Source organism: Gordionus sp. m RMFG-2023, chromosome 2, assembly GCF_954871325.1.
Source record: "Gordionus sp. m RMFG-2023 chromosome 2, tfGorSpeb1-WG-v2, whole genome shotgun sequence".
NCBI classification, from domain to species: domain Eukaryota; kingdom Metazoa; phylum Nematomorpha; class Gordioida; order Chordodea; family Parachordodidae; genus Gordionus; species Gordionus sp. m RMFG-2023.
The window spans coordinates 2478042-2590163 of record NC_088776.1 but is presented as its reverse complement, the minus strand read 5'-3'; the positions used below and the strand labels follow the sequence as shown (position 1 = coordinate 2590163).

The 112122-nt window shown below is 27.5% G+C and overlaps 5 protein-coding genes, 1 long non-coding RNA gene and 3 other non-coding genes across 14 annotated transcripts; 1 reads left to right on the top strand and 8 right to left on the bottom strand.

The window, feature by feature from the left end:
• Window positions 1-30711: 30711 nt before the first annotated feature.
• LOC135923810 (mitochondrial import inner membrane translocase subunit Tim17-A-like) lies at window positions 30712-46182 on the bottom strand. Its single transcript, XM_065458759.1, has 6 exons — window positions 46096-46182; window positions 45917-46016; window positions 45746-45809; window positions 43121-43285; window positions 32400-32474; window positions 30712-30992 (listed from the first exon to the last, which is right to left on the bottom strand). The coding sequence occupies exons 1-6, from the start codon at window positions 46119-46121 to the stop codon at window positions 30904-30906; spliced, it is 519 nt and encodes a 172-aa protein (XP_065314831.1). The 5' UTR covers window positions 46122-46182; the 3' UTR covers window positions 30712-30903.
• A 2628-nt stretch (window positions 46183-48810) lies between these two features.
• LOC135923169 (ATP-dependent DNA helicase PIF1-like) lies at window positions 48811-49941 on the bottom strand. Its single transcript, XM_065457768.1, has one exon. It carries the CDS (start codon window positions 49939-49941, stop codon window positions 48811-48813), a length of 1131 nt encoding a protein of 376 aa, XP_065313840.1.
• A 937-nt stretch (window positions 49942-50878) lies between these two features.
• On the bottom strand, window positions 50879-56352 carry LOC135923166 (uncharacterized). The gene is made up of 6 exons (XM_065457764.1): window positions 56335-56352; window positions 55706-55789; window positions 55336-55488; window positions 55121-55204; window positions 54754-54903; window positions 50879-52921 (listed from the first exon to the last, which is right to left on the bottom strand). The coding sequence occupies exons 1-6, from the start codon at window positions 56350-56352 to the stop codon at window positions 50879-50881; spliced, it is 2532 nt and encodes an 843-aa protein (XP_065313836.1).
• A 10258-nt stretch (window positions 56353-66610) lies between these two features.
• On the bottom strand, window positions 66611-66684 carry Trnan-guu (transfer RNA asparagine (anticodon GUU)). The gene has a single exon. It is a non-coding gene; the product is annotated as a tRNA-Asn (tRNA).
• A 328-nt stretch (window positions 66685-67012) lies between these two features.
• Trnan-guu (transfer RNA asparagine (anticodon GUU)) lies at window positions 67013-67086 on the bottom strand. The gene has a single exon. It is a non-coding gene; the product is annotated as a tRNA-Asn (tRNA).
• Window positions 67087-67753: 667 nt separating this feature from the next.
• Window positions 67754-67827, bottom strand: Trnan-guu (transfer RNA asparagine (anticodon GUU)). The gene has a single exon. It is a non-coding gene; the product is annotated as a tRNA-Asn (tRNA).
• An 863-nt stretch (window positions 67828-68690) lies between these two features.
• On the top strand, window positions 68691-94890 carry LOC135924733 (tafazzin-like). Of its 5 annotated transcripts, none has more exons than XR_010571380.1 (9): window positions 68691-68922; window positions 68966-69091; window positions 69139-69248; window positions 69726-69825; window positions 78853-78894; window positions 78972-79034; window positions 86501-86557; window positions 93339-93416; window positions 94682-94890. XR_010571380.1 is itself a non-coding variant. In XM_065459839.1 (9 exons), the coding sequence occupies exons 1-9, from the start codon at window positions 68805-68807 to the stop codon at window positions 94772-94774; spliced, it is 783 nt and encodes a 260-aa protein (XP_065315911.1). In that variant the 5' UTR covers window positions 68707-68804; the 3' UTR covers window positions 94775-94890. The 5 variants fall into 5 exon arrangements, 2 of the variants coding, with proteins under 2 accessions (XP_065315912.1, XP_065315911.1); XR_010571381.1 differs by lacking the exon at window positions 94682-94890 and adding an exon at window positions 87739-87810 and having other exon boundaries at window positions 86501-86553; window positions 93339-93417; XR_010571382.1 differs by lacking the exon at window positions 94682-94890 and adding an exon at window positions 87739-87810 and having other exon boundaries at window positions 93339-93407.
• Window positions 80415-86028, bottom strand: LOC135924734 (uncharacterized). The gene is made up of 3 exons (XR_010571383.1): window positions 85825-86028; window positions 80574-80899; window positions 80415-80493 (listed from the first exon to the last, which is right to left on the bottom strand). It is a non-coding gene; the product is annotated as an uncharacterized LOC135924734 (long non-coding RNA).
• A 17-nt stretch (window positions 94891-94907) lies between the features above and the next one.
• On the bottom strand, window positions 94908-110188 carry LOC135924732 (mediator of RNA polymerase II transcription subunit 19-like). Of its 2 annotated transcripts, XM_065459837.1 has the most exons (6): window positions 103537-103644; window positions 103252-103492; window positions 103059-103193; window positions 101511-101667; window positions 96124-96365; window positions 94908-95228 (listed from the first exon to the last, which is right to left on the bottom strand). In XM_065459837.1, exons 1-6 carry the CDS (start codon window positions 103567-103569, stop codon window positions 95116-95118), a joined length of 921 nt encoding a protein of 306 aa, XP_065315909.1. In that variant the 5' UTR covers window positions 103570-103644; the 3' UTR covers window positions 94908-95115. The 2 variants fall into 2 exon arrangements, with proteins under 2 accessions (XP_065315909.1, XP_065315910.1); XM_065459838.1 differs by lacking the exons at window positions 103059-103193; window positions 103252-103492; window positions 103537-103644 and adding an exon at window positions 109961-110188 and having other exon boundaries at window positions 94911-95228.
• Between the last annotated feature and the right edge of the window lie 1934 nt (window positions 110189-112122).

Below are 112122 nucleotides of genomic sequence, written 5' to 3'. Positions count from 1 at the left end.
AAGATTAATTAGTTGTAGGGTAAAAAAGATATTAAATTTAAAGAATTATGTTAAAAAAATAAGAAAATATATTAAATGAATTTATAATGTTAAGAAATAATTTTTTGTTAATAGGTAAAAGAAATAAAATGAAAAATTTATAGATAAATAGATGAGATCTTTGAGAGAGGGGAAATAAAGAAAAAGCTATATATAGGACTTGGAGATTAAAAATAGTTTAAGATAAGAATATACACATATTTGAATATACTTGATTCTCTTCTTAATTTGGTTTATAGAAGATAATATACATGTATGTATAAAAAATTGTGATATATGTATTGATAAGATTTTGAGTATAGTGAAAATTATTAAATAAGTTGAATATTTTGTAGAGAGCAGTTTCATCAATGTGTGAGTGGTACTAATGGGTGAAGATTTATGAGAGAGTCTATAAAATAAAAAGATTAAATGAAATAAAATTAATTTGGAATTTGGGGTATGAGGCGATAATAATTCTTGAATATATTTTTTATTCATATTATTTATTTCTATTCTGGATATTAATGGAAATTATTTTTAAAAAATCATTCAACATCATCCATTTTCCCACAGACGATTTTTCAACTTAAAATATTAATACGTGATACATGATATATAGCTATTTTGCCCTCTAGCGTTGAAGATTCAACAGAGCTACGCTAGGGTTTCCTCATTTCCATCTAATTGGAACAATTTAATTTGGGTATAAAAGTAAAAATATGAGGAGCCTTCCACATGTTTGTGGGCAAGCCGCACGTACTTGTAGGCACAACATTTCGAAAAATGTTGCTAAATTTCTATAGGCTTTAATTTAAAAGGAGTGGGACAAAGAAAAAGCCTATACCCAAAAACTACAGTTTAATTTAATTACTTTAAAGGTGGGTGATGGCTGATTTTAAGCTTAATTTCTTTTGTGTAAGTTATAATTACTATCAATATTGAGATATAAAGTTCATAGAATCTGTAAATAAATATGATTAAAATAAAATAATATTTACCGTTCTATCACTTCAAATTTTCCATCGGATGTAACCGCTAATTTCTAAAATGATATTAATTTATAAATGTAGATTATGCCCAACCTCAAATAGCTCTAGGTGATGCCCAATCTCTAAAATATGAAGGTTATATAAATTTGAATTATTTTTAAATGTACATTAAATCATTCAAAAAATTATACTAAATAAATTCATAAAGATTTCGATGGTAAGAGATAAATTAAATATATATATTTATATTTAATTTAAAGATATGTGTAATATCAGATAGATTTATCATAATAAGATACCAATATTATTTTATCGTTTAATATATAATATCTATATTTAACCATTTTGGAGGTTTAAAATCTTTGAACCACAACTGAATGCTTGTCTGTTGGTATTATATTATGATAATTGGTAACAACAATAAGCTTAAATTAGGTATTTTAATACTTCCAAAATTATATTATCATTTTTAAAAGGTCTAATCTATTAATTACAAATTTTAAAATATTTGCCCCAAAAAAATAATATTAAAACTCTAATCATACTATTTTTCAAATTTGGTTTCCCATCATGTTAAAAATTATAACATATTTTCGATAATGATTTCTAATATAATTGGCAAATTAATTGAAAATTTTTAATATTTTTTGAAGTCATAATCTATATAATATTTTTTTGTAATTATTTTAAGATGCATCCACTATAAAACCCTCTGCCATAAATGGTATATTATATTATATATAATTTAAAAATATAAAGTGATAAATATATCTAAACGTAATATCATGTGGATGGTATGTCCAAAGTCAAAAAATAATAATTTACAATAAATTAGCATTCTAAATTGTCAAGTTTTTCAGCTATATTAAAAAGTATCAAGGCTTTTACTTCTTATAAAATGGATGCATTTTATAAAATATCCTTATTAGTTTTTGCTTTTTTTACTTTGGACATACCCAGAGTTGTTAATTTACTTATTAAGTTTTGTCTCTTTATTTTATTTTCTAATAAACCGATTAAACACTTTTACTCTATTAAAATCTGATTGCAGAAACATCTCTTACACCTGCTATAGAAGATAAAAAACAAGGTTTATATATATTTAATGATCTCATTTTATATTTGTACTAAAATTAAATGAAGCAAAAAATAACTATTATTTCAAATTTAGGATAATATTATAAACAAAAATATTAAATGAATTTTATTCTAAAATATAACTAGATAATTATCATATATTTAATTTATTTTACCATATTATAATTTTAAGTTGGTGCCATTAGAAGACATAAGTTTTCAGGTAAAATATTTAATTTATTATATTAAATAATTCGTTATTTTTATATTCAGCTAATATTATGAATAGAGTTTTAGTTTAAATAAGCATTATAATTCGTATCCAAATATGCTAGAATATTTACTAAACCCATTTAAAAATTGAATCAATATAATAAACTAATTCTACTAAATTTATTATTAATTTCTATTACTAGGATTAAAAAAAATTAATCGTGAAGAAGGAAATATTACTATCCCGCTATGAAAACTTAAATCTTTACTCAAGAAATCCAAAGCTTAAAAATTATATTAATCAATAATATTTCTTATATATACATTATTTACAATATATTTTAGATTATAAAAATATATTTAATCCAAAAAAATAATCAAAAAAAATTAGTGATTATGGTTAATAAATATGTATTTGCGATTATTGCATTTAATTTTATGTTCGGGTTTATTTTATTATTCTACCGTATTATATACAATATATTTAGATTATAAAAACATTATCATTCACCCTAAAAATTATCAAAAATTGTGATTTACAGCATTAAATTATATGATTGTTATGTTTGGGGTTTATTTTTCTTCGGTTAAAAATGGCTTTTCAATAAAATCGGTTATAGCGATTGTCTCTAAGTGTTATCGAAATCCACAACTAAGATTTCCGCCAAAAAATATAAACTAAACTTGGCATATAGCTGGAAAATCAAACTTCAAGGCTATGATAATGTTTTTTTTTATAGCTAGGATATTGATTTAATTGATATGCTTAAAATTGTTATTAAAAATATAATTATAATACTACTTAATTAATATAATTTATAAAAACGTATAATATGAAATATAATAGTGGTTAGAGACAATTATAATATTATAAATGAACAATATTGAACATAATTACTAAAATAATGGAAAATTAATTGATAAATGCGAATGTTGTAAACGAACGCGTTCAAAATTTTATATATTATATACAGTGATGGAAAATGGTTGATATCATTTAGAATTTATTTTTAATGTCAATTTTTGAAATTAATCTACAAATAACTTTTATATATTTTAATCAATTTTCATTGGACTTGTTACATTTTTTTTTCAAAATTTGGCTTTATTACCTTGCTTGGGAATTTTATTTTCATATTAAATATTAGGGCATAGGCGATCATTAATATTTAATAAATAATATTGATATTATCAAGTAAAAGCTTTAAATATATTTTGACTACCATAGTATTTACACTTAGTTTTAATGGAATGAACCTGGCCTGAAGATGGGAGAGAGAGTTAAAAAAATATATAAAAAATTGGATAATTATATTTAAATACCAGGTAACAACTGTTATAAAATTAGGGAGAAAACATTCCCTGTCATTTTTGACGGGCTATCTAATAGTGTTGTATACCGGCTCGTTATGAGCCGATTTTTTAAAAACGGCTAACTCAATATTTCATCTAGAAAAAAACATTGAGCCAGACCTGAAGATTTTGCTCATAGAAGGAACAAAGGTGTAGACATATATTATCGAAATCTCTAGGCTTAGATAATATTTTTCTACCTAAAATATTGAGTTAGCCGTTTTGAAGAATAGGCTCAAGACGCCGTTTAACATCACTACTATATACTAGTTCAAAAATAAATATTAAAATTATATCAAATATGCATTTGCAAAGTGTTTGTCATTTAATAAATTCAAATTTCAGATAATTTATTATACAAACTCATTACTTTGCTATTACCAATTTAACAAAATATTATAAGCATAATTTATCGAAAACTTCTTTTTACTATATATTAATTTAAAAACTCGTTTTAATATGCAAAAATAATACATCAAATGGTAGTTACAAGTAAATGATGAAATTTTTTAATTCTGCAATAGAAAGAGCCATTTAATATAGTTGAAAAACCGGACTTTTTTTAAATATTATAAACACTTTACAACCGGCCATGACTAAACTGCGAATTGCTATAAACTACGAATTGCCAGGTAAATTGCGAATTGCCATAATAAACTACGAATTGCCGTATATAATGATAAATTTTGATAAAATGCTGTAAAATAGGATGACTAAACTACGAATTGCCGTATTTAATGTTAAAGTTAAGTGACTAAACTACGAATTGCCGTATTTTATGTTAAATTAAAATGACTAAACTGCGAAATGCCGTATTTAATGTTAAAATAAAATGACTAAACTACGAATTGCCGTATCTAATCTTAAAATAAAGTGACTAAACTACGAATTGCCGTATCTAATATTAAAATAAAGTGACTAAACTACGAATTGTCGTATTTTATGTTAAATTAAAATGACTAAACTGCGAATTGCCGTATTTAATGTTAAAATAAAGTGACTAAACTACGAATTGCCGTATTTAATATTATAATAAAGTGACTAAACTACGAATTGCCGTATCTAATGTTAAAATAAAGTGACTAAACTACGAATTACCGTATCTATCATAAATTAAAATGACTAAACTGCGAATTGCTGTATTTAATGTTAAAATATAGTGACTAAACTATCATGACTAAACTACGAATTGCCGTATTTAATATTATAATAAAGTGACTAAACTACGAATTGCCGTATCTAATCTTAAAATAAAGTGACTAAACTACGAATTGCCGTATCTAATCTTAAAATAAAGTGACCAAACTACGAATTGCCGTATCTAATCTTAAAATAAAGAGACTAAACTACGAATTGCCGTATTTAATATTAAAATAAAGTTACTAAACTACGAATTGCCGTATTTTATGTTAAATTAAAATGACTAAACTACGAATTGCCGTATCTAATCATAAAATGACTAAACTGCGAATTGCTGTATTTAATGTTAAAATATAGTGACTAAACTACCAATTGCCGTATTTTATGTTAAATTAAAATGACTAAACTACGAATTGCCGTATTTAATGCAAAAATTAAGTCTACTACGAATTGCCGTATTTAATATTATAATAAAGTGACTAAACTACGAATTGCCGTATCTAATCTTAAAATAAAGTGACTAAACTACGAATTGCCGTATCTAATCATAAATTAAAATGACTAAACTGCGAATTGCTGTATTTAATGTTAAAATATAGTGACTAAACTACGAATTGCCGTATCTAATCTTAAAATAAAGTGACTAAACTACGAATTGCCGTATTTTATGTTAAATTAAAATGACTAAACTGCGAATTGCCATATTTAATGTTAAAATTAAGTGACTAAACTACGAATTGCCGTATCTAATCTTAAATAAAGTGACTAAACTACGATTTGCCGTATCTAATCTTAAATAAGGTGACTAAACTACGGATTGCAGTATTTTATGTAAAATTAAAATGACTAAACTGCGAATTGCAGCATCAAATCTTAAATTAAAATGACTAAACTGCGAATTGCCGTATTTAATGTTAAAATAAAGTGACTAAACTACGAATTGCCGTATTTTATGTAAAATTAAAATGACTAAACTGCGAATTGCCCTATCTAATCTTAAATTAAAATGACTAAACTGCGAATTGCCCTAATGATAAAATAATGTGACTAAACTACGAATTGCCGTTTTATTGTTAAAATAAACTACGAATTGCGGTAATTACTGTTAAATTAAAATGACTAAACTACGAATTGCCGTAATGAGTAAAATTATATGACTAAAAAGTGCGAATTGCACTATATAATGTTAAAATATATTGACTAAACTACGAATTTAGGTAATTAATGATTGAATTATAATGAGTAAACTACCAATTGCGATAATTAATGTTATAATATAATTACTAAACAGCGAATTGCCGTGTCTAATCTTAAATTATAATGACTAAATTGCGAATTGCCGTATTTAATGTTAGATTTAAACTACGAATTTCGTATTTAATGTTAAAATAAAGTGACTAAACTACGAATTTCCGAATTTATGTTGAATACCCAACTGCGAATTGCCATATTTAATGTTAAATAAAATTACTAAACTACGAATTGCGGTAATTAATAATAAATTGTCATGACTTAACTACGAATTGCCGTATTTTATGTTTGATACTAAACTACAAATTGCCATAATTATTGTTAAAATAATGACTAAATTACGAATTGCTTTATTTAATGTTAAATAAAAATGACTAAACTACAAATTGCCGTATCTAATCTTAAAATAAAGTGACTAAACTACGAATTGTCGTTTTAATGTTAAAATAAACTACAAATTGCCATATTTATTGTTAAAATAAAATGACTAAATTACGAATTGCCTTATTTAATGTTAAATTAAAATGACTAAACTACAAGTTGCCGCATTTAATGTTAAAATAAAATGGCTAAACTACGAATTGCCGTTTTAATGTTAAAATAAAGTACGAATTGCGGTAATTACTGTTAAATTAAAATGACTAAACTACGAATTGCCGTAATGAGTAAAATAATATGACTAAAAAGTGCGAATTGCACTATATAATGTTAAAATATATTAACTAAACTACGAATTTAGGTAATTAATAATTGAATTATAATGAGTAAACTACCATTTGCGATAATTAATGTTATAATATAATTACTAAACAGCGAATTGCCGTATCTAATCTTAAATTATAATGACTAAATTGCGAATTGCCGTATTTAATGTTAAATTTAAACTACGAATGCCGTATTTAATGTTAAAATAAAGTGACTAAACTACGAATTGCCGAATTTATGTTAAATACCCAACTGCGAATTGTCATATTTAATGTTAAATAAAATTACTAAACTACGAATTGCGGTAATTGCCGTATTTTATGTTTGATTAAAATGACTAAACTACAAATTGCCATATTTATTGTTAAAATAAAATGACTAAATTATGAATTGCCTTATTTTATGTTAAATTAAAATGACTAAACTACGAATTGCAGTGTTTAATGTTAAAATAAAGTGACTAAACTACGAATTGCCGTTTTAATGTTTAATTAAAATGATTAAACTATGAATTGACATATTTAATATTATATTAAATTGTCTAAACATATTAAATTGTCTAAACAGTATATGATGTAAAATTATAATGGGTAAACTGCGAATTGTAATATATAACGTCAAATTATTCGAAATGCGTTAATGTTAAATTATAATTACTAAAATACGAATTGCCTTAATTTTTGTCAAATTAAATACAATATATGTTAAATTTAAATTACAAAACTGCGAATTACCGTATATTATGTTAAATTAAAATGACTAAACTACGAATTGCGGTATTATTGTTAAATTAAAATGACTAAACTGCGAATTGCCTTAATTAACATTACATTTAGATTTTGATAGAAAATAATGATGATAGCTAATCGTTTTAATTGGTCAAAAATATAAGATTTTATCAACTATATTACCCTACATTCATACTATCTCTGCCTTAATACAAAATTTAAACATTTTCCTATTTTATTTATAAAATTTGTTGCAATTATTAGCGTTTATAGACATAATCCTCTCTATATATTGAAAAAAATTTAGATTATTAAAAATAACATAACATATTAAAGAGATATTTTATTTTACAATTTCATAATATATGAATCAAAAAAATGTAAATATATATATTTAGAAAAAATTATAATTATTGACTAATTTTATTTAATTTCAAAATATATATATTTATTATAAATAATTTATTTAGTTCATAAATTTACAAAATATAGATGCATTAATAATTTTCATCCGATTTTTTGTTTTTTATGTTATGAATGCACATTATAAATTTACTTAAAATAAAAATGAGTTATATAAATAATTTAATTTATAAATTTACAAACATTATTGATATCTGTTTGGATTTCCTTGTGATTTTTGATAGGGGACTTCTTTGTCGCTAAATGTTAAATACAGCATATATAAATTAATATATTTTACATATTTTATAAATAAAAAAGGAATATTACGATAGCAATTTTTTTTCTTGTTGCAAGCTCAGGATATCCATAGTTCTACTAACATATTAAAAAATTATAATCATAAATGTAAAAATTCTATCTCAATTTTATTTTATAAATATTAAATTAGTAAATTTAAATAGTTTACTATAGAAATGAACGTTTTGTAAATAAAATCACCTTATTTCTCCTTTATTATAAAATAATATCTATAAACCTGATAAATTATCTCAAATTATTAAAAAATATTATTTGTGAAATATACTTTGCATTTGACATTTAATCACAGCTAAATATTTTTACAATTAATATAATTAAATATTAATTCTCAAGATGTGAGATTTAAAAAGTATTTAAGCTAATAAATTGTTTTTTTGCGATGTTCTTCTGAATTTTAATTTTAATATAGCATAGATAGGACCCTGCCAGCTAAAATTCTTTTATATAAAAATGTTTAATCTAAACCTTTATGATTTTTGGTTAAGAATGGTGGTTTTTCTTTTGAACAATATACAGCTGAAAACCATTGCTAGGAATATATTATTAGCATTTTTAAACGCTAGTTGAAATGTTAAATGTACGAGCGCTGTAAGGATCATCTACTTATATTAAAAAATTATATTTATAAATATGAAAGAATCCATGTGATATAGCTTATAATTACCAAGACAACGAACTTACATCTAATCAGTAGCCAATAATAATACTCGTTGTTGTAACCCGTTTATGGCATTGTAATATTTTATTTTTGAAATTATGTTTATCATTCATTTAAATAAAATATATTACTATTCTCCTGTAGACTTCTATATATTATTAAAAAATAATATCAAGCAAGTTTTGGAGGTCTGTAAATAGCTGCTTAAAATAATTAAAAACATTCGGCTAACGGATAAGATAATAAATATTTTTAAAAAAATTATTTGAAGATATTCCATAATTTATAATTTTAACTATATATTTCAATTTAAGATATTCAGTTAAACCTAAATCAATTTAACTAAATGGGTCTCGAGGATTTTTTTAAAACTATTAGCAATACATATATTATACTTTTATTTACAATATCAAAATAATTCAAAACATAAAGAAATATATTCGTAATTATAAATATAATCATTTATCATTATTGGTGCACTATTTATTATTACTTTATTTTAGACTGTTGGATTTTATTAGCTGATTATCTCCACTCTCCTTATTTATTTCATAATTTAACCATGATTTACTAGAAAACTCCACCAAATTTATCTTTATAAATCTCCTAATAACCGATTCAAATAGATGTCATTGTTTATGATATAGTCTAAAATACGAATTGCTAAAAACTACGAATTGCCAGGTAAATTGCGAATTGCAATGACTAAACTACGAATTGCGCAAATTAATGATATTATGATAAAATGTTGCGAAATAGGATGATTTATATAAAGTTAAAATGAATAAACTACGAATTGCCCTATTTTATGTTAAATTAAAACGACTAAAGTGAATCATGCTGTTATACAATAAATATTTTTATATATCACTAGAAATCCAATCCAGTGGATAATAATATTATATTTTTGTAATCTAATATACGCTTATTGACTTTTTTATTCATCATTTTTATATCTAATAATAAAATAATATTTTATTTCTGCCATTCCATGTCAAATCGATCAAACATTTTCGGCCGATCCCTTTTAAAATTCTTAAAAATTTCATGAATTATTAAGATAAGTAAGTAAATGAATGATAAAGCCCCCCCCCCCAATTCGCAGTTTAGGCATTTTATTTTAACATTAAATACGGCAATTCGCAGTTTAGTCATTTTAATTTAACATAAAATACGGCAATTCGTAATTTATACATTTTAATTTAACATTAAATACCGCAATTCGTAGTTTATTCATTATATTTAAACATTATATATGGCAATTCGTAGTTTACTCATTTTAATTTATCATTAAATACGGCAATTCGCAGTTTAGTCATTTTATTTTAACATTAAATACAGCAATTCGCAGTTTATACATTTTATTTTAACATTAAATACGGCAATTCGTAGTTTAGTCATTTTAATTTAACATTAATTACAGCAATTCGTAGTTTAGTCATTATAATTTAACATTAACAACCGCAATTGGTAGTTTAGTCATTATAATTTAACATTATATAACGGCAATTCGCAGTTTAGTCATTTTATTTTAACATCTTATACTGTTTAGACATTTTAATTTAACATTAAATACGGCAATTCGTAGTTTACTTAATTTAATTAAACATTATAAACCGCAATTCGTAGATTAGTCATTTTAATTTAACATAATATACTGTTTAGAAAATTTAATTTAACATTAATTACGGCAATGCGTAGTTTAGTCATTTTAATTTAACATTAAATATGGCAATTCGTAGTTTACTCATTATAATTTAACATCAACAACCGCAATTCGTAGTTTAGTCATTATAATTAAACATTAAATACGGCAATTGGCAGTTTAGTCATTTTAATTTAACATCATATACTGTTTAGAAAATATAATTTAACATTAATTACGGCAATTCGTAGTTTAGTCATTTTAATTTAACATTATATAACGGCAATTCGCAGTTTAGTCATTATAATTAAACCTTAAATACTGTTTAGAAAATTTAACATTAATTACGGCAATTCGTAGTTTAGTCATTTTAATTTAACATTAAATATGGCAATTCGTAGTTTACTAATTATAATTTAACATTAACAACCGCAATTTGTAGTTTAGTCATTTTTATTTTAACATTAAATACGGCAATTCGCAGTTTAGTCATTTTAATTTAACATCATATACTGTTTAGAAAATTTAATTTAACATTAATTACGGCAATTCGTAGTTTAGTCATTTTAATTTAACATTAAATACGGCAATTCGTAGTTTACTTAATTTAATTTAACATTATAAACCGCAATTCGTAGTTTAGTCATTTTAATTTAACATAATATACTGTTTAGAAAATTTAATTTAACATTAATTACGGCAATTCGTAGTTTAGTCATTTTAATTTAACATTATATAACGGCAATTCGCAGTTTAGTCATTTTAATTTAACATAAAATACGGCAATTCGTAGTTTAGTCACTTTATTTTAATATTAAATACGGCAATTCGTAGTTTAGTCTCTTTATTTTAAGATTAGATACGGCAATTCGTAGTTTAGTCACTTTATTTTAAGATTAGATACGGCAATTCGTAGTTTAGTCATTTTATTTTAACATTAAATACGGCAATTCGCAGTTTAGTCATTTTAATTTAACATAAAATACGGCAATTCGTAGTTTATTCTATTTAATTTAACATTATATACGGCAATTCGTAGTTTAGTCATCCAATCTTCCATAATTTTATCTAAATTTAACATTAATTTACGCAATTCGTAGTTTAGACATGGCAATTCGCAATTTACCTGGCAATTCGTAGTTTATAGCAATTCGCAGTTTAGTCATGGCCTTACAACCAAATAAAGAGGTTATATCGTGCCCTACTCTTGTATCAAAAATATCTAGAGATTATAACATCATGCTAGATAAAATAATAACTTGTTTAGCCAAACAATTAATTCTATGTATCACAGCAGATTTATGGTCATCATACCATATTTTTTACATAATATGTTGAATCTATCAATTTGTTTAAATATATTATTAGTTCATTTTTAGGCATGATTGTCTACTGGTTAAATCAGCATGCTTAGCTTGCCAACGGCTAACTAGCAAACATGCATTTGATTATTTAGCAGAAACAATTTCAAACCTTCTCAAGAAATTTAAAATACATAATAAAATAACATTATGTGTCACCGATAATAAAATTTTTAAAAGCCTTTAGGTATAAATAAATAGTCTATATTTTAATTTTTATGTTTATTTTTATAAATATTATATATCATTTGAGAAGGTATCTGAAGATGAGGAAGATGAATTTGTACCATTATCATTAAATGAGGTATTTGAAAATCAAATAGAAACGAAAGCTTTATTTATCTGCCTAAAGACCATCTCTTATGCTTGACACGATCTTAATTTAGTAGCAAGTGTTGATGCTGAGAAAGCATTTATCTTTAAAAATAATATTAAAAAGCGCATTAGATAAGTGAAAAAATTTATGGAATAAACAAAAAACAATCTACATTACTTATTGCTAATTTAAAGATTAATTTCTCAAGGTTGCTTATAAAACTTCTTGTTACAAGATGTAATTATTATTATCATTAGTAAAAGAAAATTATAATTTGTTTGACAAAGTGTGTAACATGGGATAATTAGAGGCTTTTAAACAATATAAATTTTTTTGGAAGAATCAATCCTCTTGCGCGCTTTTAGCATAGCTAATGCCGTATTAACTGCCAAATTTTCCTGTTTATCAGATAAAAATTTTGAAAAACAATTGTGATAAAAAATTAATAAGAAAAATATGTTTTACAAATAAATATCTCTTTATTCGTTATATTATATTGTATTTATAACTGCTTCATTCTCACCACCTTCGGTAATAAAGCTCAATTATTTTTTTAAAGAATTAGGCAAAGTGAAAAATTCAGCCTAAGGAATCCCCCTCTTCTTACCACGAAGACTTGCTACCACTATTATTCGCTCTAACTATCTAAGATTTTATCTCTTCCATCCAACAACCTTAGATGTCTATGCCTTCTCTCTTCCCTTCTCATTCCTAGCTTCCTTTTTTTATATCCCTTATTCTTTTCCGTAAACTCTATTTTTATTTTTTTCACCTTTATTCATAAAGACAGAAAGAAAGAAAGAAAGAAAGAAAGAAAGAAAGAAAGAAAGAAAGAAAGAAAGAAAGAAAGAAAGAAAGAAAGAAAGAAAGAAAGAAAGAAAGAAAGAAAGAAAGAAAGAAAGAAAGAAAGAAAGAAAGAAAGAAAGAAAGAAAGAAAGAAAGAAAGAAAGAAAGAAAGAAAGAAAGAAAATAAAAATTATGTTATCAAAATAAAACTATACTATTTCTTAACGTGGCTAGTATATTGTATATTGTATTAAAAAAAGAAATTTATTTATATTAAAATTAAATTTAAAAAAAAATATTTGTCATAAATTTTTGAACGAACGTGAACGCGTTCCTCTTTATTGGGTAAGTGAACGTAAACATTATAATTAGGTTGATGAACTAAGGATTTAATCGTAAATATATCTACAATCAAAATTGAAAAATATGAGAATAACATTATTAGTAGTGTCGTTATAACGATTTGCGCCGATTTTTAAAAACGAAAACTAATATGGTTAAAAAATATTATAGCTACATAGACAAGTACATTTGTTCATGTTGATTGATCATATATTTAAATAAATTTAAATAATTAATCTTAAATTTAAATAGTTAATCTTATATTATTAATTGATATGTTTGATATAATTTAACTATTTCAATTACCATAGTCGACTTTGGTTATTTTTAATTTACTTATTATTCACTAAACGTGATTGTAAACATTTGTTATATTATATATTTTTCAATTAACTTTTATAAATATATACTGATATATTTTTAGTTCTTTTAGACATAGAATAATAATAAAATATTTTAAAAAATAATTAATTTGAATAGCTTACTTCATGGTGCCCCAGTTACGGTGGTACGTTTTTCGTTTTTCTTTTTTTAAAAAAAAGTATATAATAAAAGTTTAAAAAATTAAAATATATCCTTACCTTGAAAATAAAATAATAAAAGAATTTATCCGTCTTTTCTTTCGATTTCTTTTGTAAAAATAAAAAGTAAAGGAATTACTTATCAAATTCGTCGTTCGATATTGGAGATGATAAAAGGACAAATAAAATTTTTTTTGACTTTTCTTTTCGATAGTCAAAATTTTATCCAAATTTACAAAATTATAAAAGGTAAAAAAAAAAAAAGTAGAAATAAAATTTATTTAAAATAAATATAACTTGTTAAATTTTCTTGTTTCAATAAATAAATATAACTTGTTAACTTCTTGCCGTTACGTTTTTGTAAAAAAAAAAGAAGAAATTTGCCTAAAATTAAAATAAAAAAGTAAAAATTAAATTAAATTCGAAATTGTGATGACTACCTTATTTTTGATTTGACTACCTATTGTGACGATTGCTTAATCCATTGAGATGACTCTATTTATATGACTACCTATTGTGGTGACTACCTATTGTGACGATTGCTTAATCCATTGAGATGACTCTATTTATATGACTACCTATTGTGGTGACTACCTATTGTGACGATTGCTTAATCCATTAAGATGACTCTATTTATATGACTACCTATTGTGTTTATTGCTTAATCTATGGAGATGACTAGAATCAAACCTTAACACTTTCATGCAAAAAGCTTCTTTCTTCATGGTGTCCTGGCTCTGGATGTTGGAATGGAATATGATAACCAGCACCTAACCTAATGTGACAACCTAGAAAGAACCAATATGGAAGTTGGACGTTTGAATTCTATATTGTGAGACCAATGATGATCACTTATTATTCTAATCCACGTAAGAAGAAAAGTTATTTGAAATTAAAATTTTATGCCGAGATAAAGGCATGTTGTAAATTTACTTATTAAAATAACTTAAATGTAAATCAATAATGGACATATTTGAACACATAAAAGCCTTAAAAAATTATTTACTTAATTTCTTAGTGAAATATTGATATTTCTTTTTGGATATCTTGTATGATGACCAATTTTTGTAAATTAACTAAACCTAAAGATGAATTTTTAGATATAATTAAAAATAAACCATTAAAAATCCTAAACAAGAAGATAAAACTTTAATTTTAAATATATTAAAATGTAATTAAAACATGAATTAAAAGGTTTAAATCACATGATAGATTTACATAACCCTTATAAGTAATACTTAATATGATAAAAATGTTTTTGAAATAAAGCTTTTGAAGACAAAAGGTTATGTAAAAATTAAACATCATTATTTTAGAAAAATATTGTGTGAAATTTAAATTTTTTTTAAGAGAGGGAAATGTGCATAATATTTGCATATTTTAACCTCGGAGATTGAAAATAAATAAAAATAAATTAAATATTAAAACGCTACCAATAAAATATAAAACGCAAAATTTAAAAAAAAGAAGGCGAAATTTTATATAATTTTTTTGATTTATCATTCTTATGTTATTCTACATTCCAAAAATTTTATTCCAAATTCTTTTATTCCAAAATTTTATTCCATATATTCAAACTTGATCCTTATAATAATGATAACGTACAGCAACTTTTCTAACCTACAAAAACGTATGGACTCACGCCATCAGACAGACTTATGCGCCCTCTGAGCAGCAACTTGATGCTTTGTCGAGGAGGGGAATGTTAATAGTGTTGTTTATTTAAAATTGATATCAAGCTTATGATTTTATCAAACCTACGCGATTGATTCAAGCCTACGAAAACGTATGGACTCACGCAACTCTAATAAACGATTTTATCAAACCTACGTGATAGAATCAAGCCTACGAGAACATTTGAGACTTATGCGCTAACCAAGATAAAACCGAGTACAATCGAAACGGGAAAAAACTTCTGGGACAACAAGCTCTCGATGACTGCTGAGAAGAAGCTTTGTTCTTTGTAGAAGAGGGGGAATGTAGATTCATCATATATTTAAATAAATTTAAATATTTAATCTTAAATTTAAATAGTTAATCTTATATTATTAATTGATATGTTTGATATAATTTAACTATTTCAATTACCATAGTCGACTTTGGTTATTTTTAATTTACTTATTATTCACTAAACGTGATTGTAAACATTTGTTATATTATATATTTTTCAATTAACTTTTATATATATATACTGATATATTTTTATTTCTTTTAGACATAGAATAATAATAAAATATTTTAAAAAATAATTAATTTGAATAGCTTACTTCAGTTCAAAAACAAAAATCCCTAATAACCAGGAGGGATAGAATTAATAAAACAATCATAATTGGTCATTGCGATTCTCTGCCTTAAGTAAAAGCTTTCAGAGATTCCCCCTGAAATTTTCCTGATTAGACAGCTGACGTCTTTAAAATACTTTTTAACCAAATCAGTATGTTGTTAAAGTGGAGCAAATGATTGGTACGAATATATAATTAGAAGAATCATCGCTGTATTTGGCGATATTAATATTTCGCTCTGTTCATGGAGTCCTTGTTAAATTTGAAGGGCATTTCGTGTCCAGACAAGAAAAATCCCATAATAGAAACTTTCCTTGTGACCATGGAATTCGTGATTCCATCAGGATGTCTACCATCGGAAAAGAGTTCAGAAAGCTCCAATGAGGTAGAAAAGCCAGCTGACCTAAGTGCAAGAGATATGATTGATTGCACCTAAAGAGTCGGGTTTGCCGACCGACATTACGATTGCAATATAAAGGTTGAGCGCCATATTGTCATCATCAGTATGAAATTTGCTGCATCTATATAATAATGAAAAAGGAATTCAAGTTTGAGATTACTAGATGGAATAACATCTAAAAATTTATGTCCCCTATCCTTGATAAGTTCAATGAATGTGGATCTAGCTAAAGGTGAAAGACTCGATAAGGTTATCAACAGAGTTTTTCCAAGTGGTAGATCCCAAAACTTCTAATCAGAGATAAGGTTGTGGTTGTGACGGATTTTGACCACTCTATCCTGTATGTATTCAAAAAAGAATAGAGGACTGACGGTTGGTTAATTAATACGTATTGAAATCGACAATAGAGATCTTATATCAAAACCACCATGTTTGGTAAGAAGTGTGGCTTGATGCCAAGCCATATCTGTTAATTTGATGTTTAAGCAGTCACTAAGAATGACTCTTATTCTGGTTTAAAATCCTACTAGATGCTCCCTCTCAAAAAATAAAGAACTCGACCGTACGGAATAAAGGATTTTAGGGATATTTTAACCAGTTGCTGAACAATTGGCATTCTGTCGAGTGATATAAGCAGCCGCTTTACATCCTGAACTCGATTCGACACCTAATTGAAGAGGATCAAATAAATTAGAAACTTGTGCGAAAATTCTGCTAGCTATAAGCTTGAAACATTCTTCTATATGCTGTACCAATGGCAATAGGCCTGATATAACCATTCTTTTTTCTCACAATGACAAGTTAGGGTCCAAAAAAGGGCCCTTGCGAATTATGGGATGCCACCGTTGATAAGTGATTTCAACCAGTAAATAAGTTTGACTATTCATAATAGGAGTAGTTAGGTTTTGAAGAAATAGAGGTTTAATGCCCTAGAACCCACGGGCACCATCCTAAAAAGATCTGATCAATTTAATTACTTTCTCTAGAGTTACAATTTGGATAAGGTTATTAGTTTCACTAATTGCTATAACTTCAGATGTTTGGGGATGCTTATCTAACATTTTTCTGTATGCTATCACGTTCACTGGCAGCAAATATGTCAAAGGAGCTGCATAGTCTAAAACCGCCATTCATGTCCAGATTATTTATTTTATTGTCGATTAGGTTCATTTTAAATCATCTTGTTTTTTGTTGCAGGTGTAAGTTAAGATATGATGTAGGTTCTTTCGATTAGAGTTTGGTAAATCTTAATATCCATACAAAGGTTTTATTTAATATCGATATAGATCTTAAAATATCATATGATAGCCAGAGTATTAAAATAATAATTAGAAGTTGTAATTTAGAAAGTTAATACTTTCTCTATGGTTAAAATAGTGGTTAATAAAATATTGAAGTTTTAATTTTGTATCTCGCTCCGACTCACCTTAAAAAATAAATCTAGATCTGAGGTAAACTTGTGAGTTATCATATTCTTAGCTGCGAGTTAAACAGAAGAAATATCTATGTTATGTGCCTGAAATCAAAGTTTTGAGGATAATTCAAGATTTCTCCAATTAATCATAAAAATAAATGAGAATAGGTAATGCTAGTTTGAGTGACATAGAATTGATGGGGTTGAAATATATTGGAAAAATATCCCTAAATAAAATCAAAAACGTGATTGAAAGAAGGTTATTTAGCCTAAAGCTAACAGATGTGTCGGATGACAAATTATCACTGAGGACAAAAAATTAGGAGTGTATAGGTTTAATAACCGTTTTAAAGGAGGGCCAGGATAGCTGTTTTAGCTATTTTTAACGGATGAGCAATAAATATCGATTGGGTTATGTAAATTAAAGCTTAACAGGTCTATATTTAATTATGAATTTAAAGATGATTTAAAAACTTGTTAAACGTCTCGTTTTGAGCCGATTTTAAAGACGGCTAACTCATTTTGGCCAGAGAAATGGGGTCTAAGCCTCGAGATTCCGAGAATATATGTATAGACCTTTGTTCCTCCTCTGAGCAAAATTTTCAGGCTTGCGTAATACTTTTCTGGGTGAAGTATTGAGTTAGCCGTTTTTAAAATCGGCTCAAAAGTAGCCGTTTAATAACACTACTTAGAACTAATCCCGATTCTTCTTATACATTATTAGCTTAGAAATAATTGTATTAGAATTTTTATTAATTTTAAACAGAGAAACGATTTTTTTTTTGTTTCGAAATTGTTTTCTAAATTTAAAAAAAAAAAAGGATTTATATTTTGTGCTAATTTTTGTTAAAATTTAACTTTGAACTTAAAAATTATATATTTTTAAAAAAAAGGTTTTTCTAAAATAACTCCACTAAATTTTGTAAAACAATAACAGGCGAACGTAAATAAAATTAGAATTTTACTTAATACAGCGGCATGAGAGTTATATTTGTTCGTTAAATATCATACAATTTTTCAAAAAAAATGATATGAGCTTCTTTTAAATATCAAATAAAATTTTAATATTTTAATCGTAAACTAAGAACAATTACGAGTTGTTGCAATTACACGAGAATATATTATAGGACATTCATAATCTTTAAAATTATATACTCGTTATAATAGGTCTCTATAAAAAAAAACGATCCTAACTTAAAGATTGCGGGAATGGCATGGATAACAAAACTCCAACTTGGTTGGGTAATTTACAAATAATGTTACCTAATATTGCGACTTAATTGAGCGCTTTTGAAAAAAATAGCCAAAAAAGAAAGAAAGAAAGAAATGTCGTATTGGGGATTCGGAATCTCTTGATTTTAAATCATTTGCCGATAGAGATTCCAAAAATTTTAAAGTTCGATTGGAAATGAATTCTAGCATGGGTAGATTACCCAAACTCTAAATTTCAAACAATTTTGCCACGAACTTTAGAACCACTTCCAATTTATATTAATTTTTATTTGGATTTTTCGTATAAATTAAAAAAAAAATACTAAAATGTCTATCGCCGAAATTGGCTGAAATTTAGAGGATGTTAATACTCTACACATGCTGGAATACAATTCCTGTAAAATCAGATCTTTAAAAATCCAAAAATCGCCCTTAGCAAATGATTTAAAATTGAGAGATTCCGAATCCCCACGAATCCCGAAACCCCATTCGACATATATATAATTTAGATGGAGGACGTCATGAATCATTTACCCTATGATTTATAATAAAGAACAACTAGAAGTTGAAATGGCTTAAAGTTATGATGCCCGTGATTATTATTATAATAGTGGTGGATAAGTTACCGAGCATGATATTTGGTATCTTTATCTCGTAAGGAGTTGCTTAACAAATCCTTTGAACTAATGAATTCGCTTAGAATTGATGAAAACAATTAACAATTGGACGGGATTTATTTTTTAGGTATAATTCTCTGTTTTAAAAAGATTTTTAAAAAAGGGAGGCAATGCTGAATGCTGGAGTCCATGGTGGGGTCAAGTTAATTTTGAAAAGATTCGAGGATTAACTCGAAAGATACTAAAATGAATTAAAGTATGCATCGAAATTTGGTCACATAAGATATATCGGGAAAGAATGAGGGTATGGATGATAGAAAATCGTTGCGGAAAAAATATTAGGAGTGTATATTTCTGCACGGAACCTAAAACCCTGTCTAAAATAATTTTGATCCTGGCAACTTAAAAAACTCTAATACCTTTGTTTTAAGTGGATAAATAATTTGGGCCGACTTCAAGCTAAATAAAATAAAATAAAATTGATGTGTATTTATTTGTTTTTTTATAAATTTTTGTCAAAAATTTAACCCGTGTTTTCATGAACTTTAACAAATTAATTATTTTTCAGAGGTTAAAAAAATAAAATAAAATAGATAACTAATTTGTAAACATGTGAAGGTGAACTTATACGACATATAAAGAGAAGATGTATTTAATTGAGAATAAAATAGATATAATTATTATTTGTTCATAAATATTATTCAAAGACGTTTTTTTTTGAATTATAAAATTAAATTTCGATTTAAATTTAAAAACTTAAAATAATGACAACTATTAAAAAATAATTTAGAAGTCTCTAGTAACCTTGATGATAGTTAAGCGATATGTTCAATGTTAGATGTTAGTATAGCTATATAATTTAACATTAGCTATTCTTTGGTTTAAGCAGCTTTTTTTTGTGAAATACATATAATCAATTTGTGATTTATATAAAATTATAACTTATAATGACAACTTTAAGAAATAATTTGAAGTTTCTAGCAGCCGTACTGATGGTTAACCGATATTATGTTTATTGTTTAAATGATAGTATAGCTATATAATTTAATATTAGCTATTCTGTGATTTAAGCTGTGTTTTTTTTTGTTAAATGATATAAATCAAATTTTGATTAAATAATTTAAAACTTAAATTATTAATAATGACTTTTAAAAATGACTTTTTCTTAGTAACCAATAATGGTTAAGCGGAAATTATTTGACTAACAATCATTCTAAAGTGGCTTATTTGACATTTACATATTATCTAACTAGTTATAATTTAAATATATCGCAATATCTTATTTGCTAAGCTAACTTACAAAATAAACTTTTAAATGGTAATTTCCAATTAATTGTTCATTAAAAAAAATGGACAAAAATCACTAGATTTTATAGACTTCTCCATATAAATTTATGCAAAACGAAGACTAAATGCGCAAATAATTCATAAACATTTTAATAATTTATTAATTATGATGCAAACAAAGGTACAAAGTAAATAGGTTTAACCATTACAAGAAATTAAAGAAATACAAGTTTAAAGTTCAATTCAAAATTTTATGATAACAAAAATAAGAAATTTGAAGAAATATAGGTTTAAGGGTCGATTTTAAAAATTACACGATAACAAAAAACAAGTCGTATATAAAAGACTATCTATTCATTTTAATTAAAACAATCATATTTAATTTTTGCGAAAAGAGAGACTTTACAAATAATTTTTTTGATATTTTACGAGAGAAAAATAAAACTTAATTATGCTATTTAATTATTTTTCGCTAATCACCCTGGCTCTTTTTCTGATTATTCGTGGACAAGTAAATTGTAATTTATATATTATATATATACCATATAAAGGTGGATAAGTGACCCCTAGATGTGATGCGAATAATGTAGTCTATTGTGTCTTAGTCAAACTTTTAGCTTAAAAAAATTGAATTAAGCTTCTAAGTTGATTCTTAACTTGAAGATTGATTCGAATATTTTTGGATAAATACATAGCTATACTATTTTATATTTGACTAAAGTTAGGGCAGTTTAACAACACTAGATGCGAAGTCTTAGTTTAAAATTTGATTTTTGCTAATGGGAAGTCACCAATATCAAGTCATGCTATTTATTTACCAAAAAAAAACACTTTATAACTCACATCCATCAGCCATGAATCTCCCATTTCTTAACAATTATTTTGATTAATCTGTGGTTCTTCCTTGATTTACCTAATCCCCCTCTGATAAGAGTCCTTTCAGTAACACACAGAAATTTTAGAAGAATTATACATATAACTTAACACTTAACTATTCTCCTTTATCTTGCTTATTTTCATTTGCACTTAAATTTACCATTCCTCTAAAAAAAAACTATTAATATTTAAACCTCGATAAATGGAAATTTGAACAGCCATAGATTAAATCCCAGCAATAGTATTCATAATTCCTCCTATAATGCAAAAATTTAATAATTATTTTATGTTAAATATAAAAGTTATGCCAATCCGTAAAGGTAAACAAAATAAATATTATATGCAATATATTTATATTTGAGTAAGTTTCATTAGAGTCAGTGACTAGTAATAAATATTCTGAGAGTATGACCTTAGGGATCAAAGATTAATCCTCCCGTAGTTTTGCTAAACAGTCCTATTTGTGTTCGATATTTAAAAATAAAAAATGACAGGATTAAGAGCTTAGCATTTGGGCACAAATAAAGTCTTCTGAACAGTTTTCTGCTATTCCATGAGTAAAATCTTCAGGCTTACATAATACTATTATTGGTTAAAATTTTAAATTTGACACCCAAATCGGGCCATTTAAAAACAGTGTATCCTCAAGATATCTTCTACTTTTATTAGATTTTTAAGAATTCCCTGGATATATTTAAGTTAGGCCCCATAATAATAATAAATAAAATCATTATTTAACGGTTGGATTAGAATTTTTACACAGTGTTGTTAAACGGCTCGTTTTGAGCCGATTTTTTAGAACGGCTAACTCAATATCTTAACCAGAAAAAAAATATTGCCCTAAGGCCTCGAGATTTTGATAATATATGTGCAGATCCTTTGTTCCTTCTATGAGCAAAATCTTCAGGTTTGAAGTAATATAATTTCTGGATGAAATATTGAGTTTGCCATTTTTTAAAAAATCGGCTCAAAACGAGCCGTTTGACAACACTAGTTTTACGAATGACCAGGGTTATATTTTTTTTATAAGGAAATATTTTTTTAAAAAAAATAATATCAAAGCAAACGCAAAATTAATTTCTTGGACTAACTTCATGCTGAAATAGTATAGCCAATCGGTCAATTAGCCAGACCATATCAATATTAAGTCGAGTTCTGCTTTAATCTTTTGATCACTTTATGAGCAGAAGAAAAAAATAAGAGTTTAGGAACGAGAAACAAATAATTCGACAATTCCTCCCCCCCCCCATTATTGGATGATCCTAGGAATGGCCACCTATTCAAGCCATTGATGGATCCTTTTTTCATTCATTACGGAGAAGTATACCTGGTTCGAAAGTTGCTATTCAACCGACCGAGTGAGTTGGATATCATGCCTTTATTTTCTGAATAGAATCGATGATAGGTTTTATATTAATGTAATATGTCAATCATTGTGACATATAAATTTATAATTTAAGGGGTATAAAATGGTCCAACTTAGATTAATAAAAATATCCATTTTATTATTTGTATAACGTATAATAATTTAAATATTTTCTTATAGCTGTTTTGCACTGCCCTAGTAAAAAAAAAATTTTTTTTTAAAATATTTATATCTTAAAGTCCATATATTTTAGTATTCAAAAGGATTTCATATAAAATTTGTTCTTGTAAGGATGACTAAGCTAGATCTTTACATATTTCATTGTTAACTTAATTTTAAAATTTAAATAGTATACAATACTTGCAATTTTTATATATATATTAAAAAATATTTCTATTCTTATCAATCAAATTATCAAATCAACTCTATTTATTCGAATATTCTATATTTTTAGGAAGAGATATAATTGACAGCGAATCGAGGATATGTTATTTATGTAAACTTAACCCTGATATTTCCTATTTTTCTTTAATATATAAAAAAAGCATAATATGTGCCATTTTAAACCGATTTCTCGTGATATGATTAATAGAATAGGTTTACAATGTATACGTTTGAGTTTGAGTAAAATAAAACCATAATACATGAAAATAGCTAAAATAAATATAAATTCGTGACGAATAGTTAAATACTGACACACATAGCACTCAATATGTTCGTTATTTATATACTAGTGTTGTTAACTCATATTTTAGCCAGAAATATATTGCTTAAGCCCCTCATGATTTTGAAAATATATGTCTAAAAACCTTTGTTCCTTCTATGATCAATCTTCAGGCTTGCGTAATATTTTTCTGGATAAAATATTGAGTTAGCCGTTTTAAAAAAATGGGCTTAAAGATGAACCGTTTAACAACACTGTTAAATACAGATGTCCTCCCAATATATATATTTTTTTCTTCATTTGTATTATGTTATAAACAGATCCTACATGGTCTAACAATTGTAAATTATATATATATATAATTAACATAAAGAGAAACGTCAATCTTTTTATATAATATAACTCGTATTTCTAATCTCTTATTTTTTATATTTAAAAATTTTAAAAAACCCAACCCCCTAATAGTTACCGAACGGAGTAAAAATTCAATTATACTTAATTTTTTGTTTCAGCTATAAGTCACTTTTACCTTAATAAGAATTATTTTTCCCGAACTTTCTAGAGAATGCTTATTTGAAAATGCTACCTAATATTATGGCATAGGATATGGCACGGTTTAGGCTTGAAGAAAGAAAAGTAAAAGAAGAAAGAAAGAAAGAAAGAAAGAAAGAAAGAAAGAAAGAAAGAAAGAAAGAAAGAAAGAAAGAAAGAAAGAAAGAAAGAAAGAAAGAAAGAAAGAAAGAAAGAAAGAAAGAAAGAAAGAAAGAAAGAAAGAAAGAAAGAAAGAAAGAAAGAAAGAAAGAAAGAAAGAAAGAAAGAAAGAAAGAAAGAAAGAAAGAAAGAAAGAAAAGAAAGACTTCAAATTCACTTCAATTGTGAATATAGGTATTGTCTGTTTTTTTACATTCGCGGAAGAAGTTTTGCGCTAATGAAAATTTATATTTTCTTATATCACAATTTTAAATTTGTAATTTATCTTTTTATATAGCATTGGAATGTAGATGTAAAATTGCGAGCTGATAAAATAAAATTCTTATTATTTGAATTTCCATTATTTAAAAAAAAAAAAATCTTTTTAAAAAAATTATTATTAATATTATTAAAGATATAGTAGGTGATAGTAGTAGGTATAACTGCAGAATAGGTAAATATTTATTTAATTTTATAAATAATTTTTTGAATTATATAATACATAATACAATTAATATAATATAATAAATATTAGCAAATCAAAAATCTACGATTGTATATAATTAGGGTATTCCATATGTGATTATGGAATGAATCCTTCAATTCCAAATTATAATACTCATAAAAATAAAACATAATTAAAGGACTAGAAATCCCTACACCTCCACTAAAAAAATACATGGATAAAATTATATTTTATTTTGTAAGAAAATTTTTCCACAGCTCTATCGGTCAAAGAAAGAAGGAAGGAAAGAAAGAAAGAAAGAAAGAAAGAAAGAAAGAAAGAAAGAAAGAAAGAAAGAAAGAAAGAAAGAAAGAAAGAAAGAAAGAAAGAAAGAAAGAAAGAAAGAAAGAAAGAAAGAAAGAAAGAAAGAAAGAAAGAAAGAAAGAAAGAAAGAAAGAAAGAAAGAAAGAAAGAAAGAAAGAAAGAAAGAAAGAAAGAAAGAAAGAAAGAAAGAAAGAAAGAAAGAAAGACAGACATGGCCATTATATAATTTATATCTTTTAAATGTTTATATTATTCCTATATAATAGATTAAATATATATATCTATGTGTATATTAATAATTTATATATTATACTTTTATATTCATTAAGCTGTATATTACCAAGGTAATTTTTTTATAAATTTTTAACATTTAATTTTTGAATAAATCAGTTTGTTTCTTTTTTTAGCAATATTAAATTAGTTTACGAGATCATTATTTAGAAATATAATAATCAAAATTCAAAAACATATAAAATGTATTTCATAAAATATATTATTAACTATTATAAGTATTTATTCGACTCTTGCTTAGACCTAAAAAAAAGTTCTTTTGCCTGATTCACGTTTAGCATTAGGTATCAAAACTTTGTCCTAAGATATTTTTAAATATCTCAGTAATTTACAGATCAATTTTGTATTATCGGGTTAAGCCTTTTTCGCTGTAGAGAAATTACTAAATCTTGAGCTTATATGAGGTTATATTTTAACGATAACTTTTTTTTTTCGTCAACGAATTAATAATAATCTAAATACGAGTGTTGTCAATTCTAATATTTTTATTTCTAAAACGAAAATTTATTTTCTATTACCTTTCTTATCACATTTTTATTTTTATTAATTCCAATATGAGCACATTTATTATAACCACAATGCCTAAAGTTAAAATGATATTAATTTATAGGTGACGCTCAACCTCAGAAATTTGACGGTGATAAAAAAAATTTAAATTTTTTTTGTTTATATATAATCTTATTAGAAACAAAGATATCGGAATCTTATATATTATTACATTATAAACATTAATATACTTTAGATTATTTTTAATAATACAATTGAATCAAAATCATGATAACATAATCGCAAGTAGTGACGGCTCGTTTTGAACCGATTTTTAAAAACGGGTAATTCAATATTTTAGCCAGAAAAATATTTCCCTAAGCCTCGAAATTTCTATAATAAATGTCTAGACCTTTGTTCCTTCTATGAACAAAATCTTCAGGCTTGAGTAATATTTTTATGGATGAATTATTGAGTTAGCCGTTTTTAAAAATCGGCTCAAAATGAACCGTTTAACATGACTAATCTCACGCAAGACATATAAAAATTTTAAGATATGTAAAGGATCAGAAGAAGACAACACTATTTTTATTTAAAATGTTTTTACTATGCGAAATCTATTTTGATAAATTTTTAAAAAATTTCCAACTATTTTTTGTGGTTTTTAAACCTTCAAACACCGATGAAATACTGGTTTGTTGACCCTATATTATGATAATTCGTTTAGATACAATAAGCTTACATCGATTGGATTTATTGTTAAATGCGGTATTTTAATAGTTCCAAATTATATTGTCATTTTAAAATAAGTCTAATATTTCCAAGATAAAATATGATTTTAACTCTAATCATACTATTTTCAAAATTGGTTTCCCATCATGTTAAAAATTATAATATATTTTGGTAATATTCTCCAAATCCAATATAATTGGCAATCTATTTTTTTTTAATTGAAAATTTTTAATATTTTTGACGACATAATCTATATATTTTTTTGTAATTATTTTAAGATGCGTCCAATATAGTGAATGGTATATTATATTACATAATTTAATTTAAAATATAAAGTAATAAATAAATATATAAATGTCATTTGTAAGGTATATGCCCAAAATCAAAAAAAATAACTAATTTATTTTAAAAAAAATTTTTGCAAATATATTATTTTATTTTGACACCTTTTTCTAATTCTAGCATTTTAGATTGTCAAATATTTCAACTGTATTAAATAATACTAAGGCTTTTATCTCTTGAAAAAAAATAAGAGGCAATTGTTAAAATATTCAAAATTAAATCGGACCATATAATTTTAAAATATGAATTTTTTTGACTTTGGACATACCCTTAGTTTAGTTAATTTTTCTAATTATGTTTTGTTTCTTTACTTTATTTTCTCACAAGCCTATTAACATTTTTCGGCACAAAATTACCCAAATTATTTCACTCTAATCACTTTCATCGTAATCTTTCTATTAGGTTATGTTTCCTACTAGTTGTTGTTAAAAGGCTCTATGTGAATTGATTTTTTTAAAAACGACTAACTTACATATTTTAGTCAAAAAAAATATAGCCTCGAGATTTTTAGATTTCCAAGCCTTTATGCCATCTATAATAAAAAAATCTTCAGGGTTGCGTAATACTTTTCTGGATAAAATATTAAGTTGGTAGTTTTTAAAACATTATTTCCTTCCCACAAATTTGCCTCGCCTCTATTTTCTGACTCATTTGATGAAATGTATCTCTTATATTATACTTTATTTTATTGAAATCTGATTGCAGAAACATCGACACCTGCTATGGATGATAAAGTAAAACGAGGTATGCAGTGGTTTTATTGCAAAATATTTTTATGATCTCATATTATTAGCTCGACATATATAATATTTATTTACATTATAACCAATATCGATATTTAATAAAAAGTAAATTTAGAAGCAAAAAAAACTATTGTTTAAATTAAAGGATAAATAAATAACAAAAATATTAAATTAATTTTATTCTCATTAAAATTTTACTTTAAAATATACCTTAAATAATTTTCATAAATTTAATTTATTTTGTCAAATTATAATTTTATTGGAAAATTTTAAGGTGGTGCCATTAAAAAACATAGGTTTTCAGGTAAAAATATGTAAATAATTCGTTATTTTTAAATCAAGTCATTTTGATATTCAAATAATATTATGGATAGTTTTAGTTTAAATAAACAATATAATTTCGTGACCAATTTATATATTATTGAAAATTTACTATACCCCATTTTAAAGATAGAATAAATATAATATGCTAATTCTACTTAAATTTATTATTAATTTCTATTACTAGGGTTAAAAAGAATTAATCGTGAAGAAGGAAATTTTACTATTCCACTATGAAGACTCATAATTCTTTACCCAAGAATCCAAAGCTTATTAATTATATTAATCAATAATATTTCTTATTTACATTACATACAATATAGAGTATAAAAATATATTTTATCCTAAAAATAATCAAAAAAAATTAGTGATTAATTTTTAATCAAAAATATTTGTGATTATTGCATTAAATTATATAATTGTTATATCTGGACTTATTTTATTTTTCTACGGTATTTACAATATATTTAGATTATTAAAAATAAATTTACATTTATCATAAAAATAATCAAAAAAAAGTGATTATTGCTTAATCAAAAAATATTTGTTAATTTTCTACGGTAATTCGAATAAAATCAAGTTGTAGCGATTGTCTCTAAGTGCTATCGAAATCCACAAGATTTTCGCCAAAAAAGAGTTCTCAGGTCATAAGATTTTCCTTCTTACAGAAACAAATTTAAGAGAAGAAAATCTTGAAAAATATTTTAATTTGTATAAAAAGGCTCAAGCAGGGATGTGAATCCGGACACTGAACCCTCCTGGACCCTCGTATTTTGGCTGAACCCGGACCCTTTTAAAAAGTGGAGGGTCTAAGAGTTCAGGGTGTTAAAAATTTTTAACTTACAATTTATTTTTTTTAAATTAATGTAAAAATATAATTTTTAAAAAATAATATAAAATTTTTATAATTTTATTAATTTTTTAAAATAATAATATAAAATTTTTATAATTTTTAAAAAATAATATAAAATTTTTATAATTTTATTAATTTTTTTCGTTCGTGGAATCTCCATAAAAAATAGTCACTTTAAAACTATAATAAGAGATGTTGTAAAATATTTAAGAGCTCCCACAATTGTTAGAATATTAAAATCCATGAAAAGGTAAATGGCAATTTTAGATTGCACAACACGTTGGTCCTCTATGTGTGTGATGCTAGAGCGATTATTAAGTTTGAAAGATTTCTGTAATGATTTTATCATAGGAGCATGTGAAATCATTTTGTCAGAAGATGATTGGAATCAAGTAAAAGAGCTTACTAGTGTGCTAGTTCCTTTAAAAATAACAACATTAAGAGTGCAAGCTGAACAATTATGTTTATCGGATTTTTATGGCATATGGTTAAGATGTCGATTAGAGTTAGGGAGATTAACAAGTCTTTTTCAAATGAAGTATTAGAAAATACGAAAATAAGAGAGAAACAATATTTAGAAAATAGTGTTGTATATGCTTCGATATATTTAGACCCGCGATATCAGGTTTTATTAAGTAGTGAGCAAAAAAAAATTGGCTATAGACCATCTTGAAGATTTATGTCATAACCAAAACTCTATTATTTACAATACATTGGTGGTTACAACAATATCTACTGGTTGTAGCGATAACAATGATAATGATATTGATGATCTGGAAATTTTACTATTAGATAGAGAAAAAAAATTTAAATTATCATCTGATAAAAAGGAGTAAAAATTTCTATTGTATCTTTAATAGAAAGTTCTCGGAAGTTATGAGAAAAAATAGAGATGCAAACATTTTAAAATTCTGGGAGGAAAATTCTTCAATATATCCAGAATTATATACCTTTTCTAGAATCGTCATGGCACCGGCGACAAAAGTACAATAATTTATGTATTATAAAAATGACTATCTATTTTAGGTAAGCGTAGAACGTGGATTTTCATCGTTGACTAATTTACGTGGAAATCTGAAGAATGATATTTTAGAAGATATCATGATTGTGCTATTGAATAAAATATTTAAAATATAATTTATCTCATTTCGAATTATAAATGTGTATATATTGAAGTATAATAAAAAATGAATGAAAAAAAGTCTTATTTTGAGTCATTATTTTTATGTTTCCTCTGAACCCGGACCCGAACCCAGACCCTTTTTTTTGTCGATGGGTTCTGGGCTCAAGTCAATATTAATTTTAGAGAAATAGCGATAAAATTATTTTTTTAAAAAAATATCTCTTTTCTTCGTGATAAAGCTCGAACCGGTTTTTAAAGGTACCGACCGAACCAATATTCGTTACGGTTTTCAAATTTAAGGAGAAAAAATCATATGAATGATTGTTTTATACATATACATATATATAACAAATATTTTTCATCATAACAAAGATAATAATATTATTTATATAATTACAATTTTTCTACATGCAAAATGCAAACATGGCTTTTTATGTACAATCATTTCTCTCTCTTTCGCGCGTAAATTAAATTATTTGCACATTTGAAATATAATTAAAAAATAATAATTTTTATAAAGTACGAATAAATGAATTCGTGACGTTGAGTGACATTTTAAAACATGAAATGTTTTTAAAATATTATTTAATTAAGGTAAGTAGGGTTTTAAATATTTTGATAATTGGCGTTATGTGAGAAAGGAGAAGTTGGCATACCACCAGGGTGTGGAGGAGCGTCCGGAGATTGAGGGTTTACTATAACGTTAATATATAAATATATATATAAGTATATTTACTCAAGACCATATGTTCAAACTAAATTTTTTATCATTAAGAAACAGCAATATTGCAAAATACACTTATATACGTTTGTTTTCGAACAGAAAACTCGTATTACGAGAGCGCAAAATATGTATTATACAAATTTTTTTTTTAAATATTTTGTTTCCCATTCAATTCGAACATAAATAATAATACTGGATATTGAGGGTTTATTATAATGTAAATATATATATATGCGTATGGGGATATGGAATCCGTGGAGATTCGGAATTTCTTGATTTTAAATCCGATTTAACCGGAAATGCATTCTAGCATGTGTAGAGTATTTACCAGAGTTGTTAAAAGATACTTTTTAAATGGATCTAGATACAGATACATCGTCTAAAATAATATCTAGATACCGATACAGATACCACATTTTTATATCTAGATACTTGTATCTAGATCCTTTAACAACTCTGGTATTTACCCCATAAATTTCAGACTATTTCAGTCATAGAAATTTTGATATTTTTTTTAAAATTAATTTATATGAAAAATCCATATGAAAATGAATATAAATTTAGGAGTAGTTCTTAAAGTTCGTTGCAAAAATTGTTTGAAAATTTACAGGTTTGGGTACTCTACACATGCCGAAATACGATTCGTGTAAAATAAGATTTTCAAAATCTAAAAATCGCCCTTAGTAAATTATTTAAAATCAAGAGATTCCGAATCCATCCTTGCGGATTCCATATCCCCATACGACCATATGTAAGTATATTTACTTAGGCTTGGGTTCATGCTAAATTTTTTGTTTTTACTCATGTCACATTTAAGAAACAGCTGTATTAACTTGATATTACAATTTCTCGAAAATTATTTTTTTATGTATATATAATACATAAATTCTTATTTTTTTGCAATAACACAACTTATATAGATTGTTTCGGAACAGAAACTCATATTATGAAAGAATAACATGAAGTTCTGTTGAAATACAACGGCAAACCCTCGTGTGTATATATATAGAGAAAATATAAAAAATATAAAAATATGTTTTTTACAACATTAAAAACGGGGAAAAAACATTTTAAAAAAAGTTTAAATATCATTTTAATAAAAATTTTAAAAAAAAACTAAGATTAGTAAAACGAGCAAATTATAAAAAACAATTGTGAAACTGGAAAAATTGCAACAAAATATTGGTAGATTATCATAAAGATTGTATTATAGTTACAAAAAAAAATTAAAAAAACAGAAAAAAACATTTTTTTTTGTTTTTTTTTCCTATCGAGTTTCAATGAAAATTTTATGATTTCATTCTTAAAAAAAAATGCATAGTAATTCGAGATAAAAAAAAACGTGATTTATAAATGCCACGCATATCGTAATATTTACCTGGGCGGAATTGTTCGGCGGAAAAACGAGTGAACAGGATCCCGACACCCTCGATGAGCGCTAATAACACACCACCTTAAGATTATATATATTTTTTTCAAAATAAATTATTTTTATTATATAAATCGCAGGATTCAAGCTTAGAGCTATTTTAATTGGTTGCGTGTAAATTTCGCGTATTTCCATTATGGCGAAAAGTTATTTCCGCAAACAATATCGCTTAATATTATAAGAGCGAATTCATTAGCGCAAAAATTTATCGCTCCGAAAAAAATGGCCCTTATCGCGAAAATACTAGAGCGAATCCTTTTCCGCTAATATATTTACCGCGAGTGCATTACCACAATAAGTGATTATAAAATGAGTAACTGCAATTGCCTTATTGAAATTTAAGACAAGATTACCATTTTTAATATTTTTCGGCCTTTAGACGGACCAAATGGAGCCCTGGAAAAAAGCTATGTCAGGTTCGGGCCTAAAACCTTTTTTCTTCAAAAAGGCCAGGCTCGGCTTTAAGATAGATTTTATATAACTCCATTTCTTTCCCTTAATTGTGGGAAAAAAAGAAGGATGGTGATTGGTCCATGGGAACGTAAGTAATTTCATTTCCTTTTTTTAACACGTGATTGGTCTTTTATTTATAGGACCATTAAAAAATAGTAGATTCCGCAACAGCGACGGGACGTACCTATAAATAATCGCCTCGGGAAATCCTATTAATAAGCGCAAAAAAAGGAATACGCTAAGGATACGAGGGTATTTAAAATATGGCGTCTTAGTTAATTATCATCCTATCGGTATGGGCTACTTCCTTTTATATCGCCCCAGGGACTAGTGTTGCTAAAGGACTAACTCAATATTTTAGCCAAATATAATATGCAAGCCTAAAGATTTCGTTAATAGACATACAAACCTTCCCGACATCAATGAGCAAAATCTTCAGATTTGCGTAATTTCGCCTATATAAATAGGCTTACGCAATGGAAAAATTATATTTTAAAATTTTCATTTAATTAATTTTCCATTGTGTAACATTACCAGCTAACGCAAAAATTTTCCCCACGGTCTCCCTTAAGTTTTCAGAAAAGGTACTAAACCTCATATTAACAAGAGGCAAGGACTGATGTGAGGCTTTTAGAATGAACTCACTGGCACACACACACTTTCAGTCACCTTTTCTGGAAACCGAGAAAGAATAATTACTCTTCTCGAACTTTACACAGGATATTAATGATCTGAAGACTAACTCGTCCCAGATCCAATTCATTACATCCCACTACCATCTTGGTTGGTAACGTGATTTGTATCAATTGTTTATGTTAATTGTTTACTTCTCAATTGTTTATGATTACTTAATAGCCTGTATATTACATAATGTAAATATGATATAATGATTATAAATTATAGTTGATAAACTTCAATAAAGATGGCCCGGCGTGGCCATGGCCGCATTTATTAAAAAAAAATCAAGCCGTTTCAACACTACCCAGCCAGGACACCATATCGGTTATTTATTAATCAGCGAATTTTTTATTTTAATACTAAAATTATGATGGCGGGCGCTAATAGAAGGGAACTTGGACTTCTAGCGATAAAAATACGCCGAAAATTAATGACAAAAACAAAACGAAACGCGAATAATATTGATGCGCAGCGGTGGAAAGGATAGAGTGACCAATCAAAAGCAAAGCCAACGCTACTTTTTTTAGACGAAGAATTCGCTGACATTCGCTCAATCAAATTTAATAATTAAAATAATATCGTGTCTAATTTATAAATTAAATATAACACCGAATCAAAATATAAAATGGTGGAAAATCAGAGTTTAAAAATTTATATATATATATTTTTTTTAAAAATAAATATTTAAAATAATGGTAAAAAAATGAAATAAAGAAAAAAACAGTTTTTTATTTTTGATAAAAAACGTGTTTTATATATATGTCTCTTCTAGTGGTTGTAAAACGGCTCGTTTTGAGCCGTCTTTTAAAACGCCTAACTCAATATTTTATCCACAAAAATATTGTGCCAGCCTGAAGATTTTGTCCATAAAGGGAACAAAGGTCTAGATATATAATATCGAAATCTCTTAGGCAATAGGCGTCTGGCTAAAATACTGAGTTAACCGTTTTTAAAAGTCGACTCAAAACGAGCTGTTTAACAACACTGGCTCTATTCTATATAGATAGACATTTATTTTTACCTATCGTTGTAAGCTTATAGATTATAACATAAAAGTTTAAACGTTTATTATTGGACGTTACGAATATTGTTGTGATTTGGCGTTTCGGGTTGAAAGAAGTGAAAGATATATTTTGGGACAGTCAATTGGGGGGGGGGGCGACAATCGAGAGTGGCAAATGAAGAGGGGATTATCCTGGCTGGTGATCAGAATGGACATGTGGGAGCGAGTAGTGAGGGTTATGAAGGAGTACATGGAGGATTCGGTTACGGCACGAGAAATGCGGAAGGGGAGAGGATCTTAGATTTTAGTGATGCTATGGATATGATTGTCTGTAATACTATGTTTGAGAAAGAATCAGAGAAGCTGGTGACTTATAAGTATGGTACTACCAAAAGTGCAGTGGATTACTTGTTATTAAGGAGATGTGATAGATGTATAGTAAAAAATGTGAAAGTGATACCGGGAGAGGAATGTATAAATCAGCATCGACTAGTTGTAGGAGATCTCACTCTTAAAGGTGCCATGATCACTAAAAGAAGGTTTGTGCCAAGGCTGAAGGTTTGGAAATTGAAGGAGGAGAGTGCTAGATGTCAATTCAATATAGCATTGGGGATCGACAAAAGGACCGCCAAGACATAAGGGGACATGATGGCGTAATCCGGAGGTAGCGAAAGCTATGGATGAGAAACGGAGGTGCTTCAAAGTATGGTATAATAGTAAAGAAAATAGTGATAAAAAAAAGGCAGGAGTTTGCTAAGAAATGGGAAATGTGGTCCCAGATGGCAAAAAAGAGGCAGGATGTGGTAGATGTTAAATGTTTGAAAATATAGAAGGAAAAATGGTGATTTATAGTAGTGGCATTAAGAATATCTGGAAGGACTTTTGAACTAAGAGAACGAATGGGATAATGATGTTAGTCGTGAAAAGGTAGAAGATCCAGAGTGAAAATTTGGCAAGGACGAAAAAAAAGTAGAAAAAAAGGGAAGGCAGCGTAATGAGAGTGTTATCGGAGCTGTTTAAAGGTTCTGATGATTTAGTGATTGAATGCTTAATGAATTTAGCCATTTAAATTGTCATGTAAGGAACTGATCCCGAGGATTGGCGATGCTGCATAATTATCCCTGTATACAAGGGGAAAGATGATCCTTTAGATTGTGGGGTCTTACAGAGATATTAAACTCTTGGAACATGCAATGAAAGTATTTGAGAGGGTGTTAGACAAGCGAATAAGGGAACAAATTAAAATTGATGACGTGCAGTTTGGTTTTACGTCGGGGAAAGGCACGACAGATGCAATTTGTACTGGTGAGACAAATACAGGAGAAGTCTCTTGAGAAAGAAAAGAAACTGTATTATGCGTTTGTTGATTTGGAGATAGCTTGACAGGGTGCCGCGCGATGTTACTAGATGGGCCTTGAGAAAATCAGGTGTGGAGGAATGGTTGGTTACCGCAGTGATGGCAATGTTGTGGGAGCACAAACTCCAGTACGGATGGTTGATGGAGATCGTGAAGGCGAAGTGAAGGTAGGACTACATCAAGGATCAGTGCCGAGCCCATTATTATTTATCCTAGTAATGGGCGTGGTGGCTAGAGAAACGTAAAGCACTTCCCTGGGAGCTATTATATGCAGATGACTTTGTATTAATGAATGACAAAGAGTGAGGAAGAATTGAGGGATAAAATTAGTAGATGGAAGGTGCTATGGAAGCAAAGGGTTTGGAAATGAATGCAGTAATAAAGGTGATGATTGGTGGGGATAATCTAAAGATGGAGGAATCCGGCAACTGGCCTTCTGGTGTATGTAGAAAATGAGTTGATAGAAGTTAGATCCAATGCACCAGATGCCAGAAATGGATGCATAATAGATGCAGGGGGAAAAAGAAAAGTGTGATGTTATAAGAATGTCCTTTATTTGTAGAAAGAGGTACATAATACTGATAAGGTAGAAAATGGTGGTTTAGATATTGGCAATGGGTTAAGGGTTAGGGTTTGAGCGATTTTATTTGAATTGAGTTCTAGCACTCTCCTCCTTCAATTTCCAAACCTTCAGCTTTGGCACAAACTTTCTTTTAGTGCTCCTGGAACCTTAAGAAGTGAGATCTCCTATAACTAGTCGATGCTGATCAATACATTCCTCTCCCGGAATCACTTTCACATTTTTTACTCCTATCTCATGACCTTACTAACAAATAATCCACTGCACTTTTCGCACTACCCGACTTGTAAGTCATCAGCTTCTCTGATTCTTTCTTAAACATTGTATTACAAATAATCATATCCATAGCATCACTAAAATCTAAAATTCTCTCCCCTTCCGGATTTCTCAGGCTCAGGTAGTAATTAATTCTCCGTGCACTCCTACATAATCCTCACTACTCGCTCCCACATGTCCTTTCAGATCACCAGCCAGAATAATCCCCTCTTCATTTGTCAATCTCGATGTCACACCCATTAGACTGTGCCACTTCACTTCTTCCAACCTGAGGAACATATGCCGAAATAATATTGTAGAGCTTTATACCATAAATCATCTCGATAATCATTATCTGGTTATCTCTTCTTACTTTGATTACTTTGACCACCCATTTCTCTTTAACCAAAGCCCAAACGTCAGCCTTACCATCATTACAACCTTGCCAGAAAAATTTGTACTTTTCCCTTGTCCTGCCAATCGTTCTTACGCCATCACCTTTTCATCTAAGTCTCTTGTATTCTATATGTCTTCTATGCAATACATCGACCACTTCCAGTCATGCTTCCAACATTGCATGTCGCAACTCTTATTCTTACCCCCTTAAACTGGTTTCTCCACTTATTATCAGGTCGTTTATGGCCGTCATATGTTTCATTTTCACGAATCGTGGTTCCAACAGGTTTCCCATCTTTGTCGTAGGTGGGTGAGGAGGCCCACGGGGTATTTTGGGCCGTACCCCGCCCACGCTTTGTTATGATCATTAAGAAATTATGTAGCAAAGTTTTCACAATCGAATGACCTTCCTGACCCCGTCGAGGAGACGGTGAACCTATTCTAGACCTGACCATGAGGAACCCTTTAGACCTCCATTAACCGCCAAAAGACGTTGCCATTCCCCCGTCACGATAAGGCTAATGGTAATGCGAAGAAAATATACTATGATGGTTTGGGCACGTGTAACGTAAGGCAAAAATGACTGGATAAGATGCACCTTGATGTAATGAATATTACAAGTATAGATCATCAAGGACCGTCAAAGATGGAAAAGAAAAATCAGAAGGAAAACTGGTCATGCTGGGTAAACCTGGAAATCGCCATTAAAAGGAGAAGAGAAGTCAATTTTGAGCGGATTCAATTCTTATTTTGTTGCGTTAATTTAACAAGTCATCATTATCATGAATAAATATATTATTTTTAATTTTATGATTGGAGAGGAGGATTAATGTGCGGGATATAAAAAGCATAAAAAATAAAATGGCAAAATCATTATTAAATTATTTTTTCTAAAAAAAAAACTTATTCATTTGTCAATTTATTTGTGCCGCTGCTATTAGAAATTGTAGAGTTAAAAAAAATTTAATAAATAACTATTGTTATTTATTGTGTATTTTTATAAATTATATTATATAACTTTATATATTATCCAATGTCAATCAAATAATGTTTAAATGTAGATTCGTAGATTATATATTTAGTTTTATATCTAAAAAACATCTTATGAAAAAATTATATTTTATACATGTCAAACATCAATATGATGTCAATCACTATAGTGAGATGAAAGTGATGATAACCAACTCCTTTGTTGCATGTCATCGATGCAAAAAAATCGTCTGCTAAAAAATGGCTGATGTTGAATTGATATAAAAAATATTTTTCTCAAGTTTTTGGATGTAACTTTTTATTTCACTTAAAAAAAAATTTTTTTAATATATTTTTTGATTTTTAGAAAAAGAGAATAAAGTTTTTTTTTAGTTATTTTTTCCGTAAGTCTACAAAAGTGGTTATATAATAATTGTATTTATTATAATAAAATATATATCCATATTGAAGCTATACCCCGGGTAATTATTTCTTTGTAAGAAAGAAGATTTTAAAAAAAACTAAATAAAACTGATAAGAACATTATTCGTAGGTTATCTTTCCTAGGGGAGTTAAAGGTAAAAACCGATACCAAGCGGTAGGATTTAAGCAAAAAACTAATATAATATAGTTAAATATATGCCCGATAGAGGGCACGATATATTTTACGAACGAAACAAATTTATGGAAGCCAGTTAGTTATCTTGGTAAAAAAACGCTTCTTATTTGTAGGTTCTGCAGCATTTGTGATTCTTGTATATCTAACAAAGATTAGCGATACTTGGCAAAACCCTCTAGATACCTTCGGCCAATGAAGTTGGAGGGGAGGTCTCGGTGATGACCAAAATATAAAATAATTCTATGATAAAATGGCCTACATACTTTGACCATGCAAATTATTACGCTAAGTAGTTCGTTTGATTATCAAGCCTTATGTATGTGTACAGTTGGGGGTAATGGCGGCATAATTCCGCTCAATATTCGGGCGATTGCCTTAGAAAATCCGCTAATATTAAGGCGTTCTAATACATTAGTTTCTTCCCGCTACCTTTTTTTTTAAAAAAAACGCCGGGGCCAATAGTTTTCGACTAAAAGCTGCCCTTTTTTTGCTGGCTAAAAATATAGTAATTACTCAACTATACCTATGGGTTTATATTAATATTTGTTACGGTTGTTAACGTCCAGGTTTGGGCAAGTTTTCCCGCAAAAAAAAAATTAGATAGAAATACAGATGTGAAAAAATTCAAGATCTCCTATCTTAGATACAAGTATTCGGACTGCCCAACATTGGTTACCGTTAATAGATAATTAATATATAATTATATTACATTATTATTTAACAGATAAATTCGTATTTGATAATATGTAAATTAAATTGATTTGTTTATTAAATTTTATACTTCTTTAATAGATTGGATTTTTATTTTAAGTTAAATTATGTTACATAAAAAAAATACCGATTTTTGTTCAATAAAATTAAAGATTAGCTTGGATTATGGAAGTCAATTCTGGGATGCTCCCATTGGAATTGTTTTGATATTTTTTCATGATTTGTTTTTATAATCATCTGGTAAAATTATTAATTATATATTAATATGATCCAAATGGAATTTATAATTTTTTTTATTACATATAGTATATGTTAGCGTGCGTCAATGCAATGTGACAGGCGCGTAACCAATGCGGGGGGAAAGGGGAAAATTACCTCCCCCATTGCAAATTTGACTGTTTTCATAAATATCATTTTAAGCTAATAAAAATTTTACTCCCCCCCCCAATCAAATTTTACAAATATTTGAATATCAATTTTCCAACATAAAACTTATTTTTTATAGATAAATTTTTTTAAAATTTCCTTTCCTTGTGAGTACATTAACATTATTCAAAAATATTTATAAAAAATGGAGAAATTTTCAAGTTTTATTGCCCAAAGATTCCTCTTTATTTTCTCATGGCACGATTGATAAAATAAAATATTTAGCCAAATTTTATTCGTACGATATTGATTCGGAGATAAATTTAATCAGCGAATTTTTAACTATTTTACCTGAGCATGCCATTGATGCACTAAATCGTTGTAAAGATATCTTGGCTCAATTTCCCGATATTTTGAAGTTATTTTATATTCTTGCATGTTTGCCTATTACAATATGCACGAATGAAAGGACATTTTCAACTTAAGAAGGCTGAAGACATTTTTACGAAGCACTACTTCAGAATCTCGGTTAAATGGATTAGCTATGTTAAATATTCATAGAGATTTAGTTCCAACAACGAACGAAATTCTAGATGAACTGGCAACATCCACACGAAAAATAAAAATTACATTATAGTTATAGTGTTTAATAAACTTTTTAATAATATTGTATTTGATAAAAGTTATAAAATCTTGCTTTTTAAATTATTTTTTAGTCAATATTCCCCCCCCCCTCCCCATAGAAAAATCCTGGATACGCCACTGCAATGTTATATAATTTCAACTTTAAATCATTTTTTTGAGCGCGTTTCTTATAATTTGAAAATGTGATTTTACTGGAAATACACTCCATCATGTTTGAAATACCTAACTTATATAAATTTTCAGAGTTGTTAAAGGATCTAAATACAAGTATCTATCCAGATCCTGTATTAAATTGAAAAAAATCATGTTATATATATGTCAAACATCAATATGATGTCAATCACTATGGTTTAGTGAGATGAAAGTGATCATATGGCAGCTGTATAAAATTACATATATAATGTATTTATTAAATAAAATATATAAACATATTGGAGTTATAACTATTTATTTCATTTTTTGGAACCCCCGGCTAATTAATTCTTTGTAAGAAAGAAGAAAAAAACTAAATAAAAATGACAAGAACATTATTCGTAAATTATCTATTTTACGGGAGTTAGAGATTTAAACAATAATTATATAGATAAAGATATACCCGATAGAGGGCGCGATATACTTTATGAAGGAATTATATACAAAAAAAAACACTTTAGTAGGAGGGTTCTGTAGCATATGCGATTCTTGCAAAAAATCATTTCTAAACTATTTAATAAAGATAAGCGATACTTGGCAAAGCCCTCTAGATACCCTCAGCCAATGAAGTGGGAGGGGAGGCTTCGGTGATGACCAAAATGAGTTATTCCATGTCAAATGAGCAAAAAAATCAAGATTTTCGGCCGACCCCTTTCAATTTCGATAAAAAGTTGTAGACTGGTTATATATGTTCCCATTAGATTATAAACAAAATTTTAGCGCATTAGCGACTATATTAGCGGAGATAATCGGGGTTAAAGGTCCAAAAAACGTCTTTTTTTGCTTTTTACTGATGTCAAATAATTAGTTTTTAATTTAAAACTAAATATGATCAAATATTGAATATAATATCAACAGCTAAGTTAATAATTGATGATTATGGCGAAAACATCAAAATTAATTTTTGATAAAATATGGGTCATCTTATGGTCAGTTGAAAACTTGAAATTAATATTTCGAAATGTATATGATCTCCGATTTTTAATTTTTTTAAGAAATATTATCCGTTTACTATTTTTTTAATAATTTCTTCAACAATTAGCATGGCTGGATATTTATTTAAAAAAATATTGCGATTTTTATACTTTAAAAAAAATAGATGGCGCTATATATAATAGTTATAATATGTTAAAATTCATTTTTCTTATTGATTAAAAATATTTTAATGTATAATATATCATAAAATTCTATTATATAACTTGTAAACCTTATTCCCCTGAGATATTCGGAAGATATAAAATTTTAATAATTTTTTTAATATTTCAATGTAAATTAAAAATAATTAAAAAATCCGACTAGCACACTAACAACTTATATAAAATTCTATTATAAAATGGCGTACATACTTTGACTACGTAAATTATTATACTAAGTAGTTCGTCATATTATTTAGCCAGTTGGGTAATGGCTGAATATAGCCAAATTTGGCTCAATCTTCAAGCGCTTGCCAGCGAAAATCCGTTAACATTAAAGGCATTTTAATTTACATTAGTCTCTTCCCGCTATCTTTCTTAAGAAAACCACCGAGGCCAATAGTTTTCGGCTAAAAACTTAGTTTAGCCGACTTTTTAGCTGGATAAATAATATAGTAAACGCCCAACTATACTCTTGTGTTTATATTATTATTATTTGTTTCAGTTGTTACCGTTAATGGATAATTATTCATATATATTACAATTAATAATTTAACAGATAAATTCGCATTTGATAATATGTAAAATTAAATTAATTTGTTAAAATTTTATACTCCTTTAATAGATTGGATTTTTATTTTAAGTTAAATCATGTTTATAAAAAAAAATAACAATTCTGTTCAATAAAATAAAGATTAATTTTGATTATTAAATCTTAACAAAAATAAATTAGCGCTTCTGCTTAGTGGTGTACGACTCAATTTGAGCAGATTTAAAAAAAGGCTAACTCAATATTTTAGACAGAAATATATTTGCCTGAGCCTCGAAATTTCACTAAAATATGTCCAAACTATTGTGCCATCTATGAGTAAACTCTTTAAGCTCGCGTATTTTTTTGAGGGGGGGGGGGGGTAAAATATTGAATTCGCCATTAAAACCGGCTCCAAGATATTTAACAACGCTACCAATACCATTATTTGTTCCATCCCTATATCCATCATTGTATAACTTATAACTACTAAAACCAATAATTACGTTTTTTAAAAAAATAATAATTTATAAATGTTTTCACAAATTTAATTTAATATATTTTTAATGGTAAAATGATATTTATGAATAGAATATTTTATAATTAAGAATTCGAGACACATACACAAAAGCCTGACCCATGAGCTAGGGAAAAATGAATTTCCAGCTATTCAACTTTTTGATTGATCAAAATATTCTCCCCCCCCCCCTCTCCAGCAGATTAACAATTTAAATAAATATTCTAATTTTTTTTTGATAATATATTTTTAAAAATAAAGGTTTACCTACTACCGCGGACCCAATCATCGGTCCAGGCCCATTTCTTACCGCCAAAATAGCCCCAGTCAACGCTCCGCTCGTTATAGAATTCCAGGGGTCTTCTTTCTTCCGTATTTGAACAAGACTACAATCTATGGTAGAAAAGAGACCGCCCCACACGGCGAAATTTCCTATGTTTTTTTTTAAAAAATCAATAAAGATACCTAATTTAAAGTAATTTACAAAATATAATAAATTCAATTATAATGTATATGTATAGGGTTGAATTTTTATGTGCTTTTAACAGAGGCAATATGTATAATTTAAAAATAAAAAATATCATTCATAAACCATGCACTTAGTCAATTTATATTCCTCATGAAATATTAAAATAATTGAAGGTGTATGCAGCAGCCTCGGAGAAGTTATTCAATTAAAATTTTCTATATAAAGGGATTCTAAATTAGTAATTTCAGATAAGAGATTCTTGTTATAAATTATGATCTTTCTGTGCCAAATTTAGATGAATTATTAACTCCATCCAAGATTTCTAAATAAGACAAGACCGGTGCCAAGTGGATTGGATTCTGTAAAAAGTCCAAGAAACTTATGGGCGCTGACTAAAATGAACGAATATTAGCAGTAGTCCAAAGTCTCCTCTAAGAAATTTGAAATGTTACCTTTAATATTTGAATTTTAGTTAGTGGGTAGCTATGTCAGAACAAGCGAGGGTAGGTTGAAGCAAAAGCGGCAAATTTTTTTAAAATTAATAAGATTAATCATTTTAAGCTCAATTTTATTGACTTAATTTATAAAATATATTGAATTTAATTTTTAAAATCAAGAACAAGATAATTATATTTACACTTTTAAATTGATTGATTTTGATAATAATAATCCTTTTTTTTTTGGAAAAAACAAAAAAATTTTATAAAAGACTAAAAATGAAATTTTTTTTAACAGTTAACCCATAAATAAGTTTGCCCATAGATTTTCTTTATACAAACAATTTTTCAACCCAGCATTGCCCAAATTTATTTAAATATAGAAAAATTTAGCATTTTTATAATTATAAAAAATAATATTCTACAAATAAAAAATATTGGAGCCTTGTTTCTTGCAAAATTTTATCTTAAATATATCAATTTATTTCAGAAAATTCAATATTACATTTAAAAATTTAAGCTAATCCCTGCCCACATTTATTTTTCTTAAAAATATTAGGGTTACCCTAACCAAACCAAAAAAAAATTTAAAAATAGGCCCAAGTTTTGCAGATCTCTCTGATTAGGGTATCCCTCTCATTAAGATTCCATCGAAAATTTTAATAGGCTCTAATTTCACATCGAACAACAATAATAGCTATGAAGTTCACGAGGTAAATTCCCTTTAACAATTCAGGTCTTCTTTTATCAGTCAAAGAAATATGATCAAGACTCTGAACATGTTTTGATAAAGGTTGACATATATTTCAATGTCAATTCTGTGAATGTTACAGGTGGAGAATCCGCTAAGTTTATATTACCCAGTTGGCTATGTATTAGCTAGCAAAAATAGTAGAGATAAATAGCTCTTATTATTTTAAAAAAGGTCTCTAATATAGAGATCTGCAAAAGTGCCGGGCCAGGTACGGGCCTATTTTTTTAAAACAATTCGGGTTTGGGCTGGGTCGGGCCTAATATTTTCAAATAATTTGGGCCAGGTCAGGTCAAATCTTATAATTTTTTAAAATATATCTAAATTTATCAATTTTATGTTGAATTTTTTATGTAAAATGAAAGTATTCAAATATATTTATAGAAACTAGAGGCCATATAAAATATATCTTTTATTTTGAGTAATTTTAAAAATTAATTTTATTTAAATAAATTCAGGCAAAGCAGAGGCGGTAAGTTTTTAAAAAAATGTTGGGTTTGAGCAGGGCCAACAAAACTTATTAAAAAAATTTCAGGCAGGGCCAGGCTTGAAAAATTAGGCCCAATGCAGATCACTGCTATAATAGTCATTTAAATAGTCTGGCAAAAAAAATTGCATTTGTTTTAAAATATTTATATAAAATAAAAAATATTTTTCTTTGATCTTTTATATTTTCTTTTGTTCCATATATATTTAAATAGGGGAAAGTTCAGATTTAAAATATAATTAGCTAGAGCTATTAAAAAGTGACTGATTATGTGTAATCTTTTATGATTTTTGTGGCTAAACTTGGGTATAATCTGCTTAAATTAGATGTTCACCAATCTATGGTAAAAGCCCCATAAGAATTGTTAATGTTTTAAGGGAAGCCCAAGTAATTGAGGATGAGGATTCAGACCAAAAATCACTTTATCCTCCTTAATTTATTAGGCATTTTTTCATATGGTTTTATATTTAACACAATTATGCATCTAGTTTACTAATCGGAAAGCAGTTTTAAAAAATTTAGTGTCAAATCAATTAAATTGCTTTAAAAGTGATTTTAATTGAATTTACAAATTGGACAATATATTCTGAACTCTGACTCTATCATAAATTTAAACATTAGTATACGGTAATATAAAAAAAAATTTAATTTATATAAAGTTAGCATTATAAGCACAATATTAAAATCAACAAAGATACATGTCATTTTATTTCAGACTATAAATAAATGAAATATTAAAAATGTTTACCCCCTATTATCGGTCCCCTTTCTTTTATAGCTGTCAATGAGCCTATCATCCTTCGATTAAAACCCTTTTATATGAATATTTATTTTTATGAAAAAATATTCTAAGCAATGATTTAAAGAAACAAATTTAGATCGATAACTCGACCTCATTAACATTATATATAAATATTACTATAGGCGCATTTCTAAACCCTTTAATAGCTTGAAATAAACTCCCACCTAAAGCTCCCATTGTAAAGGCTCCACCACAATCATCTACTATTCTCCAAGGACTAAAAAAATATTATTTTAATCTATCTCATCGATTTATTTTATTTTAATATGGTTAATCAATATTTAAACAAACCATACCATGGCTCTCTAGCATATTCTTCCATAAGAATTTTTTAAAGGGATGCGGTCTACAAAATAAAATAGATATGGATAAATTAATGGAGGATATGTCAGGTGCTTGATAAACACATATGTTTACCAATTACTATTAACATTAAGGTTAACATTGTAGAATTTATATTATTTTTAATATAACTATATAAATTATAAATTTAAAGTAATATTTTTGTTTTGGACTCAAATAGGAAAGAAGACCGCAATGGTATCGATTCTGAAAGGATGATCGACATGAATTAATGGGTAGAATTTTTAAGGTTAACAAGAAGGAATAGGTTTTTAGGATGTGTAAGCCGTAAAGTAAGAACTAGATAACTTGTTGGTTGGATTATAATAAACTCAATCGATTTTATTGAGATGGCAGTTAGGGGGCACTTGCCCTTACAATCTCAAGGGACTATAAATCTTTTTTTAATTATATTCAAAATTATCTTTTTTTTAACTACATATCCAAAATTTTATTTTTAACAAATTTACCTTATAAATTTCAAAATTTTGAAGGGGCTATAATTTTTCAGGGGCTCGGCCCCTGCATCTCTCCTTTAGTGACGCTACAGATGACCTTACTGATATAAACTCATAAGATCCTTAATTATTGAGAAATAACAAATTCTAAAGGGCAACCTGAAATGTTTCTAATTAGACCAAGCATGGTTTTTACAATGAGTATATACATACAACTAAAAGATTCATTTATTAAAAGTACCCATACATATAGGTCCGCTGCTCATATGTAGAAACACTTGAATGTATTAAATGAATTTTGCAATCTATTGATATATATATATACATCATTTGGTTCATATTTCAGATATCTTTTTTTCCGTTCAGTAGCGTCACTAGGGGAGGGGGGGGACATAGTGGCTCAAGCCCTTGTAAAATGTAAAGAGACCTTAAAATATTTATTTTAAATATTGTTAGCTATAAAAACTAATATGTAATGTTTAATATTGACTTTAAAAAGTAATTTTGTGATAATACCTTCAAAAAGGTAATTTATTTTAGATTAAAAAAAATAAAAGAAGATATTGTTAGTTTAAAAAAAAAAAATTTAGATTATGTTATAAAAATTTTAAAAAAGTCATTTTTGAAAATAATTTCAAAAAAGAATTTTCGAGTCCCCTGAGATTCTAAAGGCTAGTAAAGCCCCTGGTTGTTTAATTGTTTTCCATAATAAGGAATCAGCGTTACTAAATACAATTTTAAATATTAATACCCCTTCCCCTTTCCAAATAATGTAATGGTAATTGTATTCTATAATAAGGAATTAGCATTACTACAATTATAAATATCGTTTGCAACATCCTCTTCCCCTATGTAATCTTTAATTATTTTCCGTAATAATAGCATTACTGATTACAATTAATAATATCAATATCTCTTTCCCTCGATACATTTTATTTTGTTATTACATGCAACCAGGAGCGTCACCTACCTTTACTCATGGGACTACTGAAAATTATGCCCCCGTACCCCCTTTTTGCGGGTCTTGGGCCGTATTTTTGGTTATTTCCTATTTTTTTATTTATTATGCACGCATATAATACTAGCAAATAAATAATAAGTTAAACAATAAAAGACATTTGGTAAGCTAAAGATAATAATTTTTGGTATAAAATATTTATCTATTTATTACAGCAATAAATATTTGCGATTATATAATACTAGTTGAAAACCCGTCAAAAATGACGGGGATGAGAATTTTATTCGTTCTTTTACGATAATTCTTTTTACCCCTCCCCCTCCTCCTTCAGGCCAATTCCAACCCATTAAGACTAAGAGAGAGGAATTGTCTTTTTTATTCAATGATTGATGAATAATATATTTTACCTTTATTTGATGATGGATGAATCAGACATTTTCCTTTTTATGAGATGTGATTTCGAAATTTATATTTTAAATTACAAAAATGAAACAATATCTCTTATTAGCACCCTAAATACTAACATTATTTACCAGAGCTCCTGTTAGTCAGAATTACTGTTCACTCCCCACCGCGTGAAGGTAGGAGATGGATTTTAGGGGAGCAAAGAAATGAAAAAAAGAATGAAAATAAGAAGGAAGAAATAGAAAAAAAGAGACAAAGATATGAATTATAAGAAAATATAATAAATATTTATACTTCAAGAGTTGATGATTATCGGGTTACAACACATATGCATTTGTAGCCATATAAAAAATATAATATAATAAATTTTATAATATAGAAAATTTAACCTAAAAAAGGAGATTTCAATCTCTTTTCTTTGCTCAGGTGGTTTCGTTTTTGAAGATGATGTTGTGATTTCCTTGCTCGTATGTTTGCCGTAGATAGCCTGAAATAAATAACCTGAAATAAAACGTGTAAATTGAAATTAAATAGAATATACTATTGTTGGTGAGGAAGATGGTTTAGCGATGGTGAAGAAGTTCTCTTTTCTTTGCTCAAGTTGGTTTCGTTTTTTAAGATGATGTTGTAATTTTCTTGCTCGTAGTTTGCTGTAAATAACCTGAAATAAAACGTGTAAATTGAAATTATAAAATAGAATATATTGTTTTTGGTGAGAAAGATGGTTTAGCGATGGTGAAGAAGTTCTCTTTTCTTTGCTCGAGGTGGTTTAGTTTTTGAAGATGATGTAAAGTTGGTGATTTGATGGTGAATAACAAAGTTGGTGACTTTTTTAAATTTCTTACAAATTATGAATTTAAGATTTCATTATATACGATATTTTGTGTGAAAGTTTTATCATTTTTTAAAATTTTTCCTTGTAATTCTGATGGCAAAATCATAATTTTCATATTATTTTGAGATTTACATCTAGTAAGAGCCACATATAGTTGTCCATGGGCAAAGACGGGCTCAGGGAGGAATAAGCCTACATGATCAAAAGTTTGTCCTTGACTTTTATTTATTGAAATCACAAAAGCGGGAATTATAGGAAACTGTCGTCTTTTTAAAGTAAATGGTAACTGAGAGTCACTTGGAGCTAGATCTATTCGTGGGAGAAAAACTCGATAACCCTTATTAGTGCCTGTCAATACCTCAGCGTCGATAAAATTAATATGTAAATGTCGTATGATTAAACGGGTACCATTACAAAGTCCTTTCTTTGGGCTCAAGTTGCGTAATAGCATAACAATTGTACCAACCTTAAGTGTTAGCTTGTGAGGTGGCATACCGGATGGAGTTTGTGAATGCAAAATTTCTATTGGAAAATTCATTATATCATCCTTATTATCGCTTTCAATGGAATCTGCACTATAATAATGTTTGATAGGGCCTGAAATTATATTAATGATATCGTTGTTGAGGGTAAGTGCAATTTTATTTTTGGTGGTTAATATTATTTTAGTAGAAAGACTATCTATATCAGCAATTTCTATAGAATTACCATACACACATTTTATTAATGAATCATTTTCAAGCAAATAAGGTGGGATTTCAACACTATTTGTAGGAAGATCAGAATTGCTGCGTGATAGCCCATCTCCAATTTTAAGTAACCAAGCATTGTAATCAACTTGATCTGATGAAATACGCATATTATCAATCAAATGTATTATTTTAAAATGACTCCATAAATATGAACTTTTTATACAGGACTCTATAATATCGACTTTGGAGCCTTTAGGCACTACTGGTAAAGTCTGTCTAAAATCACCACCTAATAAAATTACTTTTCCGCCAAATGGGTGGGAATTTTTCATAATGTCTTTAAGTAATCGGTCAATGCATCGCAAAGCGTGTTTAGTCATCATTGTGGCCTCATCAATAATAATCAATTTGCTATTTTTAATATCTAGAACTAGCGAACTATGTAAATTCATATGGGATGTAGAAGTTTCAAAGATAGGCACAGGTAATTTAAATCCGCTATGGATGGTTCTTCCCCCTTTAAAAGAATAGAGGATATGCCGGTGGTTGCAAAAGGCAATACAATTTGATTTTTTGCTCTTATATAACACATTAAGGTATTGTAAAGATACGTTTTACCTGAACCTCTAGGGCCATCCACGAAGAAATATCTTTCTGGAATATTTTCTAATTCAATCGCTTGTATAATTAAATCAAAAGCATATTTTTGTAATCGGTTTAATTTAGATATACGCTCGATTGAATCGGCAGCTTCAACATGGGCATCATAATGTTGTTTTGGGGGGATTTTTGTAGGTGAAGGAAGATCAAAACTTTGACAGCATAAACCATGATCAAGAAAAAAACGTTTTTAATGTCCATTAAAGCCATGTTTATTGCAATTACTTCTGAATATTGACGCAAATAATCTTCAATCATCATAAATCTGAACCTATTCCATAGATATGCAGGATTTTCAGGCTAACAAAAAATGCAGATAAAGGCAAAAGTACTCCGAAGTTGTGACGGCATTTGATATATTGATCCCTCTTCTAAGCATGATTCCCACTCTTTTTCATCTGATTACAAATTTCTTTTAATAGCTGCCTCTTTAAAAGTACTCATTAAAATTCCATTAATAGTTTTTAAATAATCAAAACTTGTAGCCCCGCAAACATGAAGTAATAATAATCGAAGGAAGAATCGTTCACCAGAATTAGGATGAACGGAATACATTCTCGAAATTACATGTAATCGTTTTTTTCTTAATTTCCAATGGTAATTTGTAAACACATAATGATAAGGTATTTCCCCATAAAGATATTGTCTAGCATTTAGATCTGTCTTATTTAACTCAAACCATGCCGTTAAAGTAGTATGTTTATTTTCTGATCTCAATAAAGCATCTCTTTAATGTCCAGCAGTGAAATATACTGGCTGTTGTAAAGGTAAATGAATTCCTAAGCGAATAACAGCGTGCGAGCGGTCATGCATATTATTTTCTAATAATCTCCACATTGATTCACATGCACTCACATATCGCGCATTTAAATGTGATTTAATTTCGTCATGAATATTTATATTTGAAGCAACATTAATGTCAACATTAGTACAGTCATAGCCCTTATAAATATACTTAAAGATATATTTTACCGATTTAATAGATGTACAAATTTCCACGTTAATATGAGCATTGAATTTTAACATTAGATATCGATTATATGGAGTAACATAACGATTATCCGTAGGTTTACCGGAAAGAATTGTAATAGCATTATCTCGCCTTTTATAATATGGATACCCATCAATATTTGGTCTTGTTTCCATTTGAAAATCCTTCGGAAATTTTTTGGTACATATGCCATTTTCCATGCAAGGCGATTTGGGGTTAAATATCCCGCAAAGACCATGTATCATAAAATGGGTAACAATCTGAAAAAGTTTAGGATCGAGAATTTTATCTGGCATTTCGGCACAAACAAATTTATCTATAGCTTGAGATGTTTCAATTTTGCTATCATCGTTTAAAATAATAAGTATATGGGCATGAGGCAAACCTCTTTTTTGGAACTCGATTGTATATATAAAAGCCATAGATTTACCAAATAAATTTTTTTTATTTATATCGAACAATAATTCATTTAATTTCAATTTAAAAACACGGGCTATTAAATCTGGTCTATCTGTAGGACTTTGCCCGGGAAATAGATTTTCCTTAATTTCACGCCAATTAGGATTGCATGTAAAAGTAATAAACAAATCAGATTTGCCAAATTTGAGCACAATGGCCATTGCATCGTGATAGCGTTCTCGCATATTTCTTTGAGAACCTTGAAAAGATGATGGTAATATTACTGCTTTGCAGGGAATTATATTGTTTGACTTTGTTTCCAAGTAGTCCATTAATCCAGAATATTCATCTACTCGTAATTTTGGCTGATTTTGTCTAATAAAATTTAAATTATTCGCCTCGACCTGTAAATAGGAATCAACAATATATTGTTGTGATAATTTCCCAGCAAAAAGGATTGGGTTGAATTCATTTTCACGAATTGCTAATCTAAACTGTAGTAGTGAGATATTTGCCCATGTACGCCTTGTATCTTCACCCTTTAAATCTGGTTTCCAACCAGGGTCACCAAAAGGAAATAATAGAGGATATACCATTGGATCAAGATTAGGGCTTAATATATTTATATTTATCAGATCACTACCATCAACTCGAGGATAGACCTTGATATCCCGTTTAAATGGGGGTTCACCATCATCATTTGTAAAAATCATAGCTACTTCATCTATATTAGGAATGTTATATCTTCGCTTGTCACTTGAGCGATCTGCACGAAAAATCATATTGATTTTTTGAACTGGACGATTTTCTTGAATAGCCCTATTTTTTTCTCCTTTATCAATTTCTCCCAAGATTTTAAAACTAATAGAAAATGGGTTATTCTGTCTTATTAAAATATTTAATCTTTTCAAGAGATCCTCATTGCAACCAGAATTTTCTTTCATGTGTAACCTGCCATTAACAGCCTGGGTGGTCTCAAGGACATATAGTTGTGCAAATTTAGGAGGCATCCCAGTGGAAGGATATAAATGAGATGTTCGGTGATAAATTTGCCCATGAACTCTAAAACAATATGGGCCTGGGTTTAAACTATTAGAAATCTGTGCTCCCATGGATGCGAAGGCAAGTGAACTATTATAAGATCTTATATATTTCATAAAGTTTGAATGAAATTCATTGTTAGGATTAGATAAAAGGTCTTGTAAAAAAGGAATATATCGGATTGATGGTATCTTAACTTTACCCTTATGACAACAATTCTTAAATTTGCCATCTGTGAGTTTTTCCAATAAAAAATTTATAGAATCGCAATAATCGCACTTAGTGTTGAGTAATCCACAATAATGTTCTTGTACTAATGATTGTTGTGCAGAAATATTTATCTAAAATAAATAAAATAAATTTGAGGCCTGCTAAAAATTATACATATAATTTAATATTTTTGTGATTATTCAGAGACCTGCAGACCCGGTGTAATTGTAAAATCAATACCATCAAAAATCAATACGTTATTGATTTTTATAAATCTTTGATTCGACATTTATATATGAATCACAAAATTTTATAAACTCAATCAACAAAGTCCATTTAATTTATTTGAATTCATAATATCATTTATAAAACTTTGAATCAACAATTATATAGCACTTCACAAATTACAAATAATGAGTAAACAAATATAAAATATATAGGATATCAAGAATTGTAAAATAAATAAATTCCCTGATAAATTATATAAAAGAATAGAAAATCATATTTATCATTTTAATATATTTAAAACTATTAAATCTATTTTAAATAAAATTTTTACAAATCGAAAATGGCCGCCAATATTTATAAAGCGATGAAAAAATATATAATAAATAAATATTTTATAATTTTAATGGTCGCCAATATATTTGAAGCGATGCAAACATCTTAAAAATCTATACGGTATTGATTCTACAATAGCAATATATCACTACGGTATTGAATCTATAATGATATCAATACGGTATTGAAGTTACAATGGGTATTGATTTCACAATCAATACACCGGCTCTGATGTAAACATATGCCAGGCTTATAATAATTTTTTCTAAAATATTCCATGGGTAATTACGATTATGTAGCACATACTTATTTTATCTTATATTTTTCCCGTCAAGATGATAGTGAAATAAGAATTTTCTTTTTTATTAGTTGATGAAATATATTTTTTATTGTGGGCATATATTAAAATTAATAACCATATACTTCATAAATAAATAATAAATTTTGAATAACCCCTGATGATGGATAAATCAAAAATTTTCTTATCTATCTTATGAGATGTGATTCAGAAATTTATATTTATTAAAATATTTGTTATACATAAATTAAAATTTTTAACTTGGTTTGTTTTTATTGATTTGGGTAGATTAAGATTTTGGTGAATAGTAGATTTTGGTAGTGTCTAATTTAAAAAAATTTATTTGTTAACATAAATTAAAATTTTTAACTTCGTTTGTTTCTATTGATTTGGGTAGATTAAGATTCTGTTGAATGGTACATTTCGGTAATATGATTCGTAGAATCTAATTTAAATAAATTTATTTGTTAACATAAATTAAAATTTTTAACTTTGTTTGTTTTTATTGATTTGGGTAGATTAAGATTCTATTGAATGGCACATTTCGGCAATATGATCCGTGGAATCTAATTTAAATAAATTTATTTTTTAACATAAATTAAAATTTTTAACTTCGTTTGTTTTTATTGATTTGGGTAGATTAAGATTCTGTTGAATGAATGGTACATTTTGGTAATATGATTCGTGGAATTAAATTTAAAAAAATTAATTTAAGATAAATTAAAATTTTTAACTTGGTTTATTTTGATTGATTTTGGTAGATTAAGATTCTGCTGAATGGTACATTTCGGTAATATATATCGTGGAATCTAATTTAAAAAAAATCTATTTGATAACATAAATTAAATTTTTTAACTTCGTTTGTTTTTATTGATTTTGGTAGATTAAGAGTCCGTTGAATGGCACATTTCGGCAATATGATCCGTGGAATGTAATTTAAATAAATTTATTTATTGTCATAAATTAAAATTTTTAACTTGATTTGTTTTTATTGATATAGGATCACTGAAAAAATTATACTTAGATATTGCACCAAAGGTATCTTGTGTAGGAATCTAAAAAAAATAATAAAATAGATTTTAATGGCCCACAGTAATGTTCAACTTGTTCTTGATTTTCAGTATCTTCAAGATGATTGGATGTTGAAGCAAATTGTTTATTTCCAGTATCTTCAAGATTGGATGTTGTAGGAATAAGACTTTGTTCATTCCTTTTCTTGATACTACAAAGTGCCTGTCTCTTTCTAGCTTTCTCCTTATGTTGATTTATTATTAAAATTTAAAAATATAAGAATTACTCAATTTTATAAAAATAAGTTTAGTTTAAAATATTTATTATTGTGGACATAAAATAAAATTACTAAATATATACTTCATAAACATATTTATAAAAAATAATGGAAAATATTAGAATAGCCCCTCACCTAATAAATATATATTTCGGAATCACATCTTAAAAATATAAAATTTACTCTTGTTGAAGCAATAATGCCTTCTTTAGATTTTATGAAACGTTCCATTGTTTGGTTTTGTTGAATGGTATCTTGTGTAGGAATCTAAAAAAAATAATAAAATAGATTTTAATGGCCCACAGTATTTTTAATTTTTGGAAGGCAATTATAATAATTCCTCTATCTGCTGAAACTTATCAGCAATATAAGATTTGCAATCTAATTTTTAGTTCAACTTGTTCTTGATTTTCAGTATCTTTAAGATGATTGGATGTTGAAGCAAATTGTTTATTTCCAGTATCTTCAAGATAGTTGGATGTTGTAGGAATAAGACTTTGTTCGTTCCTTTTCTTGATACGACAAAGTGCCTGTCTCTTTCTAGCTTTCTCCTTATGTTGATTTATTATTAAAATTTAAAAATATAAGATTTACTCAATTTTATATAAATAAGTTTAGTTTAAAATATTTATCATTGTGGACATAAAATAAAATTACTAAATATATACTTCATTAACATATTTTAAAAAAATAATGGAAAATATTAGAATAGCCCCTCACCTAATAAATATATATTTCGGAATCACATCTTAAAAATATAAAATTTACTCTTGTTGAAGCAATAATGCCTTCTTTAGATTTTATGAAACGTTCCATTGTTTGGTTTTGTTGAATGGTATCTTGTGTAGGAATCTAAAAAAAAATAATAAAATAGATCTTAATCCCACAGTAATGTTCAACTTGTTCTTGATTTTCAGTATCTTCAAGATTAAGATGTGTAAATTGAAAGTATATGGTTTTGCTCGATGTGGTGTCTGTTAAAAAATATAATTATTTACTGATGATTGAAGGTTTTGCTCGATGTTGTGTCTGTTAAAAAAAATATCAATTATTGTAATTATTATATTATTATATGTTTTGTAATTGTTTTTTGTATTGAAATTCTTTTTTTGAAAATGGCGGTTCGATTTGGTTTATGAATAGTTTGATATGTTTAAGCTATGATGATTTTTATTGAATATATATATTATATGTTTTGTAATTGTTTTTTGTATTGAAATTCTTTTTTTGAAAATGGCGGTTCGATTTGGTTTATGAATGCGTGTTTGATATGTTTAAGCTATGATGATTTTTATTGAATATATATATTATAGATTTGAATTCCTTAGCTCTTGTAGGATTATCTGTAAACATTTTTTTCATACTAATGTTCCTTCCTGCCTATTGCCTCAAAATACTTCTGAAATGCTTTCCATGATTTATAGGAGATTAAATCCATTTTGCTAATATGATCTAAATTGGCTTAAAATTGCTATGATAGATAGATAGATAAATTATAGATATATAGAAAGAACAATATATTTGACATCAATTAAGACAAAATATTTACATTTCAACTTAGAAATATAATGCTATTTTAAATAAAATATAATATTATAGATGGCGCTAAATATCATGGAGATTAAAACTACAATTTAACATAACTTAAATACTTCCGAATTTGTTAATATTAATTAAATATTATTAAGAATCACTCCCTATTTAAGTAGGACAAACGTCCAATAATTAATAAATAAAGATGTTGAATATTACATAATATATTAACAAAATTATAATTGACTATTATCAGGTAAAATAATTGACTATATAATGTCACAGTTGTGACTGTGACTGCTATAATCATTTTGATTGGACAAATAATATTTAAAAGAAAACTATTGGCTAAATTTGATTGACATTTTTTGAGGATTATATATATAGATAATAAAATTTTATAAGTAATATATTTTCCTTTTGTAGTGATTAGCCCGAACACGGTGATGGATATCTAAGAATCTTCCCGGATCATGTGGTTTATGGAAATCGAGTAAATTTCTAGCGCCATAGCATCCTTAAGACTTCACATATAGCTTCTATTGTTTTGCAAATAAAATATCTCATATATAAATTATTTTGACTATTTTCTTTCTTTTAACCTTTTTGTTTTCATTATTTCTTCTTTTATTATCTAAAAAACAGTTTGAAATTGAAAAATTTTTAATATACTTTGTTCAGCTCCAACTCTTACATTGCCTCATCTTCTTTTGTCTAAAATATTATCAATATTTATATTTCCATTATTTAAAGTATTCATCTCAAAATCAATATCTCTTTTTATTATCTAATAAAATATAAAATAAATGAGCAAAAGATGTCTTAATTAAATATACTTTGTTCAACTCCAACTCTTTCATTGGCCTTTCTTCTTTTGTCTAAAATATTGTTAATATCAATTTTGTTTCCATTTCCATTATTTAAAGAATATCAACAGCTTTTCTTTCTTCATTAACTAATAAATATAAAATAGATAAGTAAAAGATGTTTTAATTAAATTTCGACTCCAATACTGCATTCTCTTTTTTTGTCATTGCTTCCATTATTTAAAGCATTCTTCTCAAAATCAATATCTCCTCTTTCTTCATTATCTAATAAATAAAAAATAAATGAGTAAAAAATATTTTATATTTTAATTGGATATACTTAGAGTAACAAAAAAGTCTTGTATACAGGGTTGGATTAGAAAATTTATACGGAAGAAATATAGTAAATTAAATTTAAAAATAATTAATATAGTTGATTAATAAATTTGAACTTGGCTAACAGAAATCGCAATATTAAATTAGATTTATTTTATTTACAAATATTTATTTAATTTGAGTTATAAAATAATTTAAATCTTCAAATGTAAATGCTTGATTGATATTAATTTCAAAATCTAATAATTTTATTATTATAATTATAAAATAATAATATACACATATAATATAAAATTATTGTAATTATGAGTGATATTGATATTCCATTTTTAACAACGAATTGCAATTGTTAACATAGTGAAAATGTAATTTATATTAATCTAATAATAAAAATAGCATTCATTAAATAAAAATTTATATGGTCTTGTTATTATTTTAAAAATAATATCAAAAATCGTTCACTGGCTATCAAAAAAAATTTTCCATTTGATTAGGGAGTCATTAAAAAATAATTTTAGGTTCAAAGGAGTATTCAAATTATTTAGGGGGCTCCAGCTCCTGCGCCCACTCCCTTCCTAGTGATGCTACTGAATCTTACAAATGTATTATATTTTTATCCTAATTGAATTGAACGTGTAACTTAACTTTTAAAAACAATATACGATTAAGCACTAAATCTGTGTACTGGTTCCATTTAAGCTTCGAAAAGTAAGACAAAAATATAAAAACAACAAAAAAAAAGTATGAAAAATAACAATGCTACCAAACTAGTGTTGTTAAACGGCTTCGATTTGTGCCGATTTTTAAAAAGGACTAACTTAATATTTTAATAACGGAAGATTTTGCTCTTAGATGGTAAAAAGGTTTCGACATCTATTAGAGAAATCTCAAGACTTTCGCAGTATTTTTCTGACTAAAGTCTTGAGTCAGCAGTTTTTTTAAAAATCGGCTCAGATCGAACCATTTAACAACACTACACCAAAGACTTAACACAAACCAAAATAGGGTGTCCTAGGTTAAACAGCATTAATTATCAAAATTAATACCAATTAGTACACAGCCTAAACTTTGAAAAAATGGTTTAAGTAACTTTGCAATCGTAAAACTGTCCAGAATTTTATTTCTAATATTTTTCCATTTATACTGGCTATTTTACTGAAAGCTCTAATAGACATTAATAAAGTATGTAATATTGACATAGATTTTTGAATTACTGCTTGCAATTGTTCACTTAACTTTAACAAGAGATAATATTAAAAAGATATTACATATTTAAAAAAACATGACTTTCCCTAGGTTTGATTAGACCAAAGTTTGGACAAATATGAGCTATGGAGTGAAGCCCAAAAATTTTGCTTGTGACCTCCTTCTTGGATAAATCCTGGCTACGCCACTGATACTCTAATACATGAAAAGTAATATCTCGATTTGTGACTCATTGTCATTAATTTAATAAAATTTTATAATAAATTACTATAGTTATTTGCGTTTTAAAATCATTATTTCATTTCAATATATGTTCGTTCTCCCTATAGATGATATTTTATATTATTCAATCTTAAATCATAATATATAATTTTACTCACATTTAACTTGTGTCTAAATATTTTTATGTAAGTAAATTCTATTCTTAAAATTCAAATTTTGAAGTGAGCTAAAAAAAATATAAGTGAAACAAATTGACCGTTATATTATTAACTTATAATAGAATTACACATTTATTTTTAAAATATAATTTTATTTTTTTTTAAATATATTATTATTTTATTTTTAAGTCTAAAAAATAAAAAATGTAAAAATAAATGATATGTGGTGCTATGACATATATAATACCCAGACTGACGATTCATTCATTAAAATGCATTTTTAAGTGTCGTTGAAATGCAAATCAGCTGGACCCTCCATTTTGGTAACCCATATGATAGTTATTCTCATGTTAAAAGCTACTATTAAATTGATAACTTGCTTCCCTTATTATCTCGATGATTCGGTAATTCTTTAATAAAGTGTGCATCAGATATAGGAATAAATTAGGCTCTCGTTTAAAATTTTAATAATGTTTAGTGTAACCAAGATGGCGGCTCCAGCTGATTTGCATTGATGCACACTTTTAATTAATGAATCGTCAGTCTAGGTATTATATATGTCATTGATGTGGCGCCATACATATAAAACAAAAAACGTAAATAAATTAAATTCACCTTTATAAATTACTATAATTTGTAAATCCGTAATTTTTATTTTGTATTTTTATAAAATAGGAAGAACACCGTGCGTGCTGAACTAGGAGGGAAAAGGGAGAGTTTCGAAGAAACACTTGTAGTTCCCCTTTAGGATTTCGAATTAGAATTTTTGTTCAAGAGATAGGGACTCGTTTTTGACCCCATGTCTTTAGTGCAATTCTTCTACCCAATTGATGTAAGAACTTTAGGGATTGGAGACCGCGGTTTCCCAGCAAGGCTAAAAATTAGGGGAATGAATATAAAAGAATTGGGGAGGGATCTATATTTATTAAACTTATTGATTTCTTGGAGTTCCAGGGGTCGGTATTTCCGTTAGCAGGAAAGGAGGTAACACATGTTGATTGGTTATTATTTTTTAATTGGTTAATTTTTTTAAATTCTATTTTTTTTAATATTAATAAATGGATTGTTTACATTTTCTGATTGGTTAATTATTTTTTTTAATTTTTTTTTTTAAAAATAAATATTATATTTTGAAGAAAATTGTAAAATATTATATCTTAAAATAATAGATATTATCACTTCATAGTAGACCTGATTTTATTCACGCCCAAACAGCTGCCGATTGAGATCATCGGCGCGAGCCGGTTCGCCGCCAATTTTTATGGCGGCGGCGTGGCGTGTTTAATTTTTAAAAATGCTGTTTGATTATATTTATATTATATATTAAATTATTATTATTATAAATTTGAATATTAACATTAATAAAATTAACATATGAATTTTATTCTATTGCTATATATAATAGACTAGTGTATATCATTTACATTCATTCCCTACATCATATTTCATTTCCACAAACAATACATATTAATTATTTTTATGGACTTGCACGTTTTAAACCACCCTATATACAATGAAATAACAACTCTCTCTACTAATCATAAATCAAGTTATGTCTGAGGGTACTTTGGAAATCTTATTTTCAAGAATGAAATTAAGAAAAGCACAATAACGCCTGTTTATATTTATTGTGAGCCTCGCTTAAAATTGGGGAAAAAAGATGAGGAAGATTCGGAAAGATAATCCATTTTATTGATATTCTCATTAAAAATATTTGAGAAATAATTTGAGCCCTCGGATATCGAGTAGCTGATTTGGAATGTGAACTTGAGGAAGAGCATCCTAAATGTCTGCAGCCAATTTATGAGACAGGTCATATCTTGGATATTGATGATTCTGATCCATCCTTTGATGACCATTGATAAGTCTGATGAATCGGATAATATAAATGGCATTGCACCAACCAATCTAATCAATACAAAAACTTTAAAATTAAATTGCCCTACCTGCTGGCACAGCATATTAATTATGCTAGAAAGTGTTCGCAGTGTAAACCAAATTCCTATAAATAATGTTCTAAATAAAATAGGAAAACAATCTTTAAAACTCTTTAATAATGAATGGGATATGATTGATGAGATTTATGTAGTATTGAATCCCCGAGAGTCGGTGGAATTTCTTTCCTCCCAAAAGGGATCGACAATAAACTAGGGTTATTATTTCGCAGTGAAATAGAAACCCTACAAAGTAATAAATCTGATTGCTTGCTTAAAAGAAAATATGAAAAAAAGCTTGACCATAGGTTTCCTATTACTGAATTTCAAGTTATTTTATATTTTTATTGATAAAATTATATTTTAAACATTGGACCTTAGCGACTCTATTTGATCCCAGATTTCAAAATCTTAAAATTTGTTTCATAATATTTAAATTACGAACTTTTACGACATCATTGTAATTTTTAAATATACATCTAAAACTATTAGAGCATGATAGAAATGCACAGAATGAGATTCAAGTTGAAGATAATGGGCAAGCATAGTTCTTATTTAGATAAAATAGCTCATAAACATTCCCATTTAAGCAACGATTATAACAACATTAATAATCTAGAACAAGAATGTCATATTTTGCTCAGCCAACATAATATCCCAGAAGAGATGCACATTAACCCTTTGGAAGAAAAACGACGGGAACTTCCTAGTCTTGTTAATTTAGCTAGAAAGGTTCTCTGTATACCTGCAACCAGTACACCCAGCGAAAGAATTTTTTCCATTGCTGGATTAATACTCAATGCAAAAAGGACTTCTTCATGTCCCACGAATCTTGATAAAATACTATTTATTCATGACAATTATAATGTTTGCCGAGTCTGAATTCTGATTTATTATATTTCATACTTCACCACATTTTGCATGCATTCCAAATTTATATTTTAATTTGTTACAGTAAAAATCAATAGAATATTACTAATATGTGTTGTTTATGTAACTCTGATCTGAGTAAAAATGCAATTCCATAGTCTTTTTCTGAGAATGAGAAAATAATGTAAATTGGAGTGAGACAGGAAATAATTTCAGAAATGAATCAAACTTTCTTACCAATTTGTTAGAAAAGAGGGCCCAAATAAATTATAAAAAAATTTAATATACTTTGATTTATAAATTTAAAAATTTTTTAAAATAAATATCGCGCCGCCGCCGACAATTTAGTAGGCAGCGTCGAAATCGGCGCACAGGTCTACTTCCTAGTAGTAATGTTGTTAAAAAGCCCGACTATTAATATTTTAGCCAAAATAATATTGTGTAAGTCTCAAGATTTGGCGAATAAGAAGCTCAACCCTTTCCACGATCTGCGAGCAAAATCACCGGGTTTTACTCAGTATTATTTTGGCTTGAATCTTAATCGGGCCGGTTTTAAAAATCGACCCGAATAACGGTTTTTTAAACAAGACTATTTCCCAATTTTTTGAATTTTTGACATATTTATCAGAGACCTGCAGAGGTACCATTTGCACGGCCCAGCCCGGCCCGGCGGCCCGGCCCGGATATTTTAAAAAAAAATTTTTACGACCCGGCCCGGATTTAAAAATTTTAGGCCCGGCTCGGATATTTTTAAAATTATATTCGACCTGGTATATACAAAAATTCACCTATGAGGTATTTTACCATATTTTTCAGCGAGTATTATCGCTTATTATTTATAAAATACATGTAAAAAGCTAATATTTTGAAGAATATTATATTGAATTTATAAAAATTATAAAACTGTTTTTTTTATAAAAATGGATATTTTGAGTATACTATTATTTTATATTGCATTTATAAAATTAAAAATAATATTCATAAAAATGGTAATAATATTTTGAGCATATACTATATTTTATATGGCATTTAAAAAAAAATAAAACTAATATTTAATTTATAAAAATGGAAAATATTTTGAGAATATAATATATTGTATTTAATTTACTATTTAATTTATAAAATTAAAATAAATCGCTATTTAAAAAAATGCATGTATAATAAATAGTCTTTTGAAAATATAATCTAATTGCACATTTTATTATAATATAAATTTTTAACAAAAGAAGATAATTGTATTATATAATATTGTAAAAAAACATAATGAAAAATGTTGGATTAAAAACTTTCATGACTCAAGGTAAATATAATAAATGCAATAAATATTTGACAGTTTGCAAAGTAAAAAACCAGCATGATTGACGAAACCCTATACTCAAGAAAGATATTAAAAATTCACAAATTATCATGAAGAAAGAGAAGCATATCTACCTTTTCAGGTTGAAGATTACTTCTTCTTTCTTCAAGAATTCTCCCAGTAGTGGAAAAATTCCGCTCACAGCTTGCACTTGAAGCAAGAATTGCCAATTTTGCTAAAATTGGAAATTCGCTTTGATGAGCCGCCCACCACTCTAACAAATTATCCACCTTAGATGTTTCATCTATTTTTTTATTTATGTAATTATAATATTCATCATCGGGTATTGACATATTACCAGAATTACCATCGCCCCATTTGTCATAAAACGATTCAGTTTGTTTAACAAAAGTCGTAATTTGACTGGTCGATGGTATTTCATTTACTTCCTGAGCCTCTTGTAATTTAATATAATCTTTTATATAGTTTTTCGTCATCTTGCGATCTGTCCCTGACTACATAAGTAATTGCTTGAATTTGGGACAGAGAAAAAGAGAAATAAAATGATACTTGTGTAAAACAAATTTTTCAATTAAAAAATGCTTTATATTAAGTAAAATCAACTTTATTTCTCCTTTTTCGCTTTGAAAGGTATTACAAACTTCAAGAAGTGATATTCCTTTATTTGATTGTTTTGGTAAAATATATTCTAAAAATTTAGATATGAATTATAAAAAAATATATTAATAATACTTGAATATTGGGGCTTATTTAAGATATTCCTTTATTTGATTGTTTTGGTAAAATATGTTGTAAAAATTTAGATATGAATTATAAAAAAATATATTAATACTTTGAATAAATTTGCAGGAAATTAATAATTAGATCGATCTGTGGGTGTTAGGTAGTGTTAACCATCACCCAATATTATAATATAATATAATCTTATAACCATTAACTCATAATGTAAAAATTTTTATAAAGTCCGGCCCGGGTTTAACAATCTTAGGCCCGGCCCGGATATGTTTAAAAAAAAACCGCCCGGCCCGGGCCGGGTTTAGGGCCGGGCTTGCAGGTCTCTGATATTTAGCTACAATAATTCCGTTTATTTAATTAGACGTATATGCATATATATATATGTCGTATGGGGATTCTGAATTTCTCGATCTTAAATCCTTTACCGAAGGCGATTTAAATTTTAAAATTCTATTTAACCGGAAATGTATCCTAGCATGTGTAGAATATTTACCCTATAAATTTCAGCCAATTTTGCTATGACCCTTAGAACTACTTCTAATTTATATTAATTTTTATGTGGATTTTTCATGTAAATTAAAAAAAATACTAAAATGTCTATGGCTGAAATTGGCTGAAATTTATAGTGTAAATACTCTAAACTTGCAAAAATACATTTTGGGTTAAATCGAATTTTTAAAATTTTTAAATCGCCCTCTGTAAAGGATCTAAAAGAGATTCCGAATCCCCATACGACACATATATATATGATTCCTTCTAATAAAGAATTTATTCAAAGTAGGTGTGTGTGTGTATACACAAAATGATGAAGCCATACTTGTAAGTTTTGTTAAAATAACCAATTAATTCCTCCAGGAATAGGACACGCCAGGAATAGAACATGATTGTCGCAGTTCCATAATACGGGTTAGAAAGAAAAAATAACGAGAAGGGTATGCGAAACCTTAATACTACTATATTTGGATTTAATGATCAAAACTGCGTTTCATTTAAAAATTTAATTGAGAAAGAAAGAAAGAAAAAAAGAAAGAAAGAAAGAAAGAAAGAAAGAAAGAAAGAAAGAAAGAAAGAAAGAAAGAAAGAAAGAAAGAAAGAAAGAAAGAAAGAAAGAAAGAAAGAAAGAAAGAAAGAAAGAAAGAAAGAAAGAAAGAAAGAAAGAAAGAAAGAAAGAAACGCAGCGTTTCAAAGCAGGTATTTAAAAAAAAAATACGTAAACGCAGCTAAGTTTAAATTTGAACAGTTATTTTTTATTTTTTAATATGTTAAACGTCTTAAAGCAAAAAAAATGCTCTACAATTTAAACGACCGCATTTAAAATGTGTTGTTTGCGTTTTTGAAACGCTTAAATTTGTGCGCACTTTTGACAGCGTTATTTAACGACGATAAAGAACATATAATTTATTCCATATTTAAAATAATATATTTAGAAATATTTTTTTACAATTATATTATTTTATAAAAAAATAAGCCCAGAATTAAGGAGAAATAAATTAGTTCTCTTCTCTTCTCTTCTCTTCTCTTCTCTTCTCTTCTCTTCTCTTCTCTTCTCTTCTCTTCTCTTCTCTTCTCTTCTCTTCTCTTCTCTTCTCTTCTCTTCTCTTCTCTTCTCTTCTCTTCTCTTCTCTTCTCTTCTCTTCTCATTTTTAGGGATTTAGTAGAACATTTTTTTCAGGGATGTGAACTCGAGCCCGGGTTCAGAAAATATAAAATTGTTTGGTTTAGCATTTTGAAGCCACAGAACAAACAGAGACCAATTTAAGGACAACACATAAAACCACGTGTATAATGAACTTGGGGCAGGTTCGGGCCCCTCTTAGCAAATCGGTTTCGATTAAGTTCCTGTTATCAAGCGGGTTTTAAAAAAAATTTTTAAACAATTGGTGGGTGAATTTTAAATATTTTCCAAAAAGAACAGAACAAAAACTTCAATTCCCGCCTTTAAAACCTATTTTTTTAAAAAAAAATACATTTAAATAAATATTTAAATATAGAAATTAATTTTTTTTAATTACTTAAAATAAAAGACATATGTTATATAGCGTTTAGTTTCAATAAATTAAATCAAAAATTTTTATTTTACATAAAAAATTCAATATAAAATTGATAAATTTCGCTATATTTAAAAAAATTTCCAAGGTCTAACCAGACCCGGCCCGAATTTTTTTAAAAATATTAGGCCCGGTCCGGCCCGAACCCGATTAATTTAAATAGAATTAGGCCTGAGCCCGGCCCGGTTACGGGTCGGGCTTAATTTTGCAGATCTCTAATTGATATTGATACATAATCTCATTTTAGTATTCTAAAAGAAAAGATGTGTATTGTATAGGAGAAAATATAAGATAATACGGGTAAAAAAAAGTATCTGAAAAGTGATTTTAAAAAGTAAGAAGTGGAATTTTCGACACAATTAAATCACAGAGAAGAAAAAGTCATTACGGTCCTGCACAAATTTTCGTTCAGAATTCGTTATGAATGGTAAAATGGTATTTTTAAATTTCTTTTTTTAAAAAAAAACAAGAAATGTGAATATATATAAATAATCTAATATAAAAAATCGTCCCTGGGTGGGCTTGAACCACCAAACTTTCGGTTAACAGCCGAACGCGCTGACCGTTTGCGCCACAGAGACATGTTTCATCGGGGTAAACTATTATTGTTTTAATGTTTGCTTTTATATATTACGTTCCTTTTTTGTGAGTTATTTATTTGATTTACTATTTAATAATTATTTCGACTTAAAAATACTTTTATATTGGATACATTAGTAAATTAACATAATCTCATATCGAATATACTAAGGGAAAAATATTAGATAATATCTATCTATAATATAATTTCCAGATTGTATGACGCCATTTCATCGCCACGCCTAGTTGTTATTAATAAATGTTCATTAATAAAAAAAAAAATTTTTTTTTAAATAGTGAATATAATTTTTATAATTTAAAAAAAAAATTCGTCCCTGGGTGGACTTGAACCACCAACCTTTCGGTTAACAGCCGAACGCGCTGACCGATTGCGCCACAGAGACTTATAGTTTGCGGGCAAAATATTACTAACTTGATATTTGTTTTTAATAATATTCATCTTTCGAAGTTTATTTGATTTGATTTTTGAATGATTTTTTTTTTATTTCACAATTTGATCTTAACAAAACAATATAATTTTATATTGGTTAAAAAATGAATTTATGAAGAAAAAAAAATAAATTATATAAAATAAAAAAAATTTTCAAAAAAATAAATAAATATAAAAATTAATGGATAAAATGAAAATTTTTACATTTTTAAAATACAACCATAGTGGCATATCTACACCCAAATATAAAAAAGCGTTGGTCTGTGCTAGGATCGGTGCTGTGGTCTGTGCTCGGATCGGTGCTGTGGTCTGTGCTCGGGTCGACCAATTTGGTTGCTTTGGTATTGGTTCATTTTTTCGACCAAAAACCAGGGTCGTGGTTGTGTAAAACCAACTAATTTACCACACTAGTGGCAGGCAAGTAACATTAGGCAAGATAATATGGGTGGCAATATGAAAGTGCTTCTTAAATAAAAGAATGATTTTGGGGCACAATTGAACCTTTGAGAAGGAAAAAAAAATTATCTGGATGGACTTGGCACAATTTTTTAAGTTTAAAATTTATTACAAATGGTAAAATACTGTATAAAATTTAAAAAAAAATTATTCCTAAAAAAATTCGTCCCTGGGTGGACTTGAACCACCAACCTTTCGGTTAACAGCCGAACGCGCTGACCGATTGCGCCACAGAGACATGTTATTTTTCATAAAAATATTATAGTTTTTAATAATGTTGGAAATTAAAACAAAATTTTTATACCAACTATATGAATAATCTTGTATTATTATTGATAAAGGTTAATTTATTTTTATTTTAAATGACATTATTTAAAATTTGGATAATCAATATTTATATTTAATAATATTAAAATGGGTTTATTAATACTATTCAAATTTTAATAAATAATATTTAAAATTTAGATTATCAATGATATTTATATATAATAATATTAATTAAGGTTTAATAATACTATTCAACATTTAATGAATAACATTTAAAATAAACATTATGTTTATCAAGCCTGTAAAAAAAAATTTCTAATGGATAGATGATAACCATAATGTTATCAAAAATCAAAATATAGACATATATTACTATTATAATATGTAATAATAAATACATATTATATTCATCTTACGTTTACCGTATTATAAATAAATAACCATATACACTATACAATAGGAATTCGATTGTCTAATACATATTTACTATCATATACATCTAATAAGTCATTTACTATATTTTAATTTTCCTTCCTATGATTTGATGAATAATTTAAAAAAGTATGGCAAGCCACAATTTCAGTGCATATTTTATAATGTTAATGTGCTACCTAATTGTTAAATTTTAACACCAACACCTTTTACTCATATATATTCAAGTATGCAGGTAACCTTCGGCATTTTAAAATGATTAACATAACATCTTTAGGTATGATTATCATATTCTGCAAATATATACTAGTAATTTTATAGCTGGAGCATAATCATCAGAGTTTAACATTTTCTCAAAATTCAAAAAACTTCAAAGATCCTTGCTCTTTTGAATATCAAAAAGTGTAGAGTTTATTTTACGAAAATATCTTAAATATTTTTTTGATCTTCAAAAATAAAATTTTGGGCGTAATAAATCTGCATTTGTTAAACTCTAATAAGCATGCATTCTTAATAATGGGTGGTTTTGAATTTCGCTGGCCTTTTCCAAAGCAGAATCAACCTCATCGAATATGGTCAATTTGCAGTTATCTTGTACTAAAATTGGGAGTTATTTACAGCAAAACCATGTTAAGTTATATTAAAATAAGTTATTATATAAATATGCGTGATTTCAGACGTTTTTAATTCTGTTACAATTCACAATCAAAATATATTAGAAAATGTTCTTGTAAAAATTGGAACAAAACCAATTATTACATTTAGTAATCATTATTCCTGCATGGATGATCCAGTTTTATGGGGTATGCTTATTAATATAACAAAATAGTGTTTTAAGGACTTTAAATAGGTATGCTACCCTGGAATAAATTATCTCCTCATAAAATAAGATGGGCATTAGGTGCATATGATATTCTTTTTACTACCTATAGACATCAAATACTTTTTAGTCTGGGTAAAGTAAGATTTAGACATTTATTATTCATAAAATATATTATTGGTTTTTATATAGGAATTATTTTACTAAATGTTATTTAGAGTTTTTACACTGAGACCATTTGTCTTATATTAAAACATCAACAAGAAAATAATTTTACCAATATAAGCTTATATTGATCTGTAGAGGGGCCATAAAAGTGAAGTGGGAGGGGGGGGGGATATTATTCATTTTTTTTAGAGTTACTTTTGCACAAATTCAGAAAAGTAGTAATTTAATATAGCATTTGTATATATTATATAAAACATTTAAAATAAATGGGTTAGATAAAATTTAAACTTATACCCCTCCCCCCTTCTCTTTGCATAATATTGATGGTCCTATTAATATCTTATTGATTAGTACAAAATAGATTGATCTATTTCTTAAAATTAAATTTTTCTTTTTTTTCTAAAAGAAATATACATTTTTTAAAAAAATAATCTTAATTTCACTCAAAGGTCATTCCAATAGTAAGAGGAGATGGTGTTTACCAAAGAGGGGTTGACTTTTGCATAGAACAAATCAATAAGAATTCATGGATTCACATTTTTCCTGAAGGTTATTTTTATATTATAAAATATTTTGTCCTTATTCTTCTTCTACTTTGGTGATTTCCAGGTTTTTAGGAAATTTTATAGCATAGTTTTTTAGAATTGGATTGACATCAACCCCTTTAGATGGTTTTTACATCCCCACTGAGGAGACGATGATCCTATTCTAAACCCTACAATAAAATTCTCACCCTTTTTAAGGAAAATGTAGCGATTTTAATAAAAGAAAGTCATTTAATTAATTTTTTTTTCTATAAAAGTTAGCTTATTTTAGAGATCTGCTAATTTTTTGATATGTATATAATATTTTGGCGCATATCTTATCTAGGTATTTTATTATCTTATCTAGTTGTTTATATATATATAGATTAATTAATTGAAAACTTTAATTAATGGTCAAAAACTAGATTTTGACTGAATTTTGTAAAAAAACTTGACACACAAATATCAAAAATTTCTGATTTCAATAGGCTTATATACTCTCATTTATACAAATGTAATTGCAATATGTTATAATTTAATAGTATTAATATTAATGTATTTGTATATAATCAAATAAGACAACAATATAATGATAAAATATGTAACTTTATTTCACCGAATTCATAAATTGTTTAAATCTGAAAAGTAAGGCACATAGTTATTACAATTTAAAGAGATATTATATATAATTTTTGACTTTTTAACATTCATATTTGGAAATTAATTTTATCGTATATTTGATAGAGAGATACTTTACTATCTATTTTAAAAGTTGTGTGTTCACTACTCTAGCTAAATATATTGATCACTCCTGAGAGATCAAACTATGAGCAAATGATTTTTTTTATAAAAGGAATTCTCTAATCATCTGCTATATTTATAAGACTATGGCACATTACTATCAAACACTACTACTTTTGATTTGTATTTTATAAATTTTACCACAATACTGAAATGTGTTTCCATTTTTGATGATAAAGTTTGCAAGAAAAATTATTGAGCTTTTTTCCTATATTTGTTCATTAACTACTATAAAATGTGCTTGATAATGTATCAAGCTACAGATGGGATATCATAGTTAGGCCTACAAAAAACGAATTGAAAATAATAAAATAATTATTCGATTCAAAAATTTTTCTAAAGCTTTTGAAAAATATATTATTTTTTGCAAAAAAATTATGAACCGATGTAATGTTTAAAATTACATTTTAAGGATTCTCTAAACTAATTTTCATTAGCATATAAAAATTTACAGAAAATAAAGGAAATAAAACATGATTTCATATAATATTATCTAAATTATTTTTTTAGTCTAATATTCAAATTTTATTAAAAATTTTCTAAAAATGTACAATAATCTCATTTTATAAACATCAAAATATAATACGCAAAAAATATGATTATAGTATATCCGAATTTGATAATAACCAATTTTTTTAAACATAAAGTCTTTCTAATTGTATCCTCCTTCAAAGACATTCTATTTTTCATTATCATATTTGTTCACATTGAGAACAACCGCTCACATGAAGCCAAAGATCCTTGGATTGACTATATATCACTTGCCATTTTCAACAACACAGGAAAAGGATCCCCATGCAATCTCTACTGTTCTAGCGGACTCTTATATTAGAACCGATTCTTACTTAATTAAGATATGTTTCAGCCTCACATATTGAAAAGGTGATATTTTGCTTAAAAATTCTATCCATATATGATGGTATTATTGGGTTAACTGTTGTTGTATTGATATTATATTTTATTTTGTATCCATTATATATATACCCTTTAATTTTTTTTAATAGATGACGCAGGTAATTGTTCAAAAAATTGCACTTTTAATCTAGGATCTAATATGGTTGTTATTATGGTTTCAATATTTGTTAGGGTTATAATAATTTTTCCATTTTGTCAATAGCACTGATAGGGTTTATTAAATTGTTGTCAAATGAATTTAAATGTTCCACTAAAGGGACATAAAGAGGGATGACAAGATTTAAAATAGGATATGTGTCACAACATATATCTTCGATTTAATTTGTTTTGTATGTTTATTAAAGTAGACCAAATCATTCCTGATAAAAAATAATAATAATAAGTTAATAAAATTGAATTATTTCCCTCAGTTTTCTTTCTTCGATATCAGATATATCATCATGTATCTGAGTCACAACTTCATCAATAAGCCCTTCTCATTTTAATAGCTCTTTCTACCATTAAATAAAAGCTATTCCATCTGATGGATGTGTCTAATTTTTAATATTTCATAGTAGAAAGAGTAGGGAGGAGCATACATTTTGCATAATATTTGTCTTTGTAAAAAGAATTGCTAATAATCTTTTTGATTGTTCTTAATTTTGATACTTTGCCTGCTGTCTACTTTCTTTAAGTATTTCTTTTATTACTAATTGAGTACATGCGCAAAACATCGTTACATGTGAAATTATACAGTTGGGTGATTTATGCGAAGAATTTTTTTTACGTTATGAAAGTTGAATTAGAGCTACCATTATCACAAGTAATTGTTTATGTTACTTATATCGAATGTATTTCCACCAGAATGCGAATCAGTAAATGGTACTATATCTAATAACAATGACTTCGTCTCCCATTTTTTCATCTATAAAGAATGGCAGGTTCAATTTTATAAACACTATCAGTGCTATTGAGAAAAATAGAAAATTATTATAACTTAACAGATATTTCGAACTATAAAATCAACAATACCAGATCCTAGACTAAAAACAATATAAACATCAGTTAGCGCAATAGTACAGTCGAACATGGATAAAATTTTCAAACAAAAATAACATCTCATCAATATGTGAGGTGGAAACGTATTTTAAATGAATTAAGGATCAGTTCTAATAAGAGTCCGCTAGAACGGTGGAGATTCCATGGGGATCGTTTTCCTGTGTTGTCGAAAATGGCAACTGATATATTGTCAGGGATCTTTGGCTTCATGCGAGCGGTTGTTCTCAATAGGAACAAATATGATAATGAAGAATTGGATGTCTTTGAAAGATGAAACCATTAGAAGGACTTAATGCTTAAAAAACTGGTTATTATCTAATTCGGATATAATTATATTTTTTTATGAGATTTATTGTACATTTTTAGAAATTTTTTTAATAAAATTTGAATATTAGATTGGAGAAATTAATTTAGATATTTTTTATAACCAATTCTAATTTTAAAAATCGTTTGTTTATTTTCTGTAAATTTTTATATGCTAATGACAATTAGTTTTATAGTAGAATCCATAAAAGTGTCATTTTAAAACATTACACATTTGTTTATAAGCATTAGAAAAATTTCCGAATCGAATATTCGACGAATCGGATAATAATTTTATTATTTGTATGAATACGTAGCTTCGAATCGAATACGGATAATAGTATTATTCGATTCGTTTTTTTTGTAGGCCTAATTAGAGGTGATTTATGACATATTTAATTAATAAGTGAGTACGAAGATTTTATAGGATAGTGGATTATGATGCGCTATCTGAATTAGATGATTGTCTTTAAAATTTACTTTAAAAAAAAATAAGGTTGCTAAATGGGAAAAAGTAATTTTCCTCCTAATCAAAGAATAAGAAACTAGTCAAGGGAAATTTAATAAAGAATTCTTTTTATTTTATTTTTTAATTTTTTTTTTTAACTATAATCTTTTAAAATGTTTAATTTAGTATATTTTTCAGAGACCTGCATAGAGTACCATTAGCGCGGCCCGGCCCGTACTTGATATTTTTTTCAAAAAAATTTACGGCCCGGTTTTTAAAATAAAATTTTCAGGCCCGGTCCGGATTTTTTTAAAAATATATTATATTTATTATGATTAATTATACACTATAAAAAATGTCTACCAGTAGTACAACGCCATTTTATAACTCGCTCGATTTACCAACCCAACTCTAAAACTAAAATTTATAAATTTTCAACTCCAAATTTTATTGGTTAAATATATTTTAAAAAAAGTCAAAATAATTATAAAATCTAATCCCTTTTTATTATACTTTTTTTTGGGGACAGAGATCACGAGTTCTACACGTGATAATATAAAATCAGGCTACTATTTATAAATTTGATAAATATTAAAGAAAATAATTTTTTAAAAATAAATAATTTTAAATAATAATAATATGACATTTATTTTTGATTTTTATAAGCTAATGAATGAGGATTTTATTTTAAAATAAAATTTTCAGGCCCGACCCGGGTATACTTTTAAAAATTAAAATACGGACTGGCCCTAAACGGGCTTAGAGCCGGGCCTACATCTCTAATATTTTTACTTATAATTTATTATTATAATTCATGAAGTTGAATAAAAGGAATATACATAAATTTTGTTTCATTCTTCCATATTTAAATTCAACTTTTTATCTGCTATAAAGGTGTGCTCTCAAATTCTCAATTCGATAGAATGTATTTACCGCTAAAACGTTATATAGCATTTAAAGAGAATATTTTTTCGGCTAAATCATTAACCGTTGAATGCGTTTAGGGCGAAACGTATTATCGCGAAACAACGCGAATGTATGGTGGCGAAATTAATACCGCGCATTGCATCATCGCGGAAGCATTAAAACGAATGCAATATCTCGTAAAAATTGCCACGAATGCAATAATGTGACTTGATATAATTAATACAAATTCAAATTCATTTGCTACTTGTACACTTTTTCTACGGAAAGTGTAATTATAATCAATCTGCGATAACGCATTCCTGGTAATGTTTTTTTCTCTCTTATATTTTGGCGGAAATGCATTCGCACTAAAATACATTCGCAATATTTAACTTTTCGTGGTATTGAGATGTAACCGCAAACTCAGAATTTTTTTATATTTATTCTTAAGTTCTTTAGAATAATTTACTCACCTTACTTCCGCTAATTAATTTTATAGACCAGCTGTCAGGCCCGAACCAAAAATCAGTTTGGCGTAAATTGTTGATCCCTAAATTTTTTTTAGTTCTATCGATAGAATAATCACGTGTCATTTAATTATAAAAATAGCGATCATTTTACTCTCTAGCAACAACAGAAGACCCGATGCTATCAGCCTAATACTTTTCTCTTCTGGTCTTCAGGTTCACTTGTGGATTACACGGCATCGATATTTTTTTTCGGCGCGTTCCAACATAATACCTCAGAAAATTAAATTTCGGCAGAAATCTTGAAAATTAGACAAATTCATTCGGACATCGCTAACGTTATTTTTATCACCACTTGCCACCAATAATATACTCTCAGTGTTTTCGGTTAAATTTATCACATTATTAGGGAGAAAAATCAGTAAGTCGCGATCGTAATGAAGCCTTCTATTTCAAACAGACCATTACGATGGCTATCGCATTGCTATTCCTGGTTTATTATAGCAATGCAAGCTCTTAATTGTTTTTTTTTATATTCAGTGTTTTTTTCAAAAAAAATTTTATATACGCGCCATATTTTTATAATCGTTAATTGTTTTTTTTATTTGACCTTTTTTTGTTTTAATTTTGTTTTTTTAGTTATAACGCCATCTAGCGGCCAATATTATTTTAAATGATATAAGACTAAATTAAACTTTCGGCGCATCTGGGTTAAAAAAAAATTTTTGTGATAAATTCGATTTTATTTAAATAATGTATATATTTCTTTTCCTCGCTTTCGGTCCTTATTCTCAGTTTATAATTTTTCTTAATAACAAAACTAGATATTATTGAATCAAATAACAAGCCATCCTTTCATAACATAAAACAAACCATATTTCATAACAAGACGATCCAAATTTATTCATTAAATAAAACAACAATCTAATATACTAAAAAAAATTTTTTTTTAACTATAATCTTTTATAATGATTAATTTAGTATATTTTTCAGAGACCTGCAGAGAGTACCATTTGCGTGGCCCGGCCCGTACTTGATATTTTTTTCAAAAAAATTTACGGCCCGGTTTTTAAAATAAAATTTTCAGGCCCGGTCCGGATTTTTTTAAAAATATATTATATTTATTATGATTAATTATACACTATAAAAAATGTCTACCAGTAGTACAACGCCATTTTATAACTCGCTCGATTTACCAACCCAACTTTAAAACTAAAATTTATAAATTTTCAACTCCAAATTTTATTGGTTAAATATATTTTAAAAAGTCAAAATAATTATAAAATCTAATCCCTTTTTATACTTTTTTTGGGGACAGAGATCACGAGTTCTACACGTGATATACAAAATATTAAAGAAAATAATTTTAAAAAATAAATAATTTTAATTAATAATAAATATGACATTTTTGATTTTTGTAAGCTAATGAATGGCGATTTCAGTTTTAAAATATACGGGCCGGCACGGCCCGGTTTTTTTTTATAATAAAATTTTCAGGCCCGACCCGGGTATACATTAAAATAATTAAAATACGGACCGGCACCCATTGTCGGGCTTAGAGCCGGGCCTGCAGGTCTCTAATATTTTTACTTATAATTTATTATTTTATAATTCATGAAGATGAATAAAAGGAATATACATAAATTTTGTTATTTTGTTTCATTCTTCCGATATTTAAATTCAACTTTTTATCTGCTATAATGGTGTGCTCTCAAATTCTCAATTCGATAGATTGTATTTACCGCTAAAACGTTATAGCGAAACGTATTATCGCGAAACAACGCGAATGTATGGTGGCGAAATTAATACCGCGCATTGCATCATCGCGGAAGCATTAAAACGAATGCAATATCGCGTAAAAATTGCCAAGAATGCAATAGTGTGACTTGATATAATTAATACAAATTCACTTGCTACTTGTACACTTTTTCTACGGAAAGTGTAATTATAATATTTCTGCGATAACGCATTCCTGGTAATGTTTTTTTTCTCTCTTATTTTTTGGCGGAAATGCATTCGCACTAAAATACATTCGCAATATTTAACTTTTCGCGGTATTGAGATGTAACCGCAAACCCAGAAATTTTTTTTATTTATTCCTAAGTTCTTTAGAATAATTTACGATATTTCACCTTACTCCCGCTAATTAATTCTATAGACCAGCTGTCTGGCTTGAACCAAAAATCAGTTTGGCGTAAATTGCTGATCCCTAAATTTCTTTTAGCTCTATCGACAGAATATTCACGTGTCATTTAATTATAAAAATAGCGATCATTTTACTCTCTAGCAACAATAGAAGACCCGATGGTATCAGCCTAATACTTTTCTCTTCTGGTCTTCAGGTTCACTTGTGGATTACACGGCATCGATATTTTTTTTTCGGCGCGTTCCAACATAATACCTCATAAAATTAAATTTCGGCAGAAATCTTGAAAATTAGACAAATTCATTCGGACATTGCTAACGTTATTTTTATCACCACTTGCCACCAATAATATACTCTCGGTGTTTTTGGTTAAATTTATCACATTATTAGGGAGAAAAATCAGTAAGTCGCGATCGTAATGAAGCCTTCTATTTCAAACAGACCATTACGATGGCTATCGCATAGCTATTCCTGGTTCCATATTATAGCAATGCAAGCTCTTAATTGTTTTTTTTTAAATGTTCAGTGTTTTTTTCAAAAATAATTTTATATATACGCGCCATATTTTTATAATCGTTAATTGTTTTTTTTATATGACCTTTTGAATTTGTTTTTTAGTTATAACGCCATCTAGCGGCCAATATTATTTTAAATAATATAAGACTAAATTAAACTTTCGGCGCATCTAGGTTAAAAAAAATTTTTTGTGATAAATTCGATTTTATTTAAATAATATATATATTTCTTTTCCTCGCTTTCGGTCCTTATTCTCAGTTTATAATTTTTCTAAATAACAAAAAAACCTACAAATTATTGAATCAAAGTTTACGTGAAATTGCTATATTGATTATAAACATTTTTTTTTCTGGAACCTTCTCTAAAGAAAGGATTACTACAAAAAGTGATTTCATTAAATATTTACAATTTTTATATTCCGCTAAATTTAAAAAAATAAATTTTAAAGACCTTAAAGTGCACACAAATTGAGCGTTTCCGTTTTGCCGTAATTTTTAAATTAAAAAAAAACGTAACGCCGCCCTTGTTTTAATTTTAAATAAGTATTAAAAATAAAAAGGATTTGTCTTTGTAAATTATATTATCATCTGCCTTCTTATTTCTTTTATTCTATATATTCCTTTTTTTAGGATATATAAGTAAGTTATTTATATTTACATTTTTATTATATAATATTACAAAGCGAAGAATTAAAAATAAGTAATGCAAAAGCAAAACCTATTTGCGTTTGTTTTTAAAATGGTTGCTAACGCCAATCGGTAATTTTACCAATTTGCGCGAGGTCGTTTGAAATGCATTATTGGCGCTTGCAACGCGGCGTTTGCACTCAATTTGTGCGCACTATTATGTTCTTTTGTTGATCGATAATTAAATTTCCTTATTTATCGATTCAAAAATGTAAATGAAAGGAAGGAATATAAAAAATAAAATAAGCTGATAAGATCTTTAATTTCATATAATAACGATAGTGGATCTACAACAGTGGAAGGATATATCTACAAATTATGGCCTCGAGAATTTCTAGTAATTTGCGCAAAATGGAACACGATTGTTGAAAGGAAGTTTTGTAATAAAATTAAAAATATATACCGTTGAAACACCAAAATAAACAACAATTGATTATCACTTCTGAAAATATCGGAATTAATCAAATATATATAAATATATACAAAAAAAAAGGTTTTGCCCTGCTCGGCCCGTTTATTTTTTTGCCCGGCCTGGTCCTAAAAGTATATTTAGTTTCTGGGTAACTTGCGGGCTCTAATACATTATGTCTTCTACTTTGCATCGGCGCGGAGACGAATATGGCGAGTTCCAACCGACTCGTGAAAATATGGTGCACAAGTTTTCCGGAACTGTCATAAAATTTGGTCCAAATTACCCCTCCCTAAAAATCTAGGCGAACTTAGAGCTGGGTTGCCCTAACCTCTAAAGTTATAAGAATAATTTCCAAATTATTAATGATATATTATTTTTAAAATTTATCTCTCTATATGTCGTATTAAATTTTAGGTAGAGTGAATACGGAAAAGGAATACCTGCCATTCAAATGGGGTAAATAATTTATAATAAATGATAAATCTACATTATTTAATTTAATTTACATTTTTTTAAAATACGCTTTCCCTTAGGTATCGGTCGAATAATCTCCGAATGCGATATCGTACCTATAGTATTACCCTTCTTTCATCTAGGTATATTTATATTTAACGGTTGAAATGAACGATGTGAACATATATAGGGGGGGGGGGAAGAGAGAAAGAATGGGCTGGAGGGGGGGCATCAATGCTGACATCCCCTTCCAACAGACAATGCTAATAAAAAATTCATCTTTGGCGATCTTAGTATAATCAGGCTATAGCTGGGATTGGGGGGTTGGGTATCGTATGGGCCCATCACATATTCACGGTAAGTTGGATGTCGACACCCGTTCCCTTTTTACTTCAGCTACTATAATCACTATACTAGTGTTGTTAATTTGCTTGGTCGTAAAATTTACGACCAAATTTTGTGCTCAGGCCGACCCGGGGTCCAGACCCGAGGTTCATATTAATTTTATATGTTAAATTTTTTATTCCGGAATCTGGACACGGGGTTCAGATAAATGTAAAGTAAGATAAAATAAATCTCATATCTAATCTTAAATTAAATTAATATTATTATACCTTCTAAATCAATAATTTAAAGCTTTATTTTATTCTCATTTTTCTTACCATTTAAATATTTATAATTTTGGGTGCTTTTGATTGGAATTTGTTAAAACATTCACAATCTGGGTTTCGACCCCGGGTTCGGGCTCAGAGCAAGCCTGAGCATAAAATTTGGTCTTAAATTTTACGACCTAGCATAGCAAATTAAAACAACACTAACTGACTGAGACTGACGCTAACATAACATTTAGACTTAACCATATTAATATTATATATATTTAATATTTTATCATTAATTTGAATTTGTGTTTTAGAAATTGCCAATATTTTATAAATAGTCACTATTTTTCAGTGTTGTTCTTGTTGTGCTTGTGTTGTCTTGCTTTTGACTTGCACTTGTGCGTGACGATTTAATAAATAAAACCCATTGTTGAGATAAAAATTTTTGTTTGTAAAATTAATTATAATAAATAACACATTTATTTAAAAAGATATTTAACTTTAATTAAATAAACTATATAAATTGATTTAATTTTTTTTATAAATTGCAAATGTTTTATTTTATTTATTTTTCATTTCTTAGTTATAAATATCGTCAATTATCTCTTGAACACATTATTTTTAAACTTTGCCATAATTTTAACAACAATCAGCATGCTTTATCTAAATTTAATATTTTGACAGAGTTGAAAGGCCGAGCGTAGAAAAAAATAGTTTTTCTTTTTTATTAATTTTAATGACAGCTTAAGCTTGGTTTTAAAAAAATATTTTATTTTGATTTCGCGGCTTTGTCTACGTGAAAGAAACGTATGCATATATTTATATATATATATATACTAAATGGGGTGAAGTACTAGTAGAAATAAATTTATTTTTAATAGAATATAAAATACAATATTATATTTATATAATTTTTTCATTTTTTGCAATATTATAAACATGAATCGAATGCGTCTTGCTTGTGGTTATAGACTTGAATTGATCATACATACAACAATCCAGCCTAAAAAATATTTAAAATATAAAATTATTATTAAATATATTTAGAAAAATATAATTATTTATTAAAAAATAAATTATTACTATGCCTAACAAATTATTGCCATATATCGTCATGAAGGCCCATTATATTTATATCCCAAGATGATAGCGATATGCATTGTTTTAGGGTGGAGGGAGTTATCCTGTTCCTCAATTTAGTAATAGTATTTTCAGCAAGAGAAAAAGTTCTTTCCGATGCCACGGAAGTTGTTTGTTGGCATAGAAAGTCTCTCGTCATCTTAGCTAAATGAGGAAATCGATTTTCATTCCCTCTCCACCAATCTAGCACGTTAGTTGTCTCGGGCGCTACCGGCTCAAGAAGATAGGTGTTTATTTGATTGTCACTATCGCCATTTGATGATACTTTTCTAAAGAGATAAATTTAAAATAAATAAAAATCATAGAATATATCATTTAAACTAATTCTATCAAAATGTATTATATTACAAATATACCTTCTTTTCAATCCCTGCAATAATGAAATAGTTTTAAGGTTGGAAGGATTGTTATTATTATTGAATGAGTACTCATCAAATGGCTCCGTCGTATATTTTGAATAAATACCTTTGAATATAGCCATATTTTTAATTGCTGCATCTTCCTTTAAATTAGTGATTAATGTATTTTTAATCCTAGGGTCCAGTATTGATGCAGCATAGTTTTTTGGTGTTAAAATATGCTGGCTATATTCGTCATATTTTTTTATCATAGATGTTGCTGCTTCTCGTATTGAAGCATCAGAATTACGTATTTCTTGATTTTTTAAATTCTCCAGAATATCGTTGAAAAACAATATCGCCATCCCTATTGTCGGAAGCTGCGAGCTTATTTCAACCGTTATTTGTTAAAAAGGCTTTAGAAATTCTTCTAAATTTGAGAAGAATTCTATATTCTCAGGAGCCAAATCGATTTCAATTAATCCAAGCTCACTGAGATGTTGTATTGCCTTGATATTCTATAAATAGATATAAAAAGAAATAATATTATAAATATACAAAAATATTTTTATTTTATACTTTATTAATGGCTGCTATCATAAGATATACGCTATTCCATCTTGTTTTCACTGGAAGAGGTATTTTTGTAGCCCCATTAAAGGATTGATATGTTTGCAATAACTTAGGCGACACATGTAACCTGGAAACGAAAGCCATTATATTTTTCAATTTATCGTCCAAAAATATGAGGCCCTCATTAACGATTAGGTTTATGACATGGGCCATACAACGGTGACTGTATATCACAGTATTATATTTTAAATAGTAATGTTTTTTTTATAAATTCTGCGGCTTTTACCACGTTGGAGCCATTATCATGCGTAATAGATATTATATTATCACTAAATTCAAAATCGCGGAAAGAAGATATCATGAGTGTTGATATGTCATCCCCCGTATGTGGGTGGGGGAATGATAATAAATCTAGGGCTATATTTATCATATTTCAGTCATCGTTTATGTAGTGAAGTGTTAACGAGCAGAAAGATGAACCATTTTGCGAAGTCCAGATATCAGTAGTTAAGGCATATTTATGTTTGAAGTTTTTTAATTTATTTATAAGTTGTAATTTTGCCATATCATATATTTTTCCTAAGTTTTTGGAAAGGGTTTGACGACACCATAGTTTAAGATGGCTATTTGTATAACATATCATTTTTTTAAATGATTCATTATCTACTAAACTAAATGGACTATTAGTTTTTATTAAGAAGTTTAAAATGAGTTTGTTCATTATAAGATTCTCATGTATAAGGGGCTTTCTAATCCCGGGCATCGTATCTGGAGTTGTTATTTGTGATAACTCCGTAAATATCGTCGAGCGTACGGACTTGAGGTGTTTCTTCAGATTTGCTTAACAATAAATAAAAATATTATTATGTATTTAATATTTTATTTAATATTTTTGAATTTATGTAAAATGTTTTTTTTATTATTTTGTGAATTTTCATACACAAAAATACGATTTTATGATAAAATACAATATTAAGTTTAATTTTCTGGCTAAATTATTACTAATAAATGTTAACGATAATTCATAAATGTATGTCAAAAATACTACAAATATGATAGGTAAAATATTTTTTAATAAGAAAATGTAACAACATGTCTTGACAAAATAAAGGTACTTCAAAAATTAATATAAAGTAATAAACTTTGTGAACTATTATAGCTGTATATTGCAGGGCAATAAAGACATCTCTTTCTAGACTTCTTGGGAGTCAGCGCGAAAGAAATTTTATCGTTAACATTTATTAGTAATAATTTAGCCAGAAAATTAAACTTAATATTGTATTTTATCATAAAATCGTATTTTTGTGTATGAAAATTCACAAAATAATAAAAAAAAACATTTTACATAAATTCAAAAATATTAAATAAAATATTGAATACATAATAATATTTTTATTTATTGTTAAGCAAATCTGAAGAAACACCTCAAGTCTGTACGCTCGACGATATTTACGGAGTTATCACAAATAACAACTCCAGATACGATGCCCGGGATTAGAAAGCCCCTTATACATGAGAATCTTATAATGAACAAACTCATTTTAAACTTCTTAATAAAAACTAATAGTCCATTTAGTTTAGTAGATAATGAATCATTTAAAAAAATGATATGTTATACAAATAGCCATCTTAAACTATGGTGTCGTCAAACCCTTTCCAAAAACTTAGGAAAAATACATGATATGGCAAAATTACAACTTATAAATAAATTAAAAAACTTCAAACATAAATATGCCTTAACTACTGATATCTGGACTTCGCAAAATGGTTCATCTTTCTGCTCGTTAACACTTCACTACATAAACGATGACTGGAATATGATAAATATAGCCCTAGATTTATTATCATTCCCCCACCCACATACGGGGGATGACATATCAACACTCATGATATCTTCTTTCCACGATTTTGAATTTAGTGATAATATAATATCTATTACGCATGATAATGGCTCCAACGTGGTAAAAGCCGCAGAATTTATAAAAAAAACATTACTATTTAAAATATAATACTGTGATATACAGTCACCGTTGTATGGCCCATGTCATAAACCTAATCGTTAATGAGGGCCTCATATTTTTGGACGATAAATTGAAAAATATAATGGCTTTCGTTTCCAGGTTACATGTGTCGCCTAAGTTATTGCAAACATATCAATCCTTTAATGGGGCTACAAAAATACCTCTTCCAGTGAAAACAAGATGGAATAGCGTATATCTTATGATAGCAGCCATTAATAAAGTATAAAATAAAAATATCTTTGTATATTTATAATATTATTTCTTTTTATATCTATTTATAGAATATCAAGGCAATACAAGATCTCAGTGAGCTTGGATTAATTGAAACCGATTTGGCTCCTGAGAATATAGAATTCTTCTCAAATTTAGAAGAATTTCTAAAGCCTTTTTATCAAATAACGGTTGAAATAAGCTCGCAGCTTCCAACAATATTTTAAAAATAAATTTATTTCTACTAGTACTTCACCCTATTTAGTATATATATACATAAATATATGCATACGTTTCTTTCACGTGGACAAAGCCGCGAAATCAAAATAAAATATTTTTTTAAAACCAAGCTTAATAAGCTGTCATTAAAATTAATAAAAAAGAAAAACTATTATATCAATGGAGGGGTAATGGTATATTTCTAAGAACAATATTTTTCTACGCTCGGCCTTTCAACTCTGTCAAAATATTAAATTTAGTTAAAGCATGCTGATTGTTAATAATAATTATGGCAAAGTTTAAAAATAAAGTGTTCAAGAGATAATTGACGATATTTATAACTAAGAAATGAAAAATAAATAAAATAAAACATTTGCAATTTATAAAAAAAATTAAATCAATTTATATAGTTAATTTAAGTAAAGTTAAATATCTTTTTAAATAATTGTGTTATTTATTATAATTAATTTTACAAACAAAAATTTTTATCTCAACAATGGGTTTTATTTATTAAATTGTCACGCATAAGTGCAAGTCAAAAGCAAGACAACACAAACACAACAAGAACAACACTGAAAAATAGTGACTATTTATAAAATATTGGCAATTTCTAAAACACAAATTCAAATATAAATTAATGATAAAATATTAAATATATATAATATTAATATGGTTAAGTTTAAATGTTATGTTAGCGTCAGTCTCAGTCAGTCAGTTAGTGTTGTTTTAATTTGCTATGCTAGGTCCTAAAATTTAAGACCAAATTTTATGCTCAGGCTTGCTCTGAGCCCGAACCCTGGGTCGAAACCCGGATTGTGAATGTTTTAACAAATTCCAATCAAAAGCACCCAAAATTATAAATATTTAAATGGTAAGAAAAATGAGAATAAAATAAAGCTTTAAATTATTGATTTAGAAGGTATAATAATATTAATTTAATTTAAGATTAGATATGAGATTTATTTTATCTTACTTTACATTTATCTGAACCCCGTGTCTAGATTCCGGAATAAAAAATTTAACATATAAAAATAATATGAACCTCGGGTCTGGACCCCGGGTCTGCCTGAGCACAAAATTTGGTCGTAAATTTTACGACCAAGCAAATTAACAACACTAGGCTAAAGACCATCTTAAGGATTTATGGCATAAGCAAAACTCCATTATTTACAATATATTGGAGGCTACGGCAATACCTATTGGTTGTAGTGATAATAATAATGTTAGCAACATTGATTATCTTGAAATTTTACCTTTAGATAGAGAAGAAAAAAATTCAATTATTACCAGATAGAAAGGAGGATCAAAAAATGCCTATTGCATCTTTAATAGTAAAGTTCTCACAAGTTAAGAGAATAAATAAGGATATAAATATTTTAAAATTCTGGGAAGAAATTTCTTCAATATATCCAGAATTATATATCTTATCTAGAATCTTCATGGCTGTACCGGCGATACAAGTTAGAGATCTGCAAAGTTAGGCCCGGGTTCGGGTCGGGCCTAATATTTTTAAAAAAATTTCGGACCGGGCCGGGCTTGAAAAATTAGGCCCGATGCAGATCACTAATTACAAGTACAATAATTTTATAAAGATATCCATCTATTATAGATAATAGATAAAGGTAGAAACGTGAATTTTTATCTTTGAAATATATATATTCTACTTTACGTGGAAATCTCAAGAATGATATTTGTTTACAAGATATTATGATGATTGTGCGAGAATAAAACATTTAAAATATAAATTTATTTCATTTTAAAAATTTTCATTCTTAAATTATGAATATGTATTTATTGAAGTATAATAATAAATGAATTTAAAAAAAATCTTACTATTTTTATGTTCCCTGGACCCGGGCCCTTTCAAATTTTATTCCTGTACCCGGACCTGGACCGTTTTTTATGTCGAAGGGTCCACAATCCCTGATAAATATCCGTCGATTCTAAATTTTAAAATAAGTTCTAAAATAAAAATAGAATTTGTCTTTTGAAAATTATATTATCGTCTGCCTTCTTTATTTCTTTTAATTTTCTAAAATATTCCTCTTTTTTTTATGGATGTATAAATAAGTTATTTATATTTACATTTTTATTATAAAATGGTTGCTAAAGCCAAACGATAACTTTACCAATTTGCACGAGGCCATTTGTAATCCATTAGTTGCGCTTGCGCACTATAAATTCACGATTTTTTTAAAATGCAAAAAAAAATATCTTCCACATATTTTAACAAAAAAAGAAATAAGTGATTTTTTTTAAACATATGTTTTTTTTCACGTCAAATATTATATATTTTTATTCTTCTCCGTTTAATGGCGATTTCCAGGTTTACTCTGATTGGTCAATTATAATATTTATAAAATAATCTTTTTTGTCAAAACAATAAAAAAAACGGGATTAATCAGGTGATATATAAAAGTAGTTACTCAACCAATCAATATATAGAGAATGATCAGAGGCTTATCCACATAAAGTATCCCTAAATTATTTTTTCGATTATTATTTTTAGGTATGGATAAAATACTACCCAACAAACGTCCTTATATTCCGAGGATTGGCCACGTAAGTAATTATTCTATATATATGTATATATGTATATAAGGGCTGGTGCCAGTGGCGTAGCTAGGAATTTTCCTTAGAAGGGGTCCATACATATAAAAGCCTGGGGAGTGATGCCCCCCAGATCCCCTTTAACGGGCCTTCGGCCCTTTTGTTCAGGTTTATTTTACAAATCATAACCATATCTTCGATAATATATAATAAATATATTTTTTAAATGCATCAATAATATGTTATAATTTAGTAGATTATACTCAAATGACTTTATAATAATACTATTCAGAATAATTTCAATAGTAATATAATATCCTTCCACAAACATCAAAACCAGAAAAATATAAATATTAATGGTATTTATTTGATATAAAGTCACTTTTATGTCTTTTGAACGTATAATCTAAAAAAAAATTGCTCTGGGAGGGGTCCAAACCCGAAAACCACCCCCGTAGCTACGCCACTGGCTGGTGCATTATATATTGTATGGGTATTGGTTTAAACAATTAGTGATCTGCATCGGGCAAATAAAAGACATATGTTATATGGCGTCTAGTTCTATGAATAAATATCAAATATTTTTATTTTGCATAAAAAATTCAATATAAAATTGATAAATATAGATATGTTTAAAAAAAAATTCCAAGACCCGACCCGGCCCGAATTTTTTTAAATTATGAAACCCGGCCCGATGCCCGTTCCAGGCCGGGCCTACTTTTGCAGATCTCTACAATATTTTCCCTACACATTGTTTGTATAATTGGCGTATAGTGTGGTCCAAATATGTACGCCTCATTAATAAGCGGCTAAATTAAAGTTTTCGCCCCCCCCCAAAAAAAAATATTGTACTAAACCTCGGGATTTCTTATGTAGATGGGAGAAAAAAACAATCTCGGGGAAGAGGTAAAAATTTTTTTGACTAAAATTTAATCGAGGTTCTTCCCAACACTATTTGTATATTTCAGGCATGTCACCAGGGGGTGGAATTTTCAACCCCCTTCCCCCACCTTCTATCCCAATCGCAAATTTGCCTGTATACTTTAAATATCGTTTTAAAGCTAATAAAAAATTTCCTTCTACTCCCTACCCACCCCCCCCCCCTCTCTTCCAAAAAAAATGTATGCAATATATCAATAGCTTTTTTAAAAATAATGACTATATCAAAATTTGTATAAAAATCTGATATAATCGAAGGCTACGGGTAGGTCGACCTAAAGATCATTAAATTGCACCCTCTTCTTTAGCCAATTTCCGGATACGCTTATGGTATATTTGTGAATAATAGCGGATTTAATTATTATCAGAGACCTACAGGCCCGGACCTAAAGCTCGAGGTACACGGGCCGGGCCAAAAATAATCCAGTCTGGGCCTGAAAAATTTTTCCTTAAAATCCGGGCCTAGTAAATGGTACCTCTGCAGATCTCTAATTATTATCCATACAACTTAAAGATTAATAATAAATTGATTATTATAGATATCAGTTATCAGAGAGGATACAAGTTATTTTATTTGTTTAATCTTCTTTAGAAGCGTTTTTTCAGAATCAGTAAGTCTTTATGTTCGTTTATCTTTCGACTTCACTTACGATATCCTTTTAAATATATATATAATGGATACGAATGTCACACACCCACGTGAGAGTAAAACAAAATATATCAGATGGTAAATTAGAAATATGATGGAAATATTTTTAGATTTATTTTATCAAACACGCCATTTGACTGAGTTATAAAGCTTTGAATAGGAGAGCAAATTATTCCAGTTTCATCAAAATTAAATGATAATTATAATTTATCTACGATAAGGAACAAAGCAATCGGTGATTCCTTTCTTTACTCCATTTCATATTCATAGAAATGAGTTTAATTTAAAGTTTAGAGGACCATGAAAAGCCTAGAAAAAATATTTTAGGAATTAGTAGCCTAAAAATTTATAAATATCATGGAATTAGGTTAAGCTTAAAAAGTCAATATTTTGGGGTCGGTTGTAACCCAAAAAATATTGATGGTTGTCCTACTAACATTAATACTATAGAAAAACAAAAGAAAGAGTAATATTTCTGTTATGCAGAATTTCATAAAGAATTATAGGTTGCACTACTTGTTTTTATTTACGGGAAGGTTTTGTGGCTAATACCATTAAGTTTATTTGTTTGGCTCTGTTTTTTGTGACGTACTCAATGACATATAGTAATTGCCTAGATTATTGCATTCATTAAAAGTGTAACATCAATGAAAAACAGCTGGGTATGCCATTTTGGTTACCCATATCATTATTTAAAAAATTTTAAACGAGTGGCTTATTTATTCCTATGTATGACGCGAACTTTATTAGAGAATTGCCTGATCATCCAGATAATAAAGGAAACAAGTTATCAATTTTATAGTTGGTTTTAATATGAGATTAATTCTTTATAGGTTACCAAGACCGGGTCCTGATTATTTGCATTCAACGACTAGAATGCATAGTGTCTAGATATTATTATGTCATTGGAAATAGTATAGTATATTTTTCTTACGTCTGGTATTAGATTTATTGCATCAGTTTGTCACCGGTCATATAAGGAGCATACGAAATTTAAGATGAGTTGATTATAACCAAAGAGCAATATGTTATATTAGACATGTTCCTAGACATTTTGACGAGATTTCTGTGAATGATTTTACAGTCTGGATTTTTCGGTAGCCTTAAATAATTTTGGCCAAACAAAATTTTGCAAGATTTAGTTTTCTTTTTGATGAGAGCTTTTTTGAGATATACATATATTATTTAGATCAGCTCAAATTTAAAAAAAAAATATATAAATGGCAGTTTTTGGGTGTATATATGTTAGGTCCGTGAAGTTGGCGGAACGACTTGAGGATCAATTGACAGAACCTACGCCAAAATTTAGAGTCTTAATTGATCCTCAAACCGGACATAGGCAGAATTAAGGGTTAGTTACTTATAAGCAAAATAAGGAAAGCGTGAAATTTAGAAGCTGGCGGAACGACTTGAGGATCAATTACCGAAAGATATACCATTGTGTAGCCCGTTAATTCATCCTAATTGTTCTTCTATCCCGACAACAACGAAATGAAACGTTGCTGAGTTATAAGCAAAATAAAGTGTTAAACATCTGGGCATACTTTTCTTTTATACGTAGAAATAATCGATTTAAAAGCAAAATCTGAGCAAATACATGTAGCGCAGAGTTATCAGTAGTCCGTGATATTAACCACATTTCACATTAGCTAAATGTAAGGGTGCATAGAAGTGCTAAAATACCCAAAATTGTTGTAACTGATCATTCATCAGCTTTATTGGGGGCTGTGGCTAAATCCCTAACAAATTTTATTGTTCTAAAGTCATACATATATTGAATACTCATTTTATATAATATTAGGCCAAAAATTTCAGACTCCTAGAATTTTCTTTATTAGAATAGATTATGCTCACTGTATCGAACTGATAAGTGGGTGGCCTAGTTTGTATATAAAAAAACCTCGTTTATTTAAAGGATTTTATATTCGTTCCGTTGCTATGCGAATAAAATCCGCTTCCCTTAAAGAAGCGGAAATGTTAATAGACTCCATTCTTATTGTATGTAATAGTAAATTTTGTGGGACCAAAATTTGTCCCGACATTACACTGAATGCTAAAAAAATTTCTAAAAAAAATGTAATTTCTGGAATAGAAGAATTAGGCATTAATATATTAGACAAACTTGAGGATGAAATAATCATTGATTCAAATGTATCTAATTGTTGGATAGAAAAGTATTAAAAAATAAAGCCATATATCTAAAAATGTATCACATATCATTTGAACGAAGAGATTTATTTCCATAACCACCGAAATAAGTATAAATTTACTTAATTTTTTTTTAAAGATCTCTATTCCTTTATGATCCAGTATTATGCAACCACATTTCTTATTATGAACAAGCTACAGCTATATACATCGAATGTTGGGTGTTATTATGATAAATTTGGAAAATTAGAAAATTTTAAATTCGTAATTGTTGCCTATTGCGTGACTATCGACAAATTTTTTTGCAAACATTTCGATTAAATGACAGGGTTGCTTAATATCGCTGAAGCGTCCCGTATCTCTTATATAATTCAGGAAAAAGGACACTGTTATTATATACCACGAGGAAATAGAGAATTTATATTTTTTAAATATAGCGATGATATTTTATCTGCGATAAAAAGTGTCGACGAAGATGTATTGCAAATGGGAAGAAGTAGAAGATAAAGTAACATACTATCCTTTTCCTTAATGATATTAGCAATCCTCTCATCTCATCAAAATGTTTGCGGAACAATTTATCATTAGGTATACATAGGTAAAATTGTGAGCTTAAATGTTGTATCTTTCAAATTATTAAAATAAACTTTCAAACATTTGACGCAGAACTCATCCATAATTGTTAATATGATTGCGTTATTCTAGACCATAAAGGGTAGGTATTTAAAATAAATTACATACTTTTTTTTAGTTATTTATGGGTTATAGAAATTAATTTTCTTTTTATTCAATATGATACATTTTAGATATGGCTTTATTTTTTAATACTTTTTTATTTCCAGCAAATAATATTACCTAGATACATTTCAAATTAATGATTATTTCATCCTCAAGTTCATCTAATTTACTAATGTCTAATTCTTCCATTCCAGTGATCATCTTTGTTTTTTAGCATTCAGTGTAATGTCGGGACAAATTTCGGTCCCACAAAATTCACTATTACATACAATAAGGATGGATTCTATTAACATTTACGCCTCTGTAAAGGTAGCGGATTTTATTAGCATAGCAACGGAACGAATATAAAATTCTCTAAATAAACGAGGTTTTTTTTTATATAAACTAGGCCATCTACTTATCAGTTTGATACAATGAGCATAATCTATTCTAATAAAAAATCCTAGGAGTCTGCAATTTTTGGCCTAATATTATATTAAATGAATATTCAATATATGACTTAAGATCAATAAAATTTTCTAGTGATCTGGCAACAGCCCCCAATAAAGCTAATGAATGATCAGTTACAACTATTTTTGTTATTTTAGCACCTCGATGCACCCATACATTCAGCCAATGTGAAATGTGGTTAATATCATGGGCTTCTGATAACATCTGAACTACAGGTATATTTGCCCAGATTTTACTTTTAAATCGATTACTCCTATGTATAAAAAAATATGCCCAGATGTTTGATCATATGATCGACATATTTTTTTTTACAAAGGTCCCTGTAACATCTATTTGTAGTATGAATAAATTGGTATCTTGGCAATATTTATTAAAAGTATTTTGGCAAAATGCCAAAACTTTTCTATTTAGTCTATAACTCACGAGCGGTTCGTTCCGCTGGTATTCGGTTTAAAGATTCTGGAGGATCAATTAACGGGCTACACATTGGTAAAAGTTCGGTAATTGATCTTCACTTTCTTCAAGCAATTCCAACTTCACGTTTATAAAATGATTGTAACTCGGGTACGGTTAATAATACGCATATCCGGTTAGGAGAATATTAAATTACAAATTGAATACTAAATAATTGCCAAGTTTCGGAACATGATCATTCTTATTTTTTGCGAAAGTGCCAACACTTTCTTATTTTGCTTTTTAACTCAGTAGCGTTTCATTCCTTTGTTGTCCTGATTGAAGATAAAGTAGGATCATGTTTCGATAATTGATCCTCGAGTCTTTCCGCCAGCTTCAAAATTTCACGCCTTCCTTATTCAGCTTATAACTCAGTAACCTTTAATTCCGCCCGTGTCCGGTTTGAAGATCAATCGAGACTCAAAAAATATTGGCATAGGTTTTGGTAATTGATATCCTCAGGTCGTTCCGTCGACTACACGGAACCTATATTCGTTCTTACACAATTTTAAATTGTAACATAACTTTTTTGTAATTAAGTCTTATAAAATTGTTAAATGACGTATAACAAAACAATACCTAGACTGACGATGCATTTCATTAAAAGTATATAGCTCAATGAAAAACAGGTGGGGATGCCATTTTGAATACCCATATCATTATTAAAATTTTTAAACGGCAGTCCTATTTATTCCTACCTCTGACGCAAACTTTATTAAAGAATTGCCTGATCATCGAGATAATAAGGAAACTGGTTGCCAATTTAATTAGTAATTTTTTGACATGAGAATAATTACTATTTGGGTTACCAAAATGGCGGGTCCAGCTGATTCGCATCCAACGACGCTTTCAGATGCATTGTGAATGCATCGTCAGTCTAGGTATTATTATATGTCATTGAATCCTTCACCCAGCGAATCTCTAGTTATTTTTTTTTCATAACAAATGTTCGCACGAGTTAAAAGGTTAATTTATTTTATATTTATTCGAATGTTACTTTAAATTAAGTTTCCATTTGTTTTTTAGGCCATTGTTATAATATTATATATATATCATTTACGATAATTTGGCCTAAGTTTTACCCCAAAAAGTAATCTTATTAATTTAAATCGTCTTTCTTAAATGGATTATATAATAAATGCGAGATTATAGTTATATCACATTTTAAACAACTCGTAACGTTATTTTGAAAATTGTTGTTATTTTTGTAAGCAAATTAAACTATAATCTGCTTTTAAAATATAACCCATTAGAAATTGATTTTGAATGGAATATTTAAAACAAATAAAGAAAATTTTATGTTTTATAGCAATGTAATCAGAAATGTAACGCGCTACTTTATAAACTATCGTTTAAAGTGCTGATTAAATATTATGTCATATGTATCTCTATAAATAATTAAATGTAAATTTATTTTTAGAAAGTAAATGTATTTATTGGTAATCCTATAAACCTCACCGATCTGCTCAATCAATTAAAATCCACGAAAATTTCGCCGGTTAAATATTATTTTTATTTTTTTTTAAAAAAAATGAATATTGCTTACAAATTTGGTATATATAATTGGGTTTCGATTACGCTAAAAAAAATTTTAACTTATATTTATCCCTGCTGACCGAACTGACACTCTCCCTGGACTCGAATTTTGACATTTAAAATTTATTTGCCGATGGGACGAATATATTTTATAAGAATAGTGCCAAAACCAAAAATCTAACTAAATTTTAGCTTTTATGAAACTTATATTATTCATTATTGCACGGATGCATGCCCAAAAAATGGACCCGATTAAGATTTTCGTCATAATAAATATTGTGAAAGCTCCGAGATATTTGGGAAAATTGAGGTTCCCAAAACTTTCTGTCATCTTTGAGCAAAATATCCAGGGCTTTCATAATACTATTTTGGCTAAAATCGCTTAATCTGGCATTTTCAACCTTGCTTGGATACGACAAAACCTGGACACTCTTCCTGATTTTATAATTTATCGCAAATGGGAACGAATATCTCAACAATGATATATAATAATACCTAGAGTGACGATGCATTCATAATAATTGCTTTTGAAAGCGTCGTTGAATGCAAATCAGCTGAACCCGCCATTTTTGTAACCCCTTTGTAATGATTATTCTCATATTAACTAAACTACTATATTTTTCTAACTTTTTTTTAAAAATTAAAACAACAAATATTATATTATCCTAATTTTACCATCCAGATTTTATTTTATTTGAAAATATGTTATTTTAAAAAAAATGGGTATCCAAAATGGCGTCAGCTGTTTTTTTTTTGATGTATGCTTTTGATGAATGTATCGTAGGTCATTGATTTTCAAAGAGTAGCTCCATTATTTTGGTTTATTTACAACAATCCATTTTTTTATAAAAAAAATATTAAAAATCGACTCGGATTTTTGAATTATAAATATTATTTTAAAAAAATGTGAATCTTAAACATCAATCATAGCCATTTTAGCGGTCACTTGTATAAAAATTTTAATAACGTAAAATTGTTTGAAATTTTGTTGGCCCTGTCATGAACTTGCCGCAAAATTTTATTATATTAATAAATAATACGATTTTTTTCCTCCAGAGCGGGAAAAGGGGGGAGTTTTTAAAAATTCGCTCTTCCGTTGAATCCGCAATACAAAATATTATTTTTTTTCAAAAATCAAGGTCGGGCCGGCCGAGCGGGTTTTGAAACCGGGTCGAATTATTTTTTTATTCTTTTCCGGCTAAATAAATCTTTTTATTTTTTTTCTAGGTCGAAATGCGTAAGCGGATAACAGATTACCTTCAAAATGAGTTTTTTCAATTCCGAAGACAAATCGAATCGAGTTTGAAAAAGGAAGAATGATCGACATTCTCTGGACCTTTTATCCCCCAAAAAATATTAAACTATATATTATTATTTATTTATTTTTATACATTGCAAAAAAATATGTATATTATAGTCCCCCCCCCCCCCCCAAAGAACCTAAGAAATTAGTATAAGAAAAATCTAAATATTATGTGTGTGAATTATAATGAAAAATATTTTTAAAATAAATAACCGCGAATTTGAATCAAACTATAAATATTTTGGCGAATATAAATTGTAATTTTATACATAGAAAAATTACACAAGCTATTTGATATAAACATCATAATCAATGCACAATAATATATATTATATATATACGATTTCTATTGAACGATTCAATTATCTAATTTTGCTTTCTTAATTTTTTTCCTGTCCTTGTGTTCGATTTTTCGCCTCTGTGGCAATAATTCGGGTTCATGGCTTTGATCTGTGTGTGTGCCCAGCGGATCTAAATCATACAAATAAAATATAGGAAGGGCTTTATTTTGGGGTTTTAAAAATAAAATGATTTACGGTGCAAGGAGGGCTAAACCAAGATTTTAACTAAAAAAAATGATTTACGGTGCAAGGAGGGCTAAACCAAGATTTTAACTAAAAAAAATGATTTACGGTGCAAGGAGGGCTAAACCAAGATTTTAACTAAAAAAATATCACCTAAACTTTGAAATCTTATCAAAAGATGAACGAAAGGTTCGGCTTATTCTGAAATTACACTTATCCTCCCATGTTGATAAACGTTTTACAAGAAGTTTGCGTTTTTTATATTATTTAAACCGCGCTTATTTTTAAAACAAAAAATAAACAGTTTTGTATTAAAACACAATTCTTTATATTTATCGCTAAAAAATCATAGCGTCCAAAATCGCCTTTAAGCATTACATTAATTAACTCCTATCAATAAAATAAAAATTATTTAATGAGTGATCGTTGAAGATTGTACATAAAAATGAATATTATATAATGGCGAAATATTTTTTGATTTTTTTTTACAGGACCAAGTTTGCCAACTTAATATAATTTTACGGACTGGGGTAGGCCATGATAGGGTGGTTTGAGCCAAAAGATCTCTAATAGATAGACATGGAATGGAACAAGCCATGTAATTTATTTGGTATTATCAATATAAAAAATATTAATGAAGAATTTTTTAGTTATAAGGGCTATTTTAATAGCTGACCGAGTTTATCATTAATAAAAATTATGGTTATTGCTTCGAATTTAAAGATAAAATTAATCTTATTATATAGTAATCCACTGTGGCAGTCTCTAAATATGTAACAATTAGTCTTAAGATGATTATAAGAATGGTAATTCAAGATTTAAACAAATTTTGTGAAAATCACCTTTTTCGCCACTCATGAGTTTGACAAAGGGTTGATGATCCAAAGCGGAATAGGTTTGTGACGAATATGCGGAATAGTTTTGGTGAGTGGATTTGTTTATGTTTGCCGCCTTCTTGGCGAGGGTTTGGTATTGAAGGGGTAAAGTACCGGGGTTTAACCGAAAACCCGCAAAGGCTGAGCTAGATAGGGTTCTTATTTCTTTGCCGCAAATAGGCGGGTGATCTATCAGGAATTTCAAAGAGCTTTTTTGTTTCATATATATTGATTAAATGTTAGTTTTAATAAAATCAAGGTGAATTTTAGCCTTAAATAATAGATTACTATTCAGCAGGTTATATAATCATGAAAATAAATGTCGATTTAGATTATTATTATTAGAAGGATGAAATTTCGTATGTAGTTATAGATATTGTTTTACACTCAGTAAATTATGAATGTAGGGGATTTAGATCAGAATTAGAATAGTGTCAGTGTGTAGGGGTTAAAGTAATCGGACAAGAATTAAAGATGTTTATTTAAGTAATAACAAACAATAATGATGATCCATAATAAAATTTTACGTTTTCTTATATATATAGTGAATTCCATATCATATCAACCAAGGTTTCAACCCGACCCCTTTCAATTTTTCTTAAATTTTGCATACTGGTAGTATATACTATAACTAAGAAAAAAAAGGAAATTTTACCTTCCAACAATGTTTACACGCTAAGATATGGCCGTTTAAAGCGCGGAAAAATGGTACATTTTTGACAAAATGACAAATATCTCGAAAAATAATTTAAATTTTATTTTGTAGCTTAATAAAAGTTCTTTAAAATGACATAAAAATAATTCTAATAGAAATATTATTAATATCGATGACCGGATGTATAAAACCGGAAATGGCCATAAAAAAAGGTATTTTTTCAAAAAATTTTTCCTGTAGATAGATATAATACTGCTTTATATTTGTGCCCAATCCTAGATTGGGATGAAAATGGGTCTAGGAGTTATGACCCTTTATATGGCTTAAATTGATCAAATTTAACATAATCTTCATTTAATGAATACTTATGAAATGTGAATTTAGTAAATAAAACTTTTAATTCTTCAAAATAAAAAAAAAATTCTTTTTCTTGTGGATGCATATAATAATTGTGTATATTTTGATACAATATGTTCATATAATATATAGAATGTTTATTTAAATTAAAACGAAAAAAAATGTTAATATACCAATTTAAAAGATATATATTAGCTTATTCATATATAATTGTTTATTTTTTCTTACTGTTCTGAGTAGTGTTGTTAAACGGCCGGGTTTGAGCCGATTATTAAAAACGGCTAACTCAATATTTTTAGCCAGAAAATTTTGCCTAAACCTCGAGATTTCGCTAATAGATGCCCAAACCTCTGTTCCTTCTACAAACAAAATCTTCAGGCTTGAACCGTTTAACAACACTAGTACTGAGGCGATAATTTGTTATATATGGTAAATTCTATATCTTCAAATCAACAAAAAAAAGTCGATTTTCAACCCGACCCCTTCAATTTTTCTTAAATTTTGTATACTGGCATATACTATAACTAAGAAAAAAAATGAAATTTTACCTTCCAACAATGTTTACACGCTAAGATATGGCCGTTTAAAGCGCGGTAAAATGGTACATTTTTGACAAAATGCACCTCATTTATTTTCAAATATCTCGAGAAATAATTATGTTAGAAAAATAATTTAAATTTTATTTTGTAGCTTAATAAAAGTTCTTTAAAATGACATAAAATAAATTATAATAGAAATATTATTAATATCGATGACCGGATGTATCAAACCGGAAATGGCCATAAAAAAGGGTATTTTTTTCAAATTTTTTTCCTGTAGATAGATATTACACTGCTTTATATTTGTGCCAAATCCTAGATTGGGATGAAAATGGGTCTAGGAGTTATGACCCTTTATATGGCTTAAATTGATCAAATTTAACATAATATCTTCATTCAATGAATACTTATGAAATGTTTATTTAAAAATTATGTCTAAATGATAGGCCCTTACTTTTTTTATCTTTGAGAAAACTTTTAGGAAGTGGCTAGGATATTTATTTAATGCTCAAGTAATATTGTAACTAGAAATTACTTGACAAAATAATTCTAAACATATTTATAACTTTATTTGTCTGAAATAAATTCACAATCAATTGTAGTTTTCGTAACCCCTAATGTGTTAGCTCTTTTTACTTCTTTAAAATCATAATCATAATTTTCTATTATATTAAACAAACATAAATTATCCGAATCGATAATAAAATTATGTTATTGGGAAAAAGAAACTAAATTCTCAGAATCGATAATAAAATCATATTATATTTTGGGGAAAAGAAACTAATTCTCAAAATCGATAATATTATTCAACGAAAAAAATAATACAAATATTTTATTAATTTCACAATTATTTAACTTAATGAACACAATTAATTTGTATTGCTCCAATCCTTTCAACTATAAAAACATTCCACTCGTAAAGACCTGAGAAATGTCTTGCAATGGATGATAGAAAAAAACCAGTCGTTAACATTAAAAGATAAAATTTGCAAGGGATGCCAAAAAAAATTAAAAAATATATCCACGGAACATGACTTACCATTACCATCTATTTCCACAATTCCCGAACAATACATTGATAGAGATGTTTCTATAGAAGTTTTAAATGAGATATTACCGTTTTTAGATGAGACTCCTATTAAAAAGAAGCGAATTAGTGAAAAAAAATATTCTACAAAAAAATTTATTAAAATTTAGAAAAAGATTAAAAAGAATATTTTTAGTATAAATTCAGAGTGAGATCAAGTTGAAAAATATGGATCTGAAATCATAAATCAATTCAAAAAAGAAAAAATTTTAATAACAACTTCTCGCAGCGAAAAATATTCCACCTATTAAAATAAGTTTAAAATTTTGATGTAATGTGCAGATACACATGGTATGTGTACCTAGACCTCCTGAAGAAAGCTAATCTACTCAGACCTAGCTGTATATCGTTATGAGTCTCTCTAAAGTGAATGAAAAGTTCTTTAATATTACATAAAATTAGCCATTTCTGGACTTGATCCTTTTTCCCATTTACTTTAATTGATATAAAATTATTTTTGCCTGGCATAAGCCGACTATTTTCTTCAGAATTATAAGATTTTTTTACCATCTCCATAATATCTTCTGAAATAATACGACTTGGCTTAATATGATTGGCTGTTCTGGTCATAAAATTTGTTGTGGAAAATTCTTCTTCAATTTTTTTAACGTCCATGATTTTGGTAAAATTGTTAAAATTAATATTTTTTCGCTGCGAGAAGTTGTTATTAAAAATTTTCCTTTCAATTAATTTATGATTTCAGATTCATATTTTTCAACTTGATCTGACTCTGAATTTATACTAAAAATATCCTTTTTAATCTTTTTCTAAATTTTAATATATTTTTTTGTAGAATATTTTTTTTCACTAATTCGCTTCTTTTTAATAGGAGTCTCATCTAAAAACGGTAATATCTCATTTAAAACTTCTATAGAAACATCTCTATCAATGTATTGTTCGGGAATTGTGGAAATAGATGGTAATGGTAAGTCATGTTCCGTGGATATATTTTTTAATTTTTTTTTGCATCCACTGTAAATTTTATCTTTTAGTGCTAACGACTGGTTTTTTTCTATCATCCATTGCAAGACATTTCTCAGGTCTTTACGAGTGGAATGTTTTTATAGTTGAAAGGATTGGAGCAATACAAATTAATTGTGTTCATTAAGTTAAATAATTGTGAAATTAATAAGATATTTGTTATTTTAAATTGGATTGATAATTTTTATTATTTTATTTTTTTAAGAATTATTATTATTCTGAGAATTTAGTTTCCTCCAATAATATAATATGAATTTATTATTTTTTTCGTTTAATAATATTTTCGATTTTGAGAATTAGTTTTTTCCCCAATAATATAATATGAATTTATTATTTTTTTCGTTTAATAATATTATCGATTTTGAGAATTAGTTTCTTTTCCCCAATAATATAATATGATTTTATTATCGATTCTGAGAATTTAGTTTCTTTTTCCCAATAATATAATATTATTTTATTATCGATTCGGAGAATTTATGTTTGTTTAATATAAAAGAAAATTATGATTATGATTTTAAAGAAGTAAAAAGAGCTAACACATTAGGGGTTACGAAAACTACAATTGATTGTGAATTTATTTCAGACAAATAAAGTTATAAATATGTTTAGAATTATTTTGTCAAGTAATTTCTAGTTACAATATTACTTGAGTATTAAATAAATATCCCAGCCACTTCCTAAAAGTTTTCTTAAAGATAAAAAAAGTAAGGGCCTATCATTTAGACATAATTTTTAAATAAACATTTCATAAGTATTCATTAAATGAAGATATTATGTTAAATTTGATCAATTTAAGCCATATAAAGGGTCATAACTCCTAGACCCATTTTCATCCCAATCTAGGATTTGGCACAAATATAAAGCAGTGTAATATCTATCTACAGGAAAAAAATTTTGAAAAAAATACCTTTTTTTATGGCCATTTCCGGTTTGATACATCCGGTCATCGATATTAATAATATTTCTATTATAATTTATTTTATGTCATTTTAAAGAACTTTTATTAAGCTACAAAATAAAATTTAAATTATTTTTCTAACATAATTATTACTCGAGATATTTGAAAATAAATGAGGTGCATTTTGTCAAAAATGTACCATTTTACCGCGCTTTAAACGGCCATATCTTAGCGTGTAAACATTGTTGGAAGGTAAAATTTCATTTTTTTTCTTAGTTATAGTATATACCAGTATACAAAATTTAAGAAAAATTGAAGGGGGTCGGGTTGAAAATCGACTTTTTTTTTGTTGATTTGAAGATATAGAATTTACCATATATAACAAATTATCGCCTCAGTACTAGTGTTGTTAAACGGTTCAAGCCTGAAGATTTTGTTTGTAGAAGGAACAAAGGTTTGGGCATCTATTAGCGAAATCTCGAGGTTTAGGCAAAATTTTCTGGCTAAAAATATTGAGTTAGCCGTTTTTAATAATCGGCTCAAACCCGGCCGTTTAACAACACTACTCAGAACAGTAAGAAAAAATAAACAATTATATATGACTAAGCTAATATATATCTTTTAAATTGGTATATTAACATTTTTTTTTGTTTTAATTTTAAATAAACATTCTATATATTATATGAACATATTGTATCAAAATATAAACAATGATTATATGCATCCACAAGAAAAAGAATTTTTTTTTTATTTTGAAGAATTAAAAGTTTTATTTACTAAATTCAAAGCATAATCATCGGTAAAAAATAAAAATTTATTAATTTACTATTTCATTACCTATTATCAACGTATCCGGGTATATTGAGATTTTCACCTAACAAATCCTCGTACTCGTCAAGCTTGTCAATCAATTTTTTCCTTGTCATTTTTCTGTAATATTCTTCTAACCCATAATAGGATAATAGATTAGTATGACCAGTTAAATTGCTAGGTTCTAAAAAATAATCATAATAAATAAAATTTTAAATATTCAAATTTATAAAAAAATATAGAAAATATGTTTTAAATGTGACAGGGGATATTATGCGCCAAGAAAAAAATCCCGCCAAAAATAGTTTCTTTGAATATTTGAATTTCAAAAGTTTAACCATATATGGTGCATAATTTTACAATTATTCATAAATCGCTTACATAAACTATTTTGAGAAACTTGGGAGTAACTAATGGCTTAATAAATTCATTTTGGCATCACCTAAAGCGTTTTAAATTCTCATTAACATGTTTTTTTTGTTCTGGATTAAAGTTTTTAGTAGGAACGCACTTTAAAATTATCTAAAAAAAAAATAACTAATAAGCCTTATTTGGGTAGCATAATCAAATTATTAACGATTGTACCTTAGTGCAAGCCTAAACTTCGACAACCAGAAAAGATACGTTTATCTAACAACGTATTTCAAATCAAAATTACCTAGAGGAGGAATGGGTTAAGCTTAATGGCATCGCCATAGTCTTAGGCTCTCCCGCATTACTCTGCTAACCACGTTCTAACAAACAGGGCAGTGTGAGGATATCGTTTTATTTTGGATAAATATTTCCAATCTCTTTAACAACATTAGTTGGGGGGGGGGGGGAATCTTAGTTAAAAATACCAAAACATACAAGGAACTATCCTTCTACGATTGATGTTGCTAAAAATTATGATAGCATCAATGACATATAATAATAATAATACCTAGATAGACTGAAGATGCATTCATATAATGCATTTTGAAAGCGTCGTTGAATGCAAATCAGCTGGACTAGCCATTTTGGTAACCCATATAAGCATTTATTCTCGTGTTAAAAAACTACTATTAAAATTGAAAACTTGCCTCCTTATTATCTCGATGATCAGACGATTTTTTTAAATAAAGTTCGCGTCAAACATAGGAAATAAATTAGCCACTCGTTTAAAAAAATTAACATAATGATTAAGGAACAAAAATAGCGTTTCCTGCTGCTTCTCATCGATGTCACACTTTTAACGAATGCGTCGTCGGTCTAGGTATTATCATACGTCATTGGACAGCATACAATATGATATTAACAAAAGTAAAACTATCCCAAAGAGACAAAGGAAAAATCGTCTTAATTATTCTCCCTCTAGGTGAAAACGTACCAGGGAATTGTTGAAAAATAAGTCCTGGAGGACTTCATGGAACGATATACCATCATCATTCCCTTTTAGAGGTTTTATTTTATTTAAAAGGCTAATAGTGCGCACAAATTGAGCGTTTCAAACGCAATTAATGCATTCGTTTAAATTGCGCACTTTTACTTTTTCCAATCGCGCCAATTTTAAAAAACGCAATCTCATATTATATTCTCTTTCCTTTATAGATAGACCTTTTTTAGGATAGGGTTTCATCAAATAATGTGACAGTGGAAACGCGTCGTCTGCTACCATTACATAAGGCATATTTTCACTAAGGCCAGGAAAAGGTTTGGCAGGTGGTAGATCAAGAGTCTGGTTAACAATTTCTGCAATTTTTTTTTAAATATAATTGATTTAATGAGTTAAAATTAATTTTAATCTAACCTCTATACAGGGAGCTAATTTTAAACACTCCCCCATCACTCTGCTTTCCATAGGCCCCAACATCAATATATAGAAATTTTCTATTTATGTCAGTTAAGGCTAACAAAACTAAAGTAAATCTATGTTTATAACAAAAATATTGAGATCCACTATTTGGAGGACATTTTATATAGATATGTTTTCCATCCAAGGCACCAAAACAATTGGGAAACCCTGAATGAAGCAGGAAATCTTGTGAAATCTAAATAATTATATATTAAATTAGAATATATAAATTTAAGGTACTCTTTCCCAATCCTTTCTTGAAGGTTTTGGCATGTAAATATCTTTTGCTGCATTCCAAATTGCCCTGCATACTGATAAAACTATATATGCAACACATGATTTTGATATCCTTGAACTGTATGATAGTTGTGAAAATGACATACCAGTTATCAAATATCTTTTATGAATAAATATAAGATAATTAAATAATTATTTAGTGCGCACAAATTGAGCGTTTGCGTTTTGCCGTACTTTTTTTAATAAAAAAAACGTAACGCTTGCTCTGTTTAAATTGAGGTGGCGTTTTTAAATTATTTATTAAAAAATGGAATTTATTAGCACAGATTAGGAAAAGGTGGTAGCATTATGTTTATTGTTAAAACATAAAAAAAGGAGGAAAAGTAGAGGTAAAACATGGCAAATATTTATTAAAAGACAATTATTTTCTGAGTATGTTACACTGAAAGGTGACTTAACAACATCTCAGTTCTTTAATTATACAAGAATGAAGAGAACTACATTCTATCATATTCTTAATTTGATATTTAATGACATCAATCCTAAAACTACTAACTGCAATAAGCAAGTATACGCAGAGGATAGGCTATTCCTCACCTTAAGGTAATAATTATTTAATTATCCTATATTTATTCATAAAAGATATTTGATAACTGGTATGTCATTTTCACAACTATCATACAGTTCAAGGATATCAAAATCATGTGTTGCATATATAGTTTTATCAGTATGCAGGGCAATTTGGAATGCAGCAAAAGATATTTACATGCCAAAACCTTCAAGAAAGGATTGGGAAAGAGTACCTTAAATTTATATATTCTAATTTAATATATAATTATTTAGATTTCACAAGATTTCCTGCTTCATTCAGGGTTTCCCAATTGTTTTGGTGCCTTGGATGGAAAACATATCTATATAAAATGTCCTCCAAATAGTGGATCTCAATATTTTTGTTATAAACATAGATTTACTTTAGTTTTGTTAGCCTTAACAGACATAAATAGGAAATTCCTATATATTGATGTTGGGGCCTATGGAAAGCAGAGTGATGGGGGAGTGTTTATAAATTAGCTCCCTGTATAGAGGTTAGATTAAAATTAATTTTAACTCATTAAATCAATTATATTTAAAAAAAAATTCTCAGGTTAGTGTTGAACAAAGCTTTGGAGGCATTGTAAAAAAAATTGAAATTCTCAGCTAGAAGTTAGTTTGGAGCATATATAAATTATTATCAAGACTATATGCCTTGTGCATAATATAATAATAATCAATGAAGGAATAGGTGCTGAAGTTGATGACATAGGTACAACAAATATTGTAGTATTTTATTTTCATTACATTTAAAAGATACAATGCCTAATCTGACCACTAGACCCCTCCCCATCAGCAAAGACAGACAAAACAATTCTTCAACAATTGAATCTAAAATTTTAAGAGACAAATTTAAAAATTTTTTAAACTCTTAATTATTTTTTCATATATCATTGTTAATTATATCAAATATGAAATTGATTGTTATTATTTAGAATATTACCTAATAAATATATTTACATAATAAAAATTGTGTTTAAATTTTTAAATCTTAAATCACAGAATTTATTTGACAAAAAATTTAATAAAAAAATGAATATTTAATGAGTTATTTATTAATACATATTTTAATAAATCTAATTTTCATTATATATAAAATATACAATTCCCAATCTGACCACTAGACCACTCCCCATCAGCAAAGATAGACAAAACAATTCTTCAACAATTGAATCTAGAATTTTAAGAGACAAATTTAAAAATTTTTTAAAATCTTAATTATTTTTTCATATCATTTAATTATATCAAATATGAAATTGATTGTTATTATTAATATAAAATAGAATTTAAATCTAATTTTTCAATCTTTATTAATAAATTAGGACACTATTTTAATAAATAAAAACTTTATGAATATTTATTTTAAATAATAATACAATATCATAATATTTATAAAAATATATATACAAATAATATATATACATACAAATAATATATATATACAAATAATATATATACATACAAATAATATATATATACAAATAATATATATACATACAAATAATATATATATACAAATAATATATATACATACAAATAATATATATATACAAATAATTCAATCTATGATGCTATTAAAAATATCAAGGGCAGTTTCATTATTGTCCACCATTTGCTCCATTGGTTTTATATGATTTATTTGTAGGGAATACATGAATTTCAGTACCTCAGATTTAAAAAGATACTGCCTATGTATATCAAGAGAATCAAGATTTCCTTCCAATGATTGTAGAAACAACCTAGATAAGATATAAGCTTTTAAAGATAATAATAAATTTTACATATTTGAAGAAGGTTTCTTATTTAAAAGTTCCAACAACCTTTCATCCAATTTTTGGCTAGGGGATGAAATCTTTTTGATACTCTCACTAGTATCAAAATTACTTGTTGTTGGCCTATCAGCAATGGTTGGCTCCATAAATTTTATATGCTCCAACCATTTACAAGAAGATTTCGAGGCTTCTGACCCGCTTTTTTTCGCCAGCTTAACTTTATTAAGCTGGTCTTTATAATTCTTGATCTTCTTCTTCAAACACAGGAATAATGTATCATAGTCAGGAAATTCTTCTTCTAACCTTATAAAAATGTGAGCATACATATTTATATTATACCTAGACCCGATTTTAGTTAAATGCTCCATCACAAGCATGGTCTTTTTATGATCTTGATGTTTTTGGTTCCATATCATCTCTTCCATTTCTAAGTAGCTAAGAAATTTTCTTAGTCATATTGTCATCCCATGCTCTATATTTTTATTATTAATTAAGTTTATATTGAATTAGTTCATTTTTAAAAATATAAATTTATATATTAATATTTAATCTTACATTTTAGAAGGGATTTTCCATCATTTCAAAATTTTTGTTTTAGAAAAAAAGTCACCACAAAAAAAAGCAAACCAGATTGCGTTTTTTAAAATTGGCGCGATTGAAAAAAGTAAAAGTGCGCAATTTAAACGAATGCATTCGAAATGCATTAGTTGCGTTTGCAACGCAGCGTTTGAAACGCTCAATTTGTGCGCACTGTAAGGTGAGGAATAGCCTATCCTCTGCATCTACTTGCTTATTGCAGTTAGTAGTTCTAGGATTGATGTCATTAAATATCAAATTAAGAATATGATTGAATGTAGTTCTCTTCATTCTTGTAAAATTAAAGAACTGAGATGTTGTTAAGCCACCTTTCAGTGTAAAATAATCAGAAAATAATTGTCTTTTAATAAATATTTGCGATGTTTTACCTCTACTCTTCCTCCTTTTTTTATGTTTTAACAAAAAACATAATGCTACCATCTTTTCCTGATCTGTGCTAATAAATTCCATTTTTTAATAAATAATTTAAAAACGCCACCTCAATTTAAACAGAGCAAGCGTTACGTTTTTTTTTATTAAAAAAAGTACGGCAAAACGCAAACGCTCAATTTGTGCGCACTATAATGATGCAAAAAATAAATACAGGACAATAAGAAGCAGATGCCGAAATTTATGCCCATGATGATCCTGGTGTAGATAATCACCAATCCATTTTTTCTTCAGGGAAATTTAATATTGAGGATAGATAAAAAAAAGAAAACGGGGCAGAAGCGATATTTCCATTTTTATGAATTTGAAGCAACATAAAAATAATATTTTTCTTGTGCGGAGATATCATATCTTTAAATTTTTTCATTGAGATAGTTTACGTTTCATATATATATAGTATAACTGTCAAAAATTGATATGTATCATTCGTAGAAGATGTACCTTGTATGAGTTAGCATTTTTTAGAAATAACGATTTTGTCAATCTTACGTCGCAAAAGAGGTGGGAAATATATATCTAAACAAGATGCTGACCTCGCCAACAATACGCGAAACGTGGTAGCAGCACTGAAGACCGATATCGTTAATTTAAATTAGGTCTGCGCCGCTAATCTTTGCCATATATATTAAAATGACAAGGCCATTTACGTGTCTATTTCAGGATTGGCACCAGAATGTCAGCTAATTTTTTTAGTGCATAAATGCTTCGGGAATATCGGTATAACATCGTGACATGTGTAAAGACAAGATTATTTTAAGTAAGCGACAAAAACCCGACCACGGATGATAGGCTGATTTAATTTGTCTCTACTAAAAAAAAACTCCTCTTTATAATAATTTTTGTTTGATAACACATGTTTTATAAAAGTGTTATTAGCATTTCGAGATGGTTATACCATTAAAAAATAGATATCTGTTACTCATGCGCCAATTTCGAAAATTAAGCAATTTATAACTAGGTCATTTTAATATTCGGCAAATCGGGAGCGGTACTATACTTAAATCGACTGTTAGAGAAATAAAACGTATCTTTTCAGGCTTATGAAGCTGGATTTAAGATTATGGGAAAAAATGACGAATACAGTAACGAATAATTACATTGCTACTATAAAATAGGTTTCCCTTCCATTTATAGCTATTTAAGATATTTTAAAATCTAAACCATAAAAAAAACTCTGATTTTGAGGGAGGGAGAGATAACATGATAAGGAATTTAAAACAGTTTGGTAATGATTAAATGAATTTACTAATGCCTCCTTGTATAGCTCTTATATGTAAGTTAGTAATTAATTTATATTTTCAAACCATGAATCGAAAAAAAAAACCATTACCCTTTTAAATCTGGATAAATTATATAAAAAAAAATAAATACAAAATTTTCAGTAAGAATATTTTTTTAAAAGGAAGATGAAGTTATCTGATATATCAGTAATTGGCTAAAAAAAAGAAGAACTAATAATAAAATGCATTTATTAGCATATTTTAAAAAAAATTATAATAATTAAATTAAAATTTGTCTTTTTCCTAATAAAAATTGTTTATACACTAAATACCCCCAAAAATGCACAATTGCAACCTACTTGTTTATAAACAAGGAGGTTGCATAATTTTCTTTATTTCTGGAGTTTTTTGCTATGCTCCAGGCTACCACATAATAGGGTTAACCCTTTAAGGTGAGGTTAAATATATATTAAAACCTCTATAAAACATTACCCGGAAGTTATATAGACCTAGTTTTTAAGGTGGTAATATATTTTTTAATAAGATATTCATTATTTGTTAAGATTTGTGACAAATGGCTGCACTTTTCTGTTTTTTTTATTACTTATTATATATTCATTTTATATTATGACGAGTTTTAGCCAGAGCCTTGCAAAGTAATTTTTTCACAACCCAAGCCCGACTAACAAAATTTTTCTGTCTGGGTATAACCTGATCACAAGTTTTTTGTTTCAACCCCTACCCAATTTAAATTATTTTGGAATTTGAGTTTAAATGTTATAATATCTAAGGGGGAAAAACATTTTTAAAAAATTTACAGATTCAAAAGTCACTGCCTTTGGCACTTTTCTGGCCCTGTATCTTGGGAACCAGGTGTGTTAGTGAGCTACTTTCTAATTTTTTTAGTTATCTAAATAATTCCCAAAATTTTAACAATTTTAAAAGGGACTGGCCAAATCATGATCAATTTCAATTTGACATGTAATGTAATGGGCCTGTATATATCCTAATAAAACATCATTTACTACATATCCAATAAACACAAACCTTTCTACGAATTTAAAGATAAGGCATACTTTTAGAATTAATAAACCACAAGAATTATTTTAGTTTTTAAGAGCTGGAAATTTATACATATTATTCACTATATTGTACAAAATAAAAATAAGATCAATGCAAATATCAGTATCTGATTGGTGTTATTGATGCAGTTTGAAATAAATGTAGATAAATATCAATTAGATTATGGCAACCCTATTTTTTAATATTAATATATTACTAGTAGAATTCAACCAGCCAATTTTAAAAAATGGTCAAATCAAGATTTTAGCTAAAAAAAAATATCTAAGCTTCAAAATTTTGCTAGAATAGAGCCAACCTTTATCCCATCTTTTGGTTATCAATCATTTCTAATTGAATAAAATTGATATTTAATATCAGTAATGTTGTTATGGATAATAGACCTGCCATTACAATATTTTATAGTAGTTTAAAAGAAAAAAACTGACCCACCTTTGATCATTAGGGATTTTTTTTCCACCTTATAACTGAAGGGTTTATATTTTCCCTAGATTTTTTTTTATACAAGATTAATCAAAATAATAGATGAGGCCAAAAAATAATATTATTTTGGTTCTTTAAACAATCAAATAAAACAGATATATTTTTAACAGAGTGCATTCATATAGATATCTGCATAATATAAATATTTGAGCCAAGTGTATATATCATAGGAGATATAGTATAAATATTTTTTAATTTGAAGGCTCATTTATTTTATATTCTTGTTATAAATTATTTTAATAAAAGTATGAGTACTTGGTAATTCCTTCATAAGATAAAATGGTATAGGCACAGTGCGAACAGTTAAAGGATTTCTCTTGATTGTTACAATGGCTTTAGTCGGTTCTGATTTAAAAGCTTCACTATTATATGAAGTTGATCCAGGAATAATATTAGGCATAAGCTCGTCATTATCATTATTTAAGTTTAAAGGATTTTGAAAATTCATATGTATCTTGTCTTATTGCGTCGGAATATCAAAAAATATCATAAAAATTTTGACAAGTTTATAAATCGCAGCTGTTACACTGTCAAGTATGATGACATCTTATAGTATTTATTAGAATATTAAATTTGTTTCGCGCATTGGGTATCGTATGGCAGGGCATTTATTAATTAAAATGTAGTGGTCTAAATTATTTTGTGACTCATATCTACCTGTGGTAAACTCCTTCAGTATATTGTTCATTCCAATAGGCGTAGCCAGGGTGGAGGAAAAGGGGAACCCCTCCCCCTTTAGAAATTTACTTTTTGTGAATATCATTTTAAGCTAATAAAAAATATCCCCCTTAGTCCTCTTCCCATTCCCTGATCCCCAAAAATGTATGCATATTTTAAACAATAATTTGAAAAAAAGAATGTAAAAGTTGATATTTTTTTATAAAACTATTCATCATAATTTATACATTTTTGGAAAAAAGCATTTATATATAAAAAAGTGAACCAAAAATGTTTTTTAAGAAATGGAACATAAGCCAAAGATAAGTCTTAAGACAAAAGTGAAGTGTATTATAATTATTAATAATAGATCCATAAAATTACTAAATAATATAATATATTAAATATAATTTTTTATAAAGCGAGTAATTTTAATTTATTTATCTTGATAAAAATAAAATATAATTATAAAACTATTGATAAAATTAAATCATAAATTAAATAAAAAAATTAAAGCACAGTACAAAGAGTGGAATATTATATGTCTTCGATTTACAGTATATCTAATTTTATCGATTATCATATGACAATCAAGTAATTTTTGCCCATATAGCGAATTATATATTTTACGGAAAACTATAAAATATTGTTAAGGACTTCAGAAAATATCTTTTAAAGACATTGTGGGATGAATAATATGAAGATTAATTTTTAAAATCATTTTATATTTAAAATAAATAGATGGCGTTAAATAATTGAATGCAAATTGTTGACAATATTATTATCAAGAGCATTGATTAGTAAAAAAGGGTTAAAATTTTAACTGTAATATATTCTCTAACTGTTAAATATGTCTATAAAAGTATAATTTTATCAAGTATTTTGTAACTAATTCTATATATAGAGGAATATCAACTATATGTCTACTCACTTTTTATAAATAATTTCTTAAACTTATTTGGAAAAAATTATTACCATGCTTTTATATTAATGTATATACAAGTTATTTATTATATTTTATATAAAATAATAAAAATATATCTTATACAAAATAATAGAAATATATTTTATATAAAGTAATAAAAACATATTAATATAAAATAATAAAAATATATTTTGCTTATTTTTTTTATTAAAATTAACCTCCTATCTTATAAAAATATTTTATGACTATATATAGACTAAGGTGGGCCGTAGTCCCGCCCATAATGGGTTCAGGGGGCGAAGTCCCCAATAATTTTTAAATCCCCCCCCCCTCCTTAGGAATATCCTGGCTACGCCTATGGTTCATTCAATAAATTTTATTCATATTTGAAAGGTCAATCCTCATTAGTGTTGTTAAATTACCTAACTTTGACTATCTCTATTGTGTCTTAATCAAGCTTTTAGACTAAAAAATTAAAATAAACTTTTAAATTGAGCCTCAACTTGAAGATTGATTAGAATATCTCAGTTGACTAAAGATAGATAGTTTAACAACACTAATCCTCATTATAAAATATTTATAATTTTTGGTCAATCTTTCTTATGATATTTAATTTGAATATTATTTTCACGCATTTAATTTTTATTATGTGTTTATTGTAAATAGGCGCTATAATTTGAGTTTACTCATTTTTTGGTTTATAAATTATGTTGATATAAAAGTATCTAGAATCTAAAATAAAATGGAATAATTTTAAATATTTTTTTGTTCTAATTCAATTATTACTAATTTGTTTTAGGTAGTAATATAACAGTTAGACCTGCCCTCTTCCTTT

Excerpts from the sequence above, each read along its gene's own strand:
- LOC135923169 (XM_065457768.1), bottom strand. The coding sequence starts at position 49,941 with ATGAATTTACATAGTTCGCTAGTTCTAGATATTAAAAATAGCAAATTG.
- LOC135924733 (XM_065459839.1), top strand. The coding sequence starts at position 68,805 with ATGGGTGGTTTTGAATTTCGCTGGCCTTTTCCAAAGCAGAATCAACCT. Across the intron at positions 79,035-86,500 it reads ATTACCCTTCTTTCATCTAG|GTATGGATAAAATACTACCC; the intron begins GTATATTTATAT and ends TATTATTTTTAG. Across the intron at positions 86,554-93,338 it reads ATATTCCGAGGATTGGCCAC|AAAGTAAATGTATTTATTGG; the intron begins GTAAGTAATTAT and ends ATTTATTTTTAG.
- LOC135923810 (XM_065458759.1), bottom strand. The coding sequence starts at position 46,121 with ATGGAAGAATATGCTAGAGAGCCATG. Across the intron at positions 46,017-46,095 it reads GAATATGCTAGAGAGCCATG|TCCTTGGAGAATAGTAGATG; the intron begins GTATGGTTTGTT and ends ATATTTTTTTAG. Across the intron at positions 30,993-32,399 it reads CGCCGAACAATTCCGCCCAG|TAAACCCTCAATCTCCGGAC; the intron begins GTAAATATTACG and ends TTAACGTTATAG.
- LOC135923166 (XM_065457764.1), bottom strand. Across the intron at positions 55,489-55,705 it reads GCATTATTGCTTCAACAAGA|GAGAAAGCTAGAAAGAGACA; the intron begins GTAAATTTTATA and ends AATCAACATAAG. Across the intron at positions 54,904-55,120 it reads GCATTATTGCTTCAACAAGA|GAGAAAGCTAGAAAGAGACA; the intron begins GTAAATTTTATA and ends AATCAACATAAG.
- LOC135924732 (XM_065459837.1), bottom strand. The coding sequence starts at position 103,569 with ATGCCAAAACCTTCAAGAAAGGATTGGGAAAGA. Across the intron at positions 96,366-101,510 it reads CCCGGATACGTTGATAATAG|CTCTTTGAAATTCCTGATAG; the intron begins GTAATGAAATAG and ends GAAACAAAAAAG. Across the intron at positions 95,229-96,123 it reads ACTCATGAGTGGCGAAAAAG|ATCCGCTGGGCACACACACA; the intron begins GTGATTTTCACA and ends TGTATGATTTAG.